The sequence below is a fragment of the Anabrus simplex genome, chromosome 1 (genome assembly GCF_040414725.1).
Source record: "Anabrus simplex isolate iqAnaSimp1 chromosome 1, ASM4041472v1, whole genome shotgun sequence".
Classification (NCBI taxonomy): domain Eukaryota; kingdom Metazoa; phylum Arthropoda; class Insecta; order Orthoptera; family Tettigoniidae; genus Anabrus; species Anabrus simplex.
Window position 1 is genome coordinate 919,989,621 of NC_090265.1, and position 137,315 is coordinate 920,126,935.

General features: G+C 39.9%; 1 protein-coding gene across 1 annotated transcript; it reads right to left on the bottom strand.

Moving 5' to 3' along the window:
* Positions 1–33,390: 33,390 nt before the first annotated feature.
* On the bottom strand, positions 33,391–103,703 carry Idh3a (isocitrate dehydrogenase [NAD] subunit alpha, mitochondrial). Its single transcript, XM_067136653.2, has 6 exons — positions 103,569–103,703; positions 103,058–103,183; positions 86,202–86,374; positions 76,195–76,458; positions 50,735–50,984; positions 33,391–34,324 (listed from the first exon to the last, which is right to left on the bottom strand). The coding sequence occupies exons 1-6, from the start codon at positions 103,593–103,595 to the stop codon at positions 34,088–34,090; spliced, it is 1,077 nt and encodes a 358-aa protein (XP_066992754.1). The 5' UTR covers positions 103,596–103,703; the 3' UTR covers positions 33,391–34,087.
* Positions 103,704–137,315: the final 33,612 nt, after the last annotated feature.

Consider the following 137,315-nt stretch of genomic DNA (forward strand, 5'->3'; position numbering starts at 1 on the left):
GTCTAGTCCAATTGCACTCAATTTTGCCAGTAGTCTCCCATGATCCACCCTATCAAATGCTTTAGACAGGTCAATCGCGATACAGTCCATTTGACCTCCAATATTCCTATGAAGCCACTCACCGAAATTCAGTTAAATGATCATGAACATGCTATAAAATGTAGCATTTGTGATGGGGAATTTACCGAAAATAACCCTAAAGTTTTTGACCATGATCATTTAACTGGTTTCTACAGATGCGCCGCTCATAATATCTGTAATCTTAAGTACAGAATTCCAAAATTTATCCCTGTAATTTTTCATAACTTTTCTGGTTACGACTCACATTTTATCGTTTCACAATTTGGAGCTTCAGATGAAAAAGTAGATATAATCCCTCAGAATAAAGAGTGGTACATTGAATTTGCAAAGTCTGTAAAAGTAGATGAGGAGCATTCTATAAAACTGAGATTCCTTGACTCGTTTCGCTTTATGGCGAGTAGCCTCGATAAACGTTCTAGTAATTTACAGCCAGAACAATTTACGGAAATTCGACGCATTTTTCCTGAAGAAGCGCAGTTTAATTTATTTCGGCGTAAGGGTGTTTTCTGTTATGAATATCTTGACTGCTTAGAACGCCTCGAAGAACGTGCTTTACCATCAAAACAATCATTTTACAGCTCGCTAAATTCAGCAGATATTAGTGATGATGACTATTTCCATGCGCAACATATCTGGGAGCAGTTCCACATTCAAACGCTAGGTGAATACACCGACATATATTTAAAGACGGATGTACTTTTGTTAGCTGATGTTTTGGAAAATTTTTGCTGTGTTTGCAAGAAAACCTACAGCCTTGACCCATGTCAGTATTTTACAGCGCCTGGGTTAAGTTTGGATGCCATGTTAAAATACACGCAGGTGAATTTGGAACTGCTAACCGATATTGATATGGTGCACTTTATAAAATCGTCTATTCGAGGCGATCTCAGTGTAGTGGGCGGTATTCTAAGGCAAATAATACGTACATGCCGAGTTTCGATTCTAGTCAGGAATCTCAGTATATTGTTTATCTCGATGCTAACAATCAGTATGGGTGGGCGATGAGTCAGCATCTACCGGTGAGTGGTTTCCGCTGGCTAACGCAGTGCGAAATTGATGCTTTACAGCTGCACGCCCTAGGCGATGAAGCTGATAAAGGCTATTTCCTCGAAGTTGACTTACAGTATCCTAAAGAGTTACACTCTTCTCATAATGACTTACCGTTCTGCCCTGAAAATATGAAGTCCCCGTACATCGCATCAACGACGAAAATGCTAATTGCTAATTTGTGTGATAAATCTAAGTATATCATTCATTACCGAAATTTAAAACAGTGTTTGCAGCATGGTTTGAAGTTATCCAAAATTCATCGCGTACTAGAATTTAATCAGTCACCGTGGTTAAAGCCATATATCGATCTGAACAATAATTTAAGAACAAATGCAGTTAACGAGTTTGAGAAAGATTTCTAGAAGCTCATGAATAACAGTGTTTTTGGTAAGACTATGGAAAATGTTGACAAACGCGTTGATGTAAAATTGATTACAAACTGGGAAAATATTAAGGAAAGGTATGGTGCTAACTATTTAATAAGTAAACCAAATTTCCACATCTTTACCATCATACATGAGAATTTAGTTATTATACCGAACCCATAATTCTACAATGAGAAAAATATTTTTTTTTATTTTTCTCAATATTTATTTCAAATCAACAAGCTACTTTTTTTTGAGGGCAGCCATGTTGAGCTCCCAGAGCCTCGCTGCCGCGTGGGAATGATCTCACGCGCGGCAAGCTCGTGAAATACCGTGACACCTCGGCGGACTTCGAGTGCCCGATAATTATTCAAATTCACGGAATTATGCGTAACGAGAGATTTTGGCAACACAGTAAACACAGAAATAAAAAATCTAAATTATTCTTAAACCCTACGTGAAGACAGAGCCCCAAGGGTAAAATATAAATGCAGTTAAGCCTAAGTACAAATCAGCGTCAGATCAGAGGACTAGCTCCACGTGCCAAGGTCAATGGATGAAGAAAACCCGCGAAACGCCCGGGCAGAAACAATTTATTTCACCTGTTGCGAGTGTGGTAAAATTATGAGGTTAACATCTAAAATAATTACAAGTCTGTCCCGAATTCTGGGACAAGTTTCATGAAAATCGGTCTATTGGACGCGAAATTAGCAGATTACGCAATCAAGCTTAGTAGTGTGTGTAGCGTCCCTCATAAGACTATAAAAGGAACCCCCCCACTGCATATTTTTCAGTGTCGATCTGGTTTTTGAAGCAGCGGCAGCTTACGCCCGTCGTCAGCAGAAAATTGTACGAGATTGATCTACGAATAACTTAGTGCATGTTCGTGGCTGAGGTCCATATCTTCTGTTAGAAAGGGAAGGTGATATAAATTTTTCTGAACTTTTTGCCGACAAACTGTGAAAGCATAGGCGTCTGTTAAAGTACACAGCAGATTTTATTGTATCACCTCATGTGCGTTTGAAAGTGTTAAGTGAGTTGGGAAGCTAGTCAGAGTGGTTCTGATTTCGTTATCTGTTGAACACCTGTTGTGTTAGGGTGACACAGAGAGACGACTCTGGAAAGAAGGTAGACAGTCGCGGTTGACTGCAGAACGAGGGAGGTTTATTGTACAAATTATAACGAGGAAAGTGCGTGATTTGTGTTGTAATTTAATATCGTGTGAAAAGGGAGTGTTTGTAAGATTGATATGTTGGAGAAGATGATGTTATTTGTACCAATGTGCGGCTAAAAGCACGAGATCAGCTGGCGACAATGTAGCCAGAATACTGGAGATGACGCCACTTGCACGTCTGTCTATATTTGTATTATGTTGTAGTTAGATTTTATTGTCTGTCCCAACAAAATTTTCAAGATGATTGTTGGGTCGATATTTGTAATTATCAGGCGAAGTGTGTTATAATTTTGGTCAGCGTGTGAAAATCTTAGTTTGTAAAATTTCACGTCTAGAAACTGTAAAATGCGACGTTTATATCTGGTGTTAATGTTCTATGAGATATTGTCCGAAGTGAGGAAAATGAGGAAAGCTATAATGGTAAAATAGTCGTGGCGAATGTCTTAATTTCAAATATCAGTTGAATTCAGAAATGTTTGTCGATAATAATAATAATAATAATAATAATAATAATAATAATAATAATAATAATAATAATAATAATAATAATAATAATAATAATAATGTCTACCGCGGGTTAAAGAAATTTTTCTATGTTAAAAGTGCATTTAACCAGTATATTTTACAAGGATCACGGGCATTTAGAAAATTCCAGTGAAATTCGATAGAGTTATGTTTTATTCATGGGAAATAAAATTTTGTGACATCGTGTATGTCGATGATATGGAAAATAGCGGTGTGTTCTTGTATTCTCGAGGTCCGAAAGTCGTAGTAACAGTAAATCAAGAGGTGTATTTTATAATGGTTATTGTTTTCACAAGAGGATTGAAATATGAAAAGGGTCTTGGAAATATAAGAAAAATGGATTGAGAGCGAAGAATTTATATATGTGGAGATGAGAGGGATAGGAATACTGAAGGTGAAAGGGAGCCTGGATTTTAAGTGATACCGCTGGGATAAGGCGAGGAGAATGAGTTTGAGACAAGCTATGTTTGCCGTGGAAGTATTTGGGAGACAGGCTGTATTGTGACAGGCTGTAGTGTATTCCGCTACCAATCCGAAATTTGAGACGACTACTGTGTGAGGCACCGTAGATTTCTAGTAAGATCCCAAGTGAAAACGACTCTAGTAAAGGTTAAAAATCTTGGTAGTAAAAGTCAAGTGACTAGTTACGTAAAGCCCGTATGAATATTAAGATAATGTGACCTCAAGGATAAAAGAGCATTTAGAACACCTAGTTGGTGTTGTATTGAATTTCGTTCCACTGGATAGTCATAGATATAAATATTTGTAAATTAACGGTAGGCGATTTGAGGGTTTCCAATGCGGTAGTGATGATTATTATTTTTGAATGCATCCACTAAAATGGTAGACGTGTGTTGGGAATTATCATTTCTTCCCTATATTGCACAGGCTGAGATTGTATTTGAGTTGGAGAATTGTTCGTCACGTATATTTATTTTTCGAGCTCACGTTCTGTAACGAGATAGAGACTTACTGCATTTTTCGACTTGCATTCGTTTAATAGTAAGAGACGTTGTTCCGTTGTGTGTTATAAGTCTGACCAGGTTTACAATTGAAATGTCAGAGTTGGTTTGAAATTGATAGTTCGCCTGATATGCTAGGGGATGCGTAGCACGACCCATTTTTACGCCCGACCATAGATTTAGGACGTCACATGTTATCCTTGGAGTTACTGATGGTGAGACGTCCTAGTTCACGCCCGACGATAGAATTTGGAAGGTATCGTGTACACAGAGATTAGTGTTAGGATGTACAGATTTTAAGTGAGCCCGACGATAGGTCTGGGATGTCAGCTGTACATACTCAAGTCTCAGATTAGATGTTTCTTTTGTTTTCGCGAAGTGACTTGGGCGAAGGTAGCATCTACAGTAAAATATGAAATATTAAGAGGGTTAGTTCGGTTGCCCAAACATTGGATATCGACCTAATGGAGATTAAATATTTTACTGCAATTCTCCATGCGTGTTGAGTTTTAAATGACTTCGATATTTTATTTTATTTTACGGACTTAATTGTTTTGTCGTTCTGACGTCCGTTTTGTTTTGATAGTGTGCATATTGACACTCAATATATTAGTGTGAGACTTGAGCTGCGAATGCGGTTTCGATTCGTCAGCCAGTAGTATTATTTTCAATCTTTGTCGTTCTTTCACTTTTATACGTAGTTGAATTCGATTAAGTGATCACTTTATAGGTAGTGTGTTGGGACAAACAATAAGTAGATGGATCTGTAATGGTAGTCATTGTTTGAGAAAGGAAGGAATTCCATTTGTTGTATTTTTCAATGTGGACTGGTCATTTTATTAAGCGTAACATAACCATTTCTAACCTGAAAATCGGTTTGATAATACTTTTCAAGTGATTTACCACGTTTTAATTAACTTCAGTGTATGGCATTTCTTCTAAATGCGTGATGACTAAGTGTTTCCTGCATTTCGCAGTTTTGTTCCTTCAGAACGACGTAACGTAAGATCCTCGCGGATCATGTTGTTGTTGGTTCCTTCCGAACGGTTGTTTGGGGTGATGCACATTTAGCATCGGGGTTACCTTATCACTTAAGGGTGTCATGAATGACAAATACATGGTGGAATTTTATTTCAATTGTGAATGATGCTGTTAACTCGTAGTGAACACCATGCTTTCCCATAATATTTCGCAACCTATCCAAAGCAACTGATAGTCAATTTGGTTCGATTAAGGGTCCATTCGGCGGGTGTTCCGTATCCGTAAAGGGTATTCGACTGGTGGATAACCTTAATTGAGAAGAAATCAGGCGTTCTACTTGATGAAAGTCAGATTTTCCACGGATCGTGTGGATTAATTCTCAGTTCTCGTTTGGAATAAGAGGTGCCCGGTTTTCAGGTCTTTCCTTTTTCAGTTTTTCAGTTTCGCTGTCCACTAATTTATTACTTTCTCCGAAGTAACTCTTCGATATTGTGAGAAATAAATCAACGCTATGCAATGTGACTGCGTTTGAAACATTTAATAATAAATGATTTATATTTTTTTATTTTCAAGGATTTATATTAAAATAATAATGTTGTCGTGCCATTTCGATTTAATAAAAGTTAGTAAGCACATATTTGCTCCTCATTTCAAGTAGTTAGGCTCTCTTCTGAACCCCATCGTTTGGTTAAGATCGTGACCGAATTTATTCCCGCAACGACCCATGATTTAAGAGTTCTATATTGTTCTACTGTAGCAGCCATGGCCGACCAACGATGGAATGGTAAGTTCAAGGGTTCATTACAGATGAATCGCGTTAGGGTTAAGTACGACAAACCTACCTACGTCGGCTTTGCAGTACCTGAATTGGCTAAAACACTCATGTATGAATTCCATTACGATTATGTGATGAAGAAGTACGCACATAATGCGCAATTGCTCTACACAGATACCGATTCGTTTATTTATCAAATCAAAACTGATGACTATTACAATGATATAAAGCCAGACTTGGGTAGGTTTGGTATTAGTTACTATCCTGCAAATAATCAATATCATCTACCGCTAGTGGACAAAATGGTTCTAGGTAAAATGAAAGATGAATGTGCTGGAAATATTATCGATTCATTTGTAGGTACTAAATCCAAGTCATATTGCATAAAACTCTTAAATGAACTACAAATAAAGAGATTGAAGGGGATTAAAAAGAATGTAGTTCAGAATCAGCTAAGTTTTGAAAACTATAACAATTGCATTAAAAGTAATCCACCTATTTTGCATAAGCAAATGTCTGTTATTAGAAGCAAGAAGCACCAGTTGTACACTCATTTAATTAGTAAGGTAGCCCTTAATAATGACGATTGCAAACGGTTTGTCATTCCAAATTTTACCAACACTCTAGCCTGGGGGCATAGTAGTATTGATAGGTACTTTACATAAAGCAGATGTGTGTGTGTGTGTGTGTGTGTGTGTGTGTGTGTGCGTAAAACTTTATGCTAGAGGTGTGTACGTTAAGCTGTCTTACATCACAATTCACTGTGCATATTGTATAAAGATATGGAGAGGTACGCTGAGAGCGTAGTACGGCACGTTTAAACTTGTACATACAGGGAGAAGTACGCAAACATCACCAGGGTAAAATGATTCGAGATAAAACTTGTACATACAAGATGTAAATAAATAATGTAGAATTGGCATATTCTTTTATTTTAGATTAGGTATTACCTTCCTCCCGCTCCTTATTTGCAATATAGAGTTTTGTTCAATACTATATCAAAGGAAGAAGTATGTTGAGAAAGAAGGTGTTGAGCAGATTCGTAAGTATGTTGAGAAGAGAATTTGCAGCGTTTCATTCTAGTCTTGCAATGCAGTGTTCAACAACATCGAACTATAAACGGTAGTATGTGTTCAAGTCTAAACTTGCACACTCTTGCTTTTGCGATGCATGTTCGATAGAGATGTACCTTGATAGAGGATGAAGAGCAGCTTAGTAAGTATGTTGAGAAGATAATTTTTTCTTTCTAAACAGTGCTCGATTCTAGTCATGCAATGCAGTGTTCAACAACGTCGAACTATAAACAGTAGTATGTGTTCAAGTCTAAACATGTAGGTACGCGATATGTGTGCTGTTCAAAACTGTACTCTTTTTTCTCTTAGAACAAAGGTATACCTCAGACATGTTCTAAACACATCAATCGATGTTCTGATCATATGTTGTATCGAGTACAGTGTTCGATTATATTCTTAATCGCTTCTTTTGTAATTTCTTTTAAATTGTCCGCTACTACGATCAAGAGCGCAGCACGGTGCTCTCTTGATTAAAGATGGCGGATGTGGAATTTGCCGCCACCACATGTCAAAGAATAAAGATGCCAACACGATGCTCTCTTGATTAAAGATGGCAGCTTTTCAAATTGTCCGCCAACACAGAGTGCAGCGCGGCGCTCTGTAGATTAAAGATGGTGGATGACAGCTGTCAAAAAGCACGTGAGTTTGTTTCCAAACAAGAGCACGTGGAATTCGCCACCACCATAAAGATGGCAGCACGGTGCTCTCTAGATTAAAGATGGCGGATGATTGCTGACAGAACTTTTCAAATTACCCGCTACTACAGAGAGCAGCAGGGTGCTCTGTAGTTTAAAGATAGCGGATGACAGCTGACGCAAGAGGGCAGCACGGTGCTCTCTAGATTAAAGATGGCGGATGACAGCTGTCAAAAAAGCACGTGGCTTTGTTTCCAAACAAGAGAACGTTGAATTTACCGCTACCGCAAAGAGGCCAGCACGGTGTTCTGTTGATTAAGGCGGATGACAGCTGACGAAATTACCCGCTACTACGTGCCATAAAGTGGGTAGCACGGTGCTCTGTCGATTAAAGATGGCGGATGACAGCTGACGAATTTGCATCTACTACGATAAAGAGGGCAGCACGTTGCTCTCTGGATTAAAGATGGCGGATGACAGCTGTTAAAAAAGCACGTGGCTTTGTTTACCGATTCAAATCTCGCGCTAGTAAGGTTAAGTTGGTAGCACTAAGGTTTAGGCCCGTCAAGATAGCCGCACTGAGGTTTGCGATACGTTGTTGTCTGTCAAAAAGCACGTGGATTTGTTTACCCTGTCAAAAAGCACGTGGATATTTTTACCGATTCAAATCCCGCGCTATTGAGGTTAAGTTGGTACCAATAAGGTTTAGGCCCGTCAAGATGACAGCACTGAGGTTTTGCGATACGTTTTCTGTCAAAAAGCACGTGGATTTGTTTACAAATTCAAATCTCGCGCTTTTGAGGTTAAGTTGGTACCACTAAGGTTTAGGCCCGTTAAGATGGCAGCAGTGAGGTTAGCGATGCGTTGTTGTCCATGATAGCTGTCAAAAAGCACGTGGCTTTGTTTACAAATTCAAATCTCGCGCCAAAATTCAAATTTCCCGCGGGAGGAGGAGGCCTCTCCCGGGAGCCGGAGGAGGAGGAGGCCGCAGAACCATCCAATTATACTACTAAATTGCATTGGCCTTTTTCAGGGCATGTTAAGTTCTGCTTTCGACAGTGACCAAAGAAATTCAAAGAAACGTGGAAGTCATGACCGTACTATCCACGGCCTACCCCACTAATTGGACTCAAGGATTGTCGTGCTGTGATTCACCACCCTCTGTCGACGGTTTCGTGAGTGCGTCCCGCTGTTCCATGGTGGAGTTATGCATGTATTTCTGCAGCACAGGTCTCCATGTATTTGATAACTTGAAGCCGTCTTCCCTGTTGATGTTATTTGGGCACAGAGTCTTTTACAGGCGCAATGACCTTCACCTGGTCAAAGAGGATTTCATGGTCTGTACTGTAGAAATGTTCTGCTATGGCGGACTGGCTTATGGCATTCTCTGTGGAGGTTAATAAGACGGTGAGTTCTCAGTACGTTGAATGTAATGTTCTGCCAAATATCACTGTACTTCTACACGTGCACTGTTAACAGTGGTGCACAAGCCTTTTCGTCATGCCTACATATGAGCAACCACAACCACATGGAACTTCATACACGCCCAGTGTTTCAAGATGTGGTTTTTCTTTGATTGGTCAAAACAAGGATTTGAGCTTCCGGTCTGTGGTGAAAACTTTAATTAAATTGTACTTCCTAAGAATGCGCCTTATTCTGTCAGTTATAACTGCCACGTAAGGAAGGAATACATTCTTCTTTTTACTGTAGTTCTCGTTGGTACTATCCCTGTTAGGCTCCTTGATCTTCACAGCTTGTGCTATGTCTCCTGACATATAGCCGTTTTTCTTAATGGATGTTGTCAGTCTCTTAATGCACTTGAGTGGTCATCAGCATCTGCAAAGTTATTCGCCCTAGTAAATAACGTTCGAAGGAGAGCTGCTTTTTGGCAAGGGTGGTGATGTGAGGACTTATGAAGGTATCTTTCAGAATGTGTAGGTTTCTTGTTCATTGCAAGGCCTAGTGTACCATCATTCTTCTTGTATACTAACACATCAAGAAGAAGGTAATTTACCTTCATTTTCTACTTCCATCGTGAACTTGGAATTTAGGTGCTCCAAAAATTAATTTAATGTTTCCCTTCCATGTGTCCAGACCGAAAATGTGTCATCCACGTAACGATAGAAGCACGTAGGTTTCAATGGCACTGTAGTTAATGCAGCAGACTCAAAGTGTTCCATACAAATATTAGTAGCCACTGGTGACAGAGGTGAACCCATTGCTGCTCCTGTCTGTTTGTAATAATCCTCTTTGTAGTAGAAGTAAGTAGATTTTAAACAAACTGCTGTCAGATTTGTCAAGTCCTCAGACAGCTATTGTCTGATGTAAGCAAGCATTTCTTCTAATGGTATATTAGTAAAAAGTGACGTAACATCAAAGCTTACCAGGATGTCACCTTCGTCCACCCGTAGCTCACCTAACTTCTTCAAGAAGTGTTTTGAATCTTTAACGTGATGTTCTGTCTTCCCTGTTTCTGGTTGTAACAGTGATGAAATATAGCGGGCTAACTCCTGGTCATAATGGAATGTCATTCTTGTGTAGTTTTGGGAGGTCATAAATGACTGGAGGTACCGGGTCTGAATTTAGTAATGCTCCCTTCAATCTTTAGAATATTTACGAGCCAACATTACAAGTTTTGTTGTTCACCGGGAGCTGTATTCATCATTTAGAAAGCTGTGTGTGGGCACCAAACTGGTTTTCCTGTCATTCAGAAGGGCGATGTATTGATCCGTGTTCGACTGAATGCTGGGTAGATCACGTGATCAGCCAGTGTTACCAGCGTGCTACGTGCGGGCAACCTGCGCTGCGAGCAAACTTCGAGAAAAAGTCACAGCCAATTATAAGAGACCCCGTGAACCAATGATCGTCTAAAAAGTACACGCCTCCCGAGCGAAGACTATAAAATCAGTAAATCACTCTCTCTGCTGCTGCTACTCTTCGTCGTAACCACGTGGAAAAGAAGATTCTGCCGTGCAAGCAGACATCCGCTCTGCGGAAATTAGTGAAATTTTATTATCAGCTCTTATGGAGTGAATCTCAACATTAGTGATCCAAGTTAAGTTTATTTCTCCACAAGAACATTTAGTACTCCAGCGTGTGTGAACATATTTTAATATCTGCCGTCTTAGTTACAGCCTACACTTCTGGAACATGACGGAATTCATCCCAGTGAATCGCTGTGTACATCAAGATGGATTATTCCTCTACAATGTGCATCTTAATTTTATCGTGGGACGTCTACTGCCGCGTCTCCATGACCTTCTAAACATGTAAGGCGTTTCTGGACAGAGTGGGAGACTGACCGGGGAAATGCCGGAATGACTGACTGCAACCTGGAGTCGAACCTCATCTAAACTTGAGTACCATTTAAATGTTTATTTTCTTTTTTTCTATAATAAAGTACTGTAGATATGTCTTTAATGGCACATTCTGTGAGATTTGTAATAATAACTTTTTATTGACCTACAAAGAAAAGTATGAAAGATCCTAACTTCTTTGCACGTCCTGTACAAAGCGAATCACACTTTTACATGTCTTCTGTAATACCTGACCGTGATTGTTGTTTGAGGTGACACATTAGTGAATGTTTAACACTGCGATCATAATTTCTGATAGACAAACTTTCGGATCTTTAAATTTTCAATTAAGTCATTATTTGTTCAGATAAGATGGAATTTAACTGGAAATAGCAAATTCGATGGTATTGTACTTCGAAAACATATGATTTTTCGTTTGTTTCTTATCCGCGTAACACTTTGCTGCTGTTGCGTGTTTTTATCGATTTACATCTGCCAGTGAAGACTTCATTTTCCTCCACAAAACGCACAGCAATCTTTTACTCTCATAGAAGTCCGTACTGAAGATTATACTACATGGCAACCGATGTTATATATTCTTTATTCTTTCTCCAGATCTACATAATGTGTATATGATCCATTTATGTGGAGAAAAAATAACAAATCTTACCTAAACCAGCTCACAAAGGAAAAGGAAAATACTGTCACCTGATAAACAGACCCATGAACAAATCATAAATAATAATAATAATAATAATAATAATAATGGAAAAAAAGCAATAGGCAGAATAAACACTGTCGCCTGACCCGAGATCCACCCTTATTGACAGTCTGTTAGCCGTGGCAGAAATGTAGTCTGTGAGTATAATAATCAAAAACTAAAACAATAACTCATTGCTGCATATAGATATTAAACAATAACATATTGCTATGTAGAGTGCGAACTAAACCCATGATACATTGCTGTGGAGTGTGTCTACACAATAACATATTGCTATGTAGGATGTAATAGTGTAAGCAGACGGTGTCTGTTCTTTAAACACGCGGCATGTCTCTTCCTGCCTGGTACGTTACTCAGCACAATCTTTTCTGAACACTGACCTTCCTGTATTTCTACTTACGTTGCAAACCCAGCTATCTTGTTGCCTCCATTGCCGTGTCCTTGAGCACTCTTTCTCCTCCCGTTTCATTGTTACCTCCACTGCCGTGTCGCTGTGCACTTTTCTCCTTACGTTTCATTACTATTGTCTGATCTTGAATTCCACTGCCTCGCTACACTTGTTTTCTTTTGTCCACACACACTTCACCTCCTTCTAATTTAATACTTGATCACTCTTATTTCCACTGCGAATAACACACATCCTCCACTGTTCCCTTTAGCTTAAACAATTTACTTGCTGCTACTGCTTGTTTTTTTACTTGTCATTACACCTACGTCCAGGTTACTCGTCTTCTCCCACATTTCTTTCAGGCTCAAGCTCCTCCCTTTTACCAAGCCACCTCGTGCTTCTGTCTTCTCCCTTTCACTCCGTTTATGTGCACTCGTCACGTCTTGTGGTTCCTCCCCCCCATTCGCTCCGTGTTCTTTCCTTTCGTCTCTGGCACCTAACTCCGACCTCAGCTCCTCAATCCTCATCTTGGACTCCCTCCTCATCACTGATAACCTGTATGATCTCCTCTACCGTGGTGTCTCCTTCTCGTTGCGAGCTCTTTTCTAATGCCCTATTTTCCTTGGTTTTTTACTTTATTTCCATGTCCGTCTTCACCAACTATACTATCTGTAGTTCGCATTTCTTCTACCCTCTTCCCCATTACCACTTCCTTCTCATTCTGCTCCATTTCACGTAATTGCGTTACTGTCCAATATTTGGTCCATTGACCATTGGTTACCACTAATAATTGACCGTTGATGTAGGCTCTTAACCCTTGCAATCGCGCCCGGACCAAATGTCTTTTCAGGGTGTTTATATTCTTGATCCCATCTCTTCCCACATCTTTTTTAATCCAAATTTTTGTTCCCTGTATATTATCCGCTCCTCTTATCACTATTTCCGCCATCAGGGTGGAAAACTACTTCATTTTTATCGGTCTGTTTCCCCGTGCTTTACCTACCCTTCCCACATCGTCAATATCAGCTTCGCTAAAATTGATTTTCATCATTTTTTGGACGACTTCCACTACTTTGTATATAGTCAGCACTTTGTCCTCACCTTTTTCTTCCGGGACCCGATATATGAATAAGCATTTATTCCTGCGTTCTTGGTTACCATCTTCTACTACTGACTTCAACTTTACCATCTCTTCCTCCATCTTCCTTATTTTCGTCTTGAGTGATGTAATTTCTCTCTCGGTTAGTTTTCACTTTGGTCATTGTTTCCTCCGTTTTTCCCTGTATCCATTGCCTTATATTTTCAAGTTCTTTCACTTGTTCCTTCATCACATTTTTAATCTGTTCAAACGGGCAAACTTCTTCTTCAACTTCTTTGACCACTTTTCTTATAACCTCCACGTCTTCCCAGTTCATGTTGCCACTGTGAGTCGGACCGGGATTTGCTTCCACGCCCCCTATAATTAACAGTACCATAATCACCGCTGCCACCTGTATTATCTCACCCATCATTCTCGCGTCTACTTTACCTCCTTCACTCCAGGCTGTTTCCATCTTCCGTCTTCCCTGCCATCTTCCAATAACCACCCGATATTGGTCCACACCAATCATCTTCCTCTTCCCTCCCGTCTTTCTTCCCACTCGCCGCACACACTGCGCTCCCGCTCTACCGGCACTGTCCGCTCCTAACGTCTGCTTCCGTCCGCTGCTTAGGTAAGACTGTTTATTTTCTTTCTCATCTTTGTAAAGCTTGAGGATCTTTCTTCTCTAAATCGTAGCTCTATTAGTTCTTGTTGTAGATAGAACTATTTCATTTTCCATTTCTTGAGGTGTCATTGTAGTCGAGTTACATGTGTGTGACTGAGATATGGAACCTATTAGATTAGACGTGTAGTCTGTCTTTGAGTGAGTTCCCATACATAGGATTTAGACAGATCTAAAAATCACTGACCACGCGATAAACTTCATTTGTTTGCCTGTGATATTGGAAATAATCTGGATTGGAGTTACGTGAAAAATTTGTGAGATAGGGTCGAACTTAGTGTCATTTTCAGATCACTTGTATTCTTTAGGATCGAGTCATCTAATTTCACGACATTTCAGGAGGCCTGATAGATCTAATAATCACTTAATAATAAAATTAAGTAAAGATCGGGTTAAGAATGGAATTAAACGGTCGTGAGCTATAAATTATCTTAGATTCCTTATATGTGAGATTTAATGTGCTCAGTTCATGATGCGCCTGGAATATGGCTGTCCTGCGGGATGTTAATTGAATAATTTATTATTGGTGAATGACTTGTCTTTGGGAGCACAATGTGATTTATTATGAGTGGAGCACACGTCGAATATATTTCATGAATAGGAAATAATAATAATGCGATTAAGGCTCACGAACGCGATATTATGGAATCCTCTTGGCATCTTCTAATAAATGTCAGAAATTTAGATGAATCTCCATCATTGTTTGAGGAGTATTTCAATCCAAGTGATACCACGAATTTCGATCACTAGCCTCTATTGGAGTAAGGATATTTTCATACACGAATTCATCCTCCGGATACTCTTGACGTGACCATGCTAAAAATAATGAATAAATTTTTAAGGGCAGGATTCGTTGTAAATAGTGTATATAAAAAGTACGTGTTACCTTGTGTGAATGTGGCGTGTGTGTGTTGTAATTATGAATACTGTTTTTCGATTGTTTAATATGATTTAATCTGGTCGTGCATCTATTGCAACGACACAGATTGTGTTCAACGTTGTTTGCCACCATGTTGTCTTATTTAGCGCACCATAAGGAAAAAATTGATAAGATTAGTGTCGAGTAAGACTAGGCCAGGATTTAATTTGCAATTTCTAAAGATTTAGGTGAAAGATCGTCTCGTTATTTTTCCGCAAAGGCAAGCGATTTGTAAATTAATCTTCAATTTACTCACACGTGGATATGAGAAAATTTTCAATACATTTATATTCAAATTCCAAAATAATTTCAAACTGACTTGAAACTTTAAATGCTATGCAAATCAAGAAATTAAATGTTCATAAACGGCTTAATCAACTTGAATTCAAGTGATAATGAATGATTATTATTATTAAGCGTATGGAATTTACAGAATGGACAAGTATATACAATATTATACAAAAGAAAAACCTGCAAAGAATACATGGTAAGTAGGGAACAATTACACATGAATATCTAAATTGTTTATCCACTGCACTAGGGATACTGAAACATCAGCAAAGTCTTTTCGGTCTCCACCATAAGCACGCAGAGGGCATTCGTCCATTATATGATGCATGGTCTGGACTAAAGCACCACAATCACACGCTGGAGAGTCCCTGAAGCCCCACTGGTGAAGGGAGAATGCAGATCTTCCACAATTTGTGCGGAACCTGTTTAGTGATGCCCACGTTCTTCTTGACAAGCTGAAACCAGCTGGGGCGTGGTTTGGATTAAAGAGGCTTGGCCACTCCGGAGCTGTACGAATCCATTGCTCTTTCCATTCCTCTTTTAAATTGAAACCAGCATCCATTAGATTCTTAGCTGTTTTCATCGGTGGCTTACGGGATTTCAGCCTTTGTCTCCGGAGATCTGCAACATCTCTATGGATAGGTAGAGTTTGATTGGACATGATCTTATTATATTCTTGAACAAGGGCTCTTGAACGTCGCAGGCTTGGTGGAGCAATGTGGGACAGGACTGGCAGCCAGTGCGTTGCAGTAGGCTTCAGAGTACCAGAGATGATACGCATGGTGGTGTTAAGTTGTGCATCGACTTTCTTCACGTGGCAACTGTTAAGCCATACTGAAGAGCAGTATTCAGCTGCAGAATACACGAGGCCAAGCGCAGTACGTCGTAATGTGTCCGCTGAAGCACCCCATGAAGTTCCACACAATTTATACAGAATATTATTACGTGATCTCAACTTAGATCCGAGGTTTTTAAGATGCTTTCTATAAGATAGGGTTCGGTCAAGCGTTACCCCGAGGTACTTTGGATTAGGATTGTGCTTTAGCACTGAGCCATTGGAGCGTACTTGGAGTTTTGTATTAGCCAACTTGTTGTGGAGATGGAAGCAAGCAGATTCTGTCTTATTCATACTGGGTTGTAGTCTCCAGTTTCGGAAGTAAGAGCTAAGTGTATCCAGGTCAGACGTCAGGATGGCCTCGGCATGGCTGAGATCTGGATGTTGAATGGCAATGGCTAGGTCGTCTGCATAAGAGAATTTTACTGATTTTGTCTCAGGAATATCCGATATGTAGAGATTGAATAGAAGAGGTGCCAATACTGATCCCTGGGGAAGACCATTTTTTAGTTTCCTAAGACGACTAATGTCATCATACATGACAACAGGGAAGAGCCTTTCGGTTAGCATATTGTTGATCAGTGTGGTTACAGTTTTGCAAGGGATAACTCGTTGCAGCTTCAACATCAACCCTTGCCTCCACACAGTATCATATGCAGCCTTTAGATCTACAAAGACTGCAGATGTTTTAGAGCCCCTTTGAAAACCAGCCTCAATGTGAGTTGTTAAGTGCTAGCACCTGGTCAACACAGCTTCGGTTCTGCCTGAATCCAGCTTGCTCTACTGGGATCACTTCATTAATGGCCGAACTAATTCTGTTGTACACAAGTCTCTCAAGGAGTTTATAGCAAACACTCAGCAATGCTATTGGTCGGTAGCTATCGACTTGGTCTTCCGGTTTACCGGGTTTCAGAATTGCAATGATCTTGCTTACCCGGAATTCATTTGGCAGATGCCCAGACGATAAGATATTAGAGTAGAATTTAGCCAACCAGAGCCTTGTGTTTGGACCACTATGCATCAGAAACTCAGGAAATATCCCATCAAAGCCAGCAGCTTTACCAGGTTTGAGGCTTTTAATAGCAGTATCTACTTCCAGATGTGAAAATGGTTCCGAGTATATGGAGTTGTCCTGCAAGTTGCTTTTCTGTTGTTTGAGCACGTGTTCCCCGGGTGGTGCTAAGCGAGCAACAACAAATCGGCAGCCAAACTATCAACAGACGTTGATCTCCTGGCCAAATGGACTCAGAGAGAACTTCTGCAACTGGTCCTTCTCAGGACCAACCTGCAAAGATACTAGGACCTTCTTTACGAATATGCCAAATAAACATCGAAGGCATATCCAGATCGAAGAGTGAACATCTTTCTAGAATCCTTCTTGAAAACAACATCGATTTAGTGACCATTCAAGAAACTCATAACGAATGATGATAATAATTAACTGAAAGGATAATTAGGAATATGTGAATTACCATGAGAATTATTTTGTGAGATACACTAATTGGTAAACACGATCGTGTGATGATAAAGTTAAACATGCTACATAGACACGGTTAGAGATTATTAATAATAATAATAATAATAATAATAATAATAATTATTATAAAATTTTGGAATTAATTTCGATTTTCATCAAAGCTTCTACTGGTGTTATTGATGAATGTTACACACTTTAAATACTGAAATTCATCAAAGTTCAATATTTACCACATGTTGAGATTAATATAAATTCATGGAACCTTAAGTTAATTTCTCTGTGGAATAATAAGAGAGATAGCTGCCTAAAAATTTTGTGCAAATCTTTGTTGAAGTCTCTGGACTCTTTCATTTAAATATTTCAAATTTTTGAAGGCAGTAAAATGCCTAATTTTTTTAAATTTTCATTCCAGAACAGTAAAGTTGGAGGACGAGGATTACATTTTGGTTGTAAAGTGCTACATGAAGATCAGACAATAGGAGAGTTCACTCTAATAAATCCAGCAAGGATATTTTTGTCTTTGAATGCTTGTGTTAATAAATGTGTGTTGTTTTAAAAATATTTTTTGCTTGGTCGTCACCCCTTTCCCTTAAATGCCTCTAAAAACGGAAAGCCAGGAACGAACGGTCCATTCCGGGATCTCTCGCTCACTGGCTGGGCTTAGCTCAGCAATAATGGGGGCAGTAAGGTCTTCTGCAAGTATTCTGGAAGTGTTGAGCTCTTCACTAGTTGGGTGACTTGTGTACCAGTATTCATTTTCTTAGTGGGATTCCTTACTTTCTTATATGTTTCTTCTTCTAGTAGGTTGCACAATTTTGTTTCGTAATCAGCTGTATTAATGATGACTGAAACATTGCCCTTGTCAGCCAGAATTACAATTATACTATCGTCTTTGCGAAATTCATTAGCTTCTTTAAGTTCACTTTTGGTCAGGTTTTGATGTGGTGGCTTCGCTTTTTTCAGCACGTAAGATACATCTTGACAAATTTCTTCCGCCTTGCTTAACGGCAAATCTCTGATGGCACACTCTACCCCATAGACAATCTTCTCTACTGGGATTCTTCTCGGTGCTACAGCAAAGTCAAAACCTTCCTTTAGCACTGATATAGAGTTTTGGTTTAGTACTTTTATCAGACATTACTATGACCTTGTTATAATCTAATTCTGGTGGTTTGCGTTGGACCATTTTCTATAATTTCTTTTCTTGATTTGCTCTACTATACTCTTTTACACATTCGGCCTGCTCATATGTTATCCTGTCTATCAAGGCCCACTGTTCAGTATGCAAGTTAATGCTAATCTCCATGAAAAGACTGAGTGTAATTCTATTGCACTTATCCAAATCCCTTCTAGTTTGTTGAATTTGATTTCAAGGCAAACGTCTGCTGGCTTCCGCCAGAATCTTCTTGGCTCCAGTAGTTTGCAGATGATGTTTAATCTTGATCCACGAAGGCATGATGTCACTGTCATGGCATCTGTAAATTAGCTCTGTATTCTCAAGAATAACCTGGAACCATATAGTACTGCACACCTCTCATGAGAGCAAATTTTGCTAAGTTTGGTAATATTCTTACGTTACAAGTAATAAATCTCATTGTAGACCGCATTGGACATCAGATATGAACATTAGGCTAAGATTTATTTTCGGCTGATGATGCTTACGACTGTTAAGCGAAACATGTCCCATCTTACAACGCCTGTTGTAATGTTTATTTCCTAAATATAGGAAAGATAAGTATTGGAAAGGTGGTGTTAACTATTTTTCTTGTTTTAATGTTCATATTCTTACGTTGCATAATTATTGAAGGTGACCCCTTGTGGTATGTATTTACAGAGAAATGTAGGCACATAACCTATAAAAAGTATATTCATAGATATTTTAATCCCATGGCACTACAGCCCTTGAAGGGTCTTGGCCTACCAAGCAACCACTGCTCAGCCCGAAGGCCTGCAGATTACGAGGTGTCGTGTGGTCAGCACAATGAATTCTCGGCCGTTATTCTTGGCTTTCTAGACCGGGATATTTTTCAAAACTATTGATAAAATTGGGCTGCAATTAGTATACTGTATTGATGAAGCAAGTGGAAAATTGTTTCTACCCATTACACAGGTCTGTTCTGTGGAGTCAACTTCAACAACTAACTTATTGTTCCATTCATGGGATTTTACTCCTAGTCAAAGATTCATTAAGAAGGAAGCATACTATCCAGTGACGACTTAGTCAAATAGGACATAAAAAAACTTTCCAGTCTGTCAAACACACAAAATTTCAATAAAAATTATAACAATATAAACATATCTGTAAAAAAAATACACACTATTACACAAAGAATGACATGTTTCGTTCTACATGAACATCCTCAGATTCTACCAAATCACTTAAATCATGTGTAAATATGTACAGTATTGTTTACGTTGCGTAAACATGTCGATAATAGAGAAGTGATAATATGAACAAGTATGTATTAACAAATGACTAATTTATAAGTACTCAACCAACACCGTATGAACATAATGAAAAACAAACTTCTGTACTTATCTGGATTGCCGAAGCTTAGTCCGTTGTCACCAAACACTATTTCATGACTGTGGTCAAGGAAAAGCTAGTGGAAGATTTTGGGCAAAGCATGTTGTTCTGCAGAGAGGGGAGGGGCTACTGGAACGTTGTGGATCCTTCCTATTCGATAGGGGAGAGCAGGTCAATACTTCCTCCATGTTATAATCTAGCATACTGTGGCGTGGGGAGGGGATGGGGAAGTACGGGCGGGATGATGTGAATGTTGTGGAAGCTTCCTTCATCAACTGGATATGGTGGGGGGAGGTGGAGGGAAGAAGGATATTAACACATTGTTGTCCGGGCGCGCGCTACTTCATTCTTTCCTGTGGACCGGAAACAAAAGCACACCTAGCATGAGAAGTAGGATGAAATATAAATAAATGTAACTTTTAAATGACATCAAAATGTCCTGAAAATGATTTTAGGACCCTGTTTTCATCCTTTTTTGTCAATCCATCAACCTCACTGTCCTTACTATCACTGGCATCTTCACTCTTATTAATGTCGCCATCAACAGACTCGTTTGAACTGAAAGTCGCACTTTCACTTCCGCGCGTATATTTTGATGTTGACGGACACACATCTCCACAATCACTAATGCACATTCGCAGTCACTAAGGACATCAGATAAACTATCAGCATGCAATTCTCCAAATATTTCATCATCGTTCAAGCTGTCTTTACTACGGCGCACCATGCTGACACCTGACAATACACTCGGTCACGCGGTGCTGAGTGTTATGAAACCACATTTCCTGTGCCGAAAGCATTATCAAGGAAAGAATATATCTATTTAAATTTCGATCAACAAAGACTTTAGTTTGTAAACAACACTAAATATTTCAATTAATAAACGGCAGAGAGAATAAAACACTCAAGAACAATGTGAGAAAATGTTAATTTATGTAACTGGTCGCCCGCGCACTAGTACGAAACTACATTAATTAATGTGTTAACCTTCACGTCATAATGTATTTATGTTTTATGGATAAGTATAATAATGGCATATGGCCTCCGGAGAGGCCTGGTGCAGGTCTTTTTCTAGTAGACGGCCTATTAGGCAACCTGCATGTCTGTGAAGATGAGGGCCCTACCTAGGATGTTGAATACGCCACACACACCTAGCCCCCGAGCCATTGGAATTAACCAATAAAGGTTAAAATCTATGACCCGGCCGGAATTGAACCCGGCACCCTTTGAACCGAAGGCCAGTACATTGACCATTCACCCAATGAGTCGGACTATGGATAAGTGCAAGTTAATGATTGAATAAAGTGCAGAATTGAAATGGAGAGTACCTATTAGATGCTACTTTTACGATAGACCATATTAAAAAAGGTGTTAAGCGCTAATTTGAACAGTAAGTGTTGACCAGATGTTATGTAAGTACAGCGAAGAGCAGGGAATTCTTTTAAGTGTGTATGGTCATTAGGTTGGTTTCATTAGCTTTTTTTTGCCATGTAAATTTCAAATGCTTCCTTAATATTCAAAGATTTTATTTTCAATGCGTAAAATTTTTAGGTCTGTAGGAATAATGAAAACCTCTCTTACAAAGTTTACAGAAAGCCGACTGAGACGTCACACACTATTGATAACGAGTCGAACCACCCATACACACACAAAATAGCAGGACGGAATACAACAATACACAGAGCTATTTCCATACCAATGAGCACAACGGATTTCATTGAAGAGATACAAATCATTAAACAAACTGCGAAGTAAAACCACCCTCCGGGCACAGTAGATAAATTTTTAAATAAACATAAGAAAAATGCCCGGGAAACCACCACACGACAGGGAAAAATATATGGTTCTCAACTACGTTAAAAAGAACACATACAAAGTAGCTGATATTAAAAAAGAAAAGGTCTAAAAGTAGCCTTTAGAACACATACCACACTGCAGACACACGTGAGCAGGTGTAACCTAAGGAAGAAAAAAACCCCTTTCTCTTCAAGTGCCAAGAACTAGGACAAACAAAACATAATTTCCACACAAGATAAAAAGAACACAATAACGTGACAAGATATAATCGGCATTCAGCCTTTGGAGAGCACATGTATGGCAGTTCGTACCATTTCACTGACATTAACACAGACCTAAAAATTTTGACAGCTTCACAGTCATGTGTGATCAGTGAAATGCTGTGCCCAAATATGTTAAAAATTTCAGATCTGTGTGTACCATAGATTTGACTGTACATTGTCACGAACACTTCCGGATATCATGGACTGAATATGGCTCCTCGTGTCAATGGCTTAATATACAATGGTCTTAAAATGGCACCTTGACTGTTTATGTATTTTCTTCAAATAAAATATAAGATTGAGTTAGCTAAAAGAAAATATGGTTCAGGATATAGAAAGGGTTGCTGTAGTAGAAACAGCAAAGGAATGCCTAGGAACAACTATGTGTAAAGATGGAAAAAAACAAACTTCTTGGTGAAACGATAAAATGAGGGCAGCTTGTAAACACAAAAAGAAGGCACATTAGAAATGGCCCCAAACAAGGACAGACACAGACGTAGATAAAAGAAACAGAGAAAAAAAGTCACTGAATCCAAGAAGTCGTGGGAAGATTTAGGTAATAACCTGGAAAGGCTAGGTGAAGTCGCAGGGACACCTTTCTGGTCAGTAAAAAAGAATCTTAGAAAGGTAGGGGAAAAAGGAAATAAATAGTCTTTTGGGTAAATCAGGTGAACTCATAATAGATCCCACGGAATCAATGGACAGATGGAAGGAATATTTTGAAAATCTTAATGTAAAAGGAATTCTTCCTGGTGATGCCGCGAACAACCGAGCTCATGGGGAGAATGATGATGATGGTGAAATTACGCTTGAGGAAGTGGAAAGGATGGTAAATAAACTCCATTGTCATAAAGCAGGGATGAAATGGCTTCACAGAGTAATAACATTAGCGTGGAATATTAGTCGAGTACCTTCGGATTGGACAAAAGCATTAACTGCACCTATCTATAAGCAAGGGAACAGGAAGATTTGCAACAACTATCGAGGTATCTCAGTTATTGGTACACCAGAAAAGTTGTTCACTGGGATTTTGGAAGGGAGGGTGTGATCAGTGTTTGAGAGTAAGTTGGATGAAATCCAGTATGGTTTCAGACCACAGAGGGGCTGTCAGGATCAGATTTTCAGTATGTGTCACGTAGCTGAAAAAATGCTACGAGAGGAATAGACATTACATACTATGAATCTCATGTTAAATCCGTATTGACGGCTGAACTTCTTACAAAATTGTACAAAACTATTTTAATCCTCCTAGTCACTACTATACAGGATGAACTTTAATAAAACCGACAAACTGCAGGGACTGATTCCTGACTGGAAATGGAGGAAAAAATGTCCTACGAACGTGTCCGGAAATGGACAGTGTGTGTGCAACGACAACAAATAGTCCCGAAACACAGTACATAGCTGAATTGCATCCACATCACAGCAGATGTTCAAAGTGGCCTCCATGGGCTGCAATGCACGCGTTCAGACGTATCATGGATTGTCTCACTCTTTCGCACATTCCGGCCTCTCGCCGAATAGCGTCACAGGTGTTGTGAAAACGCTGTTGAAGGGTCTGCACATCAGGAACTGGTTCAGCATACACAATTCTTTTCAGAATGTCCCCAGAGGTAAAAATCGAGGGGGTTTAAGTCCGGTGATCTAGGAGGCCATGCAACAGGACCCCCACGTCCTATCCAGCGCCTGGGGAAGATGATGTTGAGGTGTTGGCGACCTGTAATGCGGAAGTGGGGTGGTGCTCCATCGTGCAGAAACCACATAACCTGTCTTATTGCCAAAGGCACATTCTCAAGCAATCCAGGCAGAGTATTCTGCAGGAAGTCCAGGTACGTTCCTCCGTTGAGGCGTTGTGGAATAATAACTGGTCCAAGTATGTGGTCACCAAGAATCCCTGCCCAAACAATGATGCTGAACCAATGTTGGTGAGACGCTTCAAGCATTCGCCGGGGATTTACTGTAGCCTACAGATGAAGATTATGAAGATTGACAATGCCATTTCTGGTAAAGGTTGCACCATCCGTAAAGAGGACTGACGATAGAAATCCCATAACTGTGATGGCCTGGTGCAAAAACCACCGACAAAATCCTTCCCGTAGAGGGACATCCGCTGCTGATAATTCTTGCACTCGTTACAGGTGATAGGCATAATAGCGGTTGCCATTCAGGACCCATGATCACACAAACCCCCAAAAATGGCTTGAAACGTTGTGTGATGTGGTTGGTGTCTGTGAGGGTACTTGTTTTGGTATAGCCGTGCTGCCTCTCGACCGTTTCCACTGGCTTGGCCGTACACAAACACCATCTCGGCTTGTTCCTGACACGAATACCGGATCATTCTGCTTCCGACAGTACGCTGCTTCGATCACACTATCTGCAACAGAAGAAACACACTGCAAGTAGTCAGAGAAAATTTCATTCGTCCGTGCCATCTACCGTCACAACGATGCATTTCCGGACACATGTTCATAGGACATTTTTCCCTCTTTCCAGTCAGGAATAAGTCCCTGCAGTTTGTTGGTTTTATTAAAGTTCACCCTGTATATTTTATGTCCAATTAAGACGAAACTTTGCACATGAATAGGCATGTTTCGACTCGGCACTGGGTCATCCTCAATAAGACGTACAGGGTTATTCACCTAAGATGTTACATGGAAATAACTTCTAAACCATTAAAGATATCGGCATTCTGTTTTCATATTCATAAATGGTACCCAGGAGCTTGTAAAATAAAGTGCTACGTATTCTCATGGGGTGATTAATAACAGAGATATTGATGCTAACTCCATATTTTTAAACAGAACTGCACCGATTCATACAGCTTGTCTAAAAGTTCAACCACATTCAAGTTCAAATATGTAAGCATTTTCAAAATCGGACAATTAGTTTTTGAGATATCAATAAGAATAGAATGCGCTGTTTTGCATGCCGCATCAGACAGCGTGAAGTCAGGCAAGGACATATTGACGTGCAAGCAGGTTCTTGGGTGTGATTCCAGCCACAGAATGAATATGAGGAACGTAAGCATATCGTACACATGTGATGGGTTCGCAAAGTGTGTATGGCAGGCGAATTCATGACAGGACAGGGAGGTGTGAATTTTTAAAAGGAATAAAATAATTACTTTGACTTCAAAGAACATAACGAAAGCTATAACTGTCACTGGTTTGAGTGTACAGTACATACTACTGTACGATTTGAGAAATAACAGGACAACGGATGAGCTCCTTCTAGAAAAGAAAATGAATAATGTCCGAATAATCTCCCTTCCCCATTGTGTGTTCGCCAGTCATACAATAACGTTATACACCCAGGGTATGTTACGGTACATCACACTATGTGTATGATGGTTTACTGTAAATGCCTAGCATCTGTTCTGTGGCTGGAATTAATGCCAGGAAACAGCTTGCATGCGAATACATCCTTGACCGACCGTACACTGGCTGATGCGGCACGCAAAAGCCCAAATGCATTCTTATTGATATCACAAAAAGTAACTGTCCGATTTCGAAAATACTTAGATATTTTAACTTGTACGCAGTTGAACTTTTAGGCCAGCCGTTCCATTTAAGAATATGGAGTTAGTATCAATATCTTGGTTATTAATCACCCCATGAGAATAAGTAGCAAGTTATTTTATAAGACCCTGGCAGGGGCGTATTCTCCTTGAATGCAAGGCATTCACTGCATGCGTTATGATAACACAAAGAACTGTCTGATGTATGATTTTAGGTTGTTTTAAGTCAAATATTAATGATTTCATCTCTCAGAAGTTCAAAAGGTCCACGCAACTGTACTAGTTCCGTTGCTTGACTACGTGTGGTGCTGGTGTAGTCTCGCCGTCTACTCCTCTCTAGGAAGAAAGAGACAGCATGGCGGAGTTAAGGATGCAAGGCATTCAATCTTAAAATTGCATTCGGTGGCATACGTAGTTCTGAAACCCTCCGAACGATGTCGCTGCAATTGAAACTTGGTCAGAATTTGTCACTCCATACCCGTGCTACCCTCTGCCATCTGTTAGCAACTTGGAGAAAGTCGACATGTTTACAGCGAACGGGACCCACAGATTATCCCCCAGCGAGAACCCAACGTGACGAAACAGACCAATGCCACTGAGGTGACTTTCCTCCAGTGCTTCAGTTGTGGCTAACTAGTGAGTTAATTCATTGTGTGTTTTGCTGATTAGTGAGTTCATTCTGTGTGTGCTGTTCCTGTGTTATTCGTTGTTTTCGGTCTTTTATTATATTTTGCGCTTATTGTGGTATTAACGATGGATGAGTCTAAAACGGATATAATTGTAAATCAGTTTACTGGCCGTTCGTTTGATGAAAAGATTCAAATAGTTCAAGCCGGGAGACCTCTACCTTCCCTTGTATATTTCTTCTTTACCGGGTGAGTTGGCCGTGCGTGTAGAGGCACGCGGCTGTGAGCTTGCATCCGGGAGATAGTAGGTTCGAATCCCACTATCGGCAGCCCTGAAGATGGTTTTCCGTGGTTTCCCATTTTCACACCAGGCCTTTCCTATCCCATCGTCGCCATAAGACCTATCTGTGTCGGTGCGACGTAAAGCCCGTAGCAAAAAAAATTCTTCTTCTTCTCCTTCTTAATCTGCTTACCCTCCAGGACTCAGCGAGGGATCCCACCTGTACCGCCTCAAGGGCAGTGTCCTGGAGCTTCAGACTCTGCGTCGGGGACAAAACTGGGGAGGATGACCAGTACCTCGCCCAGGCGGCCTCACCTGCTATGCTGAACAGGGGCCTTGCGGGGGATGGGAATATTGGAAGGGATAGACAAGGAAGAGGGAAGGAAGCGGCCGTGGCCTGAAGTTAGGTACCATCCCGGCATTTGCCTGGAGAAGTGGGAAACCACGGAAAACCACTTCCAGAATGGCTGAGGTGGGAATCGAACCCACCTCTACTCAGTTGACCTCCCGAGGCTGAGTGAACCCCGTTCCAGCCCTCGTACCACTTTTCAAATTTCGTGGCAGAGCCCGGAATCGAACCCGGACCTCTGGGGGTGGCAGCTAATCACACTAACCACTACACCACAGAGGCGGACTCTCGTAAATTTAAAAATAGAAAACAAGAATTGTTTACGCACGTTCAATCCAGGAACTTACAGTAAAACTGTTTGGCTCGAGTTCACTTACATGTAATTAGGGTGAGTAGAATTGAAATTTACTTAACCCGGCATTACTCGCTAGGTCTTTACGTGCGCCGTTACTCGCTGGTGAGCGCACCGCTCACCAAACATACACTGCCGTGCCTAATAATGAATTGCGGGTGTTTGTTTTCAAAGATAATGAAAATGACTGATACATCCCCTTCATAATAATCTGGTACAAAGGTACAGGGACTTTCAAAGGTGGAGGTCTTGTAACATTCCAACAAGAAGCAATATACTACGAAGGTGAGCGCCGCGCTCACCATGCGAGTAACCGCGGGTTAATACATTATGTTAACTGCATGGTTACTAGTTGCATGCCTCAGTGGAGATTCCAGGATACGCCACTGGAACCTGGGTACCATTTACGAATATGAGAACAGAACGCAGATATCTTTAATGATTTAGAAGTTATTTCCGTGTAAGATCTTAGGTGAATAACCCTGTATACTGAATTAAAAAAACATAGGAAACACGCAAAATGAAATGTTAGTTGAAAAGCTTTCTAAAAAGCATGATGAAAGTTTAAAACTGTGAATATTGATCGTTAAAACAGTCTTGAACTGGAGGTCTTTCTGTTTTGGTTCAATTGGTATCTGTCTTTAAAATGGTTAATACAAATCGAATTAAGTTTGAAATATTGATCGTTAAAACAGTCTTGAGCTGGAGGTCTTTCTGTTTCAATGTTACAGACATTTATATTATACATGACCCAATGCCAGGTGGAAACATGTCTATTCATGTGTGAAGTTTCGTCTCAATTGGACGTAAAATATATAGTACTTAATAGGAGGAATAAAATTGTTCTGTAAAATTTTGTAAGAAGGAATAGACAGTTATGTTTCGTAGATACTGGGAAGGCATATGACAGAATACCAACGGATATGATGTTCGCCATACTGGAGGACTATGGGATTAAGGGTAGATTATTAAAATCCATCAAAGGCATTTATGTGGACAATTAGGCTGCAGTGAGAATTGATGATAAAATGAATTCTTGGCTCAAGGTAGTTGTTACATCCAGAGACTAAATGGAATGCGCCCACCAGTTTTGTACTCTTTGATCTAAGAACATATTCTTTGTAAAAAAGGACAATGTAAATCAAGTAAGATTGTGGGAAATAATAAAAGCCAACACCTGTGTAACTATCAGATGAATTACATTTATCGGTAGATTTTCAGGTTCGACATAACATTAGTGGCAACCGTGGACAGGACGTGAACAAAGGAGTAATTTGAAATGGATAAGTTGATTACTTCGAGAAAACAAATACGTGCTATGTTCACCAAATCATACAATGCGGTGATGGCGGAAACAGACCCTAACAAGGTAAGAATGCATTTTACTAAACTAGGACGACTAACAAACTGAGTGACAACAAGTATCACAAATACAACGTTGTGTTTCAGGACTGGCTTCAAGAAGGGGTGATTGAAGAGGTACCCTTTTAAAACATTGAAAATAAATGTCACCTATTTACCTCACAGAGGTGTATTCAAAAAAAATTCAACCACACCGATAAGCCCTGTGTTTGATGCCTCTTGCCACGAGAAGGAACCAGCTCTGAATTCTGGTCAGGTTTCACCATCGTCAAATTGGAGCAATTTCGGACATAAAAAGGGCCTTTCTGCAAATTTCTGTTGCTCCTTCAGACATAAATTTCTTGAGATTCCTATGGTGGGAGGATTCCTCCATAAAGAAATTCAAGATATTCCATCATCGGCGAGTTGTATTTGGGCTCAAGTTCAGTCCATTCTTGTTGGATGCAGTTCTTGATCTCCATTTAGAAAACAGCCCACCTGAACTGCAAGAAACAGCACAGCTGTTAAAGAGCTCATTCTATGTTGACAAGTGCACAACATCTCTTGATTCAGAGGAAGGAACGACCCAATTTATTGAGAAATCTATGGAACTACTTTCAGGAGCCAGATTTGAACTACGTGGCTAGGAATGCACCTCAAGGAGAAAAAAAGAGTATGTTTGAGAAGATTTCTCCTGTTCTTGGATTATTGTGGGACAAGGAAGAAGATGTATTGTACTGTGATGTGAGGCCTCAAAATGAGACTAGATGTGTCACATGAAGAAAAGTCAGAGGATTTTTGATCCCATTGGGTTTTCATGCCCTCTGATCCTATTCCCTAAACTTCTCATTCAGGATAGCTGGAACTCGAAGATGGGGTGGGATGATCCATTGCCAGAGGATGTACAGAAGTAGTTTAGAAAATGGGAAAGTTCGGAGACTTTCTGAAGTGAAAATACTGAGACGTTTTGTAGTAAGCAGGTCTCAACAAACCTGGAGTTTACATACATTTTGACCGGGCGAGTTGGCCGTGTGCTTAGAGGCACGCGGCTGTGAGCTTGCATTCGGGAGATAGTGGGTTCAAATCCCACTGTTGGCAGCCCTGAAGAAGGTTTTCCGTGGTTTCTCATTTTCACACCAGGCAAATGCTGGGGCTGTACCTTAATTAAGGCCACGGCCACTTCCTTCCAACTCCTAGGCCTTTCCTATCCCATTGTCGCCATAAGACCTACCTGTGTCGGTGCGACGTGAAGCCACTAGGAAAAAAAACCCATACATTTTGTGATGCCAACCAGAGTGCTTATACTGCAGCTGTCTTCATACGAAGCTGTACCGGTACTGAAGAGATTCTGTTTAGCTGGTCATGGCAAAGACAAGGGTTTCACCACTCAAGGAAATTTCGATGCCATGATTGGAACTCCTGTCATGTTGTTTTGGTAGTCGACTAGCAAGCTCGGTCATAGAAAGTCTGAACTTGAACATCCCTGAGTTTTATTGGACGGACTCTTCAGCGGTATTGTATTGGATCAAGAGAGATGAGTCATGGGGAGTATTTGTGAACAATTGAGTGAAGGAGATTAGATCTCTGACGAGACAAGAAGACTGGAGGCATATTCCTGGGGAGCAGAATACAGCTGACCTTTCATCTCGAGGCTGTTCCGTAGAAGCCCTTATAGACTCCAAATGGTGGAAGGGCCCTCACTGATTGAAGTTTACAGAAGGAGAATGGCCGACATCAGAGGTTAACGTGAATGATGACATCATCAAACAAGAGAGAAGAAAAATATCTCCATCATTGATCAATTCCTCAGTGAAGGATGGAGATGCCTGGTACCTAAGATAATTTTCCAGGTTTTCTCAAATTGTCAGATTCATAGGATGGATACTGCGATTTGTTGGAAAATCACTGAAACGTAGAAGTTGTGAAAGTGGGGTGATCTCTCTGTTTCAGAACTAGCACAGCCTGAGAGAAGGCTCCTGCGTCTTGTCCAGACAGGGGTTCTGGAAGAAACTGAAAGACGACGACTGAACTCCCTTTGCGCCTTTGTGGACCAAGATGGTCTTCTGAGGCTGAAGACTAAAACTGTTCATAGAGAAGATGAGGAAAATTTTAGATATCCCATTCTTCTGCTTTCCAGTCACAACCTTGTGGAGACTCTAATCTAAGACTACCACATAAAATATTCGCAATCAGGTGTTGAGGTGTTACTTAGAATATTAAGGAAGGAATACGGGATTTTAAGAGGTCGGAAGACAGTATGGAGGGTGATCACAAAATGTGTCAAATGTTGACGATCTGAGTCGAAGAAAATTGATGTAGATCCTGCACCATTGCCAATGATTGAGCGAAAGATTCTTCAGTCTTCAAGGTCAGTAGGGTTGATCTTGCTGGGCCGTTGATTTTAAGGGGCGGAGAGACAGCTTGGATTTTGTTGTTTAGTTGTGCTGTGTATCGAGCTGTTCATTTTGATCGGGTGTTAAACCTTTCCACAGAAGCATTTCTTCAAGGTCTTAAGAGATTTATTGCAAGGCAGGGATGACCCAGAGTTATATACAGTGACAATGGGATCAACTTCACAGGAGCTATGAATTATTTGAATCTTTGGACTGGCATAAGATAGAAAAGAAAACATCTTCAAGGAGGATCCAGTGGAAATTCATTCCACCCACGGCTGCTTGATGGGGTGGATGGTGAGAGAGGATCATTCAAATAGTCAAGAAGTTGTTGAAGATGACATTGGGAAGAGCCTCTCTCACCTATGAAGAGGCTTTGACTGCCCTATGCGATGTGGAGTCTGTGGTAAATTCTAGGCCTTTGACATACCTGTCCGAGGTTCCAAGCGACTTAGTGCCATAAACTCCAGCAATGTTCCTGCAGGAAAACTGGTCCATTGGAGTCCCTGATCTTGATTGCCTTGGCAAGACTGACCTAGGCAATGGGCCAAGTACCTGCAGCGTTTACGGGAGGAATTGAGGAAAAGATTCTGCGATGATAACCTGAGCCTTTTAGTACAGCCGCAGGTTAAAGAAAAGTGTCAAAGGATGCTGAAGATTGGTGACATCTTATCTGAAGAAAAAACTCGATTGGCCTTTGGGTAAAGTGATTCAGATGTTTCCTGGTTAAGATGGTAACATAAGAATAGTTCGAGTACAGACTGCTGGAATGGGACATGTTCAGGCCCATTCAACATTTGTACCCCCTGGAGATGACTTCATCACAGGATACCTTACCAGTGGAAAATTGAGATAATGAGCAGGAAAGTGTTGTTTCTACAGTAAAAAACGAAGTGAAAACAAAAAGTGGACATTTGGTGAAACTCCCTGCACGATATAGGACTTAAGTTTTGTGATAAGTTCTTGTCTTGTTAAACTGTGTAGGAGAAATGATTGTCAGATTATTTTTAATGGGTTCATTTTGGTTTTCTGTTAACAAGGGAATAAAGAAAACCAAAAGGTATGTTACATCCAGAGACTAAATGGAATGGAGCCACCAGTTTTGTACTCTTTGGCCTGAGAACAGATTCTTTGTAAAAAAAACGACTATGTAAATAAAATTTAAGGTTGTGGGAAATAATAAAAGCTAACTATCAGGCGAATTCTGTTTATCGAGTAGATTTTCAGGTTTGACATAACAGTACTTATAGACAACGCTGTAAACTTTCACCTTTGTTGTTCATAGTTGACATGGATCATCTGCTGGCAGGGAGAGATTCAGTTAGGTGAAAATGTAATAAGCATATGCTAATGGTCTTAATGGCAGATAGTGCCAAAAGCCTGCAGTCTAATATCTTGGGGCTTCATAATAGGTGCAATGAGTATGGCATGAAAATTCACCTTTCCTAGCTTAAACTGATGTTGGCAGGTACGAAATCCAATAGAATTTAATGTCAGATTGAGGATACAAATCTGGAACAGGTACATAATTTTAAGTATTTATATATATGTTCTCTCAGGATGGTAGTATAGTAAGCGAGATTGAATCCAGATGCAGTAAAACTAATGCAGTGAGCTCGCACTTGCAACCAACAGTATTCTGTAAGAAGGAAGTTAGCTCCCGAACAAAACTATCTTTACATCAGTCTGTTTTCAGACCAACTTTGCTTCACGGGAGTGAAAGGCGTGTGAACTCTGAATATCTTATTCATAAGTTAGAAATAACAGACATGAAAGTAGTGAGAATGATTGCTGGTAAAAACAGGTGGAAACAATGGCAGGAGGGTACTTGGAACGAAGAGATAAAGGATGTTAGGAATGAACTGAATGGATGAAGCTGTACGCATAAACAACCTTTGGTGGTGGGGTCATGGGAGGTGAATAGGGAATAGTGGTGTTTGTTATGGAGGGTAAGAGAAGTAGAGGGAGACCAAGAATATGATGGTTAGACTCCCTTTCTAACGATTTAAAGATAAAGAGGTAAAGAACTAAATGATGCCAGAGAGCTATCTATAAATAGAGGATTGTGGTGGCAGCTAGTAAATTCACATAGGGCGTACGCACACACAGAGACGAACACTTCCGGAAATCACAGACTGAATACGGCTCCTTGTGTCGGGGACCAAAAATGTCTCCTTGATTTGTATGACGTATCTTATGCACGTTGGCTAGCGACAGTGAATTTATATCTGAACAAATGTTTTCCACCATTTTTGTTTGTTCATAACTTCCCCAATGAATGCAAAAATGAAAAATCTGTCTTTGAGGTGCATTTGAACCCCCTTCTATCCATGTATGTTAAAAATTTCAGATCTCTGCGTGCTGTAGATTTCACACACACACACACACACACACACACACACACACACACACACACACACACACACACACACACACACACACTCTCTCTCTCTCTCTCCTTTCCCCCCCTCCCTAACACAGGGAATGTTTAGGTTAATAGGAGTCAATAATATAAAATATAAGAAGGAGGGTGGGACAACAGAACAAAGTGGAGAGGAATCATATTTGCTCCCACCCAGTGTCAGCTGGAAATGGGAAAAAATGAGGAAGATGATGAATATAAAATTACAAACATTTTCTGATTTAACAAAATTCATTTTATTCTTCTTTAACAACACGATACTCCTCAGCAATGTTACTGCCAAACAAAAACTTCTACAAAACAAATGTCCGCATTCAGCAAGTGACTAGGATTGCAATGCATTTCTACAATATTAAAACACTATTGTCATCTTACAGAAAAATACTTATAAATTACTATTCAGGGTGATCCTGTACATTATGGTAATACCAGAGTCAACTGTCAATAAATAATAACCACTGATAAGACTCCTTTGACAGCAAATACTGAACTAGCTAATATCACAATGCATTTAACAATAAAAATAGCTTCAAAACAGGTCTGAAAATAATACTAAGAGAGCCTCTAATACTTTTAAAAGCTGTCATATCATTTCATATTGCCTTGGACTGGGCATTATATATATAAATACTTCAATGTTCAATAAATTAAAAACAGAACATATCATTTGGATTGCACACAGAATAGTAGTACTCTATTGTCCTTCAGACTTTGATACTAATACGTAACTGATGTCCAATGTATCCAACAATGCCTTGTAGTTTCAGAGAATATTCGGGCCAGCAACAGCTTTACAGCTACCAGCAGGAATTCTTTTCTGCGAAATCTATTGCCTCTTCTTTTCAGTAACTCATATATCCTCTTTTATCTAGAGATTCAAGACACTCATTGAAAGGACAGACTGTTTTTTTACTTGGAAGCTGCTATTTTTTGACATATTTCATCTGTGAATTCAGAACACTTGGCCTTGCCTCCCAAGTCTCCAGTTAGGAACTTACCCTCCTTGATGGTATTGAAACAAGCCTGTTCTATTACATCTGCATATTTGTTGAGCTTCATATACCTTAACATCATTACAGCTGAGAGTAGCAAAGCAGTAGGGTTGGCTTTATCTTGACCAGCTATGTCAGGGGCTGTCCCATGAACCTGGAAATTAAGATTTGTTATACAAGCAGATATACAATATATTACACACACACACACACACACACACACACACACACACACACACACACACACACACACACACACACACACACACACACACACACACACACACACACACACACACACACACACACACACACACACACACACACACACACACACACACACACACACACACACACACACACACACACACACACACACACACACACACACACACACACACACACACACACACACACACACACACACACACACACACACACACACACACACACACACACACACACACACAAAAAGAGCTTCAAACCATATGACTGTTCAATTCCTATTTTAAAGTAGAACGAATACTAGTTTCCAAAAACTTTGTTTAAATAATTTTTAATCTTCTAACCTTGCTCAAGACTGACTGACTGAAATAATCCAAAAGCATAATATCTATTAGTCAGAAGATGTGCAGTAAATCGAGGCTACAGTAGCAAGGTTGGAGAAAGGGAAGGGAACTCCACAGTGAAAACCATGTGCAGAATGTGTAGTGTCGTAGTAAGTATTTGGTAGTAGTAATCGAAGCTGAAGCAGTTGCATTAGCAAGTTGGGTGTTAGGACAGATCTTCATAGCCATAGTGTGTAAAATCTACAACTATTAAAAAAAATAAAAACGAAAACAGCTGAGAAACTGCACGCTTATTTCAACGTGTATTCTAGGCTAAGGTATTCCACTGAGTATCATTGAGAGAGAGAGAGAGAGAGAGAGAGAGAGAGAGAGAGAGATTTTTTTTTTTTGCTAGTTGCTTTTACGTCGCACCGACACAGATAGGTCTTATGGCGATGATGGAACAGGAAAGGGCTAGGCGTGGGAAGGAAGCGGCCGTGGCCTTAATTAAGGTACAGCCCCAGCATTTGCCTGGTGTGAAAATGGGAAACCATGGAAAACCATTTTCAGGGCTGCCGACAGTGGGGTTCGAACCTACTATCTCCCGAATACTGGATACTGGCCGCACTTAAGCGACTGCAGCTATCGAGCTCGGTGGGGGGGAGTTTGAGGTAAGCCATTTAGTACTCCCAATAAAAGAAGACTAAGAAAACAAACTTGCACAGATTGGATGATTTTGACAAGTACTGTAAAGCCTTGGATTGCGAACGTAATTCTTTAAATGTGCTTGTAATCCAAAGCACTCTTATATCAATGCAAATTTTCTCATAAGAAATAATTGAAACGTAGATGATTCATTCCACAACCCAAAAATATGTACTGAAATAAAATGAGACACATGAGAAGCAACTTTTCTACATCTTTTAGAACATGTGGCCATTGCTTTGATACTTTCATGACTCCTTTTTTGTTGCATTGAGACCCTTTAGCCCTTCTTTCTGTTTTAATATCACTCAAATGGTTCATGTAGACTTCATGTAAAATCTCAGAAATTATGCATGCCTTGTTCATACTTCTCAAACAACTTTCAGTGTACTCATCTCTTTATTGCCTTCCTCTTAAAACAGTTTTTTTTCTTATCGTGCCCATTGTTGTAAAGTTACTAAAAAACACTCACTACAATTGGACACAAACCAGAAAAGGCTTTATGCACACAGGTGATTACAATGCTATAGTATACAGTACAGTATGCACGGATATTTACTATAAGAGTGAGGCACGCTAAATGAACTCGAGCATGGGAAAGATTGCCCACAATCTCAGAGCATGAGGAAAAGGGGAGAGGGAAACGATTCAATACTACTCGCCATGCAAAAATCTGCTTGTTTATCAAGTTAGAATTCATTTAATATTTTTGTTCGTCTTGCAAAACACTCTCAGACCACATTGCTTGCAATCCAAAGTCTTACTGTACAATCCTTAGGGTGACGTGCACCAACCAGGAGTAAGTTCTACTTCCGTAGTAAAGTACTCTTGAAGTCAGTATTCGGCGACTTCCATACGAGAGTAAATTACTTCCGAAGTATTTTAGTCCTTTCAGATACTCCTGGACTAAATGACTACAAGAGTAAGACGTTGAAGAGCACCATCTTGTAGTATATTACTAAAGAAGCAAGTAACATACGAATATAGGTTAGAATTTACTCTCAGGTCATGCATGGAGTAAGCTAGATTTAGATTTGTTGACTAATGATAATATCATGCCGTATACGAGAGGACTATGTTTAAAACGTGTTCATGGATTACTTAGATTATATTGACGATCTCAACGCAGAAAACGATGGGAAATGTAATAGTGTGTACAGTCTGTGAAAGGCGAGAGCCGTATGATGTGCACACAGGGAGAGTTTAAGGAACATTTGATTTTAGGAAGAAATCCTTTACTTTCCTTCTAAATTTATTTGGATATCACTTACAGCTGAATTCCTGTCTTAATTTTGTTGTATCTCCCAAATTACAGTTGCTGTGTGCCCTACAAGTGTTTCGTATCAGAACATTTCAGTTAGTTGCCGGTGATCTAATTAACATTTACCGCACGACCACTGGCCGTATCTTTCATTGCGTAGTTAAAGCACTAGTGAGGTTAAGAGGGAGGTAAGCTTGCAAATGATGATTGTTCGGAAAATAAAGCAAAATTTTTCATGTTGGCAGGTTCCCACACATCATGGGTGCAACTGCCTGCACGAAAATTCCCCATTTTTTGCCCTCCTGGTGACAATGGTGAACTTTTCAGAAATCAGAAGGGTTTTATTTGCTTATTGTCACACCAACGCAGACAGGTCTCATGGCGACCATAAGGTAGTAAGGTGTGAAAATGGGAAACAATTTCGATGTAGATGTTGGCGATCTGTATGAAGAAACCACCATCAGTTTTAATTTTTCCCGTGTGTACATGACTTTCTGCTTTTTTAGCCTTCGCTTTTAAGTCCTTCGATAGAAACTTAACTTGCCCTTCATTGCGTTTTCAGTCACTCAAAGCACTGAATTCTTCTGTCACAGTTTTCCATGAATTTATTTTCTTATCCAGCACCTTCATGTAGTGTTTTTTTACACTCTATATCCTTTGCATGCATAGATCTTCATTATCTCTAATAACAAGCATTAATCTTTTTCGTTTACGTTTTCTCTCCATTTCCTATCACACATAACCTTATCTACTTAGATTTCTTTAAAGAAAACACGCAAACACAACTACACACCGTGAGTAATGAATGCTACTTCCATATAGTAATAACTAAAAGAGTACAGTGTACTTCAACTCTTCGACGTTACTTCCCGAGTAATTTACTCCAAGATGGTGCACGCCAACCTTAGCATTATACAGACACGAAGGCCGGCAGATAATCTACACAGATAAAATGTATGTATTTCATACTAAGGACCATTTTCTTCAAATGTTTAAATTTAGATGTTAATGAGAAAACTGCCTGCAGCATATCACCAAGTATCCAGAATCATTGCTTCTGACGAAATAGCATTATATCGCGCAGTTGATATTTTAATATAATCTTTTATTTGATGCAAAGCATTGCTTGCTGTTTGCTTATGAATTCTAAATCTATCAAAAAGCTCTGTTTCATCCCATTTTGTTGGCATGGGCTCTTCTTAACCTCACTAGCACATCAACATTGGAGAACACAGTGGTATTCATGTGTCAACAACAAGCAAAATAGTTTAAAAGGTTTTAGGACAGTTATGACAGTTACCACAGCATTAAATCAACATACCAGCTACACATGAAAAAACTGAGATTGCTATTTTTCCTAATACTATCAGTGCAACTGACTGCACTCATATTAAAATACAATCCTGTTACAGTTTCTTTATTTATAATAAATTGCCTACAGAACTCCTTCATTTGGACACCAACACCCCGATATAAACATCACCAGAAAACATCAATCCCCCCCACAATAAAGGAAGTCTACCAAGCTCTGAATAAATTAAAAAACTACAAAGCGCCAGGAGAAGATCAGACCTTTGCGGAAATCTGGAAATATGCAGGAACCTCAGCAAAAGTTGCCCTCCATCAACAACTTGTCTCTATCTGGATTAAAGAAGAACTACCAGAACACTGGACAACAGCCCTCATTCATCCTCTGCACAAAGAAGGGGACAAAACCGACCCTAATAACTACAGGGGAATCTCTCTCCTAGACATAACATACAAAATATTTTCAATAATCATCCTTAATAGGATAAGTTTACAACTTGAGAAAGAACTAGGAGAATATCAAGGAGGTTTCAGACCCTGGAGGAGCTGTCCTGATCAGATCATGAGTCTTAAGTTGATAATGGACTATAACAGGAGAAGAAACAGAGATATGGTGATAACATTTGTAGATTTCAAGAAAGCTTATGATTGCACCCATAGAGAATCTCTGTTTAAAATTTTGAGACACCTTGGACTACACCCCAAATTAATAAACATGATAAAATTGACTCTCACCAATACCAAGTCAAAAGTGAAGTTTAGGGGTGAAACATCAGAGACATTTGAAATTAAAACTGGACTACGGCAGGGAGATGGGCTCTCACCACTATTATTTAACTGTGCTCTAGAAATGGTAATGAGGGAATGGTTTAGAAAATGTCCCCCAAAAATAAAGATTGGCCGAAAAATCAAAACAAATTGCCTGGGTTTTGCTGACGATTTAGCATTACTAGCAGTGGACATAAAAGAAGCAAAAACCCAGATATCAGAACTTCAAAACATTGCAAATAAAATTGGCCTCAAAATATCATTTGAAAAAACAGAAATTATGCCCCAAAACCAACACAGCTAAAAGAAGTCACCATAAATGGTAATAAAATCAAAATAGTAACTCAGTTTAAATATCTTGGAGAAGTAATAACACATAACTTAAATGAAAAAATCTCAATCCAAGTAAGAACAAATAGATTAGCTAAAGCACAAAAATTAACATGGGATATCTACAAAAAGAAATGTCTATCAATAAATACAAAAATAAAACACTACAACACAGTTATAAAACCGGAAGCTACATATGCAGCAGAAACACTCTTTTACCTGAATAAACAATCAAAGACTGACAGACTTCAGAAAATTGAAAGGAGGATTGGAAGAACCTGTATCAACAAAAAATATCAGAGAGATGGACAGTGGCGGTTAATACCTAACAAAGTCGTGTACAAAGAGCTAGAACCCATTACAGATACTATGCGTAAGAGGAGACTGGGATTCTTTGGACATATCATGAGGATGCAGGACTCGAGACTTCTGAAACAACTAGTACAACACAATCTCGTCTCAAAAAATACCACAACAGGATGTAAATGGATCAGAGAAGTAAGAGAGGATCTGAAGGAAATAGGCCTTACAACAGAAGACACCAAAAATAAGATAAAATTGAATACAAAACTCAAGAATACAAACCTCCGCTTTACCCTTACACAAAACAAACCAACAACACGCACATTTTCAGCTGAGGAAAGGGCACGAAGATTGGAGCGTCTGAAGAAGTACTGGGAGGACCGCAAAGCCCGAACAATCCCTTCAAAGAGACCTGAACGACGGACTGACTAAAGTGATCCTATGTGGTCATAAAAGAAGAAGAAGAAATTGCCTTACAGGCAAATTTCTCCCATGACACCAAAATTACATAATTTTAGGCCTTAAATTGCTTTTTCAAAACAAATTAGCTGTATGCAATTGTAGAGTTATATATACATAGTCTCTCTATAATATTACATAGAATAATGTTGGTGGCATGAATACCATAAAAAAGAAAATTCCTACATAAATACTGTAATACGGTCCAAACTCGTACCATGTCCTGTGGCGTGTATATTATAGTCCAACACCGTGATTAGTCAGTTTGAGTCGCGTTGGTCGAGAATATTTTTACCATCAGAATGTTGGCTGGCATGGTAGGAGATGTGGTGGTGATATACATGTCATACTAGATGGCTGACCAGGGTATGAGGATATGTTATCTAATTTTTACGTTCAATATGATTTATACCCTTCATTAGAACTTATGGGGCGAGTTATTTACGCTTATTACCTAGGAATGTGCCAGCGGCGGTTCAAATCCTGCACCGTTCAATTATTTTTGCATCGGTATGATATTTGAATACATAAACACAGGCCCAAGTTTGCTACAGTCAGACAGTAGAATGACCCTGTTATTCATCTTGTGGCCTGATCATACTCCGCTGGTTAAGACTTGAATGTACTGTAATCTCTGCTGTCATTCGGCATGTTTTCCACAGAGGAATACGTTGACATGCTCCTCATTTATGGCGAAGCAAGACAAAACGCGTGCAAGGCACTACGTCTGTACCAGGAACGGTATCCTCACAGGCGACATCCGGCTGCTACGATATTCCGCCGTGTTGAAAGACGCCTAAGGACAACAAGCGTGACTTCCAACCAGCTCCCAGTCTGCGATAAGTCCGTTACATGGGGTGAAACAGAAGAGGCCGTTCTGGAGGCAGCTCGTAATAATCCACACATTAGTGCAAGGGCATCTGCACGACAGCTGAACACCAGCTAGCCATCCGTCTGGCGAATGCTGCATGAACATAAATTTCACCTATACCATCTTGAGCTACACCAAGAGTTCAGTCATGAGCGAGACAGCGTGCTGTGCGGACGTGTGAGCAGAAGTGAGGAGTGAGCGATGAGAGTAACGCTACAACAATACAGGTTAAGAACTGGGTGTTGGCATGGTGCAAGGTGGTGTTGGAAGAAAGCTGGAGCAGAAAGAGGGAGAGAGAATAGCAGCTCTAAAGAGCTGTTGGAAATTATGTTGTGTGCGATAGTTATTGTGACGCTAATGGTGGTAGGAGATGTAGAAAAGAACTTGGGTCCTAACCAGGGACCATTCGGGTGGGAAGAACTTGAAAAAATCAAGAGAGTGGTGAAGGAAGCGAGTAAAGGAGAAGAAATTAAGGAGATGGTGCAGGAACACCAGTCAATCCAAATGAAGGAAATGAAGGACCTAAAAATGTTGATAACAGAAGAAATTGGAGGGGTAAATGATATGTTACTGGATCTAGAAGATGAAGAAGGGAGTTTGAGAAAGAAGGTGGATGCACTGGAAGAGGAACTGACAGCAATGAAGAGAGAAGTAAGGCTGGCGAGGACCCGTGGGGGTTTTCTTACCTGTTCCTCTATCAGGCGCGTCCCAGGTGGCAGAGAGGGGGGCCCTCCGTACTTATCTGGAGGGTCTGAGGGAAATAAAATACCCTCTCGTGGACCAAAAACAGGTATTGCCAGAAAACATCTTGAGGCATTGTGATTGTTACTAGCCCAAGTCAAGGCCTGGAAGTGGAGGCCTTGCCCACACATGCTAGAGAGGCATCCATGGTTCCCCCACATGGGTGATGCGGCGATTCAGGTGAAATGGGGCTGGTGACTGAGGTGAAGGCTCACTGCGGGGGGCTGGAACCAACACATCACTTTGCTCTACGTAGCCTGGACGAGCCGCAGGTTGGGAAAGGGGCAATCCTAACCTAGGGGGTAAGTCATAGCTGTGAACTCAGTCATGATAATGCCAAGTGGAGACCACGTGAGTAGGCCTACTGAAGGGGGAACAAACCTGGCTAGGTTCGGGCCAGGGGCGGACCGCTGGATGGACGACTGAGGGGCGCGCTCTCTGCTACGGAGAGCCTAAGTTGTGGGAGGACAATGTCTGGCTGTATGCCTCACCACAGATGGCGAGGACGACGCTCAGAACCCTACAAGGGGCAAAAACCCTATGACTGATTGAATTGCTTATAAAGAACTAATTTAAAAAACTTCGACATCAAGGGAAGCCATGGAAGCACCAGTAGAGCAGATCCGGGAGCAAGCCCAAGATGAAAAAATGGAGACAGAAGTCCCTATTGGACAGGTTGTCGCCGACTCGAAACAAGAAATGGCAACAGAAGCTCTAGTAGAGCAGACTGCTACCACAAGCAAACCAGGAACGTCCGCAGAGACAGAACTGAAGATTTCTACATCGAAAACAAACAGATTTCATATCGACAGACCATCTCCCAACAGTGCATATTACAAAGAAAGGAAGAGAGGGAGGAAGGAAGCCAAAATAGCGGCTGGAACTTGGGACAGAGAAGAAGCCGAGGAACAGGGATCAGAGAGAGGCTATCCCTCCGACAACGCCCAAAAGGCCAAGGTCGGGGGATAGTACGCCATCAAGTTCAGCTACAAAACTGCTCGCCAAGAAACAGAAAAAAGAGACAGTCATGACCTTTTTGGAAAGACTAATTTCAAAAAAGGTCATCACCAAGTTTCCTGCTCCATTTGACAAGATGAAGGTTGATGATATGCTTGTCAGGATACATCTGCACGACGCCCAACTTCCGACGAAAGAGTGGAGAGTGCTGAATGCAACAACTACTGATGATAAGGAAGGACGATTGTTTTGGCCCTTAATGAAAGAGATTTTGAAGATCTCAAGAAGAGAGGCCTTAAGGCCAAGCTCGGATGTGGGGAGATCAAATTTCAGGTAAGTAAAGGAAAAACAAAACCTAGCGTTGGCAAGAAGGGTACTTAAAGTTCTACAGGTCAACCTACAACATAAAAAATCAGCTGTGGCCAATTTCGTCAGGAAGTTCAAGTCTGAGGTTATCGATGTGGCTCTTATACAAGAGCCATGGGTAGTTAAGGGCAGAGTAGCAGGACTAGCGGAATCTGGAGGTAAGCTAATGTATGATACTACATCGATTATGTCTAGAACATGTTTACTTGTGAGCAGAAAACTAAAATGCTTTCTGTTGCAGGAATATTGTTCAAAGATCTTAGTGGCGGTCAAGATAAAACTTGGAAATTGGGAAGGTCCCAGAGAAATAACCATAGGCTGTGTATACCTCCCATATGACCAAACTAATCTGCCCCCATCTGAAGAAGTTGAGAACCTAATTTACAACGCAAAGAGGAAAGGCGCTTGGAACAGATGCAAATTCACACCACACGGTATGGGGCAGCACGAACTGCAATGCAAGAGGTGAGTCTTTATTAGAGTTTATTACTGGAAATGAGTTGACAATACTAAACCTAGGAAACAAGCCTACATTTATAAATAAAAATCATAGGGAGGTAATAGACATTACACTAAGCACCATGCACATTGCAAACTTTATTAAAGACTGGAAGGTGCTGGAGGAACCATCATTGGCAGATCACCAGCACATCCAAGTTGCAATTGATGCAAGACTATGTGGGATTGACATGTACAGAGACCCAAAAGAACTAACTGGGATAGATACAGAGAAGTTCTAGGGAAGGCTGTACACAAAAAATTCCAAATAACTTGAGAGACAGAAAGAGTTGGATGTGGCAGGGGAACTATTAGAAGAGGCCATTATAGACTCATTCCATGACAACTGTCCTCTCAAAGAAAGAAAAACACCAAGAAAGTAAGGTGGTAGAACAACAAACTAGTCAAAATGAAAAACGAGGTCAGGATGTTGTATGGAACATCATCTAGAAATGGTATGTGGGACGTATATCCAGACGTGCCAAGTCTCCCGATTTGAGCAGGAGACTCCCGATTTTTCATTGTTTCTCCCGATCTCCCAATCGCCGGGTCCGATCTCCCGATTTTCAGAGCAATATCCGTAATTTTCGTATTATTTTAAACTCCCGCAAATTTCCTCGTTCTATTGATATATGGCTGAGTATGGCTGGTCGGTAGTAGTTCTAATAATGATACCAGATGGCAGTACGGGGCACGGTGGCAAGTCATGTGCTCCTCTTTGGTCTATAATACAGTCATTCTCTTTGCAAGAGAGTCAAGCGAGTAACATTCTCTTTGGAGTAACCTAACCTCAAAGTAACACACCATAGTCGTTCTACCCGGGGCAAGACCTGCAGAAGTGCTCGTATTGTGCCTTAATATTTGTTTTGGCCAAAATATCAAAAAAGAAATATGATGGAGTGTTTAAAAGTGCTTATAGGGACGAGTTTCCGTGTTTGAGTGAATCCAGAAAGGGACCAACGTTCACATTCTGTACTATATGTAGGTGTGACTTTCAGTTGCACATGGCGGGAAATGCAATATACTCAAGCATATGCAAACGAAAAAACATAAGGAGAGTGTCCAATGTGTACAAAGAAATCAGAAACTGAACTTTTCATGTAAAAACCAAGATGTAAATCGTGTGACGAATGCCGAGGTGTTATTTACGTCATTTATACTAGAACATAACCTGCCTGTTAATTTGTGCCGATCACGCGGGACCTTTGTTTCGCAAAATGTTTCCTGATTCGGAAACTGCTAAACGATATGGGTGTCCTAGAACGAAAACAGCGACTATCATTACAGAAATGTGCGTGGAAGAAAGGGCGAAAATTGTATCACATTTGCAGGTGAATGCATTTTCTGTTGCAATTCATGGTAACAATAAAAGAGACTTGAAAATATATCCCATTGTTGTAACATTTTTTAGGCCTGAACTCAATGAAATTCAGAGTTGTCTACTCTCTGTGCCTAATTTAGAAGGGGATGCTACTGGAACTAACATTGCCAATCTTTTGCTCTCAACTTTTTGGGAATTCTGCATTCCATTAAAAAACTGCTTAGCTCTTGGTGCTGATAATGTTCCAGTAATGGTAGGATTAAAGAATGGTGTGGCAGGATGTTTGAAGCAGGAAAATAGTAACATAATCATCGCAGACTGCTCTTGTCACCTAATTAATCTTGCTGCCGAGAAGGGTGCGGCGTGCTTGCCCGTAAATGTAGATGGAAGTATAATTGATATATTTTATTATCTGGACAGGAGTGCAAAGAGGAAAGAAAAGTTCAGAGAATTTCAGACTTTACACAACAAAGAGATCAGGAAAATTCTGAAGCATGTGCCTACTCGATGGTTATCACTAAGAAGGTGTTTAGATAGGATTTTGCTTCAATGGGACACTTTGGTTACGTTATTCAAGAGCGAAATTTTGAGTAAGGATTTTCAGATGGGAACTTTGAAGACTTACAAAATTCCTAAGTACATTTTAAGTGCAGATGTGTCTTGTTTGTCTGAAAAGGCTAAGGATTGTCATAACATTTCACCTCACTCCTCAGTTAAAAGGAAAACCCAGTCATCAGTTTCACTAAAAACAGTGAAACTACTGATGGCACTAAGAGCATTGTCAAGTGAAGAACGACTTTTCATGTTCCTTTCATCAAATTTACATAAATCTTTTTGCCTTTTTCTCTCAAGTTTTATGGATATCTTTGAGAATCCAAACGTAGCTCTTCAGTCAAGTATGCCGCACATCCACTTATTGAGGTCAGTTTTGGAGGAACTATTGAAGAATGTGATGGCAAGGTTTGTGAATCCACATGTTATTAAAAGATCCTTCTCTCTCCTTGATGTAGATTATCATACTCCAGCAAATCAAAAGGATGATTGTGATCTGATGATAGGGGACTCTGCGTTTGTTTTAGAGAACACCTTGATGTCTGAGGAAAAGTGCATATTTTATAAGTCTGTTAGAAAGTGTTTCTCTTCATCATGTGACTACATGGTACACAAATTTCCATTCAAGGATGAAGTTTTAATTAATGCAGAAGTTGCAAATATATCTGCTATAAGGCATCATTTTCTAGCCTTTGATTTTTCATTAACAAGTGTCCGAACATTTTGATTAGTGAAACGGAACATTTGGATAAAGAAACTGATATTCTGCACTCCCAGTTGTGTAACTTTCAGCTTGAAGAAACAGACATGGCAAAAGGAAGAATTGTTGTTCAATGGGCATTGGTTGGTCGGATGAAATCAGCTGATGGTGTACTTAAATATGACAGACTCTCTAAGGTGATGCTTATTATTTTATCAGTTCTACATAGCAATGCACAATGTGAAAGGATTTTTAGCAGAGTCACAAAGACAAAAACGCAGTTCAGATCCTTGCTGACTGAACAAACTTTGGAGAAACTTTTAACCTTGAAATCAGTTCAGCAAGGCAAGTGCTTTGAGCAAAAATTTAGTTTTGAGTTTCTGAAGAGGGCTAAGTCAGCTACTGGTGTGTTGAACAACAATTAGTCGTAATGTGATCACCATGTTGAAGGACGAGAAGTCGCAATGTTCCTACAGTTCAGGTATGTTCAATATTTAGTATTCACATGTAAATGATGAAAAATATATATATGTAGGCCAAACAGAATTGTTAATGTATTGAATTATAATTAATTTGTACATGTTCTGTCATCAGTGATGTGTCATAATACGTCGCGATTCTCTGCCAAATTTCTCCCGATTTTTCACTTTTGAAAGTTGGCATGTCTGTATACCATAGGAAACTCACCGAGTATAACCTAGAGATACAGAAAGAAAAAAAAAATCTTGGAGACTGTTCTGTGAGAAAGTGGAATCACACACTGAAACAGGAAGGCTCCAGAAGGTTCTTAAAGCAACCCATATAAATCAGGTGGGGACACTGGAGAAACCAGATGGGTCGTTTACTCAGGCGAAGGAAGGACACGCTGGAGATGCTAATGGTGGGTCACTTTCCTGAGGCTGAGGAGATAACAGAAGAAGAAACAGTTGGAAAAAAGACCGGAGCTCGAAGAACAGACTGGAACTATGCCAACAGAATAATAAAACACAACCATGTAAAATGGGCAATTGACACGTTTCACCCTATAAAGGCTCCGGGGCCAGATGAGATACTTCCGATACTCCTACAGGAAGGACGGGAGATAATATAACAGGTACCAGGGCATACAGGTATAGAAGGAAATGAAAAGGCAGATAACCTAGCCAGGAAAAGGGCAGAAACACATTTTGTAGGCCCAGAACCTGCATGATGGATTTCTTATGGACAAGCCTCATACTACATAGGAAAGTGGGTACAAAAGAAACAAATGGAGAACTGGAAAAATACTCCAGGATGCAGGCTTGCAAAGGAATTGATAAAAGGACCAAACAAGAAGCATGCTAAAGAACTGTTGAAACTCAACAAAGAAAATATAAGATGGGTAGTAGGACTGTTGACAGGACACTACCATCTGAAAAAACACCTACATAGAATTGGAGTAATAAGAGACAACATATGTAGGAAATGCAATGAAGCAGCGGAATCAGCTGAACACATATTTTACGAATGTGAGGCGCTGGGTAGAGTCAGACTCGAGAAAAAATCAAAGAAAACCCAATACGAACAACGTGCAGCTTTCTGAAGGGAGCAGGTATATCTAGGTGGGAATGAAGGAAAAACATGGTAGCAAAAGATTTTAGAGGTCGATGCTAATTAGGAACTAATATTTAGAGGCCCCATGAAGAAAAGAAGAAGGCCGATATATAAGTACATATGGTCAGTTTTAATTATTCATATCATGTCATTCGTTTCATCTCATTAATTCCTCTGATGAGGTTGACGCCAGGAGGGGCAGTGGGATTCGAATCCACTATCTCTCGGATGCAAGCTCACAACCGCGCGCCGCTAATTGCATGGCCAACTCGCCCAGTTGTAAAAACTTGCTAGTCTCACTTCATACTCGAACCCATAGATAAAGGGGATAAGGGTATTGTATTATCATATTTATTATGCAATATTGATACAATGTTCAGTCACTTGTCAGTTGAGAAGTAGGCCTACGACACAGTAAAAACCTGATCACTGCTTTCATTTGAATTATAGTCTTGTGCTGCTAACTTCCCTGCTACCGTCATGTCGTCATTCGAAATGATGCCATCTTCACTGCCATCTCGTCAAACCATGTACTACAATCGAGAACATTAGAGGATTTTGAGGTCCTGTCTTTTTGAAACTTTTAAAAACATCTTTGCTCCCGACTATAGAGTCCAAACAGTGAGTATGTATTCCCAAATGGTTTCTGGAGATGGTCTCTGATATTACCAGTTGGTGTATGCATAGCAGAAGCCACTCCTTCCGAATAAAGCCATGCTGTAGAAAGCGTGCCACAGCACTAGCTAATAATTAGGCTATATTACGAGTTGTACTTCTGAATGTAATATGTAGTGACTGGAAGCATTCTTTGGATAACTGCGGCTATTGCAAGCCAGACCCTTATTTTTAAGTATATTTCATGCTTGTTCTCTACATTTATCATATCAGGATTTACCTAAACAGCTGTAAATGAGATAAGAGAGACCGCATTTTTTTTTTAGGTTAGGTATGCTATCAAGTGCCCGGATAGTGTCAGACGTTTCATAACGGAAAGAATAAAAATTAATAACAGGAAAGTTTGCCACACTTACGGATATGTACAGGTGTGGCGGTAATGCATACTTTATTATCATAATACTTAATTTCGTACATTTGTTGCCTCCATTTTTTAATTAACGCCGTGTGGTTTGTTTGATGTCTCCAAAAATCATAAAAGTAGTTAGTGGGGACATAATTATTATTATTATTTGTTAGGTACGCTGGCGAGTAAAACAATCGTTATGACTTGATTGCTTTTAACACGTTTCAGACCTATTTATCTCCAAAAAATACCTATATTGGCCCGAGCTATGAGATATTAAACGATCACTTTGTTAATGATCTCGCCTGCTATATTATAGCAACAACCGTGAATATTTCTTAACCAAAGTAAACTTGTTTCCTCATCCTGAGGTGGTGCAGCTCTTTTTAGACATCCCCCCACCCCAGTGGAGGGGAGTTACATGTACCACTTTTACCGCATATCAACCTTCCAGTCATTCATAAATCTCTGGCAGTTCAGTACCAGGAATCAAACTCAGCCTCCCAAGAACAGCAGTTGATTGTGCTAACCATTATGCTGGTGCACATTCTTTACTACAAAATACAAGACATATAGCATGATTGATGCATGCTTGGAATGTGCGGGTCGGACACAAGAACATTCACCCATGTGTACACAGTCATTAGAGCCGCAGTAGGCCTATGCTAAAGAGGCGGACATTTCTTAACTACGAAACACAGATGTACCGCATGACTTTGACGCGTTTTCATTGCTTCGAAGCAGAATCGTTGTTCTTCTCTGATGAATTACGCTGGGGGGTCTAATACACGAGTAAATATGGTAATTTAAAAAACCCTAAATCAGTGAAAAATGGCCTGTCCAGAGAATTAAAATGTATGAATGTGAGCAAGACCTCAATAAGTTAACAGTGTTTTGTCATTTCTCACAACTTTTAAACTATCTGACTGGGTGATTTTTGAAAACAAACAGTTGAAGTGGAAGAATATTCAAGGTTTTTGTGCTTTTGTTAAAAGTGTTGTATGAAATTTTGCTGCTGACAAAGAACTGTTTGATGAATTTTCATGTGTAGAGAACTACTTAAAAAGTGAAACACCGAGCTCGATAGCTGCAGTCGTTTAAGTGCGGCCAGTATCCAGTATTCAGGAGAAAGTAGGTTCAAACCCCACTGTCGGCAGCCCTGAAAATGGTTTTCCGTGGTTTCCCATTTTCACACCAGGCAAATGCTGGGGCTCTACCTTAATTAAGGCCACGGCCGCTTCCTTCCCCAGCCCAGCCTTTCCCTGTCCCATCGTCGCCATAAGACCTATCTGTGTCGGCGCGACGTAAAGCAACTAGCAAAAAAAGTGAAACTGAAAGCAGTGATGCAAGAAATAATGAAACTATTTTTGAAAATTGGTGTAAAACGATCGCCTATTTCAATAGTACCGTAAAAGCATTAAGAACATGGCTTATTTGGTAGGGGTTTGTCTATCAGTTCCTGGGTCAAATGTTGCTGTGGAACGTGTTCTATTTCCAGTGAACTCGTTGTGGTCAGATTAAAAAAATTTAAAAAATAAATAAACAGAATGAAAACTGCAACAGTGAAGGCCTTGCTCACTGTCAAAGCATACTTTAGTGGGGTATCATGTGTTGATTTTTATGAAAAGATATCAGAAGAAATGACACTTCTTGATAAAATACATAAAAGTGAAAAGTACGGGGTAATGAGGCATCTACTTCTGTGGAAAAAATAATCTATATTAGCCCGCAGAAGAAATTTTGAATTATTTATATGCATGATACAAAGACAAATTTTAAATGTTCACTAATTTTTGGCAACAAAAGTTTTGTCCTCTGTCCCAGGTTTTTCTTAAATGTCCCATGTAAACATTATATGGACACACTATACTAGATGGTAGAGTAAAACAAATCTCATTTGGGCATCTATGGCCGAGTTTTAATGAATTTTGTTGCATTGACACCAGATGTGTCAGCAGAGATCTTTTATAAACCAACATTGTAGGACATTGGAGAGTCAAATGGACTTTTTTTTCTTTCTGCCCTTAAATAATCCTACTCCCTCTGCCTGGTTTGAACTTACAATCTTGGGATCTGGAAGCTGACACTCTTTCACTGATCCACAGAGGGAGCTACTGTTAAAGTACCAATAGGATGGTATAAATATCTCCAGGGAGTTTGTGAATATATCTTCAAATTACAAGAATGTAACAGAAGAAAATGCATATCTCCTTTGATCTTTTTTGTATACACTACATTAAAAAACTATTCTGTACAACCTAGTTATGATGTCGAGATACTTACAGACTCAAAGAGAGCACCATTCAGGCCAATATTTCCACTAGGAGTAAGTCCCAGGCCTCCAACTAGTCCAGCACACATATCTGATAGGATGTCACCATACAAGTTAGGCATGACCAAAACATCATACTGGTTTGGATCTTGAACCATATTCAAACACACTGTGTCCAAATACTTCTCCTCAAACTTCACCTCAGGGAACTTCTCAGCAGCCTCACGGCAACAATGAAGGAACAGGCCATCAGACATTCTCCTAAATAAGACAAAGTACAAAACAGATCAGAAGTATTATTGCCAGGTTGCAGAAAATCCAATCAAAATTTTATTGGAGTTTGACTGACAATCTAAGTGGGCTTGATCCTATTTCAGTTGCAGAAATCAGTGTTTGATTGAAGATCAGTCTTCCATCAGAGTTGACTGGCACATTTATCCTGATCAAACAATGATTCTCTGACCGATGTGTGCAGTCTTTAAACTGAAGGGTGCTGTTCTTTAATTAAATACATAAATGTAAATCTGATTAAATGTTTCAAATGTATCCGGACACCCCCAAAAACATATGTTTTTCATCTTAGATGCATTGTGCTGCCACCTACTACCTGGTACTCCATAGCAGCAACCTCAGTAGTCATTAGACATCGTGAGAGAGCAGAATGGGGCGCTCCGCAGAACTCACGGACTTCGAACGTGGTCAGGTGATTGGGCATCACTTGTGTCAGAAGTCTCTACGCGAGATTTCCACACTCCTCAACATCCCTAGGTCCACTGTTTCTGATGTGATAGTGAGGTGGAAACGTGAAGGGACACGTACAGCACGAAAGCGTACAGGCCGACCTCGTCTGCTAACTGACAGAGATCGCCGACAGTTGAAGAGGGTCGTAAAGTGTAATAGGCAGGCATCTATCCAGACCATCACACAGGAATTCCAAACTGCATCAGGATCCACACTCCAAGTACTATGACAGATCGGTGGGTGGTGAGAACACTTGGATTTCATGGTCGAGCAGCTGCCCATAAGCCACACATCACGCAGGTCAATGCCAAACAACGCCTCACTTGGTGTAAGGAGCATAAACATTGGACGATTGAACAGTGGAAAAATGTTGCGTGGAGTGACGAACCACGGTACGCAATGTGGCAATCTGATGGCAGGGTGTGGGTAAGGCGAATGCCCGGTGAATTTCATCTGCCAGCGTGCGTAGTGCCAACAGTAAAATTTGGAGGTGGTGGTGTTATGGTGTGGTCGTGCTTTTCATGGAGGGAGCTTGCATCCCTTGTTGTTTTGTGTGGCACTATCACAGCACAGGCCTACATTGATGTTTTAAGCACCTTCTTGCTTCCCACTATTGAAGAGCACTTTGGGGATGGCGACTGCATCTTTCAACACGATCGAGCACCTGTTCATAATGCACGGCCTGTGGCGGAGTGGTTACACAACAATAACATCCCTGTCATGGACTGGCCTGCACAGAGTCCCGACCTGAATCCTATAGAACACCTTTGGGATGTTTTGGAACACCGACTTCATGCCAGGCCTCACCGACTGACATCGCTACCTCCCCTCAGTGCAGCGCTCCGTGAAGAATGGGCTGCCTCAAGCAACCTTCCAGCACCTGATTGAACGTATGCCTGCGAGAGTAGAAGCTGTTATCAAGGCTAAGAGTGGGCCAACACCATATTGAATTCCAGCATTACCCATGGAGGGCGCCATGAACTTGTATGTCATGTTCAGCCAGATGTCCGGATACTTTTGATCACATAGTGTATATTTCAATTCAATTTAAACTCATGAACATTATGTATCACGTAATGTTCTGCAATCTGCACAGCCATTAGTCTCGCATAACCTCAATCTTCTGCCAGTTCTGAACACAGAATACATTAATAATAAACAAGTGACCCCAAAACAGTTTTCTTGAAATAAATACTAATCTCTGGCATATTAAACTTACGTAAATCCAAACTTTAGAATTAACCAACAATACGACAAAATTTATGAACTGTAGCCTTTTCTTTTTTTGCTCATCTGTAATTTTTGTACACAAGTTTTCTTTATTTTCAATATTATCCATGTAGACATCTACCATACTAAGTAAGAGGACTCTATCATTCACTGAAAAATTTGACCCTCTCACTTTCTTAGTGGGTAACAATTGCTTTCTGCTATGCACTACACGCCTCTCCACGATTCCTGTGCTTTTGAGCGAACATGTAATGGTTACCATATTTCTCGCAGGGGCGCTAGCAGGATGTCATCTCTGCATGTACAGGATCCAGGGAACCTACTGCTTAACACTGAGACCATGGTTTTAAGTTGAAATTGGTTGGTGTTCCATACTGTAATGCTAGTTATAATAATAATAATAATAATAATAATAATATTTGCTTGTTGCTTACGGTTTTCGGAAGTGGCGAAGTGCCAGAATTTAGCCTTGCAGGAGTTCTTTTACGTGCCAGTAAATTTACAACATGAGGCTGACATATTCGAGCACCTTCAAATACCACTGGAATGAGCCAGGATTGAACCTGCCAAGTTGGGGTTAGAAGGCCAGCGCCAAAACCGTCTAAGCCACTCAGCATGGTGGCAGTGCTAGTTATCTTCAGTGTGGTATGTGTAAGAATTCAGCATAATTCCAGAAATAGTGAAAGGTACCGGTATGTATAGTACTCTACGCATAAAAATAAATTTAAAATGTTGCCATTGATGCTTTCACGGCCTATAATTATAGACATGATATAGGCTGTTGGGCTTATGCCGTGTCAAGAATATAAGGTGAAAAACATGTTACGTGACCCTCTCAGACTGATTCAGATGGTTCCGTCAGCTTCCGCTTTGAACGCTAGCGCTATACCGCGTCCGAGGAGCCATCTGGTGACGAATGAACGTACCATTTCCACTTTTATTGGGTAAAGTCTACCTAATCTAGCCATCGGTTTTAGGAAAGGTTATTCCACTGAAGCTCAACTTGTAAGATTCCAGCAAGATATAGCAGATATCTTGGATTCTGGAGGTGAAATGGACTGTATCGCAATTGACCTGTCTAAAGCATTTGATAGGGTGGATCATGGGAGACTACTGGCAAAAATGAGTGCAATTGGACTAGACAAAAGAGTGACTGAATGGGTTGCTATATTTCTAGAAAATAGATCTCAGAGAATTAGAGTAGGTGAAGCTTTATCTGACCCGGTAATAATTAAAAGGGGAATTCCTCAAGGCAGTATTATCGGACTTTTATGTTTTCTTATATATATAAATGATATGAGTAAAGGAGTGGAATCGGAGGTAAGGCTTTTTGTGGATGATGTTATTCTCTATAGAGTGATAAATAAGTTACAAGATTGTGAGCAACTGCAACGTGACCTTGAAAATGTTGTGAGATGGACAGCAGGCAATGGTATGTTGATAAACGGGGTTAAAAGTCAGGTTGTGAGTTTCACAAACAGGAAAAGTCCTCTCAGTTTTAATTACTGCGTTGATGGGGTGAAAGTTCCTTTTGGGGATCATTGTAAGTATCTAGGTGTTAATATAAGGAAAGATCTTCACTGGGGTAATCACATAAATATGATTGTAAATAAAGGGTACAGATCTCTGCACATGGTTATGAGGGTGTTTAGGGGTTGTAGTAAGGATGTAAAGGAGAGGGCATATAAGTCTCTGGTAAGACCCCAACTAGAGAATGGTTCCAGTGTATGGGACCCTCACCAGGATTACCTGATTCAAGAACTGGAAAAAATCCAAAGAAAAGCAGCTCGATTTGTTCTGGGTGATTTCCGACAAAAGAGTAGCGTTACAAAAATGTTGCAAAGTTTGGGTTGGGAAGAACTGAGAGAAAGAAGAAGAGCTGCTCGACTAAGTGGTATGTGATATAGATGTTGATTCCCTTTGTTCTAAATGAGTAAATTTATAATACCAATATAAATGGTCCGTTATTGGTCATTATAAATTTTCCAGCTAACTCATTCCTGGTTGCCAGCGTTTCGCCCTCGTGTGCTAGGCTGGGCTCATCAGTTGGTACCTAGCACACCCACCAAGACGCTGGCCAGTGCACACCGTGGAGGCCACTGCGCAGGCCAACTGCAGCCACCGGCAGCGCCAACGCACCATGAGACACTCCGTCCCATTATCAAAAATTGATGCCTGATGAGCCCAGCCTAGCACACGAGGGCGAAACGCTGGCAACCAGGAATGAGTTAGCTGGAAAATTTATAATGTCCAATAACGGACCATTTATATTGGTATTATAAATTTACTCATTCGGAATTTACTCATTCGGAACAAATATTTCAGATTCCCTATGGGAATCAACATCTATATCATCTGATGGCCAGGCAGGCATCAATTTTTGATAATGGGACGGAGTGTCTCATGGTGCGTTGGCGCTGCTGGTGGCTGCAGTTGGCCTGCGCAGTGGCCTCCACGGTGTGCACTGGCCAGCGTCTTGGTGGGTGTGCTAGGTACCAACTGATGAGCCCAGTCTAGCACACGAGGGCGAAACACTGCAACCAGGAATGAGTTAGCAGGAAAATTTATAATGTCCAATAACGGACCATTTATATTGGTATTATAAATTTACTCATTCGGAACAAATATTTCAGATTCCCTATGGGAATCAACATCTATATCATCTGATGGCCAGGCAGGCATCAATTTTTGATAATGGGACGGAGTGTCTCATGGTGTGTTGGCGCTGCCGGTGGCTGCAGCTGGTCTGCGCAGTGGCCTCCACGGTGTGCACTGGCCAGCGTCTTGGTGGGTGTGCTAGGTACCAACTGATGAGCCCAGCCTAGCACACGAGGGCGAAACGCTGGCAACCAGGAATGAGTTAGCTGGAAAATTTATAATGTCCAATAACGGACCATTTATATTGGTATTATAAGTGGTATGTTCCAAGCTGTCAGTGGAGAGATGGCGTGGAATGACATTAGAAGACGAATAAGTTTGAATGGCGTTTATAAAAGTAGGAAAGATCACAATATGAAGATAAAGTTGGAATTCAAGAGGACAAACTGGGGCAAATATTCATTTATAGGAAGGAGAGTTAGGGATTGGAATAACTTACCAAGGGAGACGTTCAATAAATTTACAATTTCTTTGAAATCATTTAGGAAAAGGCTAGGAGAGCAACAGATAGGGAATCTGCCACCTGGGCGACTGCCCTAAATGCAGATCAATTTGATTGATTGATTGACTGATAAATACTGTTACAAAATTTTCAAACACACTGTACAACCGATTTGGCAGGTAAAGAACTACCAGTGTGCACACGTTAACCTTGAACCATTGTTAACTTGTCTATGAAAGAGGAAGCATCTAACTCCAGGTTTCAACATGGAATGGGGTGATTATGAAAATCGTGTTGCAGTAATAGCATTACATAAAGTTGGAAAATCTCCAAGGGACATTTTCAAGACGCTGCAAAAGCTACAAATCAGTCGTATGTTTGTGTACCGGACCATCGAGTGATTCATTGCAACCGGGAGTGTAAAGGATCGTCCTAAGGAGCGTCGCACACGCAGTGTCAGGACTTCAGCTGCAAAAAAGACAGTGGCGGCTGGTATTCGGAAAAATGCGGTGCAGAAGCAGGCTATTATGGCTCGTGAAATGAACATTTCAAAAAGGTCAATGTCAAGGCTTCTGTCAGAGGACCTTGAATTACTGGCTTATAGCCGACAAACAGGACATTACCTTGATGCACGCCTAAAGAAGCTGTGTGCTTAAATGTAGACGTCTCCTGCAGCGTTACGCACAAAATGGTCATTGAAACATCCTCTTCACCGATGAAAAGGTATTCATTATTAAAGAATCTTTCAATTTGCAAAACGACAGGGTTTATGCATCACCTCGGGAAGCCAGTAAAAAGGTTCTGAAAGTTCAGAGGGCCCTCATCCCTCCTCTGTGATTTTTTATTTATTTATTTTTTCAATTTTTTAATGCTATTTGTTTGGGGCGTCGACCTAGGAATCTTTTGCCCCTACTTGCACCATATGTGAGGAACCTGCATGAATTGTGTAAATGGTGGAAGTGTAACGTGTTGAAGGTGAGGAAAGGAACATTAAGGACGACAGAAACACCCAGTCCCCAGGCCAGAGATATTAATCATTTATAATGAAGAACCCCTGACCCGGCCGGGAATCGAACCCGGGGCCGTCGGGTGGCAGGCGGACGCATTGCCCCCTACACCTCGGGGCCGGACATCCTCTGAGATGGTGTAGTGGGGGGTGAGTTATTCTGGCACCACCCAGCTGCACATCTGCGAAAAGGATGTTAAAACCAGAGCCAGAGTGTACAAAAGCACCGTTTCAGGATTCTGCTCCAGCCCACAAGGATAGGTCAACTCAAGGGTGGCTTCAGCGTCATGTCTCCGACTTAATTTCAACTGAAGATTGGCCCAGTAGCAGTCCGAACCTGAACCCTTTGGACTACCAACTGTGGTCAGTGCTTGAAGGCATCGTCTACAAGAAGAGACACCCCACCGTTGGAAGTTTAAACCGTTCCTTATTGTCAGCAGTGGCGGATTTCCCTCTGGATGTCCTCCGTTCCACCATAGATGAGTGACCACAAAGACTCAAGAGCCTGTATCAGTGCCAAAGATGACTATTTCAAAAAGTGATCGGTGATTTGTGTACAGAATGCCTTTATGAACAACATACTAACAGCAAATTCACTTCTCATAATATTTGGATTTTTCACTTTTTAAGTTGTAACACTCTGCAAATAACCTTACTCCTTGTGGGTGGGGTTAACTTCCAATAAGTAACCAGGGGAACCTGACCCCTACAGAGCGCGTCCCCAGGTGGCGGATAGGGGGCCCCTACAGTATGTAGGGATGGTTGAAATAACCAATACAACATGCGGACCAACAGGTAGCCCAATTCCTGGGGGTTTTAAAATACTGGGACACCCTCTCTCCAGGGGTCATAAATATGGAGGGCCCTTGCCCTGGGTTAAGGGTGAAGACCTCAACGGCATCTATGGCGGAGAAGATGGACTTCGGTACGGCGGAGATGGCGGAAGAGGCAACCCATCCTTCTGGGGTGTACAGATGGAACCTACTGCCTTGTAGGACGAGGAAGGCATCCTCAAAGGCTAAGGGAGTAAACCCTGAAAGAAAATCCTCTTATGCGTTAGGCCTAGCAAGTCAGCAGGAGAGTATTGAGTATAGTTGCTTTTCAATAAGAAAAAGAGCCTCGGAAAGAATATTATAGACCGGACTGACACGTCCTCTCAGACAATTGTAAAGTATGATGACCGTAAGGCTGATGATATACAATGTTCTGAAAGGAAACCCCAAATAAAAGAGAGACCCAAATACCGAATTGGAACTATGAACATTCTATCATTAACTGGAAAGTTAAAAGAACACCTAGACATGATGGATAGAAGAAAAATATCAATATTGAGATTAAGTGAGACCAAATGGAAAGGGATTGGAAGTAAGACACTTCGTGGAGGTTATAAATTATACTGGAGTGGACAGGAGAAGGTAGCGAAAAATGGTGTTGGATTCTTAATTAACGAAAGGACTGATGCTACAGCTGAAGTTATCTGCAAAAGTGATAGAATCATTAAAATGTCCATGAAACTGGAGAACACTAAGTACACCATCATACAAGTGTATGCCCCACAGACAGGCTGCAGTGAGGAAGACAAAGAGAAATTTCGGCAAGACCTGGAAGATACAGTTAATGAGGAAAATGTTATTATTATTGGAGATCTAAATGCGCAAGTTGGGGTAGACAGACTTGGGTACGAGAACATCATTGGTCCACATGGATTTGGACAAAGGAACCCAGAAGGAGAACAACTATTAGATCTGTGCAGAAGAAATGATCTTATAATCAAAAATACATTCTTCAAAAAAAAAGAGACAGTCACAGAATAACAAGGTACAGTTGGGATGGCCAGTATAGAACACTGATTGACTACGTAATCACAAATAAAGATGGTGGCAGGTACATCACAGATGTAAAGGTCATCCCTAGTGAAAGCATGGACAGTGACCACAGATTGTTGGTAGTAGACTTCAAACATAAGACAAATGAAACGCAGAAACTTATTACGAAAAAACCAAGGATTCAACAGAGTTTGCCGAAGTGTGAAGTAACCAGCGTTAATGAAGAATGGAAGGCCTTCAAAGACACCTTTGTGGGCGAAGCCAAAAACCTATGTGGAGTTACAAGTTCTATCAAAAGAAAACAGGAGACACCATGGTGGAATGATAGAGTGAAAACAGCGGTGAAAGAAAGAAACCAAATAAAGAAGGCACTGGACAAGGAGAAACAAAAACAGGGACAAGAACGAAATGAACAAGAAATACAAAGACTTCAAGGAGTATACAGGAACTAGAAACTTGCTGTAAAGAACATTGTAAGGGAAGAAAAAGAGAAGAAATGGAATGAGTTTGCAGACAAACTGGAAGAGGACAGTAGAGGAAATATGAAATTGCTATACAGAGTAGTGAAAAACAAGCGAAGGGATCAAGAGACCATAAAAGCAATAGAACGTGATGATGGAACTCTGACACAAGAAGAGGGAGAAATTAAACAAGAACTCAAGATCTATTTCGAAAAGCTGCTGAATGGAGATACAGAAAACATAACGGATAGAGGAGAGCCAAGTCGAGGAACCACAATTGAACCACCAATTACATGGCTTGAGGTTGAAAATGCGCTCAAGAGCATGAAGAAAGGAAAGGCAGTGGGCGTACATGAACTAAGTGCAGATATGCTGAAAGCAGCGGGAGTTCCAGGAATCCAATGGCTCTATAGACTGCTCAACAAGATATGGGAGGAAAATACTATTCCTGAGGACTGGAAGATGGGCATCATTGTACCTCTGTTCAAGAAAGGAAGCCGACGAAAATGTACTAATTACCGTGGTATCACACTACTGTCTCATGTCCTGAAAATATTGGAAAAAATAATAGAGACCAGAATCAGAGATATTGTTGAACCAATTTTGGAAGAAGAGCAGTATGGTTTCAGACCAGGAAGGTCAACTACAGACCTTATATTTGCAATTAGGATGCTAATGGAAAAATACTGGGAGAAGAACAAGCCTTTATTCCTAATATTTTTGGACATAGAGAAAGCATACGATAGTGTACCAAGGGAAAGAATTTGGCAATGCATGAAAGAACTTCAAGTGCGAGATAGCCTCATAGACAAAGTGAAAATGTTGTATAGTGGGAACAGAAGCTGTATTCAAGTAGGATGTGGTTTGTCGGACTGGTTTGAAACAAAGAGAGGAGTGCAGCAGGGCAGCTCATTGTCACCACTTCTATTTATTATTGTAATGGATGTAGTAATGAAATCTATTAAAAGGAAAGAACATGGAAATATCAAAGCCTTCACATTTGCAGATGATGTTGCGATCTGGAGTGACTCAGAAGATGAATTGGGAGAGAGAATACAAAGCTGGAATGAGGAGTTTAAGAAATATGGTTTAAACATCAGCAAGACCAAGACTGTGGTGATGAAAGTGTATGGGGAAGGAGCAGAACCAATAGTCATGTTAAATGAAGCTCAACTGGACAGCGTTCCAGTTTTCAAATACTTGGGTAGCGTTATATCAAATGACAACCTAGCAAAACATGAGGTGAACAATCGAATCAATAAGGCAACGCAATTCTACCACCAGGTAAGACACCTGCTGTGGGATGAGCAAATACCCATGAAAACAAAAATGACATTGTACAAGTCCTATTATACACCAATTCTTACATACAGTCTCAAAACCACAACACTGACCAATAGAGATAATTCCAAACTTCAGGCAGCTGAAATGAAATTCCTACGCACTATGATCCAGAAAATCAGGAAAGACAAGATTATGAATGAGAAAATTAGAGAAGAAGTAGGAATAGACAAATCTCTCCTAAATAAGATTCAGATATCAAGACTGAAGTGGTTTGGTCACATGAAGAGGATGCCAGTAAACAGAACTGCAAGGAAGGAATTTGACAGAAAGGTAGAAGGAAGACGACCCGTGGGAAGGCCACGAAGGAAATGGATAGATTTAGTTATGAGCGATGTAATGCTGAGAGGTCATGATTGGAACAAGTTGGTGGAGGAAGAATGGTACAAGGACAGGATGAGATGGAGGAGGCTCATATACCACACCTGGGAAACTGGAGATGGTTTAGGATGATGATGATGATAAGTTGTAACAGTATTTATGGCTAGACTGGGTAAATTAAAACTCGTTGTTTTAGAAGCCTTTCTCGACGACAGTTGATATTTTATTATGATGACGTAGAGCATAGTTCTCTGCGAAACGCACAGAATTTCACCTTATTTTCTCGACAGGGCATAAGCCCAAAAGCCTATACATGTCTATTTTAATCATCTTAATTATTTTAACAATCCCGGGCTGAGTGGCTCAGTCTGGTGGTATTTGAAGGTGTACAAATATGTCAGCCTCGTGTCGGTAGGTATACCGACACCTAAAAGAACTCCTGCAGGACAAAATTCCGGCACCTCAGCGTCTCCAAAAACTGTCAAAAGGTAGTTTGTGGGACGAAAAACAATAACATTATTATTTTAACAAATCTCAGTAAGTCTCTATGGGACAACCTTTTAAGGTGCTAAAACCAACTGTTTTCAAAATATTGTCATCACACTGCCACCGCTCTTCAGTCTTACGAGCTGGAGAGCATATGTTGACAGACTCACGAATGAGGCAATCACACAGTCAGTTCTCTCATTTAATGCTATAAGACTGACGTGCTTCCAGGTTTTATCAGACGAATTTATACTGTTCACTGAACTAACTTTTATTCATCGTACACATCTTCTTTTCTTCTATATCATTTTTCTATCATTTATTGTTAATACTTTCCACCGTTTTTGTCTCATTTTGTTCACAACACTAGTTTTTCTACCTGGCATTTCTAGAGCTCCTGTACAATGTAGTTCCTGTTACTCATACCTATTTCCCTTTGCTTTTTCACCTCTCTCTTCTATACCTAGAAAAACGCATCGGGCTGCGTGCAGCTCTCTCATTTACAGCAGTACGATCAGACGTACTTCTGCTTTCTATCATACAGTTTAATGCTGCTCATTGAAGTAAATTTTGTTTGTCATACACATTTTCTTTCTGTTTACCTACAGCTCTTGTATACTGTAGTTCCTGTTTCTCGTAGCTGACTATTTCCTTTTCTTTTCCATAATAAGATTTTTTGAGCAAGGAGCTCATTCCTGTTGCCGGCATAATGGTACCCTATGTTATAAACCTCATTATCGATCTGTACTGAAAATTTTTATAGTTAAAAAACAATGAAGGTATTTATTAAACCACCTATTCAATACTTTACATCCACTTATAAGTGGTTACATAAACATAATAAGACTTATTCGGGACTTTTTGCCCCTAATTTAGGGCATCTTCAGCCTAAAATATAATCTTCAAAAGTACACATAATATTAAAAGAGAAGCTAAAAGATTAGCCTTGTAATCTAATTACTAAAACTTGGTACATATAATATGAATAATACATTGATACATTAATAAAACATGTTAATGGAGTACTGTCAATGATCATACTAAAACTATCTTGTCCGAGACTAAAACTTCCTCCAATAAAATTACGTAGTTCTAATTAAAATGGTTTAACTAAAATTGTATGTGGTTTCACCTAATGTGAGATTGCATATATGGCTAACAAAATAAAAGCATTAACACAAGCACAAAAAATTATGCCATGCACACAACATGTTAAAGGCCGCTGTAAAAGTCGTAAACGTGAAGGTAGAATCTCTCCACGTTTCACTGTTCAGCACAAAACAAGTCGACTGAATTCAGTCGCAGTCCCCGTCACTGATCTCTCCATGTTTCACTGTCCAGTCAGCACAAAACAAGTCGAATGAATTCAGCCGCATTTCCATCACAGCAACGCGGAAACGAATGGAACTATCGGTTTATGGTCAGTTCGGATATGTAATATACTGTATATGTTAACTTTATATGCACCTACTTAATATGGCAATTTTCTCTTGTCGTTTATGTGCTCTTTATTTCGTTGCATATTTGTTTATGTTCATTATGTTATTCGCAAATAAGGCATAACTATAATAATAATCTAGAAAATACAGTAGTAGCGTAGTAGTGTGTTTGGCTATTCTCATATATATCTTGATTGTGTACTACAGCAACAATTTTTACATATTAGTAGCATTGATCGGGAATAGAGCCATATTGTTGTCTTTCTCCGTTTCATTGTCCATTTAGCACCAAGAAAGGCCATTCGGATGATGCTGGTTCGTATTAAGGGCATCGCTCTATTTATTAGCCCCGTGTACGAACGAGTGCGTAAATCGGACTTTAACCTGTGTAACTGTGAATTCGATAGTGTGATTATATAATTCGGGATTGGGTTACACACCCAAGGTACAGTAATATTGTGACATTTGCCAGGAATGAATGTAGAAAACCCCATGGAAAACTACATTAAGGATATAGTATCCGCTGTCAGTGAATGGAATACGAATCTGGGATATCCAGGTGGTGCAGCTTCTTATTTCCAATGTGGAGCTGAGTGGGCTCCTCGGCTGCGAACGTGGGTCCCTCTGAATAAATTTGTAAGTCAATCAATACAACATTAATTTTGTTCTAATGAGTGTCTAAACAAGTGATTTCTAATTATTGGTAAATTGCGTTAAAATGAGTTGAATACGTAAAAGTATGACTATCCACTTTTGATATGCAGAGTTTCGACGGGAAACATTCAAATGTTTTTCATGGACTGAACACTTGCGTTAATACTTTCATTCGACTGTTCAGTCTTCTCGACAGGAAGTAATGAATACTTTTGTTTGACTGAAAACATTAGACTATTCAGTCGATAGTTCGAAGGGACTATTGCTTGACTAGTCGATAGTGCCCATCTCTAACCTACCCTATCAAATACCTTAGATAGATCAATCGTGATACAGTCCATTTGACCTTCTGAATCCAGGATATCTGCCATATCTTGCTAGAATCCTACAAGTTGAGGTTCAGTGGAATAACCTTTCCTAAACCCAAACTGCCTTCTATCAAACCAGTTATTAATTTTGCAAATATGTCTAATATAATCAGAAAAAATGCTTTCCCAAAGTTTACATGGAATGCATGCCAAACTGACTGGCCTGTAATTTTCAGCTTTATGTCTATCACCCTTTCCTTTATACATGGGGGCTACTATAGCAACTCTCCATTTTTTTGGTATAGCTCCTTCATGCAAACAATAATCAAATAAGTACTTCAGATATGGTACTATATCCCAACCCACTGTCTTTAGTATATCCCCCAAAACCTTATCAATTCTAGTTTTCAACTTTTGTATCTTACTTGTAAATGTCATTGTTGTCATAGGTAAATTTTAATACTTCTTCAGTATTAGTCACCTCCTCTATCTGGACATTATCCTTGTAACCAACAATCTTTACATACTGCTGACTACATACTTCAGCCTTTTGAAGATCCTCGCATACACACTCCCCTTGTTCACTAATGTTTCCTGGAATGTCCTTCTTGGAACCCGTTTCTGTCTTTAAGTACCTATACATACTCTTGCACTTTTCACTAAAATTGAGATGACCGCCAACTATGCTTGCCATCATGTTATTCAGAAGACCAGCTAAGGAACATTCCTAATGCCAAGATACAACATCGACACAAAAAGTTTTTTGAATTTTTTAAAACTGATATAAACTACAAATAGTTTTAAAAGAAACAAATACTGAAATTGTAACAACTTTAAGGCCTAATCAAGTAATTAGGAAAGTTTTAAACTTAGAAGATAAGTAAAACTAATCTTCCTTTTCTCACCTCACTGCCCCCATTTACTTTCTCCCCCTCCTTCACCACCCCTTTTCTTATTAGACTTATTTTAAGTATAATTAAGGTACAGCTTTAAGATGGGTTTTAACGAAGATTATAATTCTTTGTAAAAATAATTTTCACCTAAGCAATGCAGTATGTAGCTGAGGATGTTCTTAAGGGCCCTTTCACACGATCCACTGCTTGCCACGCCACGCCACTCCACTCCACCAGAGGTGTGGTAAAAGGCCGGTAGCGTTCACACGAGACACTTCGTGTGGCGCAACCTCCGTCCACTCTCGTCAACAGCAGGCTGCTGTCGACCGGCCTGAAGTGTCTTCCACACTGGGCGACCGGAAGCTCACTCGTCACTGAATCAGATTAGCTCGTTCAGACAGTCAACATATGAGCTACAAGTTCGAAGATTTCGTTTCAAAATGTCGGTTCCATTCATAGATACTGAAAAGTTAATAATAGAAATACAAAATCGGCCTTGTCAGTGGGATTAACGAACGACAGACTATTCAAATAAAATAAAAGGCTTCAAATGTGGAATGAAGTTTCCCATGAAGGGATTCCACTTTCTGCCGAACTGGACAACTCCAAAGAGAGAGAAGTTGATATCTACAGTAATAGGCTATATATGTTATATGTTAACAATTTTCGATATTCCAATAACATGGGTCATTGAAAAATCATTAATCAAGGCTTTTTAGCAGTCTTCATTTCAAAAGAACTGCTTCCAATTAAATTACATAATAACATTTTCTTATTCGGACCGAACACGATAGCCACAGTCGCTTATGTGCCGCCATTATCCAGTATTCGGGAGATAGTGGGTTCGAACCCAACTGTCGGCAGCCCTGAAGATGGTTTTCCGTGGTTTCCCATTTTCAAACCAGGCAAATGCTGGGACTGTACCTTAATTAAGGCCACGGCCGCTTCCTTCCCACTCCTAGCCCTTTCCTGTCCCATCGTGGCCATAAGACCTATCTGTGTCGGTGCGACGTACAGCAACTTGTAAAAAAAAAAAATCTTATTCGTGAGAACTACCAGTCTTATTTACAGAAGGTAGGTGTAGGTAGCAAGGCCATACTGGTAGCTCACTAAATCAGTCGTTCAAACGGTCAACATTGTGTGCGTCACAAGTTTGAAGTTTTTGTTTCAAAATATCAGCGGAATACATTTTCTCATGTTCGTGCCCTGACGCTGTAAACTTGCTTCAAGGATTGACAACAATTCAAACAAATTTCCACTCATACGAAAGTAATTAAGGAACATTTTTAGATCATTGGTACGTTCATCTAGAAGAACGATGAGTTCCTCGTTCTAGGCGATATGAATTCAATGGATGGACCCAATGAACCTTAGTACTGTTCTTTCACCTCAACCTTCTTTTCGGAAGAATAAAAATCCCAAGGATAATGTGCGCGTCCATGGACCAGATTCAAACCGAGACGGAAATATGAGGTGGGGACGAGAAGTTGCCGGTAAGTTGACGGAAGTGGACGGCAAGTGTCTGAGAAGTGGAGTGGAGTGGCGTGGAAAGCAAGTGGACCGTGTGAAAGGAGCTTAAGGAACAAAATATGTACTAAGCATATAATAGGATAATTCAAACAGGTGGAAAGTCTTATTTATTATAGAATACTTTTGATCAGAAATTTTGATATGGACCATGAAGCTGATTACTTGTAACTCTGATGAGCACTGTTATCATAAACACCTGATTCATCATTGAAATTCTCATCTCTTTTCCTCTTCTTTCCAGTGTTTTGCCGTAGTTCATGTTTCTTTATTACAGTAGAACCTCGATAATTCGAAATTGGTTAATTCAATTAAAGTAAAAGATGAGTGAATTAATCATGACCTTAAGCAGGCATGCAGTTTTAGACACACAAGAATAACATTTTAAATTTATTGACATGATATAAGCTTTTGGGCTTATGCCGTGTCAAGAAAATAAGGTGAAATTATTTATGTTATGTGACCCTCTCAGACTGATTCTGATAGTTCCGTCAGCTTCCGCTTCGAACGCTAGCGCTGTACCGCATCCGAGGAGCCATCTGGTGACGAGTGAACGTACCATTTCCACTTATATTGGGTAAAGTCTAAATTCAAAGCTCACTGTTTTAGAAGTCTTTCTCGAGAACAGTTGAGATTTTCTTCTGATGACGCAGAGCATAGTTCTCTGCAAAACGTACAGAATTTCACCTTATTTTCTTGACACAACATAAGCCCAAAAGCCTATATCATATCTATAAGTACGGGCCGTGAAAGCATCAATGTCAACATGATTAAAATAATTAATTTATTCCTAGCGCCCTAAGACTTATCATGAGCTTTGTCTCGTCCTTTTACGACAAATTCAATTTTCGTCTATATTACCCTATGTTCCTATTTCAGCTTTCTAGGTCTTTTGGATCTGAAGATCTCGTGATCAGTGAGTGGTATTTGGCTTTTATATACAAGGTGGCCCTCTTAAAACTTTCACCGCCAATATATCTGGAACAACAAGATACCGTATACTGAAAAATGACTTTCACGGGCATGAAGGCAAGAAAGGGGCTAACTGAAGTAAATACTACGAGCCAGTCAAAAACGTAAGAAAAGTAAGTAATTGGTATCAAATAACATTAAGTACAGTGCCTGTCGCATCATAGTACGTCAATCACATTGTGATTAAGAGGATTGCGAGGTTTGCGCTGTAATATCAGGGTGTGCAACTGTTGCACGTTTAGTTTATTTCACGTTGCAATACCTCAGGATGTGATTGGCCTATTGTGATGAAAGAAACACCATTCCTTACGCAATTTTTCATGTTAACGATTGCACAAGAAATAATACAGCAAGTCCATTAAAAAATATAAGTTTATGTTGAAGATCATTTTCTTACGTTTCTGACTGGCTCATAGTATTTATTTTAATTAGCCCCTTTCCTTGCCTTCATACCCATAAAAGTCATTTATTAATATCTCTTGTTATATATATGCGGTGAAAGTTTTAAGTGGGCCACCCTGTATATATAGATGACCACTAAAATGTTCAGGTGTCCAATTTAACCAAGGTGACAAATGTGGCTGTAGTGTTTAGATTCCCATCTTACGAGGGTAATCCCAAAAATAAGGTCTCCTATTTTTGTAATAAATACAGAACTCTGTTTGTGTGGCGGTTAGTCAAAATATTGTGAAGAGTATATCCCGTGCTTACATCTAAACATGCACACGCCACGCTGAGGCACTCATTCTTGGCTTGGCAGCCGTTGAGAATGGAGCTCCCGCTGGATGTTACTGCCAAGTTCAAAGTGCGTGCAGTTATTCGGTTTCTGAAAGCAATAGGTACTGAACCGATTGAAATCCATCGCCAATTGACAGAGATGTGTCAAAAATGTTCGCAAGTGGTGTAGAGAGTTTGCAGCCGGTCGGACTGAAATTCATGAACGAACAAAGGAGCGGCAGACTGTGAATTTTCGTCGAGACAGTCGTGAAGGTTGAGTAAATCATGCGTGAAGATGGCGGATCACCTTGGATGATCTCTGCACTTTGGTTCCTGAAGTTTCCCGAAGCGCCGCTCACAACTTCCTGAACAACATGGTGGCGAGCTGGTATGACATAGGCATACAAAAACTGTCACAGAATCTACAAAAATCCACTGACTGAAATGGTGATTATGTAGAAAAATAGATAAATGTTAAAGCTGTAAAATGATGTAAACAATTGTAGAAATAAATAGGTCTATGCTTTTATAAAAAAAATAGGAGACCTTATTTTTAGGATTACCTCCGTAATTATACTTATTATGATGTAAGGTTTCACACCCTGGTGAGTTTGCTTGGTCAATACGTGAATGCTGAATGTACACCTTGTCAATGTAAACAATCACAAGTTTATATCCTATGAATGTAAACAATGTTGTAACCATTTATTGACTGTGTGTTCCTGACAACGTTTGTGATATAGTACCTCTCTCTCTTATGTAAACAACAGCTCAAACCACCACTATCAATCTGCTACTACCAGGCTCGACACAGCAATGTACTCTGCCCAGTTATATGTTGCCAGTTTTAGTTTCCCATTACTAGTATTGCCATATTGTCAAATAGATGGAATTACCTTATGGTAGTAGTTATATTAGTTTTCGTTTTTATCCCTTTTTCTTAATAGCAATATTGAGATTGTTGATATCTGAAAAGACATCAGTGATGCATTGACATTTGATTATTATTATTTTCAATACTATCAGTTTTCGTTTTATCCCTGTTCTTAACAGCAATATTGAGATTTTTTGAGGTTTGGTTTATATATGAAAAGACAACAGTGACTTATTGACAATTGATTATTATCATTTCGAGTAACTTTGTTTTTTTTTCTTTTCTTTCTTTGTGTGGTGTTAGTTATTTTTTACTATACGAGCTTTATGATATGTGTACAGCAACTTAAGCAGACTAGGCTAGGCATTATTATTTTTCTTCCGTAAAGGATCAATAAGGCTTCATTGCTGTAGATCTGGTAGAAAAATAAAGATTACGATTACTACCGGGCTGAGTGGCTCAGACGGTTAAGGCGCTGGCCTTCTAACCCCAACTTGGCAGGTTCGATCCTGGCTCAGTACGGTGGTATTTGAAGGTGCTCAAATGCGACAGCCCCGTGTCAGTAGATTTACTGGCACGTAAAAGAACTCCCGTGGGACTAAATTCCGGCACCTTGGCGTCTCAGGAGACCTTAAAAAAGTAGTTAGTGGGACGTAAAGCAAATAACATTATTATCAATCTGCTACTGCCACAGCTGAGAAAGATATGATGATGATGATGCTTGTTGTTTAAAGGGGCCTAACATCTAGCCCACTGGCTCCTAATGGTATGAAATGAGACAAAATGTAATGACAATTTAAAACTCCAAAATCCTCCGCTGACCAGAATTCAAAACGTGAGGACGAAGAAAGTATGGATGGATATGAATTTAAAACAATCAGTGGATCCAACCCGCAATGCCCCACGTTCCCAGAAACTAGCGTTAAACAATAGTATTACTGACCAAGGGACTGCTTCTAAAGCACAATACTAAATCGATTATGCTCGTAGTCTAAAGGGGTCTAAATTCCAGGTCATCGGCCCTTCATAATGGTACTTATCGCTAGGAAAGTAGAACCATGGTATTTGTCATGTTGCGGTACTAATCAAAAGTAGCTAGACTTGCGGTATTCGACCCATTATGGTACTACTCACAGGTAATGTAATGTGCACATGTAACACAGACCTGTGGTGTTTCTCACATTGCGGCGCCATTTACAGGCAACGCAAACCTCAGGTGTTTCTCACGTAAGTGTACTAATTGCAGGGACTCGTACTATCCCGTGGTGTTCCTCACATAGTGATAGTGGGTATTAATCATAGGCAAGGCAGAACCATGGTGTCACTCATATAATGGTACTAATCACAGGTACTGTAAAACCCAGCCGGAAGCACACACTGTCGCTACTAATCACAAACCTATTATGTACCTAACATAGAGGTACTATGCGCAAGTAAAAGCGAGCCAGGGTGTTCCCTGTGTGATGATACTAATTACAAGTAGCCTCATGGTTCTAATTCGATCATCCCTTCGTCACCCCGTTTAGTCGCCTCTTACGACAGGCAGGGGATACCACGGGTGTATTCTTCGTCTGCATCCCCCACCCACAGGGGGTTGTGTGTTTGGCCCATGAAAGCTATTTTATTTCACTCAAGTCCGCCGGCAAGCCGGTTAGGACCAGTCTATCCGCTACCTGGGACGCGCCACGTGGGAGTATCACCTCTACCCCTGCTACGCCAGTATAATAGGTTCGAGGGGAAAGATGTGGAAAGAGGACAAATTGTCATCAGCATGGGAGGAAGACTTCACTGTCAAGTTTCCTAAATTAAAAAAATAGGTGATATTACAGAAAGTAGAAACTGGAAATAAATTACTTTTCAGAACATCCCAAGTAATTTTCTTCTCTGAATAATCTTAAATAGTGTTAAGTAGTGTAAAGTACTGTAGTGAATGGCACCTCCAGAAAGGACAGGGTGGTTTTTGTAGCTGGTAGATCATAGGAATGTACAAAGAACTATTCTTGAACAAAATACTGAACGGCAGATTACAGTCCATTTGACATTCATTCATTCATTGACTTCTAAAGCAGCATTTGATTCAATAAACAGATCTGTACAGTGTGAATTACTGGGAAATTATGGCACGCCAAGGATGATCCTAAATGTCGTGAAGGAAATACAGCAGAAGTCCGTTATAGCGAGAAATCATAACAGCGAAAAATTTACTCGCCATAGCGGATTGTCGTTGTACCCGATTTTTGTATGAAAGTCGGAAAAAATCCCACACACATTAAAAATTGGTATGAAACGGCAATCAGTTTGTTCAAAACTTGAGTTTCCGCAGATGATATCCATGCTATGGAGTACCTGTTTGTTATTTTTCGTGGAAGCATGTTTAATTTCATTCTGAAAAAAATTATAGTACTGTATTTCTCCGAATTCAAGACAAACCCCACTTTTTCCTTCAAAACATTTAAATCGCTTAAAAAGTTTTTTGTAAAAATCATATGAATGACTGTTGTACAGTACGCATATTTAGACGCCGAACATTGGCTTTAGTTATGCCTTTTTTTTGCGGCTGTACAATTATTAATTTCCGTGGTTTTAATGACCACTAACTTAAAATTGGCATCATAATACCGAAGAGACCCCGTTGAAAATTTGCCGGCAATACCTACAGTATTCCATGCATCTCTACAATACGACGATTCATCAGGAAAATATTCTTGCTGTCTATAAAACTGTTACTTTTACTCAGCGTCAGATATAACCGGCTAACACTAGACGCACGTCTCGCTTGCCGGGTTCTGCCAACTTCAGCGGCGCGTGATGTATAGGCCTAATCGCGGACGTTGAAGGTCAATGAACGAGTTTACTGCGCCATGATATGGCCATTCTGCCCTTCAGATTTTCGTGCACATGCCTCACAATTTCATCTTTGACTTCTTTAAAGCATCCTTGTTGCAGACCACTGAATGCATTTCTTTGTACAGTAACTTACGCATTTTTTTTAGCTACCGGTGTCTTTGTCTTCACGCTAACGTCAAATATTGGCTTTAGTTAGGCCTATGTCGTATTTTCTTGCGGCTGCACAATTATTTTACATTTCCGAGTGTTAACTTAAAATTGGCACCATAATAACGACGAGAACCCGTTGATAATTTGCCGCCAATACCTGTTCCACGTATCTTTACAATATGACTATCCATCACAAAAATGTTCCTGCTGTGTATAAAACTTAATTTTACTAAGCGTCAGGTACAGTAGATGATATAGATGTTGATTCCCATAGGGAATCTGAAATATTTGTCCTGAATGAGTGGCCTCCACGGTATGCACTAGCCAGCGTATTGGTAGGTGTGCTAGGTACCAACTGATGAGCCCACCCCAGCACACGAGGGCGAAACGCTGGCAACCAAGAATGAGTTAGCTGGAAAATTTATAATGTCCAATAACGGACCATTTATATTGGTACAGTAGATGCGTTATAACTCTGCCACTGAGTAGCCATGGCCTTTCTGAAAATTCGAAGGCTCGCATGTTTTTATGTCATTCTGCAGATTCGAGAAACGTTTTTGTAGAGGCTAATAGAACGCCATTCTCTCTTCACTATTTCCCAATATACAGTGACGTTACTCACAGGCACTGCACAACCGGATGTCGCAGCTAGCGATGTATAATAAAGAGGCGGTCGTTTATTGTCAATGAGTTTTGTGTGTGCACGTGCGGGGGTGAAAAGAAGCAGCGTGGTTACCGTGGTAGTTGCCAGTGGCATTCGTTACTGTTAGGCCGCGAATGCAAGACAACCATTGATTTTTCGCATGAGATTCTGAGGGGAAAAAAACCCAGTCGTTTTGGATTCAGAGAAATACGGCATCACTCCAGAGACTTCTGTGGCAACCATTTCAGTTTTCTTTTTTAAACGGCGCCACCTAACCTAACCGTATATGTATTATGAAAACATATTTGAAACGCATGTAGTAATGATAACTTCCTCGCTAAATATGTACATGTGAATAGCCTTCCGAAATTTAACTAGATGCGAGAAAATATGAACTATCCTCTGAAATCAGTGATGTACTCTGCCGTATCTTGAGGTGTATCACATTCTTACTTAATTTCATTATATAGCATTAAAATTAAGCTATCGTTTACTTCAGCCTTTCTTTTTAACGAGTTGACAACTGTTATCGGGTACGTTATTCACATATTTATTACGAAAACGTGTTATCCTTTTCCATTTCGAATTTTCTTTAGAGAACAGCAGTTGACGGGTATTACTAATAGACTCCAACATCGCCTTTGAATGTCTATGAGAGAGCTTGCAAATGCACATAGTGAGAAAACTATACCGGTACCGTACCGAAGATGATCGATCACATTTTGAGGCAAATGTTCTAGTTTTCTTATTCAAACAGCGTCACCTATCCTAACTTAACCGTACTATACGTATGATGAAAACACGCTCAAGCGCCAGTAGAGAAATGATAATCTTGTCACTATGAATTTACACGATAATAGCCTTTCTGTAATTTCACCAGCTGCGAGAAAATATAAACTAACCTCTGAAATCAATTATGCACTCTGCTGTATCTCGAGGTTTATCCCATTCTTACTCAAGTGCATTATTTTGCATTAAAATTCAGCGATCGTTTAGCCAGCCTTTATTTTTAACGAGTTAACAACTGTTATCGGACATTTATTACGAAATATGTCCTCTTACATTTCAAATTTTCATTACGGAACAGCAGTCGATGGGTATTACTAATCGACTCCGACATCGCCTTCGAATGTCGACGAGAGAACTCGCTAGTGGAAATAGCGAGGGAACGATACTGAAGGTAATTAATCGCATGCAACATAATCACTGGAGTGCATAAATACCGACAACAGAAAAAATAGCGCACGCTTAATTACTCGTAATAACGGACGCGTCAGTGATAGGGCTCTCGCTGTAACCGAATGATAATACATAGTTTAATATAGGAATTTTGAAGGGACAGCAAAAAATTGCCGTTATACCGAGGTTCTCATTATATGCTGTACTCGTTATAGCGGACTTCCACTGCACATGAATGCTTTAGATGGAGGAATGCATATGGATTATGTGAATGACAAAGTTGAGTGCATCAGAGATGCACAGTGATACAGTAGAAGTCCGTTATAACGAGAATTCATAACGGCGAAAAATTTACTCGCCATAGCGGATTGTCGTTATATCAGATTTTTTGTAAAAGTCGGGAAAACCCCCATATACATTAAAAATCAGTATGAAATAGCAATAAGTTTGTTCAAAACTTGCGTTTCCACGGATAATATCCACACTACGGCTTACTTGTGTGTTTTTCGAAATCCAATACTACGTGAAAGCGTGTGTTTAATTTCATTCTGAATAATATATATTACCGCATTTCTCCAAATCCAAGACGACCCCCACCTTTTCCTTCAAAAAATTTTAATCAGGCTTAAAAGGTGATTTGTAAAATCATATAAATGTCTTTCTTATACAGTACGCATTTTGGACTATTTGTAGACGCCGAGCATTGGCTTCAGTTATGCCGTATTTTTTTGTGGCCGTACAATTATGCTTTATTTCAGCGGGTTTAATAACCATTAACTTAAAATTGGCATCATAATATCAAAGGGAACTCGTTGAAAGTTTGCCGGCAATACACATTCCACACGTCTCTACAATACGACGATCCATCAGGAGAATATTCTTGATTACTATAAAACTGTTACTTTCACTCAGGCGCTACACGCACGTCTTGCTTGCCGGATTGTTTGGAGAATCCTCGGAAATCATAAAGCAGAGTGTGCCCACAGCAATTCGAAGGAGACAGAGCGCATTTCGACAGCTCTATTTGAAGACGGAACAAGTTTTGTCAAATGTTCGTACTTGCAAAACGTCTACATATGTCCAGGGTTAGATGTTTATTTTTTTACTTTTTTTGAGTGTGTCGCTGAACAGGTTTTTCGGCATTTGCATCAGGGCACTGTAGTCACTGGGCTTTCAGGCAGGAATCGAAACTACTACTTCTTAAGTAACACAAATTTAGTATTTTAATATTATCGTATACAATTATGTTATCGAGACCAGAAGAGATGTTGCACCTTACATACATAAAGCCATGGGAGGTTTTGGGATTGCCTATTACTGTTTTCATTCTAATATAAGACTGGGAATTTCAAGTTTTTGTGTTAAAATGCTAAAAGCCGCAGTCGTTTTATTTGCGCACGTTAGATTTAAAAATTTTGTATTATTTCGCACTCGTACCGAATTGTACAGTGAGCGCGCTTTCCAGCTGAGCTCAAGGTTGCGAATAATCATAATTTCGGAAGTGTTAATTATATTTTTTCTCTTTCCAATTTGATTGTGATTAGTGACGGGCAGAACTAAATATAATGCATTTGAGAACTTGAGGATTGATACTTTCGAAACCACATTCTCGAGTTCAACATAACCAGGAAGAGACCAAAGACGAGACATAACCTTAAGTCGATGTATAGACCTAATTTACGTGGTACAAGATTTCCATAAACTGACTAGGAACAGTATACCAGTGGCCAAATTACAATGGATGATAAAAAGAGATTTTGCCATCATGTTGGACGCTTTTGTATCTAATGTGCTTTATTTTATTAGATTAGATAATGAAAAACTACTTGTGGTCGATTGTTGTTTGGCTTTGCGTTATGACGAAGTTGTCAGAGGAAACTGACGAAGTTTCCCCGGCGAAACTGAACGTGAAGTTTCGAGATTTTTAAGTCGCGTACCGGTAATTAACGTTTGAAGCCAGCCCCGCGGTCTAACTTGCCTGCCTTCTCACCCGGAGGGCCCTAGTTCGATTACTGGCCAGGTCAGGCATTTTTACCCGGATATGAGAGCTGGTTCCAGGTTCAGTCATTCTACGATTACCTTTCATTGAGGAGCTATTTAATGGTGATATGGCGACCCTAGTCTAGAGAGCCAGGAATAACGGCCGAGAGGATTCGTCACACCGACCATGTGTCATCTCGTATTCTGCAAGCCTTCGGACCGAGGGGGTTCGCTTGGTAGGCGGAAGGCCCACTGGGGCTGTAGTTTGGTTTGGTTTAGGGGCGTTTATAAGATTATAAGTATACATATTTCATTTTTGCGATGTTTAGCCAAATTGTTGATTGTTCATTCGTTCCCGGATTTTCCGTTTTCGCGTGTTGTATGGTTTTTTTGTGGTCCCTCCTAAAACGGAGAATTGAGGTTCCACTTTATATGGAACGTTTTTGGGACTGAATAAATTGACCGATGAATACGGGAAAATGACAGTTCCGGGAACGATGCATCGAGGTTTTATTGTATTAAAATATTTTTTGGCTGAAGATGTCTCAAAAGGAAGAAACGAAAAATGTCCCTTTTTAAAATAAAATAGAAAGGAATAATACTGTACAGTAGTGTAAAGGTGGAGACACTCAATTATTAAGACCACCTATCTTGCTGAGTTGACAATATGGATTAATTATGGAATTTATTTTTTGTGAGAGGAGTTATTTTGCAGACTGTATAGAAGAGGAAACCTGCCACTGACAAACTTCAAAATAAAATTATTAAGAACTTACATAATGTTGGCTTTATGAACTGCTGTCACCTTATGACGCCCATTATCCTTGGTATACTGGAAGGCAAACTCTGCAACTCTCCGCGAGGCCTCCTCTGTGATCAATTTGATACTCTGAACCACACCTTCAACAATTTCATGTTCAATACCGGAATATTCACCTTCAGTATTTTCTCTGATAGTTACTACATCCACATTATCATAAAGGGTCTCATAACCCTCTAATGAACGACAGGGGCGAACATTGGCATACAAGTTGAATTCCCTGTAACAGAAACAGAAATTATAACTCAATACAAATGGTTTTAAAGTTGTTGATTGACGAGGAATTATCACCACAAAAGTAGCTTATTTCTGCAGATATTTTGAGAAAAAGAATATCACAATAATTCCTATTCTCAATATTTACAGAGTTATACACCAATTTTGAAGTCGACTGCACAACAACCTGTTCTTTTGACTGTTATCTGTGGTAAGAGGGGCTGTCCATTAGTTCTGGCCAAGACTGATTGTGAAGCAAGACTTTTCCTTTAGTTTGATGAGTAAAAGCTACAGTTTAAAGTTGCACCAACACAGAGAGGTTTTTATTGAAGGGAAGCAAAAGTAAAAAAGAAGAATAAGTTTCAGAATTTTTTAAACTGGAAAGTATTCTAAAGATTAAAATATTTAGTGAATTCATTAAATGCTTTATACAAATATCAACAGCTCATAATTGAGCAACCAAGAGTATCAAAGAGGGTGGTTGTATTTCAGAATATGATACCTCATTTCAATTGAATTACTAACACTCCAATGATTAGAATAAGAGAGACTGATGTTCGTTCGGCTATGCACAGTCCAACCTTGCACTCCCTGCACCCCTTCTGCTTTCTTTTTGTGGTACAGGTGAATCATCAGCCTACGTCTCTTCATCTAAACGAAAAAATAGGCCTAAATTTCTGGAGAGGTGAAGTATTTCTATCGTTTGTATTTGGAGTAAAAGAATGCAGCTAAAATCTTGCTTTCAAAAATGACATAACAAATAAAAATCTTGCCCGAACTATCAATTGATATGCCATCTGGTTCGTAAAGAGACGAATCATCAGTCATCTATTTGTGAACCCTCTTCTCCCAATAAAATATCCAAGATATCACCATCACTGAGCTGCCGCAAGGACATGTTTGTACAGTAACACAGCTGACAGTGCGAAATATTTGGCACGCTCCGCATCCGGCTCATTGAATGCTTCGGTAGAAGTCACGGCAAGGAGAAACTACCCTTTTCATTGTTTCAATTTGAAGTTCCTGATAACTGCTGCATTCTAGTGGACACTAAATAAACTCTGTATCGGTCTATTCATAAGGCAAGCGGAAATGTCTGGCCGTGTAGATTGTACAGTCTGAACACAAAATTTTAACTGCTCTTCGCATTTTCTTGCAACTAACATAAAAAGAAAAAATAAACTTCTGATATAAAACTAAAAGGTAATAAGTCTGTAACATTCCAAGTAAGTAGATGATTCACAGTCACTGTGGTTTTAATTTCATAAAAATATCATAAAAATGACCGTAGATACAAACCGTTTTCCTATTAAATGTGCAGAGTGAAATCACAAGGCCTATTAGGCGATATGCTAGCGCCAAGGCAATGAATTAGATTGTACAAGATCCACCTTTTCAATACATGATGTGTTATTGGTTAAAATTACCACCTCATTTATTTATGGTACCAGTTTCAACATCCACGGACGTCATCACGTCATCATCAGCCAATTGGGGTCGTTATACAAAGATAAATATTAAAGTTAAATACACAAAATCGACCCTCATAATTAAAACTGTCCATAACAAGTTAAAATGCAAAGCATATTAATGCTAAATGTCCAGGTTTGAATATGTAATCTGTATAAGTTTGACAACTTGTTAGTCACAAATAAAAAACTGAAGCTGAGGAGCCTCGCAGAAAAACAAGTTCCAAGTCTTCGACACACTTCAAATTTATGGATTTGGGTGCTTTCTGCAGCATTGGTAGCCACGACATATGCAGAGAACTGTATGCTGAGTGCAATGCGGTAATAGGTTAAAAGAGTGGTTGGTGTTCCTCAGTGAGCATAAAAATGACACTAAGTCAATAGATAATATATATGAAAACCATCTTCATAAAATACGGGGTTATGTCGTATTATACTGGAGCAAATGGATCTTGTAACCTGAACTGTGTTTTGAAGATGTTAAAAGCAAAGTTTCTCGATCCAATGTGGGCCTCTAGTATGAAGGATAAAAACGAGTTAAACTCGGATAGTGGAAATGGGGCAAGAAAATTAAATGCTAGTGCCAGCGGGAAACTTAAATAGCCAATGGTAAAGGGGTATCTGTTCTTACATTTCTTGTATTAGAATCCTATTGCTTTTATTATTTTTATCTGTGTGGTTGGGACATTGCACACAGTGCTGTTCTGTCAGGCCACGCGCTACCGTGAGATGGAAATCGAGACTTGTCAATCTCTTCCACATGTTTAGGGCTCTTCAAATGACCAGGTTGTTGTAAATACATAGTGATATCCAGATGTGAAGGAAGAATTTCTTATACCATTTTACAACTTTCCTCATAAATGGATATACAGTAAAACCTCGTTAATTCGAAGTCGTTGGGACTAAAAAATCAGACTTCGAATTAACCGCCAATTCGCAATTCAGAAGTACCAACCCTTGCCGCGTTACAAAATATTCTAAGGCACGTTACTGCATGCAGTTAACCTTGATTCACAGTTTATACCTTTCAAATGCCATGACAAAAGAACTATTTCCAAAATGTATCCAAGAAGGTGCATTTACAGTATTCAAATAATGCACCGGGATATCTCACTTGTAAACATAACCTCACGCAACGAAAAAAAAAAAAAAAAAAAAAAAAGCACGATTCTAAGACGAGGAGAAATCTATCCTGGCTCCCATGTGCAAGTGCTTTATTAATTGGATTACTATACTGTATGCATTTTAGATGCCTTGTATTTACACAGAAAGTACCCGATGCCCTTAAAATTGAATCCTTGTATGATTTCCCGCCATGGCACTCCTCTAGTACTTCAGAAATGTAAACACTTGCCGCGTCACAAAGTATTCTAAGACCCATTAATACATGCAATCACCTCGATTCACAGTTTAAACCTTTCAAATGCTATGGAAAAAACTATTTCCGAAGTGTATCCAAGAAGGTGGACCCTCCGTGGCTCAGGCGGCAGCGCGTCGACCTCTCACCGCTGGATACCGTGGTTCAAATCCCGGTCACTCCATGTGAGATTTGTGCTGGACAAAGCGGAGGCGGGACAGGTTTTTCTCCGGGTACTCCGGTTTTCCCTGTCATCTTTCATTCCAGCAACACTCTCCATTCTCATTTCATGGCATCTATCGGTCATTAATAAATCACTTTGGGAGTGGCGACCCGATCGTACTAATAGCCTATATATGATTCATCCATCACATCCCTGACCCGGTTTAAGACTGGAAATCAGGTTGTAGGTTTTCATTTTCATCCAACAAGGTGCATTTACAATGTTCAAATAATGCACTTGGATAAATCACTGACAAACATAACCTCACGCAACGAAAGAAAAAAAATCGCACAATTCAAAGACTAGGATAAATTATGCCGGTTCCTCAGTGCAAATGCATTATTTTTTGGATTTCTGTACTGTTTGCATTTTTATTGTAGTGCTTTGTACTGGCATGGAAAGTGCCCGACGCCCTTAAAACATTGTGACTTATTGAACTTTCCTATGACCAGGGGATAAAGTATTTCGCTTCCATGTGCATTGCAACGCACTAATATGACCCCCATCCCTCACACATGTACGATTTCCCGGCTGGCAATTTCTCCTTTAAAACCATAAGACCGTTTGGGCTCGCATTAAAATAAAGCAATGCAGTTTCACCGGCAATGACAATATTGTTCGGTGCCTACGAATTTATCTGAGCTATGCTTTTTCGTCAACTGTCGGCATCGCCAGTGTTCGCGGATTCTGTTTTCCCGCACACTGCCTGTTGCGTGATATTACGGCGTTCCTTAAAAGGTTGAATACAAAAGAATTCTGATTTTATTCAACTCAGCAATCATGAAGCGCACTGTAGACCCACTGAAGTGAGTGTAAGTGCGGAAAGCTACCCCTCCACGTTCCGGAACACGCGTTCTATTATGACGCGGAGCGGATAAATTTCGAGTTGAAATTACTCTGTAACATAGTATTGTTTTAAAATGTAAAGGCAGTTAGTTTCAAACTAAAAGTCTGAATTTCGGTAATGGGGCCGACCTTGTACTTCCAATTACGGATTATCCGTATTTCGAATTAAACAATTGAAATAACATACAAAACTGTATCTCATGTTTCCGGGAACGAGAGCTTCTTCGAATTAGGCGGGATTTTGAATTAACCGATTTTGAATTATCGAGGTTCTACTGTACATTTGTCACTTATCTACTAAATCTATACCCCCCTCCCCCCATTTTCTGATTAGAATATCCGACTCTTCCCTTGACCTTACAGGAACATATTCATCTGTTTTGCTTTCATCACTTGAACTAACAGCTTCTCCAATATAGTTTTCTAAATCTCTAGCACCAAAGCTGAAATCAATATCACTGTCATTGTCTAGTAAATCTTCAACAAAGTTTGTCGTAATTTCAGTGCCACTAACACCCACTAAATGTCACGAACTGCTTGTCTCATATCGGCTAGTTGATGATTATGATGATGCTTGTTGTTTAGAGGGGCCTAACATCTAGGTCATCGGCCCCTATGGTACAAAATGAGACGAAATGCGATTAAAATTTAAAAGTACAAAATTCATCCAATGACCAGAATTCAAAACGTGGTGATGAGGATTGAACTGATGAATGTGAATTTAAAACAATCAGTGGATAAGATGCGCAATGCCTCACATTGCCAGAAACAATATTCCTGACCAAGGGACTGCTTCCAAAGCCCAATCCTGAATCGATGATGCTTGTCTAAATGGGTCAATATCTATGTCACCGATCCCCCATAATGGCACTTTTCGCTAGTACAGGAGAACCATGGTATTTCTCAAGTTGCAGTACTAATCACAGGTAGCATAAACTCTCGGTGTTCCAAACATTATGGCACTACTCACAAGTATTGTACATCGTACAGGTAACGCAGACCTATGGTGTTTCTCACACAATGGCACCACTCATAGCCAATGCAAACCGATGAGGTTCCTCACCTAGGTGTACTAATCACGGGCGGGCGCCGGTATTCTCTTGGTGTTCCTCACATAGTGGGTACTAATCACAGGCAACACAGACCCACAGTTTCGCTCATATAGTGGTACAACTCACGGGTACCGGAAACCCCACAGTCCACACACACTGCTGCTTTATCACAAACCTATTGTGTATCTAATATAGTGGTACTACTCCCAAGTAAAGGTGACCCATGGTATTCCCCGTGTGATGGTACTAACCAAAAGTAGTTTCATGGTTCTAAGACAATCATCCCATGGTTGCCCCTTTTAGTCACCTCTCACGACAGGCAGGGGATACCGGGGGTGTATTTTTCGTCTGCGTCCCCCACCCACAGGGAGTAGAGAGAGGGAAAAAAGAACAAGAAAGAAGGGATCCGTCACTTCGAAAAATGAAGTAACGGACGAAGAAAGGCAAGGGCAGCGAAGGGCGTGAAAATGAAAGACTCCCTACGCCTCGAATGCTCTAATACCGTCGATTTTGGAAAAGAACAAGAGTTGACCAAGGGAGGTCGGACAGGATAGACGAAAGTGAGGAGCCTGGCACACGTAAGTGGAAGCAATACCAAGACTCAGCTAAAGGCCCCGTGGTCGCCAATCCACACTCCCAAGATGAGAGCCCCTTGAGTCCCTTCTAGTCGCCTCTTACGACAGGCAGGGGATACCACGGGTGTATTCTACATGTGCATCCCACACCCGCAGGGGTTAGTGTGGTTGGTCCGCGAGAGGTATTTTATTTCAATCAAGTCCGCCGGTAAGCCGGTTAGGACCCCACTATCCGCCACCTGGGACGCGCCACGTGGGAGTATCACCTCTCCCCCTGCTATGCCAGCGTAATAGGTTCGTGGATCGGCTAGTTGAAGCCATAGTTACGAGTGATAGTGATCCGACCTAAATATTCAAGACATATTATTTGTATAATTTCAAGGAATACTTATGGGACTGTATCTTTGCTACAAGATAAGCAGATGCGTCAGACAGCATCTGCCTGTCTTAACTCGTAGCAAGAGCTTGCCAGCATATCTGATTGCAAATGAGGAAGAGATATTGCTGACATTAAACTCTACACTGCAATCTCCAAGCAAGGGACGAGAACCATATGGGATATGTTCAGAAGTCTCTACCCCTTATCACAGTCATGGATGAAATCCATAAGTGTACAACAAAAAATGAAAAGCAAAAAGAAAGCGAATATTAGTGAATATTGAACATACAGTAATATGGAGAGAAGATGAAATGGAAGTACAAGAACAAGTTACTGTATGGAATTGGGAGATAGAGGAATATGGAATGAACATACAGTAAGTGTGGAGAAGAGTAACAGTTGTAATAACGAGAGGTAATAGAGAAGGAACAAGGAATACTTAAGTTCTGGTGTCTAATGTTAACATAGGCCTAATTTTTGCAGTGTATAACTGTAAACCGAGGATAAGGCCAGGTTTGAAGAACATTTTTTGCTCTAAATTCATTCAGAAATGAGCATTGTAAGTGATGATGACAATGATGATGCTTGTTGTTTAAAGGGGCCTAACAGCTAGGTCATCGGCCCCTAATGGAACGAAATGAGACAAAATATAATGACAATTTAAAAGTGTTATAAAATTCAATCTGAGTGAACAATGTGGGCTTTCGAACTCGTGGAAGTCACGAAATTGTACTCTCTCATGGTACTAATCATGGGTGCTGGAAACCCACAGTGAACCACTCTCTGCTGCTACTAATCACAAACCTATTGTGTACCTAAATTATTGGTACTACTAGCAAGTAAAGGCGACTCATGGTGTTCCCCGCGTGATGGTACTAATCACAAGTAGTTTCATGGTTCTAATACAATCATTCCTTGGTTGCCCCTTTTAGTGGACTCTTACAACAGGCAGAGGATACCATGGGTGTATTCTTCGTCAGTGTCCCCGACCCACAGGGGGTGGACAGTCCACTGCATTCTTTAAAGGAGTTCTCTTTCCTCTATTATGCAGTTCAATATATAGTATTCAAGTATTTAAAGTTATATTGTAAACCATAAACAAATACAAATATTTTAACCCTCTTGCACTCAGCGCACCAATAGTGATCTCTCACAGTATCCATATACAGACTGTCATATCTAGCAGTTTCGGTCATTTGCAGGGCTACTAGATGGTAATACAGAATCGTGATGGTAACTTAAAACATTAGTTGGCATTTTACCCACTTGAAAATATTTTTATTTTCAACAAATGAAATCTGTTGACCGTGAATGTGTCACGGTGCTTACAACTTGTCACTGTGTGGATCTGTCTTTGCTAGGCTTTTATGTTAATTTGATTCTGTTACAGGTTTAGTTTAGTTCTTTTTTCACTCATATTTTGTGTGTTGCTCTTTCTCTATGAACCATAATTATATATACTTTCATTGTTCCTTTCCTATGTTTTTGTGCCATGTTTTCATTATAATGACTGGCCAAGTTCAAGACTGAATAGTTCTGAAATGCCTGAATATTTATGTTTTAGATAGTGGGAGTGGCTTTATCGTTGAAAGCGATTCTGATTATGGGGTGACAGTTGTGCTACTGAATTACTAACACTCCAATTATTAGAATAAGAGTGTCCCTTTAGTTACAGCTACTCACAGTGCATCTGGCGATGAAGAAGATGAGATAAATGAAAAAGCATTATAAGACCATTTTGTTACAATCGACTTCAATGCATTAAAAATTACAAAACTGAATGATTAAGTGCACTTGAATTACATAAATGGAAAACTGAACAGTAATACCAGTAATATTCTTCCATTCTCAGTGTACAACAAAGTTTTATAGTTTGCATACTATTAAGGGTACCTTGGTTTGTTAAACTAAATACTAGGAACCAACTGTATAAACAGTTTAATCTTAGATCAGAGACAAAATCAATCTCAGTTCATGATAATCTCTAACATTTTTGTTATATAAATGTTAATATGAGATCAATTACTGGACTAGATTTAACTCTGATTCAAGAAATTTCTCTGGTCAAACTCTTTGATCTCATTCCACCATACAAAAGTAACAGTTGTTGTGAGATTTGTAGGCTTTTGCCATATTTGGGGAATTGCAATGGCATACATTTTCTTGCTCCACGTAGCCAACCCTCTAAAAGAGACCAGCAGCTTTCACACGTCACATGTTGGTCTTGAACATACACACTGAAATAAGCATGGTACGCCTCACAGAACTTTGTGCCGGGCACAATTTTATGTTTCACTTATTTAGATCCAATGTAATGTACACAAACATAACAAAATGTGTCTGCTAACAATTTACAACTTCTGGATGTGAATATTTTACGTTAAAAGGTAACAATCAACTCTACTTATAACCACAAAACTGCATCTACATTCACAAACGACAGGAAGGCATTCAGTGAAAAACATTGATATAGTTAGCTTGTTAGCTTGTCTATATATTGAACCCTTCCAGCATTATCTAATAAAGTTGGAACATTACATTAGAGCCATCTACTGGTGCTCACTTTCAACAACCACAATTGCTAGAAAAAGCAGTAAATTTATAATTATTCAAAAACCATTAAAATACTGAAAAGTAAAGTATACTCATCTGAAATAGCTAATGGCACATTCAGGTTTTGCACACTGTTTTTGTACAACGGAAATAAACAATGTTTTGTTTCAGCTGCCTTCTACGACAGCCAGAGCTTACCTGAGGCTGTATTCAAACCCCCCCACCCAAAGGGGATCCAATTCACAATTCCATAGCCGCAACAAGCTTGCCCCTTTTAGTTGCCTCAAATGACAGGCAGCGGATACCTAGGGTGCTAATCTAATACCTCCACCCACAGGGGGATCATAGAAGAGAAAACACTGCCAGGAGGACAACAATTATTAATAGCCCAGTCTGATCTCAGATAATTTTCCCAACTTAGATTAAAACTGACTGAATTTAGTGGTAACTGATTGAATTTAATGGTATGTCAATAGATTTATCTGACAGGATAAATAACACTATTAAGGATATAAAGATTCTGCTTACATAGCTGGATGTACATCACATGCATACAGTAAATTAACAATCCCTGAATTTTTTTTCAACAGTATCTTATTTTCCTCTTGAAAAGGTAGTTTGATTATGTCTCATCATTTTCTTTTGCTAGTAGTTTGTGGCCTTTGTTAAAGTACAGTCCCAGCGCCTGTCTAGTGATAAAATGGGAAACACCAACAAACCATAATCAGGTCTACCGATGGCAGGCTTTGAACCCACCATCTCCCGAAGGCAAGTTAACAGCTATATGGCTTGAACTGTGCAGCCAGCTTGATCGGTTCTCATCATTTTAACATACTGTTTGTAGGCCAAAATGGACTGATGTATTTATTGTAAGTTCAATATGTTCAATATGTGGCTTTTTACGTTGCACCGACACAGATAGGTCTTACGGCGACGATGAGATAGGACAGACCTAGGAGTTGGAAGGAAGCGGTCATGGCCTTAATTTGCCTGATGTGAAAATGGGAAACCACGGAAAACCATCTTCAGGGCGACTTGGCCGTGCGGTTAGGGGTGCGCAGCTGTGAGCTTGGATCCAGGAGAGAGTGGGTTTGAACCCCACTCTCAGCAGCCCTAAAGATGGTTTTCTGTGGTTTCCCATTTTACACCAGGCAAATGCTGGGGCTGTACCTTAATTAAGGCCACACCCACTTCCTTCCCACTCCTAGGCCTTTCCTATGCCAATATTGCTATAAGACCTATCTGTGTCGATGCGACGTAAAGCAAATTTTAAAAGAATAAAGAAAATCTCACTTTCTAAGTGCCAGGTTAAGAGAGCGGTGTCCTTTCCCCACAGGGGTCATCAATGGGCCTTTCAGTCCCACTTTGTTCTTGTTGACAGAATCAATGGCTGCTTGGGGGATGCCAAATTTCCCATCAGGATATCTGACTGGAGTCACATCCACAGACTCCCACTCAATAGGAACCTGAAAGACAGCAAAAATAAAACAAAATGCAGTTGTACAAAACAAGGCTATATTTTCAGAAACAAAATAAAGGATTCTTAACAATGCCAAGAACTAGCATGGGAAAGATTTTGCAACTTAAAGCGAGCATGGTGAATAAATACTGTTAGCACCTAGTATACATAATATGCTGTATTGGCTGTATAATGCACGTTATCACATCAGAAAACAAAGGATCACCTGAAGTCCATTTCATAGTTGGGAACACAATAAAGAGTTAATATATAAACAAGGAAATGAAGACATCAAGACAAGTTGAAATTTATGTCCTCCATTCAATTATTATTTCATAAGACTTGTCAAACATGCAGACATTCTTACTGAATGATATGGAATCTTGGCTACACTATAATTCATTTTTTAAAAATGATATTGTTTTTACGTCCCACTAACTACTTCTTGACGATTTTTGGAGACTCCAAGGTGCCAGAATTTTGTCCCACAAGAGTTCTTTTTTAAGTGCCAGTAAATCTACGGACACAAGGCTGACGTATTTGAGCACCTTCAAATACCACCAGACTGAGCCGGGAACAAGCCTGCCAAGCTGGCGTCAGAAGGTCAGCGCCTTAACCACCTGAGCCGCTCAGCTTGGCACACTATGATTTCTCTTTAGCTGCAGCTTGATGAAATTTGAGCCCTGTATCCTTGTAAGAATGTTAGTTTCAGATTAATATCAAAGCAAAAAATATGTTACATGACTCTCTATTTATGAATGAATGAATGAATGAATGAATGAATGAATGAATGAATGGCAGCTGGGAGTGACCAAGCTGACAGCTGCGTGGGAGGAAGAGGAGCCTGCAGGAATTACTGGTTCTGGCTTTGTCTCGCAACGCAGTTTGTTTCATGTTTCAGTGAGAGCAACATATGTGTGCAAAGTGAAGTGAGAATAAAAAAATCCCAATTAAATCTCTTATGTATCTTTCTCAGCAAACTAAATTTCTTATGGCTTTGTACAAAGGCCTATGAAGTTACATAAGTTAAAATCCTGTAAATGTACTGCAGTGCAAGAACTTAAACTGGGTATCCTGTGAGTAGGTTTAGATTTTGTGAATGGATTTTGAATAAAGTGCATGAAGGAGAAATTGATCCCAATCTCATTAACATCTCAAGACAAAGCGTGGTTTCATTTATATGGGTATCTAACTTCCCAAACAGCCAATACTAGAGTGCCGATAAACCTGATCTGCTCCATGAGGAACCTCTTCATGATGAGAAATTAGGGACAAGTACTTTTAAAGGGCATTAGAATTGATCAGGCAGTTCCTCTAGCTTGCAATCTACTTGTTGGCCAAGGCCTTAGTCTCGCCTGAGCTGTGATTTTGCATTAATGAGATGACCCTGTTCTTCTCAGGCATGTAACTCATGTCTGTGTATCATGATCTCATGCTTACTTTTACTATTTGATGGTGACCACCAGCAGTTGCCATTGCCTACGGTCTTCTGCTTTCCGAATTGTCATTTGAAGAGGTGTGCAAGTTACGTCTTTGATCTGGTCTATCCATCTTCTGGGAGCTCTTCCACACGGTCTGATACCTTTTACTTTTCCTTGAACAACCAGTTTTTCAAGGCTATTTTCTCTCCTTAATACACGTCCAAGGAACTGCAGGGTTCTCCGCCTGACAAGAGTGGAAAATTCGATTTGGGATACCAAGCTCTTTGATTATGGAGGACTTAGATCTTTTCTCCGTCCAAGGTATCCGTAGCATTTTCCGCCAGCACCACATTTCAATGCGTTGATGCACTTTTTGTCCTTGGCCTTCACCGTTCATGATTCACAGCCATAGAAGAAGATTGAAAATATTAAGACACAAACCAGACATTCTTTGTGTTTTTACAGATTGCTCGGTCATGCCAGATTGTTGCAAGTGATAAATATCATTATAGTTCCGTATTGAAAATTACAATACTTATAAGATTACTAATGAATTTATTATTTTAAGACCCAAATGTATTGAATAGGTGGTTAAATAATAAATTAATTAGCAATCTTATAAGCATGCCAAATGGTTCGGAGCTTATCCATAGCAACTTTTCCAAGAGCAAATCTTCTTCTGATCTCTTTCTTGCAGTTGCTTGGCTCCTTGCTGAGCAACACTGGCAGCTAGCCTATCTAAGCCTACTAGACGTCCAATAAATTGGAGCTTCTTTCCTCTATAAACAACCATCAACTTGGTTTTGCTGCAATTCACTTCCAATCCAAGCTTAACTCTTTCTTTTTCTACCTGCTGCAACAATTTAGCAAATTTGTCTTCACTACTTGCCAATAGAATAGTATCATCAGCAAAACGCAGATTCTGCAGCATCCTACCTCGAACGGACACTCCACTATGCCAGCTGCCCAAAGACCTTCGGACGATGTATTACCCGTATATGTTGAACAACAGAGGGGGGACAGAATGCGACTTCGTCCCACTCCTGACACTCTGAAGGCCTCTGTTAAGCCACAGTCCAGCTTGACTTGAGCAGTGTTGTTTTCATATAAGCTTTTTATCAAAGCAGTAAGATGAGGAGGAATGCCCATTTCATGCAATACTTCCCAAAGCTTGCACCAACAACACAGTAAAATGCTTTCTTGTACAGATTACAGAAATCACTCTTATGGTATATATCTCAATAAACTGCAAAACTCCACACACTGTGTTGTAAAAATGCATAAAGTTACTATTACCAAAACAATATTATTTGCTGCAGAAGAAATGTAAAAATTAAGTTTAGATTTCAATTTTAGACAACCTTCTTGATTATTGCCATCATGTTGCCTTAAATGTATTATTTTCAATAAATTACAAAATATATATACTTTTTTCACAATTTGCCTTATGCTGCATCAACACAGATAGGTCTTTTGGTAACAATGGGATAGGAAATAGCTAAGAGTGGGAAGGAAGCAACCGTGGCCTTAATTAAGATACAGCCCCAGCATTTGTCTGGTGTGAAAATGGGAAACCGCTGAAAACCATATTCAGGGCTGTCGACAGTGGGGTTTGAACTCACTATTTCCAGAATGCAAGCTGTTAGCTATGTGACTTATTGAAGTTTCCCAAGAACAATAACTTGCTAATTTCAGAACTTGTGGCAACCACTGATAGGACATCTTCAATGATTGGTAAATACAGTGGATCTTGCCCTTGTCCTGAAGATGAATTATCTCAAAAATGCTTTCCTTGTCACTATATCACCAACCAAGAGGCTTTGTACACAAAAACTGTAACTTCAAACATACCACAAAAGTAATACCACTTATCACCGATTGCTCATGCCCCTAATAAATAAAACAATGATGAAAAACAGCGATGTAGCTCTTCATGCTAAAGGGAAAACATTTTAATGCTCTAAGAAGACAAAACTTTGAAATCTTCCCAGCATGCATGCACCAATTTCTCTCTTTTGGTAGACAGAATTAAATATCCTTCCTTTTATAGGGTTGTGCTGGTTTAAAATATCAATGGAGATTCTGGATTTTGTCTTTTATTAAAGATATAAAACGAAAGGCTCGTGACAGTCAAGTAAAATTTAACACCTACACAGACATGCCAATGCTCAAACGTAAAAAATAAGAAGACTACTGTATGACATATCGCGATGTATACCAATGCTCCACTGATGATGTGATTCGCATTAATTCCAAAATATTAAACAATTATATTACTTTATCACATACTTTCTTCGTTATTTATTTATGGGTGTGATGCAGCCCAGAAACCCATGCCACATATTGCCAACTTATTTTTGGGGGTTTCTTCCCACTGAGCACTTGTTTAAGTTTTTTTATGGTACATCAAACTTTAACATAGGATTGTTAATGTAAGGTGTTAAATGGTCTCTATTGTAAGTTTTTCCTTACAAGTGGCAATGGATAGGGATAGGCAAGGGCTAGGAATGGAAAGGGAAGCGGCTGTGGTCACAAATAAGGTACAGCTCTGGCATTTTCCTGGTGTGAAAATGGGAAACCACGGAAAACCATCTTAACTGCTGCTGACAATGGAGTTTGTTCACTATCTCCCAAATGCAAGCTCACAGCTACATGACCAAAAGCGCGTGGCAACTTGCTCGTTAATCCATGAAATGATCTGTTTCACAACACAGCCAATGATAATACAAAGATTATTTTAAGATTTCTAGGAAAAGTAGTTCCTAAGAGGGATTAATTAATGGAGAGCATACTAGTTGTACAAATCACCGTGATAAAGCCTATTATCATTCAACAGGATAAGCAAGATCCCCGAATCAGATGGTATACGAAGGACGTTAGTCCTTTATTTTGCTATTTGTTTCATGTCGCTCCAATGTACGTTGGTTTGTGGCAACTCTGGGGTAGGGAGAAGGTAACAGTATGGAAGTGACTGTGATCTTATTTAACCTCTCATTGATGCAAAACATTTCAGCACAAATCCGAGGTTAAGGGGATGATTAGTTTATGAAAAACAGTGTATGTACTATGATGTGTTTTGTCGTCCACTATGGTCGTGCACACCACGCGCTTTTTCCTTATGTTATGCATCTCCTCTCGCTTTGTTCAGTTCGGCATGGTGTAGTGCTCTTCTTGTCTGATTTACTAAAAATTAATTACTTCTTCACTTTGATTCAAACTGCACTGTGCCAAGCTTCCACACCACACAATATCGTATCTCGAAGTGACAGCAAGCCAAGTACCTCATTACAAGTCAAATGAGGTTTCAATGCGTTGAAAGAATTACAGGATGCCTCACCAGATTGTGTCAACATGCAAATCAGATATTGATTTATACTATCAATGTTACATAAAGAAGCATCCTGTAGTGAAAAATATATACAGTTGAACCTGACTTATACGTACATCAAGGGGAAGAGAAAAAACTACTTGTAACTCAGAATTACTTAGAAATCAGACTTTCACAATACATCACACATTTACCGAAAAACCAATGGATAGACCTACATGTGTAAATCCTTGCAAATAATAGATACATTAAAACCGAAAATATTTTGAACTTTGTCCAGCCTTAAAGAAAGATAGTTTGGCATGTTTTACTTTTCTTGCATTAAGAGTATAAAGCTCCTTTTGGAAACTCAGTAATGAATTCAAAGCATTTTCACTACAACTTTTTGCACTGATGTAACGCCTACACACATCGATTGCACTTAACACCTCACTCGGTTCAGGTGTTTCATGATTCAAGCCATTATCTCCATCTCCATCACTGTTACTATCACTTGTAGCTGGTCCCTCACCACCGCGTTGTTGGCATACATCAGCAATAATCTCTCCATGTGGTAGTTCTCTATATACAGCCAGATTATCATAGAAATGCACAAAAGTATCGAATTCTACTCCCTCCGGTAGCGTTAGCTCATTGCCAGACAAAACTTTTCTTTTTGCTATTTGCTTTACGTTGCACCGACATAAATAGGTCTTATGGCGACAATGGGGCAGGAAAGGCCTAGGAATGAGAAGGAAACGGACGTGGCCTTAATTAAGATACAGCCCCAGCATTTGCCTGGTGTGAAAATGGGAAACCACGGAAAACCATCTTCAGGGCTGCTGAGAGTGGGGGTCGAACCCACTATCTCCTGGATGCAAGCTCACAGCTGCGCACTCCTAACCGCACGGCCAACTTGCCCGGTAGACAAAACTTCGTCCCCATCATCATCATTAGAGGCAGCCTCTTCTAGTGAGACACCAGCTTTGCAGAAATAGTTGCTGATTGTGGAGGATGACACCTGCTTCCAGGCAGCCGAAATAAAGTCCATGGCTTGTAGCAAATTAATGGAGAGAGGTTCATTTCCTGCATCACTCAGGGTTATTAAATGTTGAACCAGCATTTTTCTTTTTACAATTGGCTTTACATCGCACTGATACAGATAGGTCTTATGGCGACTATGGGACAGGGAAGGGCTAGGAGTGGGAAGGAAGCGTCCGTGGCCTTAATTAAGGTACAGCCCCAGCGTTTGCTTGGTGTGAAAATGGGAAACCATGGAGAACCATCTTCAGGACTGCCAACAGTTGGGTTCGAAACCTCTATCTCCCGAATACTGGATACTGGCCGCACTTAAGCAACTACAGTTATCGAGCTCAGTAAGCATTTTTCTATAATGCACTTTGAAATTTGCAATGATGCTCAAATCAAGCAGTTGTAGAACACTGGCACAGTTGGAAGAGAAATATTCCACTTGGACATTCTCCAGAACGATTTGAGGTGGATGTGCTGCACATCGATCCATAAGAAGAAGGATCTTCTTCTGTTTCATTTTCATTATAATGCCCAGTTTTATCAACCACTGTTCCATTAGAAGCATAGTCATCCAAGAATTTCTGTTGGATTCATACTCCGTAGGTTTTGTTTTCGCACCCTTAAAACACCTCGGATTCTTCGATTTTTCTGTCAGAAGTGGAGGAAGTTTGTCAGATCTCTATCTGCATTGGTGGCGAGAAGTACTGTACTGTTACATGAATTTTACTTTTCTTCCCTCCATGGCACGAGCCACCTTTTTCAGCTAATGTTTTATTAGGAAGGAGATTATAGAATAGGTCGGTCTCATCAAAATTGTAGATGTTTGAAGGCTGATAATCGCTTATGATACCCGTCAGAACTACTTCTTTCCAGTGGTGCACCGTGACATCGTCCACAGCTTTTGAGTCACCGCAAATTGTTCTCCCTGTGTTTCCATGACGATCTTTAAATCCTTGCAACCATCCTGATGAAGCCTTGAAATTAGCAATGATACTCATTATTTTAGCTAAATCTATCGCCTTTGCCTTCAGCACGTCGCCACTAATTGGTAGGGTTGCAGCCCGCTTTTGCTGGAACCATGGAAAAGTGCTTTCTCCAAATCTACGTACCTTCCTTCTTGCTGATGGCTGCGCTTTGCTGATTTTGAACCCAATTTTAAGAACTCATTCAAAATAGTGTTTCTTTTACTGATGACTGTACATAGCGTGGTATAAGCAATCCCTAAGTCTGAAGCAATTTCAGTTCTTGTTTTGTGTGGATTAGCGCCCACTTCTCATATAAATTTTACTTTTTCATCTAGGGTATAACTTTTCCTTTTTCTGTTCTCCATGGCTAATCAAAAGCAACTGAATGACAAAACTACTGTTCAACAGCAAACACCAGAACCGGCACTGTGGACATTTTACTTCTCCGTTGTTCCCAGGAAGGAAATTCTCATATCCAAACAAATTTACTGCATTTTCTTTTGTTTCCGCACTGAAACCGCCCACTTTCCTTGTAATGTATCTTAATCTTTGGCAGTACTGTGAAGGTAAAAAATGACGAAGGTAGAAGAGGAGCAAGATAGAGCGAAGGGGACTTGCTCGGTTGACCTTTGTTAAACTGCCAATAAGTAAGGGTTAACAATGCCACTTGGTGAAACTCTTTGTGTTCTGTTTCAGCACCGAAACCCGAACGCTCTACTTCCGCCTATGCCAGCAAAGAGGAAATTTCGTAACTAAAGTAGTTTCTAAAAAAAAAAAAAAAAAAAAAAAAAAAAAAAAAAAAAAAAAAATTAAATTAAAAAAAAAATATATAAATATGTGCTCATTACAATTACGCAAAACTCATTTATATCTCCCCGACACCTAATATGTATAACAGTGAAATAGTATAAGATAAGGTTTAATTAACACGCTTTTAAATCACATTTTGCTGGGACCTAAAGGAAATTACGTACAAATACGAATTACGCAGAACAGAGTTACATATAAAGCAGGTTCAACTGTATTCGTTAGAACGCAGTTACTACTGCCTGCTCTCAAGAAATATAAGGAAACACTGATTTGAGTTATTCATACAAGGAAGGTAGAGATCTTCAGCTTCATGCAATATTTTCCATCTCTACAACTTAAAAACTTACATGAAATTTAAATATTTTGAGATAAATTTCACCTTTTCAATACTATACACAATGTTTTGCTTGTTAAAAGTACAATTCAAATCTAGTGGTGATGATGATGATGATGCTGTTTGTTGTTTAAAGGTGATAGGAGATGGACGACATGAGATGATAATTAAAATGTTAAAATGTATCCACTGACTAGAGTAAAAAATAAATGGTGATGAAAAATGATTATGAGAAAAAATGATTATGAGATTAAAACAATCAGTGGATCTAATTCGCAATGCCTTATTATCTAATAAAAGTATAGAAAATAGAGGTGATAATGGAATAAGGAATTGCCTGGAAGTACAGATATATATACACAAGTCAGAAATGAAAATAACATATTAAAATAAGCAAACATGAACTAAAGTAGAGTCAATGGGATAAAAGCGTAGTTAACACAAATACGCTAATACAAGGACATTATTACACAAGAGAAAGAAGGCCATTATCCCTCATAAATGGATGACGAGGTCTGCTGACTGCTCGTCATCTCGCAGGATGAGGGAGATGGTACGCGGGAGTGTTAGCCTACACACTCTGTAAGGATGTGTGCCACGGTAAGATGATCGCCACAAGCACACACCAGAGGGGTTTCTCCTTTCAACAGATGGGAGTGTGTTAGGATACCGTGGCCGATCCGAAGATGACATAATACCACTACTTCCCTCCGAGAAGCCTGAAGGGAAGTCCGCCATACCTTCACTGTACCCTATAGCTCCCAGCTTATTTGGAAGTGGAGTGGCCTGCAACTCCATCTCCCAATGGGACATAACCAGATGTCTCAGCTGAAAGCGAATATCACTTGCTGGAACCCTGTAAGGCAATGGGGGCAGTATTACTGCCTCAATGGCAGCCTTATCTGCTAACTCGTTTCCCTCTACACCCATATGGCTTGGGAGCCACATAAATGTGATTCTGTTGCCGGCATCTGAACACCCGGTCAGCAGGTCCTGGATCCGCTGCACCAGAGGGTGCTGAGGGGAACAGGTATCAACAGACTGTAGCGAGCTCAAGGAGTCAGTACACAGAAGGAAGTGTCTGCGCTCATTGGACAGTGCGTACCGCAGAGCTTCACAGATAGCATAGAGCTACACACTACAGGTTTCCGGGAGAGCAAAAGAAACCTGACAGTGTCGAAATGAACGCACAGCCTACTTTCGTGTCTGTTCTCGAACCGTCCATGTAAACGACGACTGAACCCGAATATCGGCCAACAACGGACAAGAAGAGCCTCCGATAAATCGAAGGGTCCATGTTTTTCTTCGGGCCATTGTGCTGAGCTATCATGCTGTAGTCGAGGATACGGGCAGGTGTATTCATGGAATTAAACTTACGGCGCGCTTCCTGGTAGGAAAGACCATCCAAGGTCTAGATCTCCTGGATCTTCTTCTCACTCAGATATGTCGGACAGTTCCGATCTCAAAGAGAATGAAGACCACAGCAGTTGGTGCACTTGTACAGAGTTGTGCACTCCTCCGCGCCGTGAGCTACTCTTCTACATGCACCAGACACAGACTGATTCAAACAATGAGATACCATATGTCCGAATCTCTGGTCTTGACAGCATCAATAGGAGGCGGGATGTAGGGCCTCACATCGCAACGATAAGTTGTTACCTTGACTTTTTCTGGTAACACTGACAACTTGAAAGAGAGAATGATGGCACAAGTGGCAATGTCTTTACCGTTGACTTTGCACGTAATGCGCCGGACGCGTGTCATGCCGCGGTTCTTTTCTTCCATCAACTCTTTGTCGGTGTTCAAAATAAGGTCGCGGTGGAAGATGACGCCACGAACCAGATTCAAGGATTTGTGCTCCTCCACTCTGACGGGGATTTCGCCAAAGAGGTTACACTTTAGCAAATGTCCGCCTTGCAGTGCTGTACGAGTCTTAAGAAACAAACTACCGCTGCGCATTTTCTTGAGATCCTCAAGTTCGCCGTAGACGCCTTCAATGTGTCTACTAAAAAGGATCGATTTTTACCACCTTAAAATCGTGCCCATCGGTTCTGGTAGCAATCAGAAACCTAGGGAAGCTGGATCCCATTCCTTCATGCTGTGCATGTTCCCAGGGAGTTGAACCTCTCAGGGAAGCAAAAGTGAAAGACTTCAGTGGGGGACCACCTTGGGCAGGTTGATGACATTTTGAAGCCATGCCCCAAAATTATCCTCCCCGAATGCCACCCACTGCCGGCCCTGTGGTGTAGGGGTAGCATGCCTGCCTCTTACCCAGAGGCCCCGGGTTTGATTCTCTGCTAGGTCAGGGATTTTTACCTGGAACTGAGGGCTGGTTCGAGGTCCACTCACCCTACGTGATTAGAATTGAGGAGCTATCTGACGGTGAGATAGTGGCCCCGGTCTAGAAAGCCAAGAATAACGGTTAAGAGGATTCATTGTGCTGACCACAAGACACCGCAATCTGCAGGGCTTCAGGCTGAGCAGCGGTCGCTTGGTAGGCCAAGGCCCTTCAACGGCTGTAGTGCCATGGGGTTTGGAATTCCACCCACTCTGATCACGGGTCTCTGTAGCTGAACCAAGCTGCCAAGGCAATATCCACCTGGTCATAGCTGGTACTGCCCGGGGTCCGATGTTGGATGATGCCTAATACGGGATGACTGAGGCAATGAGCACTAGAACTCCCTTCTTCCAGTACCGCACAATAGCAAGTACCCCATAGCGTGTACAGAGCACTAAATATAGAGACAAAAAGATATATAATTAATAATAATATGTCCTCCTGGCATTCGGCTGTGCGGGGACCTGTGCTGTCAGGCGGATACTACTGCAAGGGTACATGACGCTCCCACACGCAAGATCCCTGGGTGGTCACAAATGCGGATTTTAGGGCGTAACCGCACACGTAAAAGGCCCATCTCCGAGCAGCACGCACATCAAAAATTTTGAATAGGTCTACAACTAACCCTCAAAAATCAATAAAAAAACAAAGAGGGGACCATGGCCACATGACCCTTTTAGTTACCTTCTATGACAGGCAGGGATTACCCGTGAATGTATTCAGCCTCTCCCATCCACAGGGGGTCCAACACATTGTACCAAACCGCAATCCAAGTCCGCGCCTAGGTCGCTTCAGTCGCCTCTTACAACAGGCAGCGGATACCGCGGGTGTATTCTACATGTCAAATCTAGTGGGACATGTCTCATCCCTTCATTTTGGGCATCCTCAGCCACATATTAAATAAGTAGGCTCCTCCCGTTCCAAAAGCATAAAAATATGTACCGGTACCTGGTTAAAATAATGTGACAGAGTCTGAAGCTCTATCTGTTTTAAAACATATCACAGTATAACGCAGGGCCTCTCAAACGTCCAGAATTTCACACATGCAAATTGAGGTGCAAGAGCTCCGTGCACTGTGCATCGCTCCTGCTCGACTCAGACCAACGCTTCGTCTCTGGGCTACTCGGCTAAGCTCGGCTCAGATTTGGAGCGCTACGGAGCAAGTGAGGAAGACGGAGACAGGTGGAGCGAGCGAGACAGGCGTGGGGAAAGAGAGAGGCAGCACTTTTGCTCCAAATTGAGGAGTGGGGGTCTGCGCTCTGGTCAACCAAGCGAAGTCGTCTTTTGCACTGTGCACAGTGCATGCACCAGGCGCACGCACACTGAGAGGCCCTGGTATAATGGGTAAAAGTGAACAATGAATTACAATACATATGGCAGTTTTTTTTCATTAAAGATTATCTCATAATAAAAAAGAATAGTCTTGATGCTGGAAGATAGTCCTTACGAGCTTATGGTTATATGATGAAAAATTTTCAAAGTTACAGCAGAATGCATCCTGGCAATGATATGCTGTACATTTCTGTAAGACTGGAGTGAAGTCAAAAAAAGTTCTTATAAATAGTAATGTTATTGGTTTTACGCAGTGTGCCCGTCTGTTCGATTCCCGGCCAGGTCAGGGATATTTCTCTCGACCTGCGGGCTAGTTCGAGGTCCACTCAGCCTATGTGATTAGAATTGAGGACCTATCTGACGGTGAGATGGTGGCCCTGGTCTCGAAAGCCCACAATAACGGCTGAGAGGATGCGTTGTGCTGACCACATGACCCCTCGTAATCTTTCAAGGGCGTTAAGTGCCGTGGGTTTTTAAAAAGTACTTTTACAGTTTTCGGAGATGCCAAGATGCTGGAATATTGTCCTGCAGGAGTTTTTGTGTGTAAGTAAATCTACCGACACAGGGCTGTCATATTTGAGCCCGTTCAAGTACCACCGGACTGAGCCAGGATCAAAACTGCCAACTTGGGCTCAGAAAGCCAGCGCCTTAACCGCTTGAGCCACTCAGTCCGGTGAAGAAGATTCTTGAAAAATCAAACTGGTGAAAAAAAAATGTCCAATGTGCTAATGAAAGATGGTAATGTAGACTGTTTTTCTTATATGTATAAGAAAGAGGAGGTTAAAAAAAAGGGGAGGATTACGCATATTGCCAAAAGAGAAAGAATCTCAATTCTTGAATAAATTTGAATCCTACAATTGTATTTTAACAAGTACACTGCTTATAGCTCAGTATTGAAAAGGTGAAATTTTCCTCAAAATATAATTTTAAAACTTTACAAGCCAGAACAAAATGTAATTACACCTACAGGGGTCAATACCACGCACGGCGGTCAGCAGCATGTGAAGAAATGGAGGTCTATACGACGTATAGACGTTGGCGTCAAGGGGCTAATGTAAAGCCCGGTATGGAAACCATGAGAAACCATCTACAAGGTTGCCAATTTCAAGTAGGTGCACAATCCACACCACGCAGCCAATTAATTACCTCTGTAAAATCCTTTATGTACTACAGGGACATTATTTTAACCATTCGGGGGATTCTTACTTGCCCGGTCGCCTGCGCTGTGAGCCTGTCTCCTGCCAAGCACTTTGCCCTAATGCGGCCAGCGTATTTTCCCACAAGATTTCCTGTAGTTTATGAAGGTATTATGTATATACACACGCTCACGTAAGGAAAATGGCACTGGAACAACACACTGAGCAATAAACATGCGAACACTTGAATAAACGGAACCTTATGATGATAAAGCTCTCAACAGACTGCTCAGGAGGGGAGATTGTGGCACAGAGAAGTGCATAACGGTAAATTGCTTGGCGGGATGCAGGCTCGCAGCGCAGGTAAGCGAGAATCCTCCAAATGGATAAAATAATGTCCCTGTATGTTGAACAATACTTACAGTATTCAAGGTGCTACATTACAAGGACGAGATACTATTAAATATTGTTGGCATAAAGACTGTGCATCTATTAGTACAATGTAATCTCTTTTTGCAAACTGGCACACTAACATTACGGACATCCTGCACTACCTTCATTCAGACATCCTAAGGCATGGAGCGTAGTTAGAGCTGACAAGTAGCATTGCTCCCTGTGTAAGCAGGACCGGAGTGAACCCTGTCACTAAAAGTGCTTGCTGGTTGACCAAGCAAAGGGTTCTGGGGGTTAACTCCCCAGGTTAAAGCCGCGAACACACAGGCCTCTAGTATCCCCTGCAACAGTATTGGCTAGTGACAAGGCCGGTCTGGCTAAAATATCTGTGAATTTTACTTCTTCTGTACATAATAAATTCACATCATCGATACATCCAACGACACTTTCAAACTTTGTAGTTTCATTATTTTCAAAGAATGTTGCAGCCTTGTCGACACACATGATGCGAGCTCTACCGGAGACAACAGCAAACTGCTCTAGCCAATAGTAACACAGAAAATGATTGCATAGTTTCAGTTTTAATTTTCCTATATGAGTAAGAATGCTTCTAGGGGCGAGACCTTGATAAGCATCCAAGGAATAGCTCTTGTCTCTGCTACTTCACGTGTTGTTTCACATTACTTTTTACATGCTTTTCTCATCATCATTATTATTTTTGACAATTTGCTTTATCTCGCACCGTTGTGGCAACGATAGGATAGGAAAGGGCTGGGAGTGGGAAGGAAGCAGTGTGAAAACGGGAAATCACGGAAAACCATCTTCAAGGCTGCCAACAGTGGGGTCCGAACCCACTATCTCCTGAATGCAAGCTCACAGCTGGGCAACCCCAATAACACGGCCACCATGCTCGGTGCTTTTCTCATTACTAAACATGCATCCCCATTAACGGAACAATTGCTAACTTTATGGTACTTAAGGCATATCAAAATGGGATAAAATTTGCAGTTCTTGGCAATTTTCATTTTTCTAAGCAATAAAACAACTGTATTTTAAGACAGAATACTTCTAAAGGGTCACTGAAGTGAATAGAAAAAAGAGTTAGGGCCGATTGCAAAAATGGTGTTTAGACCATGTCTACGGTAAAAAAATGTCTAAGTATGGCCGCCACATTGCCAAGACGTTATTTATCACTTAGATATTGTCTAAAATCTATGTTCAACCGGCCATGTTTAAACATTGCCAAGAACACTGTTTAACTTCAAATGTAAGGAGTGAATCACAATCAGAGGTTACGTCCCATGAAACATGTATGTATATTATGATGTTGAGACGATCCCGGGAATAAAGGTTAGTCCAATAGCCTCTCTGTGGGTCATCCACTGCACAATAACATCAATTCATTTGAAATGGATGGGGAGGTACAGCTTAAAATATGATTTCGCTTTTCAAGAGACTTGTTTCTTGAGACTGACAAACGGACAGTTCGGTAACTGTCAACTTGACTACAGTTCTTGGCAACTGATATATTTTATTATCATGGGATAATTTCCATGGAATTATAGGTCACTTTGACTACATATATGTCAGAATTACTTGTCCCAATCGTCAGACGGCTGTCACATATATCAACTGGTACGGATTCACTTATATTTACTGCCAAGTAAGCACACATATGGTAATGGTGACAACTAAAAAGTACGTTGTGAGGTGTGCTTTTTATAACTGTGGTACTAATTCGAATTAAGTTTTCAGCAATTATGAGATAGGAAAAGGCAAGTGGTGGTGATGGTGGTGATTGTTTTAAGAGGATGACTGGGGAAGAAGAGACATGGTCATAATAACAGCCCTAGTACTTGCCTGGTTTTAAAATAGGGAAACTACGGAAAACAACCTTCAGGGCAGCCGATGATGCGTGTTGAACCTATGATTTACAGAATGCAAGCTACATCTATATGGCCCATACAACACATTCGGTTACACAGTACTAATTTTTCATCTTCCCTTCGCCGAAGCTATTTAGATTACACTCACCGTAACAACACTATAATCAAAGCTACACTTCCTTGTACGGTGGCGTGTCGCTTTAATGTCGATAATATTTCATTATGAGATTTAATGTCCACCGAACGTGATATTCTTATCTGTGGGCAAGTCATGCTCATGCTTAGCCATATGTGTAGGAAGACAACAGCTGATTAGCGTTCAGCACACACACCGACGAATTTCATTGGTTGCAACAATAAAAGAGTTGCATGAAAGATACTTCTATCTCCGTTTTCAAACCAATGTTGAAACTTTAAACGATGTCTAGTTAAACATCGGCTCAACATTGGTTATGCAATGGAAGACCATGCGCAACTTAGATGTTGTTTAGGTAGATGTTGTCTAATGCTTAAAACTAGTCATCGTTTCTGCAATCAGCCCTTAGGTTCCAGCAAATGATTAATTACTAAGAAAGGTTAGGCTACAAAATTAAAAAAAGTGTGTATGCATTAACTTTTTCACCATAAGACTGGACTGACATTTGCTGGTAAGCAGCGGTTTACTGATTTATTATGGGTTGTCTCATTAAAGTCTGTATGTATGCTAAAGCATATTAATGTCTCACCAACGGTAAGGGGAACTTAGGATACTTGACCCAGGTACCACTATTTTATTTATTTTATTTTTAGGATTTTTTAATTGTGTAAACAAATTATTGAATAACGTAATTAGGTTTTGTAATCATATGCCAATTATATTCAGTTGTAATATCAAGAAAGTTTACATTCTAAATGTGTAAATTTCCATATTTGTTTATGTGCACTTATGTCTACTTATTTTTGAACGATGCTCAAACAAGGGTAAAATTACAATAATTACAAGGACAGCTATAATTTTAAGTGAAACTGCATTTATTATATGTCAGTTTCTAGAACTAACTGAACCGTTCTGCATGCTACAAAGAAATGTCTTGGATTTAAAGTCACTCATGTCACATTAACATAAAATGTAATGCTTTCTATTAGTCTAAGCAAAGAAACCTGTGTGTGTAATGCATACACTACTATAAAAATGTCTTACACTGTTAGGCTACTCAATGGGAAATTGAAACTGGTGTTTAAATTGAAAACTGGTAACTCTGTCATTTTTCATTGAAAACTCAGGAGGCTCTAGAACGCCTTCAATTTGCTCTGGATCAACCTCAGAAATATCATCACATTCCGGCCACTTGAATCGTGAACCACCTACACTTCTGGAACTGTTAACCATGCAAAGGCGAGAGAAATTGGACAAGCACTACTCTATACTCTAGATGCGTGGGCAAATTGGAGAGCTGGTATTTAAACAAAGTTTACCAGACTGTGATGTACTTGCTAATTCTAGAGATACAGGACTGTAACACTGGCGATTGGTCTGGCAATGAATAAGTGATGTGAATACTTTAATTAGTCATAATGGACATGTACCTACATTAAAACATAATAAGTTGAAAATTTAATTTAACAACAAACATAAGGAGCTTCTATTAATCAAGTCATTGTAAAATGAAGGTAAATATTGCAGTGTGATATGTGCGAAAACTAGTGAATTGTATTAAAATGTCGCATCCTCCACAATGATACAGTATGTTACTCACCTCGGCTATAGCGAATATTTTTTGAACTGCAGCAGAAATCTCTGGTCCTATACCATCTCCAGGAATTAATGTAACAGTCTGCTTTCCTGAACTATAGTGACGAGTAAATGATGCATTGGTTGACACCTACAAAAATGAAAATAAAACAATATCAAAATAAAAGCCGATTTCATAAAACAGTGCATCAAATCAGCCTTAACCTCCAAATGATGAATGATTAATGGCGAATTACTGACAACGCAACACAACATTTTAACAGTGTGCATCAAGGGTAGGGTCCATGAATAAAGATGTAAGTTTCACATGAAAATTAAAAACAAAATAAAGAAAATAATTTATTAATGGCATAATTCATAATTTAAAATTGGACACAGGGAGCATCTAGCCATAACCAACTTCAGAGTATAGAAAATTATTCGAACGTACAAAGCGTGGTGCACATACAACAAATGACCTGTTACTCAATTTTATATTATTTTCTCAATTTACGAAAATATTCCAGAAAACTTACCAATTTTCTAAAGATCCTAGCAGCCATTTTAAGATGCAAGGCAAGGAAGAGGCCAAAGAGGCTGCGGTAGAGAAGAACTGAGCTAAGATCGTATGCGAGACAGTTTGGTCCATCTATGAGTGCATTTTAGAAACATGGTCTTCTAACTAGTACGCGTTAAATTCGCAAGGTGTCTCTTTCAGACTGACACAATTACAGTGTGGCCAAGGCTAGTCTAGCCGCCATGTTTTAGCCAAGTGCTCAATCAGCTGATAGATGAAGGAGAGTGATATTATTATTATTTCAATAAAGAATAGAGTAGGTCAATGTTTTAAGATGTTATTTATTTTGCTTATGTTGTATGTATGGCCTATCAGTATTTGTTATATTCAGAGTCTGACTACCTGACGTAAGACTTCAAAATTTAGAGTTATACGAGGTTTAGGCCTACAAGTCACAATTATTGAAGAGGTTAGAAATTATGTGTTGGTATCTAGGCCTATCATAACATTTATATTATAATACATGTGGCATAAAATAGTATAGTCATTGTCTTGAATAATGTATGTGATGACTGTAAAGTTAGTTACATTTTTTTCTATTTTCTTTACGTCGCACCGACACAGATGGGTCTTATGGCGACGATGGGACAGGAAAGGCCTCGGAATGAGAAGGAAGCAGCCGCTGCCTTAATTAAGGTACAGCCTCAGCATTTTCCTGGTGTGAAATTGGGAAACCACGGAAAACCATCTTCAGGGCTGCCGACAGTAGGGTTCGAACCTACTATCTCCCGGATGCAAGCTCACATCTGCGCGCCCCTAACTGCACGGCCAACTCGCCCGGTCATTCAAATAAAAAAAATAACATTACCATATATCAGGTTACAAGGTTTTACATATCAGAATATACAACGCAGTATTATAAAACTATACATAGAAATGTACTTTTTTTATATATGACATCGGTATGTATAAAAACTGAACACACGCAGAAGATAGAAAATAATATGACTAGTTAACCGATGGGTAGACATTGTATTACCTAGCTCCATATTTATGTTAACGTAATATACTGTACCATTTTACTCGTGGTACTAATAGAAATAATAGCGAAAAGCTGCTACTCTTTAGTGACAAAAACAAGCAACTGTCATGAATGAATGAATACTGATCTGCATTTAGGGCAGTCGCCCAGGTGGCAGATTCCCTATCTGTTGCTTTCCTAGAATTTTCCTAAATTATTTCAAAGAAATTGGAAATTTATTGAATGTCTCTCTTGGTAAGTTATTCCAATCACTAACTCCCCTTCCTATAAATGAATATTTGCCCCAGTTTGTCATCTTGAATTCCAACTTTATCTTCATATTGTGATCTTTCCTACTTTTATAAACGCCACTCAAACTTATTCGTCTACTAATGTCATTCCACGCTATCTCTCTTCTTTCTCTCAGTTCTTCCCAACCCAAACTTTGCAACATTTTTGTAACGCTACTCTTTTGTCGGAAATCACCCAGAACAAATCGAGCTGCTTTTCTTTGGATTTTTTCCAGTTCTTGAATCAGGTAATCCTGGTGAGGGTCCCATACACTGGAACCATACTCCAGTTGGGGTCTTACCAGAGACTTATATGCCTTCTCCTTTACATCCTTACTACAACCCCTAAACACCCTCATAACCATGTGCAGAGATCTGTACCCTTTATTTAAAATCCCAATGAAGATCATTCCGTATATTAACACCCAGATACCTACAATGATCCCCAAAAGGAACTTTCACCCCATCAACGCAGTAATTAAAACTGAGAGGACTTTTCCTATTTGTGAAACTCGCAACCTGACTTTTAACCCCGTTTATCAACATACCATTGCCTGCTGTCCATCTCACAACATTTTCGAGGTCACGTTGCAGTTGCTCACAATCTTGTAACTTATTTATTACTCTATAGAGAATAACATCATCCGCAAAAAAGCCTTACCTCCGATTCCACTCCTTTACATATATCATTTATATATATAAGGAAATATAAAGGTCCGATAATACTGCCTTGAGGAATCCCTCTCTTAATGATTACAGGGTCAGATAAAGCTTCACCTACTCTAATTCTCTGAGATCTATTTTCTAGCAATATAGCAACCCATTCGGTCACTCTTTTGTCTAGTCCAATTGCACTCATTTTTGCCAGTAGTCTCCCAATATCCACCCTATCAAATGCTTTAGACAGGTCAATCGCGATACAGTCCATTTGACCTCCAGAATCCAAGATATCTGCTATATCTTGCTGGAATCCTACAAGTTGAGCTTCAGTGGAATAATCTTTCCTAAAACCGAACTGCCTTCTATCGAACCAGTTATTAATTTCACAAGCATGTCTAATACACTGACTGACAGAGCAAATGCAACACCAAGAAGGAGTGGTTCGAAAGGGATGAAAGTTGGGGAAAAACAGAGACGGCACGGACGAATAATTGATGTTTATTTCAAACCGATATGCAGGTTACACAATGCGCACGGCATCGACTCAGTAGGATGTAGGACCACCGCGAGCGGCGATGCACGCAGAAACACGTCGAGGTACAGAGTCAATAAGAGTGCGGATGGTGTCCTGAAGGATGGTTCTCCATTCTCTGTCAACCATTTGCCACAGTTGGTCGTCCGTACGAGGCTGGGGCAGAGTTTGCAAACGGCGTCCAATGAGATCCCACACGTGTTCGATTGGTGAGAGATCCGGAGAGTACGCTGGCCACGGAAGCATCTGTACACCTCGTAGAGCCTGTTGGGAGATGCGAGCAGTGTGTGGGCGGGCATTATCCTGCTGAAACAGAGCATTGGGCAGCCCCTGAAGGTACGGGAGTGCCACCGGCCGCAGCACATGCTGCACGTAGCGGTGGGCATTTAACGTGCCTTGAATACGCACTAGAGGTGACGTGGAATCATACGCAATAGCGCCCCAAACCATGATGCCGCGTTGTCTAGCGGTAGGGCGCTCCACAGTTACTGCCGGATTTGACCTTTCTCCACGCCGACGCCACACTCGTCTGCGGTGACTATCACTGACAGAACAGAAGCGTGACTCATCGGAGAACACGACGTTCCGCCATTCCCTCATCCAAGTCGCTCTAGCCCGGCACCATGCCAGGCGTGCACGTCTATGCTGTGGAGTCAATGGTAGTCTTCTGAGCGGACGCCGGGAGTGCAGGCCTCCTTCAACTAATCGACGGGAAATTGTTCTGGTCGATATTGGAACAGCCAGGGTGTCTTGCACATGCTGAAGAATGGCGGTTGACGTGGTGTGCGGGGCTGCCACCGCTTGGCGGCGGATGCGCCGATCCTCGCGTGCTGACGTCACTCGGGCTGCGCCTGGACCCCTCGCACGTGTCACTTGTCCCTGCGCCAACCATCTTCGCCACAGGCGCTGCACCGTGGACACATCCCTATGGGTATCGGCTGCGATTTGACGAAGCGACCAACCTGCCCTTCTCAGCCCAATCACCATACTCCTCGTAAAGTCGTCTGTCTGCTGGAAATGCCTCCGTTGACGGCGGCCTGGCATTCTTAGCTATACACGTGTCCTGTGGCACACGACAACACGTTCTACAATGACTGTCGGCTGAGAAATCAGGGTACGAAGTGGGCCATTCGCCAACGCCGTGTCCCATTTATCGTTCGCTACGTGCGCAGCACAGCGGCGCATTTCAGATCATGAGCATACCTCAGTGACGTCAGTCTACCCTGCAATTGGCATAAAGTTCTGACCACTCCTTCTTGGTGTTGTATTTGCTCTGTCAGTCAGTGTATAATCAGAAAGAATGCCTTCCCAAAGCTTACATACAATGCATGTCAAAATTACTGGCCTGTAATTTTCAGCTTTATGTCTATCACCCTTTCCTTTATACATTGGGGCTATAATAGCAACTCTCCATTCATCTGGTATAGTTCCTCCGACCAAACAATAATCAAATAAGTACTTCAGATATGGAACTATATCCCAACCCATTGTCTTTAGCATATCCCCAGAAATCTGATCAATTCCAGCCGCTTTTCTAGTTTTCAACTTTTGTATCTTATTGTAAATGTCATTGTTATCATACGTAAATTTTATTACTTCTTTGGCCTTAGTCTCCTCCTCTATCTCGACATTATCCTTGTAACTAACAATCTTTACATACTGCTGACTGAATACTTCTGCCTTTTGAAGATCCTCACATACACACTCCCCCTGTTCATTAATTTTTCCTGGAATGTCCTTCTTGGAACCTGTTTCTGCCTTAAAATACCTATAGTCTACATACCCTTCCATTTTTCACTAAAATTTGTATGACTGCCAATTATGCTTGCCATCATGTTATCCTTAGCTGCCTTCTTTGCTAGATTTAATTTTCTAGTAAGTTCCTTCAATTTCTCCTTACTTCCACAGCCATTTCTAACTCTATTTCGTTCCAACCTGCACCTCCTTCTTAGTCTCTTTATTTCTCTATTATAATAAGGTGGGTCTTTACCATTCCTTACCACCCTTATAGGTACAAACCTGCTTTCACATTCCTCAACAATTTCTTTAAACCCATCCCAGAGTCTGTTTACATTCTTATTTACCGTTTTCCACCGATCATAGTTTCTTTTTGGAAACTGCCTCATGGCTGCTTTATCAGCCATATGGTACTGCCTAATAGTCCTACTTTTAAGACCTTCCTTTCTATCGCATTTATTTTTAACTACCACAAAAACAGCTTCGTGATCACTAATACCATCTATTACTTCAGTTTCCCTATAGAGCTCATCTGGTTTTATCAGCACCACATCCAGGATATTTTTCCCTCTGGTTGGTTTCATCACTTTCTGAATCAGCTGTCCTTCCCATATTAACTTATTTGCTTTTTTTTGGTCATGCTTCCTGTCGTTCGCATTTCCTTCCCAATTGACATCTGGCAAATTCAGATCTCCCGCTACAATCACATTTCTTTCCATGTCGTTTCCCACATAGCTGACTATCCTATCAAATAATTCAGAATCCGCGTCAGTGCTACCCTTTCCCGATCTGTACACTCCAAATATATCAAGTTGCCTATTATCTTTAGGAATGAGCCTTACACCTAGAATTTCATGTGTCTCATCTTTAACTTTTTCGTAGCTTACAAATTCTTCTTTCACCAGAATGAACACTCCCCCTCCCACCATTCCTATCCTATCTCTACGATACACACTCCAGTGCGGTGAGAAAATTTCTGCATCCATTATATCGTTTCTCAGCCATGATTCAACTCCTATTACAATATTTGGTAAATATATATATTTTAAATTACTTAATTCTATTCCTTTCTTTACAATACTTCTACAGTTCAACACTAACAATTTTATGACATCGCTACTTGATTTCCAGTTCCCTGTTCCCTTATCACTGCTCCCTAGGCCATCCCGTTTCCCTGAATGTACCTTCCTATTACTCTTCCAAACAAATTTCCTAACTTATACGTACCACTGCGGTTTAAATGAAGGCCATCTGAGCGCAGATCCCTATCTCCTACCCACCCATTAGGATCTAGAAATTTCACTCCCAGTTTCCCACATATCCACTCCATAGTCTCATTTAAATCCCCAATCACCCTCCAGTCAGTATCCCTCCTACACAGTATTCCACTAATAACAATCTCCGCTTTCTTAAACTTCACCCGTGCTGCATTTACTAGATCCCACACATCTCCAACTATGTTGGTACTTATATCAGCTTGCCTTACGTTGTTGGTACCAACGTGAAACACTACCACCTTCTCCTTCCCCTCTTCCCTCTCTTCTACTTTCCTCAACATCTGCCTCAACCTAATTCCTGGATAACATTCTACCCTGGTTCCCTTTCCTCCACACACTTTCCCCACGTGTCTAACGATGGAATCCCCCATGACCAGAGCCTCAACCCTACCCACCTCATTTGATCCCCTCCCCTCCTTGTCAGCCCTATCTTTCCTGATAGGTGCAGAAGCTACTTCCTCCTCCCTTTTCTCCTTCACATGACCCTGTTCCACCTGTCTTTTCCTATCCCCTACTCTACATTTCCCTTCCCTACCTTTTCCCTTCCTCCTACTTCCACATATCTCACCAACATTTCCCTGTCCCTCATCTTCCCTCTGTTGTTCTACCTGGAGTGACTCGTACCGATTTCGCACAGACACCTGTCCTGAATTCTGATCCTGAATAGAGCCCTTAGCCTGCAATTTCCTTCCCCTTAGAACATTAGTCTACCTGTCTTGGTTCCCGGGTTGTGTATAGTGCTCCTTTAAAGAAGGCTACGGTTTGATCCCCGCAACGAGGAATTAAATATTAGTATCACTATTCAACATACTTATCGTTTGAGAAAATACTACTTGTTGCTCGGTGAAAACAAGCAGTTTTCCTGGTCCCGGTGTACTTGTATTCAGGACTCAATTATCGACCACCTGCTGTTCGATTTCCGTGATGTGCGACTAATTCTGTGCCCCGGTTCGGTTAGTATTGGTAGATATCTGCTGTATTTTAAACATTCTATTTGCTACTATCTGTTTTACTAATGCATTGTTATCACTGTTATCAACAGCTTCTTCTTTTTCTACCGCTCTTCCCACAACTGTGGGGTTGTGGATGGGAACTGCGTCACACATGTGGATTTGGTCCTGTTTAACGGCCGGATGCTATTCCTGACGCAAATCGTGTATGGAGGGATGTGATCACTATTGCGTGTTTCTGTAGTGATTTGCAGTGTGGTATGTTGTCGAGTATGAAGAGGAGACTGTTGGGACAAACACAAACACCCAGTCCCCAAGCTTGAGCTATTAAAATGCCCCACTCGACCGGGAATCGAACCCGGGACAGCCTGAACCGAAGGGCAGTACGCTGACCATTCAACCACGGAGTCAGACTATTATTGTTATCATTATAACGTATGAGAAAACTCAACTTGATGCTAGGCGGCACTTATAACCACGTCCTTTAATAGATGAATAGCCATAAAAGTTTGAATTCGAGAATATATCAATCGTTATACCTCATACGGTAAAATAATAATAATAATAATGTTTGTCCAATCCTTCTCCCGTTTCCCTACGGGGTCGGGTATGAGGTGAGATGAATTTGTCGTGGCGGTTTTTATGACCGGATGCCCTTCCTGACGTCAACCTCATCAGAGGAGTTAATGAGAGATGAAATGAATGACGTGATATATGATAGTAGGGAGAGGGTGAAACCCGGTGCCGGCACATAGCCTACTCCTGTCGAATAGCACCAAGGGGTCTGCTCAAGGCTTAACGTCCCCATCCGACGGACGAATCACTATCAACAGCGTCATATGCCCTCACTCCATATGAGCACTGCGGAGAGGTTTGGAATTTAATCCAGGCTTTTGGCACGCAATCTAGTGATTAGAAATTGTATACCACCACCTCCCCTACCCTGCCGGCCAACATTCTGATGGTGAAATTTTTTTCGACCAACGGGACTCGAACCGGCTAACCTCGGTGTTAGACCGTTTTTAGACTTCAGCGCCTTAACGATCATGGCCACCAGGCGGGCTAATAATAATAATAATAATAATAATAATAATAATAATAATAATAATAATAATAATAATAATAATCGTATGGCCTCAGCTATCGTGTGCAGACATTTCATCTGGCTATCTGCTCGTCAATTTCGACGTTCCGTTTTACTCTCTTGGGCGTCTATGGCTGAGATTTAATGAATTTTGTCGGGTAAACACCAAATGTGTCACCAGAGAACTTTTACATGCCGACATCGTACGACATGGAGTGTCGAATGGACTTTTTTCCGCCCTTCAATAATCCGACTACCTCTGCCGGGTTTGAACCCGCTATCTTGGAATCCTGAGGCCGACACTATACCGCTGATCCACAGAGGCAGCTACCTCATACGGTGAAAATGAATGAGACTTACAGTGAATGATCGGGAGTGACCTTTCCTGTAAGTTTTGTTAAGTACAGTTTTCAGTTAAAACAGATATTTTCGGGGATACTTGAAAATTTGTGAAAAATAATATAATCGTGAAAACCTCTGTTATTTTCCTTACACGATAAAATCGCACAAAACGTAAAATGTCGGAAATTATATTCTAAACAACTTTCGTTATGTAGGCTACAGGTTTTCGATACGGCGAATATTAACAGAGTAATCTGACATTTACTGTCTTGGCCTCTATAAAATTACTAACACATTTTGTTATTATTGTTACCATTATAATGCATGAAACAACTCTTCTAGTTGTTGGGAGCGTCTTATAACGTACTGAAAACAAGCAATTGCCTAATTTCATTTTAAAAACCTTTCCTGATCTGTTTCTGCAACCATAAGCACAACAGTCTGGCGTAATTTTCTTCAAAACTCAGTCCTCAGAAATACGTAAATTCACACACATTTCTTAATTAATAATACTAAATAATTTTCCATGTTTAATAAGAACATATTTTCGGTGTATTAAGGTCAAAACAGATAGCCTGTACTTCGCTGAAATTGAATTAAGAGTGATCTTACCCTGTGCTGAATACATACATTTAAATCAGCTGACGGGACATTTGGCTAAAACATGGCGGAGCCAATCAGAATGAAGCACGCGTTGGCCACACTGTACATATAGAGTCACTGTAGACACAATGGTAGAATGTCTCCAATACCATCGTACTTCTCGAGAAAACTGTCAATGGATGGATTATGATTTAAATCATTGATAGCCAACTGGCGAACACGCGATTCGGGGAGTCTGAGATACACTTTCCAAACTCATAAATTAATCACTGTATGGACATTAGTATAGACCTCGTGCACATGGATGTTGCTGCGCTCTGGCGGCAAGTTGCTTGAATAGTTCATGTGACTAGCTCTCGTCAGTGAAGTGAAGCAACGCGATTATCAGCCTGTGTTTGTTGAGATACGAAATCAAATTCGAGACGGAAGAAAGTCCTACAAAGAGTAGAACAAATTGGTCTGTGGTTGGATGTAACTGTTCCTATACAAATTGTTCTCCTGGAACGAAATTCTTCGTATTCCCAAACAATAAGCACACATTTGTACCTAACTCTTTTAGACAAAATTGTTCGTCTCGTAGGTGTCTTAGTGAACTTCAGTCCTCCGATCAATAAAACAGACGACTAGTATATTTTAGGTAAAGGCCTAAACTTAAACATGATTATATAATTATTGAATTGCACATGATTACATCGATTTAGTTCACTATTTTTAATTTATTTTTTTACTTCTATCTCAAGTAGAAATTATAGCATGTTTGAAATGTCTGAATAGCGGTAAAATCTATGGTAACAATGTAACACTATGCATAACGCTTGACAATTAGTGGAAGGTAATGTTCGAAATAAAACCTCCGTGCCGTGAGAATAATATTTGAAAGGAATTCTTCTTTTCTGGAGACACCCACTTTCACACTTTTCTTTGGAGAATTTACAAAAAGTCACGGGAGTTGTGGTTCAAAATATACAATGATGCCTGTACCTGGGTGTAATATACGTGAGTTTCCTTAACTTGATATCGCCATCAATGTCAATATACAAATTTGGAACATTACACATGTTCTCATCAATCACGGGCTTTTCCCAACACGAGTAAGGGAACTTAATCTCCAAAAGAGAGGATCAGTCCTGACCTAGCACTATCCCATCCAGGCTACTAAGGTTGCTCTTCGTTTATTTAACAAACCCAGCTGTGACACGCAAAATTGGGACGATAAACAGAACTCCTGAAGTGCCTTCAGCTCATTATCTCTGCCATATCTCACTGCAGGACTGTTTATGTCCTTAGAAAGAAGCTGAGTTGGCAGTTTATTAAAATCTCCACTCTGCAGTGTCATGTTCTTGTGAACACTCTGGCTGGCAGATATGTGTAATTGTCTTTGATCGAACCACGCAGAGCCCTAGTGGCAATCGCAATAGCATACGTCTACGATTTTGTGACTTTTACGTTGTCATAATAAAAATTCAGGATGTCACTTTGCAACGTGCACTCATACGAATTGTTTGGCACTATTGATATCTTACCACTTGACAAGTAATTTATTCCATAGCATCTAAACAGTTTATTAACGTTCTGAAGGTCTAATTGCTGTAGACACTGAAGTAAAAGTCTTGTTTCGCTCTGTTCTACAGCCATCATCCACGGTAGCTTCAACAGTCGAATTGGAGATAATTAAGGATTCACCTTCACACTCGGCCTTCAAAATTCTTGTAAAAACAGTCTATAAATTTAATTTTATCATATAGTTCAGTTTTGCTGAATGTTTCAAATCCCTCACTTTCCAGTACGCTACAAACTAGCCGCTTACTTAATCTGTCCTTGAACATTTCTCCTAAATATTCTGCGGCAACATTTTTCGGTTTTTCCCATTGTTGCATAAAGGAAATCTTCGAAGAATCTTTCTGTATTAATATAAATGCAAAGCGCAGCAAAATGCTTACAGCATTTGGGAAGGCTTGCTTTGCATTCACACTCGGCTGGCTGAATATTCCTGTTGCAATCGATCTGTTAAATGTTAAAACAAGACTAGCATTAATTAATGAAAAAATAATTTACAACGGCAATGGACACGGAAAATGTGTACTGTATATTAAAGTTATGTTTGAAATTAATAGTCTGTATATACATATGACTTATGGTGCAAAAAGAAAGGTAACTATTACTGTAAGTTTAACTGCATAAGGCGTTTGATTAATGCTCGTTTCCCTCAAACAGAAGCTGGATATTTCTTCTCCCAATCGTTCTTTCACCTGGAATATGTGATTACTGAAATATGACTTATCCCAACGAATATTCTGAAAGTCCACACAAATCTCTATGGACGACGACAGTTCAGCTTTAAATGGCTTCCTTCACTGTCACACTTGATTCTCCCGCACAAGCCACTACACACAGTCGTCACATGAATGTTCTGAGCGAGTTGCCGCTAGGAGCGCCAGCAGGTAAAATTTCGCCATTCGCACGAGGTCTATACAGATTTTACTAGATCGCTTCACAGGTTTACAGTATTTTGCGGTAGAGCATGCCATTACATTATGAAAATCTAATACCAATACCGGTATATCATATAACGGATGAGGAAACTATTTACTTCAGAAGGAGCAAACGCATACAGATAACATACCAAGGGATAAATCAGAGTCGTATAACGCCACCTAATTCGAAGTCAATCAAATCAGGAAGAAAAGTAAAATTTCCAATCCGGTTCATGGATATAATGTTAAATAGGATGATGTAGGTCTACTTGCAAATTCATGGAGTATAAAACTAAGAACAGTGATTTCCATATTTTCAGTTCATTCAGTGATATATATTTGTGTGATTACAATTATAGGGCTGGATTTCCCCACCTAATCAATACTTTTATTTATATTAAAGTACTTAAAACATTTTTCAGTAGTACCGGTTTCGGCCTTTGTAATAGGCCATCTTCACCTGCTGAAGAACCTTAACTTGTTAAAATAACATACTATGTTAAACACTAGCCTACCTACTTATTCTAAGTTTAGGACGACTTATTTCTAAGTAATAATAATAATAATAATAATAATAATAATAATAATAATAATAATAATAATAATAATAATAATAATAATAATAATAATAATAATAATAATAATAATAATAACAATCGTATGGCCTCAGCTACCGTGTGCAGACATTTCGATTTGACGCCATCTGGCTGCCTGCTCGTCAATTTCGACGTTCCGTTTTACTCTAGGCCCAATAGATGGCAGACAGAGTAAACCGGATCTCTCATGGGCGTCTATGGCTGATATTTAATTAATTTTGTCGGGTAAATACCAAATGTATGACCAGAGATCTTTTACATGCCGACATCGTACGACATGGAGTGTCGAGTGGACTTTTCCCCGCCCTTCAAAAATCCGACTACCGGTACCTCTGCCGGGTTTGAACCCGCTATCTTGGGATCCGGAGGCCGACACTCTACCACGGTTCCACAGAGGCAGCTATTTCTAAGTTAAATGATACATTGTTGTGATAAAACATGCGGCAATGAGAATTGTGAAAGTCTAAAATTATCTAATAGTTCTTTGTGAAGTGTTACTGGTCTTGATGTTCCTTTAATACACTCTTTTGATTTCTATATTACAATGTTAGGCACTACTAATTCTAAGGTTAAGATGGATTATTTCTAAATTTAAATAATACAATTTTATGATAAAACTTGCGTCAACAGGAAGTCTAAATTTTCTAAAAGTTCGTTTATGAAGTATCACGGGTCTCGATGTTTTATGAACACACTTTTTTGATTTATATATTAAAGCAGGTACATATTGTATGTTTAAAGTGCCAGTTATGGAGGAGCGAATAAATTAAGTTAAAATCTTCATATGGTTTGAGAACTGCTCGAGGTCAGTTTGTCTTAAGTTTAATGCCCCATGTTTGGGAGTAATATGGTGAGAGCGCTCCTTCCTTCGTAATTTGTGATCTGTTGGAAATTTGTGATAGCTGTGGTGGAATATGTGACTTGGTTTATGTGCTCTGATGAGGGTGGTGATGTACTTGATGATGGTCGGCGCTTTTCACAGTAAACGATGAGCGATTTCTTTGCCCGTTCAAAACACCTAGCCCCCGAGAGCCCAAGTTTCTTCAAGTGTGGGTGCAGAAGTGTGGCCGGAATAAAAAGATTGTTTTCTTCTACCACTCTAAATAATTTCCCTAACGCTTCCAGGAGGCTGACGGCCATCGATCTCACTTGGTCATTAACATCCGGATTGTTCCTGAAACGACTGCACATTTCTTAAGACCTCGTTGCATAAATAGGACTTTAGAGAGCGTGACCTGCTTCTCACTGCTTATTTCTTCACTTCAGTCTTTGAATGCCTTCAGTAAAATTCATTTCATGCCATCAATAGGTCACAGATCTAATAAATAATAGTGATGTCCTCGTTTGAAAGGTTTTTACAGTTCGGGGTAGTTAGTGCCTACCACTGACATCGAAACGTACTTTTTACCGAAATAATTGTCTCTAACGTACAATAGGCCTACGTGGAATTCCACCTTGTGATCACACACTGCCTCAAGTGTTCGTGCATAGCCTTCAGTTTCTTACAAGCTTGTGGGCTTCATTAAAAACACCCACATACCGAGCTCGATAGTTGCAGTCGCTTAAGTGCGGCCAGTATCCAGTAATCGGGAGATAGTGGGTTCGAGCCCTACTGTCGGCAGCCCTGAAGATGGTTTTCCGTGGTTTCCCATTTTCACACCAGGCAAATGCCGGGGCTGTTCCTTAATTAAGGCCACGGCTGGTTCCTTCCACTTCCTAGGTCTTTCCTATCCCATCGTCGCCGTAAGACATATCTGTGTCGGTGCGACGTAAAACAAATAGCAAGAAAAAACACCCACATTACTCGCCAGATCTTTTTTGGTCTAAAGACCTCAATCAGCAATTAAGCAGGGTATGTGTTTTCAGCCTTGTTAGTCCCATGGCGGCTGTAACAATAGGCGCGTTGTCAGTGACAACTGCTACCATTTGCTTCTCAACTTCCCACTCTTGAGAGACTTTTCTTAAACAATGAGCTAAGCTGGCTGTTGTATGTCGTTGGTCGTACTTTATACATTCCAGCAATGAAGATTTCAGCTTGAACTTGGCGTCTAAATAGTGGCACATCATTGAAACGTAATTCTTGTTGGAAGACGTGTATCTGTCCGCGGTGTCTGCAACACTACATGCCGACTGCACATCTTTTCACTTTTTTTTCATTGTGTACACCCAGGGATGTAGTGTGTTACTCAGAGTCTTCCGGCTCGACATTTTGTAGCCACTATTTAATTTTGAAGTGAATCTCCGCCGAAACTGTAAATAATTATTTACTATTAGTTTCAACAGCAAACATCGAGCTCCCAACTCCTTCTGTTAGAGAGGAACTTGGAAAACCTTGCAGATATAGCATTGATCATGGGAGTCACATGTGGCATTGTTGTTGTTGCTGTCGTCGTAGCCGTTATTGTCATTATGGTTGTGGGATTGATGGTAGTTAAGGGGTCGGAAGATGAGGAAGTCACCGGAAAATTATTTTGAATCGTCAGCAGAGTCTGGGGACGAAGGGACCAAATGTTGGGCAGACAGTGACACGGTTGGATGGACCGGTCTGATATGAAAATTTAAAATAAAAGTATTCCCTCCATTGTGGGATATAACTTGAGAACAAAATTTAAACTTTGTGTTGTTATCACTCATATCAGAAAAGTACCGTAAACCGGGGTTACTTTGTGACTGCATGGGTTACTTTGTGAGAGGTGCGTGCCAAATAATAATTTCATATTTTGCGGGATATGCATCGATCATCTGACAATGAATAGTGTATGTTTTCACTCCCCAATAGTGCTGCTACCTGTGTGTACAATGGAAATGTCTTAAGCGCTACATTGTTGGCAACAGAGAGCCTTTTTGTGTATTGTACTGAGCACGTGATTTTGTGAATAGTGGGAAACATTTGTCGGCGACAGAAAACGTTAATGAGGTACATACACCAAAGTTAGTGGAAATCTTAATTTCATGTTTCCTGATAAACATGCACAGTTTTCATGTTGCTTTGACCTTTCTTTCAGTTATTTATGTCAAAATAAAATAAAGAGGGAACTTTAAGGGATAACTTTGTGACAACAATGGCTCTGCCACGAAATAAACTCAGTGTTCTAAAATTGCCTTTTTTAGTAATATGGAGTCAGAAAACGATGTTCCACTATACCGAAGCAAGAATGTCCATCTCTTTTTAAGATCTAATTGAGAACTACTTGAAATTGGTCCGAATAATCTACGTTCTTGATACAGGAAATGTGGCATTTGCCCTCTAAGCCATGAAGAAGTGCTGAAGCACATGTACAACAGAGCAATTGATGTAGAAGGTGATGCTGTGAAACAAGCTGTAAGTAAGTTTTATTGAGCACCTGAATCACAAAAGAGGTAAGGTAACAAATAATGCTGCAGAAAGGGGAAATGTATAGACGTGCCACCTGGAAGAGGTATGACAGCTTCAGATTTTGACACTGAAGATTAGATTCCTAGCTATAGTGGCACCAACAGGAACTGTCGCTCAAAGAACATTAAAGACACCCGAAAAGAGGATTCAAGTAAAATTGACAATGATAACATCCGTACTGAGTTGAACGACAATTCATTGCATGAAGAAGAATTTAATTCTGACTCTGAAGAACTTCCTATCCGTGAAAATCGTATCTTGGAATCCAATGATACGATTGTTGGAACACGGGTAACTGTAATATTCAAAGCAAGTACTATCCAGGAATTGTAACGAAAGTATACAAGCAAGGTGCAGTTGTCAGTGCTATAGATAGCACCGTGAAGTGGCTGGATATCAAGGATGAAATATAGTACGCAGATGACGAAATATGGTGTAAAATGAATCCAACTATACAAAGAGGAAAACTTGAAATCTATGAAATTCCGCAACTCACAAAACACAGCACAAAGTAAACAGTTTGTAAACTATTCTCACTTGATTGATGCAAATATTTCAAGTGGTTATATCTGAGGGTTTAAAAAATTTACAGTGGATTGTGTTATCATGGTTGTGAAAGAAATACTCCTTTTATGTTTAGCCAAAGTCTTAAGTAACTACTTAATGGGGGTAACTTTATGACATCTGCACCAAACATGGGAATGCAATGGTAAAAAAAGATGGTGTCACAAAGTAATGGGGAACAGTGTGACAAGTTCTTGAAATATTAAGTGATTAAATGCAAATACATGTATAAAAATTGTTGCAAAATATGAATAAAGGATGGAAGCATACCGCAATATAGAAAAACCTTAATACATAATGATATTATTCCGATTATATTGAAGAAATTGTCAAAACTGTCACAAAGTACCAAATTTGTCTTCTTTTTCTGTTACGCGTAGCAATAGTGGTTCCTTGAACCAGTGTAAGTTAACATATATGATAATGGTGTACGGTAATCTATTCACAGGTCCTAAAGCTACTCACTGATAAATTAAAATAATTTAGCCTATACCTAATTCGACACTAAAACACTGCAACGATTAAATAACTTCCACACGCAAAACAATAATTATTACTAATAGAAAATGTCGTAAATCACAGCACTCCAACAAAAATCTTTAGCTCCAAGAACATAAGACCACTACTAAAATGTGGAATCCCCCTGAGGGTGGCGGTGATAGAATAACATCCACAATATCCCTTGTCTGTCGTAAGACACGACTAAAAGGGACCCAGGGGTTCTTATCTTGGGTTGGCGACCACGGGGCGCTTAGCTAAGTTCTGGTCCTGTTTCTACTTATTTGTGTGAGGCTTCTCACTTACATCTATCCTATCCGACTTCTGTTACTCAACTATTGTTCTTTTCCGACTGCGACGGTATTAGAGCATTCGAGGCCTGTGAAGTCTTTCATTTTCAAGCCATTCGTGGGCCTTGTCTTTCTTTTGACATGTGATAATACATATCACACCCTCGCACTGTATTCAGAAGTAGGAGATATTATTGTCATTATTCGTATTATTTTTATTAATAGTTTCTGTTAGGCACGTAAATGAGCGAATGATGTGGGTAGATTTGTCAGTGGGAGGAATTAGGACAAGAATTGTGTCTGTGTATTCACCATGTGAGAGTGCAGATGAGGATGAAGTTGACAAGTTTTATGAAGCATTGAGTGACATCGTGGTCAGGGTCAACAGCAAGGATAGAATAGTGCTAATCGGCGATTTCAATGCGAGAGTTGGGAATAGAACTGAAGGATACGAAAGGGTGATTGGTAAATGTGGGGAAGATATGGAAGCTAATGGGAATGGGAAGCGTTTGCTGGATTTCTGTGCTAGTATGGGTTTAGCTGTTACGAATACATTCTTCAAGCATAAGGCTATTCACCGCTACGCATGGGAGGCTAGGGGTACCAGATCCATAATAGACTATATCTGAACAGAATTTGAATTCAGGAAATCTGTTAGGAATGTACGAGTTTTTCGCGGATTTTTCGATGATACAGACCACTGTCTGATCTGTAGTGAACTAAGTATCTCTAGGCCTAGGGTAGAGAAAGTGAAATCTGTCTGCAAACGAATAAGGGTAGAAAATCTCCATGACGAGGAAATTAGACAGAAGTACATGGATATGATTAGTGAGAAGTTTCGAACAGTAGACAGTGAGCAGGTTCAGGATATAGAAAGTGAATGGGTGGCATAGAGGGATGCTGTAGTAGAAACAGCAAGGGAATGCCTAGGAACAACTGTGTGTAAAGATGGGAAAAGGCGAACATCTTGGTGGAATGATGAAGTGAGAGCAGCCTGTAAACGTAAAAAGAAGGCTTATCAGAAATGGCTCTAAACAAGAGCCGAGGCAGACAGGGATTTGTACGTAGATGAAAGAAACAGAGCGAAACAAATAGTTGTTGAATCCAAAAAGAAGTCATGGGAAGATTTTGGTAATAACCTAGAGAGGCTAGGTCAAGCAGCAGGGAAAACTTTCTGGACAGTAATAAAGAATCTTAGGAAGGGAGGGAAAAAAGAAATGAACAGTGTTTTGAGTAATTCAGGTGAACTCATAATAGATCCCAGTGAATCACTGGAGAGGTGGAGGGAATATTTTGAACATCTTCTCAACGTAAAAGGAAATCATCAGGTTGGTGTTGCAAACAGCCAAGCTCATGGGGAGGAGGAAAATGATGTTGGTGAAATTATGCTTGAGGAAGTGGAAAGGATGGTAAATAAACTCCATTGTCATAAGGCAGCAGGAATAGATGAAATTAGACCTGAAATGGTGAATTATAGTGGGAAGGCAGGGATGAAATGGCTTCATAGAGTAGTAAAATTAACGTGGAGTGTTGGTAAGGTACCTTCAGATTGGACAAAAGCAGTAATTGCATCTATCTATAAGCAAGGAAACAGGAAGGATTGCAACAACTATCGAGGTATCTCATTGATTAGTATACCAGGCAAAGTATTCACTGGCATCTTGGAAGGGAGGGTGCGATCAGTCGTTGAGAGGAAGTTGGATGAAAACCAGTGTGGTTTCAGACCACAGAGAGGCTGTCAGGATCAGATTTTCAGTATGCGCCAGGTAATTGAAAAATGCTACGAGAGGAATAGGCAGTTGTGTTTATGTTTCGTAGATCTAGAGAAAGCATATGACAGGGTACCGAGGGAAAATATGTTCGCCATACTGGGGGACTATGGAATTAAAGGTAGATCATTAAAATCAATCAAAGGCATTTATGTTGATAATTGAGCTTCAGTGAGAATTGATGGTAGAGTGAGTTCTTGGTTCAGGGTACTTACAGGAGTTAGACAAGGCTGTAATCTTTCACCTTTGCTGTTCGTAGTTTACATGGATCATCTGCTGAAATGTATAAAATGGCAGGTAGGGATTCAGTTAGGTGGAAATGTAGTAAGCAGTTTGGCCTATGCTGACGACTTGGTCTTAATGGCAGACTGTGCCGAAAGCCTGCAGTCTAATATCTTGGAACTTGAAAATAGGTGCAATGAGTATGGTATGAAAATTAGTCTCTCGAGGACAAAATTGATGTCAGTAGGTAAGACATTCAACAGAACTGAATGTCAGATTGGTGATACGAAGCTAGAACAGGTCGATAATTTCAAGTATTTAGGTTGTGTGTTCTCCCAGGATGGTAATATAGTAAGTGAGATTGTATCAAGGTGTAGTAAAGCTAATGCAGTGAGCTCGCAGTTGCGATCAGCAGTATTCTGCAAGAAGGAAGTCAGCTCTCAGACGAAACTATCTTTACATCGGTCTGTTTTCAGACCAACTTTGATTTACGGGAGCGAAAGCTGGGTGGACTCTGGATATCTTATTCATAACTTAGAAGTAACAGACATGAAAGTAGCGAGAATGATTGTTGGTACAAACAAGTGGGAACAATGGTGGGAGGGTACTCGGAATGAGGAGATAAAGGCTAATTTAGGAATGAACTCGATGGATGAAGCTGTACGCATAAACCGGCTTCGGTGGTGGGGTCATGTGTGGCGATTGGAGGGGGATAGGTTACCTAGGAGAATAATGTACTCTGTTATGGAGGGTAAGAGAAGTAGAGGGAGACCAAGACGACAATGGTTAGAGTCGGTTTCTAACGATTTAAAGATAAGAGGTATAGAACTAAATGAGGCCACAACACTAGTTGCAAATCGAGGATTGTGGCAACGTTTCGTAAATTCTCAAAGGCTTGCAGACTGAACGCTGAAAGGCATAACAGTCTATAATGATAATGTATGTATGTATGTATGTATGTATGTATGTATGTATGTATGTATGTATGTATGTATGTATGTATGTTGTTTATTTAACCTTAATATTTTAAGCTGGAAGGTCGCCAAATGTGATGTGAGTAATTTGTTTTGTACACACGGATGGGAAAACAGTGCTATTTACAACTCAGAAACAGTGTATGAATCATGTGGAACAACCCGGAGTCCGTTAATGCTGTTGTTGTCTTGGGATCCCGAAGAGGTTCAGGGTCTTGATACGACAAGATGATCTTCCACTCGTGATAGGCTGGCCAGGATCACTCTAGACGCATCATACGAGAGGAAGGGGGAAGCTGATGTCTATTTAGGCATGTTTCGAATCCCACTATCGGCAGCCCTGAAGATGGTTTTCCGTGGTTTCCCATTTTCACACCAGGCAAATGCTGGCGCTGTACCTTAATTAAGGCTACGGCCGCTTCCTTCCAACTCCTAGGCCTTTCCTATCCCATCGTCTCCATAAGACCTATCTGTGTCGGTGCGACGTAAAGCCCCTAGCTATTTAGGCATGTGAGAACACGGTGGAGAGGACTTGACTTCAAACTTTCGTAGGAAGAGGAGATGCAACTTTGGTGGAACGTGGTCCGATAATGTTTGTGGAATGTGAAGTGTGGTAATAACCTGCAACTGTGGAGTCCATAGGCACTTGGTATTGTATCACTTGTGGCGGCTTAGTGTTACATGTTGGTGAAAGCTATGCGATACTGTATCTCGGGCCTTCCATAATTTATGTTCTGGAGTATCAAGCGTGTGTTGCTCGAGTGAATGTATCTTTAAACTAAGTGTTAGAGTCAGTGAACACAGTATTATAAGGTACAGTATCTGTGTGATATAACAAGTGCCAATAATGAGAATATGCAAGTTGTGTTCATACATAGAGACAGTGAAGGGTATTCATCCACATATAAATGCTTTGTAATGAACTTTCAACGGAATGACCTGTAAATGAAAGCTTGGTTCTCGCTATTAGTTCCCACTGTTTTTGTTGTTGTTGTTGTTGTTGTTGTAAATATGGAGTCTTCCAGCGGTATTTTGTGAGCGTATTTTATGTACATTTTGGTGTATTGATGAGGTGCCCATGCACGGATATCATTTAGAATATAGTTAGTTATTTTAAAATCCGTGGAGTTATTGATGAATCTAGGTGCAGTACCTACCTATTCAATCGTTTTCACAAGGTTAGGTAAGGCCTGAAGCAGATGTACCAGTACGCAGTTTTATGTACACTCCCTGGGAGAGAGAATTATCATGCTCTATCAAAATTCGAGGGATCCATTCTGGTGAACTCGGCGCTCATACTACGGACATTTCGATTTATTATTTTTATTAATTTGTTTTTAATTATGTTATTAATTTATTCTGTATTTATTAATATATTTTGAATTAAATTACAATTGACGCCCAAGCGTGAGGCGATTAAGTATTTTATTCATATTTGATTATTTTAATCATATTGCAATGGTAATGAATTATTATTATTATTATTATTATTATTATTATTATTATTATTATTATTATTATTATTATTATTATTATTATTATTATTATTATTATTATTATTATTATTATTATTTACAAAGATCACTGCCGATACCTTCATTCTTCGAAGTGAAGGTCCTCTTCGGTTTCCCCTTTGATTAGTGTTGATAGAGGATATTTTCTCTTAAAACAATATCCACCACCACCAACACTATTAACAAAGTGGCAACACTGAGCCCTTATTGAAGTGTTCATTTAATTAATCATTCATATTTGAGATTACAGATGAATATTTCATTTTATTGAATCTTGCTAACTTGCAGGGACCAAATACATTCACAGTACATATAACAATTTCAACTGGAGGCTTGGAGCCGAAGGTCTATTTGTTCGCAAGCTATATTAAGAAGGAGGGATTTCTAGATGACGCATCCAACCTTCACGTGATTAATTTAGAACAAGGAAGTAATGTATGTCAACGGCGTGGACCAACGGACCACAATTTCGGAAGCCCGGCGAGAGGCTAGAATGTCAAACGACACGAGTTTGAAGTAAGCGTCAGGCACGCGATGTTTTGAACCAATGGACATGTATCATCATTCCGATATTGGCTATGCAAGGTTAAAGTGAGAGATGACCCTAAACGAGCATAAAACGGCGTCTGTAAAGAAGACTTTAAAAGTGAACAGCGCGTGGAATAGCTACCCTATTATTATTCGGCCGAAGTCTTCGAAGGTAACATCGTGAGGGGAAGTACACTTACGCAAGTGTTGAGTCAGGTATAATCCATCGTGATCGTGTGGGGACTTCTAACATTTAGTTCTATACGCTCAGACTGCACTTAATTACTCATGATTTAACGTTGAGAAATTTACATTTAATATCTTCGAATTGCAGAGGGAAAGAACACTTTCCGATATGATCATTCACACTCATAGTTGCCTGCCTATTTTAAAGTAGATTTTTGGAGGACACGAACATGAGTTTCTAGTCCAGCATTTGTGTACTGTTTGCAGATGTTACGAGTCACTCCAGGTAGAACAATAGAGGGAAGATGAGGGACAGGGAACTGTTGGTGAGATATGTGGAAGTAGGAGGAAGGGAAAAGGTAGGGAAGGGAAATGTAGAGTAGAGGATAGGAACAGACAGGTGGAACAGGGTCATGTGAAGGAGAAAAGGGAGGAGGAAGTAGCTTCTGCAGCTATCAGGAAAGATAGGGCTGACAAGGAGGGGAGGGGATCAAATGAGGTGGGTAGGGTTGAGGCTCTGGTCATGGGGGATTCCATCGTTAGACACGTGGGGAAAGTGTGTGGAGGAAAGGGAACCAGGGTAGAATGTTATCCAGGAATTAGGTTGAGGCAGATGTTGAGGAAAGTAGAAGAGAGGGAAGAGGGGAAGGAGAAGGTGGTAGTGTTTCACGTTGGTACCAACAACGTAAGGCAAGCTGATATAAGTACCAACATAGTTGGAGATGTGTGGGATCTAGTAAATGCAGCACGGGTGAAGTTTAAGAAAGCGGAGATTGTTATTAGTGGAATACTGTGTAGGAGGGATACTGACTGGAGGGTGATTGGGGATTTAAATGAGACTATGGAGTGGATATGTGGGAAACTGGGAGTGAAATTTCTAGATCCTAATGGGTGGGTAGGAGATAGGGATCTGCGCTCAGATGGCCTCCATTTAAACCGCAGTGGTACGTATAAGTTGGGAAATTTGTTTGAAAGGGTAATAGGGAGGTACATTCAGGACAACGGGATGGCCTAGGGAGCGGTGATAGTGGAACAGGGAACTGGAAATCAAGTAGGGATGACATAAAATTGTTAGTGTTGAACTGTAGAAGTATTGTAAAGAAAGGAATAGAATTAAGTAATTTAATAGATATATATTTACCAGATATTGTAATAGGAGTTGAATCATAGCTGAGAAATAATGTAATGGATGCAGGAATTTTCTCACGGCACTGGAGTGTGTATAGTAGAGATAGGATAGGAATGGTGGGAGGGGGAGTGTTCATTCTGGTGAAAGAAGAATTTGTAAGCTACGAAAAAGTTAAAGATGAGACACATGAAATTCTAGGTGTAAGGCTCATTTCTAAAGATAATAGGCGACTTGATATATTTGGAGTATACAGATCGGGAAAAGGTAGCACTTACGCGGATTCTGAATTATTTGATAGGATAGTCAGCTATGTGGGAAACGACATGGAAAGAAATGTGATTGTAGCGGGAGATCTGAATTTGCCAGATGTCAACTGGGAAGGAAATGCGAACGACAGAAAGCATGACCAACAAGTGGCAAATAAGTTAATATGGGAAGGACAGCTGATTCAGAAAGTGATGGAACCAACCAGAGGGAACAATATCCTGGATGTAGTGCTGATAAAACCAGATGAGCTCTATAGTGAAACTGAAGTAATAGATGGCATTAGTGATCATGAAGCTGTTTTTGTGATAGTTAAAAATAAATGTGATAGAAAGGAAGGTCTTAAAAGTAGGACTATTAGGCAGTACCACATGGCTGATAAAGCAGCCATGAGGCAGTTTCTAAGTAGTAACTATGATCGGTGGAAAACGGTAAATAAGAATATAAACAGACTCTGGGATGTGTTTAAAGAAATTGTTGAGGAATGCGAAAACATGTTTGTACCTTTAAGGGTGGTAAGGAATGGTAAAGACCCACCTTATTAGAATAGAGAAGTAAAGAGGAACTCTGAAAAGTGGTGGCAAAAGGGGCTCTGGTTAAGACGCAGCAGGTCGTTATGCTACTTAGGTTCCAAAATGGGTAAAATATAAATATGTAAATAAATTCAATGTTAATTTTAATCTTATACCAGTTGTATAGTATTATTAGAAGTAATTTCACATACCGTACTGTATATGAGTTGACTATGTTTGTAAGATATAAGTAGAATTTTGTAAACAATATAAATTTATTAAGGATGAGCTGTGTGTTTAATAGAAAACATTGTTAGCGTAAATTGTATAATATTGTATTATAGGAAAAAATTTCTTCTCTTGATAATTTAATATTTAGTGCTTGACAATAATGTATTTTAGTGTACCATTTGCCACCGAGGTAGACACCTCATTTGCAAATAAAGAGATTTTGATTTGATTTTGAAGATAAAGAAGGAGGTGCAGACTGGAAAGAAATAGAGTTAGAAATGGCTGTGGAAGTAAGGAGAAATTGAAGGAACTTACTAGAAAATTGAATCTAACAAAGAAGGCAGCTAAGGATAACATGATGGCAAGCATAATTGGCAGTCATACACATTTTAGTGAAAAATGGAAGGGTATGCAGACTATAGGTATTTTAAGGCAGAAACAGGTTCCAAGAAGGACATTCCAGGAGTAATTAATGAACAGGGGGAGTGTGTATGTGAGGATCTTCAAAAGGCAGAAGTATTCAGTCAGCGGTATGTAAAGATTGTTGGTTACAAAGATAATGTCGAGATAGAGGAAGAGACTAAGGCCAAAGAAGTAATATTATTTACGTATGATAACAATGACATTTACAATAAGATACAAAAGTTGAAAACTAGAAAAGCGGCTGGAATTGATCAATTTCTGGAGATATACTAAAGACAGTGGGTTGGGATAGAGTACCATATCTGAAGTACTTATTTGATTATTGTTTGGCCGGAGGAGCTATACCAGGTGAATGGAGAGTTGCTATTATAGCCCCTGTGTATAAAGGAAAGGGTGATAGACATAAAGCTGAAAATTACAGGCCAGTAAGTTTGACATGCATTGTATGTAAGCTTTGGGAAGGCATTCTTTCTGATTATATTAGACATGTTTGTGAAATTAATAATTGGTTCGATAGAAGGCAGTTCGGCTTTAGGAAAGGTTATTCCACTGAAGCTCAACTTGTAGGATTTCAGCAAGATATAGCAGATATCTTGGATTCTGGAGGTCAAATGGACTGTATCGCGATTGACCTGTCTAAAGCATTTGATAGGGTGGATCATGGGAGACTACTGGCAAAAATGAGTGCAATTGGACTAGACAGAAGAGTGACTGAATAGGTTGCTATATTTGTAGAAAGTAGATCTCAGAGAATTAGAGTAGGTGAAGCTTTATCTGACCCTGTAATAATTAAGAGGGGGATTCCTCAGTGCAGTATTATCGGACCTTTATGCTTTTTATATATATAAATGATATGAGTAAAGGAGTGGAATCGGAGGTAAGGCTTTTTGCGGATGATGTTATTCTCTATAGAGTGATAAATAAGTTACAAGATTGTGAGCAACTGCAACGTGACCTCGAAAATGTTGTGAGATGGACAGCCGGCAGTGGTATGTTGATAAACGGGGTTAAAAGTCAAGTTACGAGTTTCACAAATAGGAAAATTCCTCTCAGTTTTAATTACTGCGTTGATGGGGTGAAAGTTCCTTTTGGGGATCATTGTAAGTATCTAGGTGTTAATATAAGGAAAAATCTTCACTGGGGTAATCACATAACTGGGATTGTAAATAAAGGGTATAGATCTCTGCACATGGTTATGAGGGTGTTTAGGGGTTGTGGTAAGGATGTAAAGGAGAGGGCACGTAAGTCTCTGGTAAGACACCAACTAGAGTATGGTTCCAGTGTATGGGACCCTCACCAGGATTACCTGATTCAAGAACTGGAAAAAATCCAAATAAAAGCAGCTCGATTTGTTCTGGTTGATTTCCGACAAAAGAATAGCGATACAAAAATGTTGCAAAGTTTGGGTTGGGAAGAACTGAGAGAAAGAAGAAGAGCTACTCGACTAAGTGGTATGTTCCGAGCTGTCAGCGGAGAGATGGCGTGGAATGACATTAGTAGACGAATAAGTTTGAATGGCGTTTATCAAAGTAGGAAGGATCACAATATGAAGATAAATGTGGAATTCAAGAGGACAAACTGGGGCAAATATTCATTTATAGGAAGGGGAGTTAGGGATTGGAATAACTTACCAAGGGAGACGTTCAATGAATTTCCAATTTATTTGAAATCATTTAGGAAAAGGCTAGGAAAGCAACAGATAGGGAATCTGCCACCGGGGCGACTGCCCTAAATGCAGATCAATATTGATTGATTGAATGATTGAAGTGTGGAGCGAGCGGGGAAAATTTGACCTACTTTCGCTGGTAGATAAATGAACAGCTGCCCGCAACAGAATGAGGACTGGTTTTTCACGGTCCCTGGGAATTACCCCGAGAGTTGTAGATAGTAACTGGCAGGTTGTCTTGACACATTTTTCAATACAGCGAATGAACGAATGTTATAGTCAAGATCCGAACCGGCAGGAGCAGCAAGACGACGAGACCACATTTTTTCTACGCCAGGGTGGAGAACCAAGGACTGATAGTATTCAATTTTGAAGGCATCACCGTCAAAATGGCTGGCTAGACGGATGGGAGTTGGGTGTCCATAAGCAGGCGGCCGAATCAACAAATAGATGAATACTAGATTTGCAATGTAATTGTGTATGTATGCGCTTGTTTTAATGTAGCCAAGGGGATAGGTTAGATTCTTTTATTATTTAATTTCAGTAGGTTTAGCTGTTGCTTGGAAATACTACGTCCTATTTCAATAAATGTTAGGATCTTGTAAACATAGATAACTCTAAAGTGCATATGGACCGGTTACATGAGGTCACAGCTTACCTATGTATTTTATTCAGATGTTATAGCTGAGTGGTTAACGTCATTGTTTTACAAGTTTGTTCCTCGTCCTAGCCTCGTTTATTTTTTATTTTTCCTTTGCTATTTGAGACGCAGTGGACGTCTCAGGGATTAAATGTAAATGTAATGAGGATTTAAATTAAAGTCAGACAGGGATCGATTAATTAGATGATGGGATTTTAAAATGTACGAATACATGCCGCCACGTTTTCTATGATTTATTGCATGAAGCGTGAATTAGGATGGGTGGGATGGTGGAGAGTGGATCCATGGCCTCTCGTAGTGTCACCTTCATGATTATTTGAATGTAAAGATGAGTGTGAATTAGTGATTGATTCACGAGTTCCTCGAAGGCAGTTTCGTATTCCAAGTTCCGAACATTAGAATCAGTTTCCTTTAAATATTATTATTATTAATATTATTATTATTATTATTATTATTATTATTATTATTATTATTATTATTATTATTGTCGATGCGATATTCTCGAGTTGAAAGTATTAGATATTTCAGTAACTTTCACATTTTGAGACATGGTCTACGTCTATGTGGTAATTGCTCAATATCTAGTTATGGTATTATTACAGAGTTGGCCATTTCTTTACTAAAGTTTAATTTTACGAGCGCGAGTGCTCTGGTATATGACCAGCACGGTGTCGATTTCCTTTCTTGCGAGGGCATGTTGGACGACGTCATTTATATTTGTGTCAGATTTGGCAAATTTAGGACAGGTGATATATTTTGTGTGATAATGAGTAAGAGCACGCGTTCCTCATTTGAGAGGCTGCATTTTCATGATTGAGTAACTTGCCTCGGATAGATTTGTGAGCAGGGTGTGTTACGGGTTGGACCCCGGATGTTTTTGGTATTTACTGCACTATTTTGGGAGACTGAATCTCCGCCTTGGAGTCATTCTACCGTGTGGTAGGCGAGGTTGATGCGTGTTTCTACCGAGGAGAGTTTTATTTTTTCGGTCTATATTTCGTATTGATTTTAATCGTGTTTGTCCATGACGCTGCGGTTGTTGCTCTAGACGAGACTTTTTTGTTTTTGCAAGTTGCTTTACGTCGCACCGACACAGATAGGTCATATGGCGATGATGGGGCAGGAAATGACAAGGAGTGGGAAGGAAGCGGCCGTGGCCTTAATTAAGGTATAGCCTGGTGTGAAAATGGGAAACCACGGAAACCATCTTCAGGGCTGCCGACAGTGGTGTTCGAACCTGCTATCTCCTGAATACTGGATACTGGCCGCACTTAAGCGACTGCAGCTATCGAGCTCGGTAGACGAGACTTTTATATCGCGACGTTTAGTTTTTAATTTCTTTTATGATATGACTGCGCCGATGATTATTTGTGTCATGTAATCTTTTTCAGAGACCAACATTGAGTTATATGTTGAAGGTTAAAGCCTACTTTGTTATTTTCTCGAATTTTGTGTCATGTAATTTATTTCAGGAATCCACTTTGATTTATGCGTGTTGTTGAAAAGTCCACCAGATGATTGATTTTGTGTCATGCAATCCATTTCAGGAACATACGTTAAATAGGTAGTGATTGCTCAAAGTGTAAAATTTATTTCATTATATATTTCCATCGAGACTCTGAGTGAGTAAGAAATGCATAAATGCAGCATGCTTTTTCTTGGTGAGGCCTGGAAAATATGACATGTTTTTGTGATTTGATTTGTGTACATTTGGCATTTATGTGATTTTTATCGGTGTGTGGTTTTGATCCACAGTGTTTTTGTTGTGCTCACGAGTTCACTCATGATCGTGGTGTATATATTAGTTGGATGTTTTACCACGGAGCGTTGATTTATTATGTGCAGTTAATTTAGTTTTTTTCTCCCAAACGCGCATTAAAACACGTCTTTTTTTAAGGTTAGGGACACCCCAGTGCAATGTTAAGTGGGCATGAAAGGGGGTTACTCATCTGTAGTCGAAAGAATTAACAAAGCAGCCAGAAGCTAGGTGCGAGCGCGCAAGCCAAAGTATTAAAGTGATAAAATTCACGAATTTTTCCTTGCTTATGTTAAGTACGTGTGTTAGCAAACGCTGGTTTATCTATATATATAAAATAACTTGTCCTGACTGACTGACTGACTGATTCATCATCGCCGAGCCAAAACTACTGGACATATAGAAATGAAATTTTGGGGATATATTCATATTAAGATGTAGGTGCTCGCTAAGAGAGGATTTTTGGATATTCCGTCGCTAAGGGGGTGAAAAAGGGGTTGAAATTTTAAAATGAGTGTATCTATATCTCAAAACTTTAAAAGTTTACAGATGTAAAATTTGGATTTAGAATCTTCTTTAAAAATAAGGAAACACGTATTTTTTGTTTTCAGAAAATCCCAATAGGAGGGGTGAAAAAGGGTGAAAATGGGGGAAAATGGGTTGAATGACTTTAATCAGGATACCGGTACTTATATCTCAGAAACTGAAGACATTACAGATCTGAAAATTGGTACTTTTGATCTCTTTTAAAAATAAAGAAACACGTATTTTTTGTTTTTGGAAAATCCAATTAATGGGAGGGTGAAAAGGGGGTGAATTTTTAAAATGAGTGAATTTATATCTCCAAACTTTTAAAGTTTGCAGATGTATTTAATATCTTCATTAAAAATAAAGAAACACGTATTTTTTTGTTTTCGGAAAATCGCAATAGGAGGAGTGAAAAGGGGTGAAAAAGGGGTTGAATGCCTTTAATGAGGCTACTTATATCTCAGAAACTGAAGATATTACAGACCTGAAAATTGGTGTTTGGGATGTCCTTTAAAAATAAAGAAACACGTATTTTTTGTTTCTGGAAAACCCAATTAAGGGGGGTGAAAAGGGGGTAATATTTTAAAATGAGTGTATCTACATCTCAAAACTTTTAAAGGTTATAGATGTAAAAATTGGTATTTAGAATCTCCTTTCAAAATAAAGAAACACGTATGTTTTGTTTTCGGAAAATCCTAATAGGAAGGGTGGAAAAGGTTGAAAAAGGGGTCGAATGCATTTCATGAGTCTACTTATATTTCAGATAATGAAGATATTACAGACCTGAAAATTGGTGTTTGGGATCTCCTTTTAAAATAAAGAAACACGTATTTTTTTGTTTGTGGAAAATCCAATTAATGGGGGGTGAAAAGGGGGTGATTTTTTAAAATGAGTGTATCTGTATCTCAAAACTTTTAAAGTGTATAGATGTAAAAATTGGTATTTAGAATCTCCTTTAAAAATAAAGAAACACGTATTCTTTTGTTTTCGGAAAATCCCAATAGGAAGGGTGTAAAAAGGTGAAAAATGGGTTGAATGCCTTTAATGAGGCTACTTATATTTCAGAACCTGAAGATATTACAGACCTAAAAATTGGTATTTTGGATCTACTTTAAAAGTAAAGAAACACGCATTTTTTCGTTTTTGGAAAATCCAAATATTGGGGGTGAAAAGGGGGTGAATTTTTTAAAATGAGTGTGTCTACATCTTAAAACTTTAAAATTTACGGATGTAAAAATTGGTAGTTAGAATCTCCTCTAAGAATAAAGGAACACGTATTTTTTGTTTCCTGTAAATCCTAATAGGAGGGGTGTAAAAGGGTGAATAATGGGTTGAATGCCTTTAATGAGGATACATATATCTCAGAAACGAAAGATATTACAGAACTGAAAATTTGTGTATATGATCTCCTTTAAAAATAAAGAAACACGTATTTTTTAGTTTTTGGAATATCCAATTAATGGCGGTTAAACAGGAGTGACAAATTGGGGTGAATTTTTTGAAAAACTATATCTACAGAATATCTTGGACACGTAAAATGTTACACACGTAAAAAGTGGGTGTTTGGAATCTCCTGTAAATGTAAAGAAATATATGTGATTTGTTTTTGGAAACTCCGCTTAAGGGGAACTCAAAAGGGGTGAAATTTTAAAATGAGAATTTTTACAGTATATCTAAAAAAACTTAACATGTTACAGAAGTGAAAAATGGTATTTTTTATCTCTATTAAACATACAGAAACGTGTATTTTTAGTTTTCGGAAATACCACTTGGGTGGAAAGGGGGGGGGGGCTAAAAGTGACTGAAAATGGTGTTGAATTCTTTTAATTAGGCTACTGATATCTCAAAAATGAAGATGTTACAGACGTGAAATTTGATATTTGGAATCTGCTTTAAAAGTAAAGAAACACGTATTCTCGGAAAATCCCATGAAGGCGGGGGGGGGGGGTGAAAGAATTGAAAAATTAATTGACTTAATTGTATGAGAATACATACATCTAATAAAAAATAAAGTTGTTACAGACGTGAAAATTCGTATTTGGATCTCCTTTAAAAACAAAGAAAAAAGCATTTGGTGGGGAAACCATCTTGGAGGGCGGGAGTGTAAAGGAGTTGAATTACTTTCATGAGGACACATAAATCAAAAACTCTGAAGAAGTTAGAGTCGTGATAATGGGTATTTAGAAGATCCTTTACTATTAAAGAAAAAAATATTTTTTGCGGGAAAATTCACTTGGGGGGGGGAGTATTGTGAAATGAAGTGAAAAAAGTAAATTATTTTTATGGGTATACTTATATTTCAAAACTGAAGGTAATAGACGTGAACATTGGTGTTTGGAATCTCCCTTAAACATAAAGAAACAAGCATTCCTTTTATATTTTTTGGGGGGAGGGGTGACGGTAAAAAACTTAACGGCGGTGGGGTGTAGAAGGAGGTGTATCCAATTGCTTTTACTGTTATTAATGTACTTATAAGGATCCTCCGTTGCTCAGGTGGCAGCGCGCCGGCCTCTCACAGCTGGGTGCCGTGGTTCAAATCCCGGTCACTCCATGTGACATTCGTGCTGGACAAAACGGAGGCGGGACAGTTTTTTCTCCGGATACTCCGGTTTTCCCTGTCATCAGCCATTCCAGCAACACATAATAGTAATAATAATAATAATAATAATAATAATAATAATAATAATAATAATAATATTCCGGACCGTCGTCAAATGTGCGGACCGCGCCGGTAATGGCTCCTGGACGGGTAATGACTAAGAATGCAGTCCGGCCGCGGGTTCAGTGCCGCCAAGGCACCCAATATGACACCACGCCGGATCTCCTGAAGGATTTTATCCATATTAAAAATTATTATAGGAAAAGATGGCAAAGATTTACGGACCCAACTGACCGGGAGGAATACCTGAGCCTAGCCCGGGAAGTACGAAATCGATTGCTGGAAAGGAAGATTGAAAAATGGGAGGAAACGTGCCGTAAAATAATAGAAAACCAGTCAGATCGGGAATTTTGGTGGATTCTCGCAGAAAACGATTTAGTTCGCGAATTTCGGCGCATTATACATTTAAAACAACAAGCATTCAATTATACCGTAGCGAAGCACGGATATCTTGCTAGTATGCAATATATTTTGATCCTCAAGATGAACTCTATAATCTGAGAGAAAGACCTGAGTCATGTACATCTTTCTTGTCACATTTGATTACTTTTGCTATTTTTTCTTATTTTCTTCTTTATTGTTTTAACAAAACTGTTTTCCTCTAAATTGACGTCATGCTTCGCCTTGTACTATTTATAGCTGTTAGTTGACCTCACCGTGTCCATATTAGTTATATGTTCCCCTCAAATCCAGAGTGTAAACTATTTTTAGGTTATATATATTTCTTAGTTCGAACTGAACACTCCTGGGAGCGACTGACTAGTCTGGGTCAAATTACCTTGATGGTAGAAACGGTGAAAACACGTCGTATGTACTAGACCGATATATTTAGCCTCAAACCTGTGAATTCCACAAACTTACCATAAAGGCACGGTGAATACAATGTTAAGGTTTCCTGGTCTGGCGGCACTCTTAAATTTCTGAAAACTCATAAAACTCTGATTTTCAGTAAATACTTGGTAAACTGTTCATTGGACAGGTAAACACTTAGCTTCATACGTTGGCTTAAGTCAGGGGATGAAATTATCAAGCAAGAAATGGGTTCTCTTGTAATAGCAGACCTGTATTTAAAACATCTCATTTTCAAGTATAAATTTTCAACAATGTTGAATGAAAATTTTATCATCCTTGAATATAACTATTTTTTTAAAAAAATTTCATTTGAGGGTTTGGAGAACGGGTGAAGAGTGTGCAAACTGACATTAACGGGAACGCTCATCTCTGCTGCATCTACGAATGTTACAGATAAGTACACCTCTGTGCTCTATGTTGTCCAATTTGTGTACTTCCTCGCTCTGCATCACGGCCGTCTCGATCCTCTTAAACTGCCAGCTCTATGCCACTAGTTTGACCGTTGCTTACGCTATTATACAAGGCTGCGAAATGAGCAATGAGAAATGGGTGTCACCCACGGCCAACCTGATGCATTGCTCTAGCTTGCTTCTTACCGACCTTGACAATCCGGTCCACGCACTGTAATCGGAGTAGTTTCATAGCTCGACATGTGGCAATGGCGGCCTAAGTTTTCACCGTAGAAATGCATGCTCCTCTGTGGAAAATATAGAATGATTAATCCTAAAGGTTACTTTCGTTGATATTTGTCAAAATAACACCATGAAATGAAACTGCGGAGAGATGGAGTGGTTAACTGACGTTCCTTTATCATCCATTTTCCATTATCCATTATATTATCCATGGCATTTAGTATATAGCTGCCTCTGTGGATCAGCGGTAGAGTGTCGGCCTCCGGATCCCAAGATAGCGGGTTCAAACCCGGCAGAGGTAGTCGGATTTTTGAAGGGCGTAAAAAAGTCCATTCGACACTCCGTGTCGTACGATGTCGGCATGTAAAAGATCTCTGGTGACACGTTTGGTGTTTACCCGACAAAATTCATTAAATCTCAGCCATAGACGTCCGAGAGAGTTTCGGTTTACTCGATCTGCCATCTAGTGGGGGCCTAGAGTAAAACGGAACGTCGAAATTGACGAGCAGACAGCCAGATGGCGTCAAATTGAAATATCTGCACACGGTAGCTGAGGCCATACGATTATTATTATTATTATTATTATTATTATTATTATTATTATTATTAGATACATAGCAGAACTTTCCACAATACTTTTGTCTTTTGATTTAATCTTGAGATTAAGAGCCATTGTTCAATTAGAATTTTAAAATTCTGCACATGCTGCTGTCAGGAAAGGGGCGTGGTCAAACATGTCTTATTTTTCTACTTTAAATATTCGGTGTATGGATAACATAAATATTTCGACTCAAACATGTTTAAATTTTAATTTCACTATATAGTATTGTCCCCTTCAAAAGTGGAAATAATTTATTAAGGGAGAATGATTTCTTTCATCAGTGAGTTGTAACATTATTTAATCGCCAGGAGGGTGAGATTTTACACTCCCGTGCTAGCGTGAACCAGCCGCTTGCGAACCGGTTT

Excerpts from the sequence above, each read along its gene's own strand:
- Idh3a (XM_067136653.2), bottom strand. The coding sequence starts at position 103,595 with ATGGCTGCTAGGATCTTTAGAAAATTG. Across the intron at positions 76,459-86,201 it reads CTTAACCTGGCACTTAGAAA|GGAATTCAACTTGTATGCCA; the intron begins GTGAGATTTTCT and ends TTTCTGTTACAG. Across the intron at positions 50,985-76,194 it reads GTTCATAAAGCCAACATTAT|GAGAATGTCTGATGGCCTGT; the intron begins GTAAGTTCTTAA and ends TGTCTTATTTAG.